The sequence below is a fragment of the Elaeis guineensis genome, chromosome 13 (assembly GCF_000442705.2).
Source record: "Elaeis guineensis isolate ETL-2024a chromosome 13, EG11, whole genome shotgun sequence".
NCBI lineage: Eukaryota > Viridiplantae > Streptophyta > Magnoliopsida > Arecales > Arecaceae > Elaeis > Elaeis guineensis.
This window is the reverse complement of record NC_026005.2, coordinates 43741418-43885596: the sequence shown is the minus strand read 5'-3', so window position 1 is coordinate 43885596 and position 144179 is coordinate 43741418. Positions and strand designations below refer to the sequence as shown.

The 144179-nt window shown below is 38.9% G+C and overlaps 1 protein-coding gene, 1 non-coding gene and 1 pseudogene across 10 annotated transcripts; 2 read left to right on the top strand and 1 right to left on the bottom strand.

Annotated features, from left to right (window-relative positions):
• Positions 1–78349: 78349 nt before the first annotated feature.
• On the top strand, positions 78350–141795 carry LOC105032466 (chloride channel protein CLC-d). Of its 9 annotated transcripts, none has more exons than XM_073248034.1 (24): positions 78350–78893; positions 79008–79080; positions 95562–95783; positions 95862–95908; positions 95992–96090; positions 108243–108317; positions 110879–110967; positions 111860–112000; positions 112095–112165; positions 112286–112365; positions 112487–112636; positions 112753–112812; positions 112926–113000; positions 131310–131461; positions 131969–132104; positions 132174–132305; positions 132397–132474; positions 132562–132617; positions 132712–132792; positions 132872–133028; positions 133130–133231; positions 133356–133397; positions 140133–140223; positions 141387–141795. In XM_073248034.1, exons 1-23 carry the CDS (start codon positions 78714–78716, stop codon positions 140166–140168), a joined length of 2334 nt encoding a protein of 777 aa, XP_073104135.1. In that variant the 5' UTR covers positions 78350–78713; the 3' UTR covers positions 140169–140223; positions 141387–141795. The 9 variants fall into 9 exon arrangements, with proteins under 9 accessions (XP_073104135.1, XP_073104136.1, XP_029116859.1 ...); XM_073248035.1 differs by lacking the exon at positions 140133–140223 and adding an exon at positions 137248–137334; XM_029261026.2 differs by having other exon boundaries at positions 133356–133402; positions 140127–140223.
• Positions 115581–118126, bottom strand: LOC140853284 (uncharacterized; annotated as a pseudogene).
• On the top strand, positions 126255–126357 carry LOC114912816 (small nucleolar RNA Z159/U59). Its single transcript, XR_003798721.1, has one exon. It is a non-coding gene; the product is annotated as a small nucleolar RNA Z159/U59 (small nucleolar RNA).
• Positions 141796–144179: the final 2384 nt, after the last annotated feature.

Below are 144179 nucleotides of genomic sequence, written 5' to 3'. Positions count from 1 at the left end.
CAACTCTTGCTGCGGTGGAATTGTCATGTCCTTCAGTTGGAGAAAATCTCTTCGATCATCGTGTTGGAAATTATGTTCTAAAACCAATCATGTGATGATTGAGTTCATCCTTATATATGAATTATTGATTATTGAATAATAGTTATTCTGATATTTTTCATCACAAAGTGACATATTCCTTGAACTCTTGTACTGTGATGAAGTCTCTAGACTATGCTAGTGTACGATAAAGAGAGAATTTATCATATAATTTTTAAACAAGTTCGCGACCAACTGATACGTCATTATGGGACGATGACGTTTATTGAGTGAAGATCGTTGTGTGTCATATTGGTTGATTGTCCTCTTAACCAAGGAGTGTGTTGACACTGGTATGGCATATAGGTGAGATGCAAGGGTACATCATCACTGAATAAGTGACTCACTTGCTGAGTGTTCTGCTGTCAAAAGCTGCTCGCGAAACACATGGGTATAAATATCCTTTAGACCTGAGATCACCATAGTGACTTGCAAGTAACTCACTATGCTTTGGTGCCGAACTACCTAAATTTTTAATGCAGTGACAGAAAGCTACTAGGTACAGTCAAGTACTTGTGAAGTCTATGTGTGGATCAAGATGGGATGGACCCCTCCAGATTATTGGAGTTGATGTATCGCTGTATTTCAATTTAATAAAGCTTTGGTCAGGATAATCCATGAGATAGATTTGAAAGGTTGAAATACAATGTGGATGAAGCAATCTCAGTTGACTGTTAATCTGAGACCATCCTAGAGCATCTAGGGTCAAAAGGATGAATTATGCGGTAACCATGAGTATGGATTCTAAAATATTCTTTTACAATAATTTGATCTATCTAGACATCGAAAATCATTGCTAGATGGTATCTCAATTAGTACAGAAATTGGTTCTTGTGCTACCGGCTTAGTGTTTGAACCTATAGAGTCACGCACACAAGTCAGACAAAATAGAAAGAAATTGATCTATATTTATATGTCCAATCTAAAAGTACTTGACTTGATGGAACATATAAGCTAATTTGCTTAAGAATTGAGTTATGGCTCAAACAAAATTAAAGAGTTGACTATGTCTAGCTAGCACTACATATGAGGTTCAGATTCTATCCCAGAGATGAATAATTTTTATCTATGATCCATGAAACATATGAAAGATTGAATTTAAGTACTAATTAATTTTAGATTAAATATGAATTAATTAAACTTAAATAGATCCAAAATTTAAGTTAGACTTGGTACAAAAGTCCTAAAGAGTTTAGGATTGACAGTCTTTCGAAATTATTTCGAACCGACTTCGAATCAGACTCGAATCGGACTTATTTTGGATAAGATATGAGTATTCCTACTTGCACTAGAAAAATTCACTCATGAAGCACAACCAAAAATTGATTTGGTGCTTGTTTGGGGCGTCTCAAGTGGATGGGGGAGTGGGTGCAAAGTGGATGTCATAAGTGATGACAATTATATCTCATATAGAAGTCCTTCTTTCATGAGTATTGGACTAATTCAAATCAGATTTGAATAAAGAGTCCTCCTCTCATTAGATCATGAGAATCATCTATAAATAGAGAGGATCTCTATCTATGGATAAGAGAAGAGAATAGAATAGTAAATAAATCAAATTAAGAGAAGAGAGAAAGAGAGAGACATGCATGTGAAGAGAGAGGTCCTTCATCTTCTACATCTCTCCCTTTGTTGCCACCTTCTCTCTTTGGACGTGGATCCTTCTTGGGCATCTTATCTGCTGGTGTGAGATGTCACATCATCACATCTCATCCCTCGATTGATTGAGTTGCGAAGCCAATTGGATTGGAGTTCATCCTGCTTTCCTGCGGCGTCTGACGTGCATGTGAAGTAGAGGGTCTGCATATCCAGGCCTTCATGAAGTTTTATATCAGATAATTTGAGATTTGATCTCTGGTTTCGCTATGATTCAGGTAAGGATTCGATCCATAAACAAGTAGAATATTAGAAAAAAATTTTAGATGCAATCTGGGCATTCTGGAGGGAAACTATTTCCTTCCATTCACATCGGCCTCCACCCAACTGTTCTTGTTGAGGTCAGTTCTTAGATTACCCCAGCACGAAGGAAAACCTTAGGAAGAAGAAGAAGAAGTAAAGAAAAATTGATTCTTCCATCCATGAATGGATAATGGAAGATCGGTGATAAAAGAAAGACCTTTCTTTGGGTTGAATAACCACCAATCCTTGACCTTCAAATGAGGATGAAGGATAAAGAAAGATCGAAAAAGGGAAGGATGAGGAACGGTCGGTATAAGCTGACACAACAAGGCGAAGCTGATGATCAATGGGATAGAATTTGGGGCCAGCTGAGTAGGACAGAGGCTGTAATAATTCAGAAGATTTCAGACGAACTTCAAAATTGAGAATCGAAGATCGGTCCGAAGGTCTTCGACATAAATTGTGATTTGGCTCAAAGGAGGAGAATTTATCCGACCGTTCGAACCAGGAGTAGATAGCTGATACTACTTTGGGATACGGTACTGTCTGCGGAGCCATTCAACATTGGACCCAGACAAGGAAGAAGCTTCTATTTCCAAACCCAAAGGATAGTCGTCGGGCAGATTCTCCGACCGACTATCCCGAGAAGAAGAAGTCTTCTTGCTGGCCATCAAAAAAAGAAAACTAGAGAAGAGAAGAAAACCCTAAAACAAAAACCCTAAGGGGAAGAAAACTCAAGGAGGAAGACAAGGGAACTCAACCTGAAATCAGAGATAGCATAAGAAACAAAGCCTGGGAGCTACTAGTATTGGGACGAATGCAAAGTAAAAGGCTGATTGAAAGTGACTATATATATATATATAGGACCCTTTAACGGTCTGGATGAAATAGATCAAATCTGGATTTCATTAGATAACGATACGTGGCAACATCTAGACCGACCATTGGTCGGACGGTTCAATGCATCTGTTCTCAGATCGCGCTATCTCACCATTATCCATATGAATAGCTCAAAGCCAATGATGTTTTGACATGTAGCCAAAATCTACTAGTCAGAATCAAATCGTCTGGCACCGAATTATCTTTCTGAAATGACAACCCAATGATGATTTAACAGCTATCGAAACAACAAAATAGTCAAAGATCACTCGTACTTCAAAAAGTTATTAATACCAGCAGTCGAGTCAGGGTTCGAGGCAGCACGTGATAACTTCCTTCGTCCAATGTGACAGACCACATGATAATATACACGTCAGACCATCTTGGACTTGGGAGTGGGGGGTAACTATTGGAATAAGTCAACCAACCTCCGACTCTGACTCTACGTCTGTCTTATGAATACATTACTCTGACTAAGAATCAGTTGATCGACCGACAGTCAGCTATTATCTACCAATAACAGATAACTTGATTAACCTCTGACTGAAGATCATTGACATATCAGAATTACCGATCAATGCTCATTCGGATCTCCAAGACTACCAACTACTATTATCAATATTTAGTCGGCTTATCTTCTCAACACATCTAACCATTATAAACGATTATCGATTACGTGTCACGGTCATTAGTGGGCATAAACAACCCATTAACTCCATGATTATAGCTCGATAGTTTAGCGTCATAATAAGTGGGACCACGTGCTCGACGGTTACATCAAAATCATCTATAAAATGGAGGTAAATGAACAGTATGAGTAAGACAATTCTGGGTTAAAACTCTGCCATTTCAAATACTCTTTATTTACCGTTCACTAATCTCCCACTGACTTAAGCATCGGAGGATCTCCATCGGACATAATTTCAGTCTGTGAGGATTTCACTTTGCAGGTGCTCCTCACCGGTGACGTACGCTATAGGGGATTGGCCGCAATAGTTTATATTTTAAGAAGAATCGAAGTCTCTAAACATAAGAGTAAAATAGGTATTATCAAGTACATATTATTGATCAAAAAAGGGAAAAATCTTAAATCTTGTGTTTATGGGGATTTTATCTTTTTATTATATTTCAAGTGCATGTGGACATATCATAGCAGATGTGTGCATACCAATCTTGAAAGTAGGTGTCTCAATTGCTACATATATCATGAAACAGTAATCATGGCATGGTTGTTGATGAGAAATATTTGTCATGCACATAGGTGCTAAAGAAGTCAACCGCGCCATTAATTAGCAGCTATACATATAAGGATTTTGCCATTTGATGTGGTCAATCTTTCCTTGATATTAAGTTGGTACATATTTGTTGGAGAAGCAACTTCTTATTTCATCACAAGCAATTGCTTCAACTGCTAAGGTCTCATATCCTCCTATGCGATAGGCTCAAGTTCTTTGAAAGCTCTCTCTCTGCTTAGGTCTTACCCATCATGATGCAGGTACAAAAGGATTTACATCTCCATTTTCTCCTTATGATAGTAGCAAGAGTTAGTAATTTGTAGGTGAACATGCTCGTTTTCACTGCTCAAATATTATGTTTAATTAATAAATCAACTTACATTAGATAAAATTATAGAAGTTCTTCAAAATATCTCTTATTTCATATTAGGATGTAATAATCTTAGTAATGCCAATGCCGTAGTACTATTTTTGTACCTCATGCTAGTAATAAGAAAATTTATTACAAAAGCAAACTTTAGAAAATCAAGGTTTGCAATTAAATATGATCACCAAATATATTTGATATAGATCTGGTAAAATGTCAGGAGAAATGCAGTGGGTATGGCTTGCTGCCAAGTTTTGAATAGGACCTCTCCACATTAATGCCATTCCACAAGCTAAGGCCAATTGGAGAGAACTTTTTGATGCACAAGCTCTTTTTATCCTTCTAAGCAAGGAATCACAAAAAGTAGATAACCTTAGCATAAGAAACTAAAAAATGTACCAAACACAAAGAAAAAAAATTAAAATTCAATTAAAATAGAAAGAGAATAGGTACCAAGAAGTATGGAGTAGGTTAGTCTTTCTGAATAGGAGTGCATATGGAAAGGAGACAGCATGAACAAGCTGGATTAATTAAATGGAATTATGAAACTTGCTAGAAACTTAGTGCCAGAAATGGGTTGGGCTGGGCCAGATTACACTCCTTCCCAAGTCTGGTCCACAACATTTTCGGGCTTCATATCAGGTTTAGGCTCGAATATTTTTGGATGGTAAGGCCCAAGCCTGATCTACACCTGATTGGGCCAGCCTAAATTACTCAAGGCTGAAAACTGAGCTGATCTGAATTAAAGAAATGTAGAAAATGATTATATAAATGAATGATTTTAGTAGGCAAGAAATATTGAGATGTTCTAGAGAAATGAGTATTTCATGGGTGGTGTTAGCCTATACAGTACATATCAAATCTAAACAACTTGCCTAGAAAGCAAGAATATTGAGTAGAAAAATAAAGAGAAAAAGCATATAAATAAGAGTTTTTCGAGCTAGATTTTAGCCTAAAGACATCGTGTCAAGCCTTGTTTGGGTAGGCTCAGATTGGGCCCAAGTGGGGCCAATGTTAAACTTATGCCGGGTCCAAAAATACATAGGATTTATATTTAAGCCCAAATATGGCTTAAAATCTTTTGGGCTTAGCCTGTAGCCTATTCTAAAGTCGCTCGGCCGAGCCCATCTCCAACCTTGTAGATATTGGAATAGCTGCTATATTGGTTTTACATAATGCTCAAGCAAAAAAGTTCATGAGTTGGGGTGGATTTTGATAAAAAAATAATTTTATTTTAACTATATTTTTCAACTGATTGGAGACAGAATGCAAGAGAAGCAGATCAAGCTTATCCAAGATATAGGTCAGGGCTAAATAGTTTTATAAGATGAAAATTCAATTGCTTTGTTTACTGATCGAGTTGGTGTATATGATGCCATGTTTAATTTGAGTGTCATTTGTAGTTCTCATGCTGTTGGATAGAAGTTGCAAAGCTTCTATACAAATCTTAGGGAGAAGGATTTGATTTGAGTCTTTTCTCCTCTCACGACAAATATGTGTCATATGGGTTTTCTTAGTCCAAGTGTGGAGATCGAGTACGGACATCGCACTCTGCTTATAGGGTAATGCCTTAGATAAAAAATGATATGGATATGGACATCACTACCATATATATTTATGTGAAACCTAGTACATTTTACCAATGGATTGATAAGGTGCCAACTAGTTATGACTGATTACAATTTTTTGAATTTGAGTGTGTAATAAAAATGAATAAATAGTTCAAAAAAAGTAAAAAGTAAAATTATTATAGAAAATATAATTTCAAAAAGAAGACAAAGGTTCCAAATTCTAGAAATGAAACAAACACCTACTAAACAAGGGCAAGAAAAGGAAGAAAAAAACTATATACACCTAAGCCAATATGTCTATTAGATCATTACATTTTGTGGATCTTTATAGTTGTAATGTTGAGTTAGACTAGACCTCCATCACACCTTAATTGAGCCATATTAGCATTAATTGAGTAAATTGTTGTGAAGGTTGGAATAAATATTTAGATATTCATATTCTCTACTTAAAATATGGAAATTAACTATATGCGGCCCATATACTGATTATCAGCTTTTATCGATCAAAGTATGATAATTATTCCTAAGTAGAGTTGGTGGATATTGGCCTAATCCTAAAACCTAGCTCAACCCAAGCATGTTTAGGGTAGTTAGGGTTTTTCAATTCAAGTTGAGTATAAGTCAATGTTTTTTTACCAAACATTAAAAAGGTTAGATACAGGTTAAAACTTCATCATAACTTGGGTTGGGAGAGAAAAAGTTTACTTGGTTTGAGATAGTTTAGGTCTGGTTAAATCATAACCATAGATATAGTTCCTATTACTAGTAGGTCTTTTTAATTCTAATTTCTAACTCATCACTAAAATGAGTTATTAAAAGTTTAAAACAAATTAGATGGATTAGGTTGGGTCATTGAATGATTAAACTTTGCAAATTAAATTAACTTATGGGTCAAATGGATAAAATGGGGACACAAATATCAGACCATGTATATGTTTGGATCAATGGATCTTCACCCAATATTTGTTGCTTCAGGTACGTATGGATAAGTATTTTATGCATTATTGTTTTTACTTAATACATACCTGAACTCACCAAATATATAGATATTTTGACAGAGAATTGTAAAATATATGAGCAATTCCCATAGAATCACAATAAATTCTAATTTATGTTTATGTTTATATCCATTTCTAGATTTGCTTCTAGCATCAACTTTGTTATCCATAATATTTTGCTTGGTGAGATATTGTTGGGTGGTCAAAACTTTTTGTGGTTTTGCTCTCTGAGTTCAATATCCATCTAAAAATACTAATGAACTAAGTAGACTCATATGGTTTGATTATACTTAAAAAATTCCTAATATCCAAATCTGAGGTGGATTATAGTTCCTAATTCAATATTCAAATTTCATTCCAGTTAGATATATCTAGCATAAATTTGCTTCTCGCATAATAGAAAAGGTTCAGATTTAATATATTGCTTTGACCTAAGCTAAGAGCACATAAAAAACAACCCAACCTATCATGACATAGGTTAGATCTATATCTAAATTCTCAACTTATAGTCTACAGATATCTTAACACAAGTTGGGCTTAGAATCTACATGACTTGGAAAAGATGCTCAACCAACTTAATCTATTAATCTAGGATAATAAAATTATAAAAAATCTTAGCTATCTAAATATTAAAATTGAGGACAATCGATGAACATACCTACAAGTTTTATGTTTTCAATACCGCTCATTCCAAAAGGTTGTGAAAATAAAGTCGTGCCTATATTTGGATGGAAGACCTCTTAGATATATATCTATTCTATTCTATCAACTCTAGAATATGGTAGCACAATATACATAGGGGGAGATCTCTTTTTATAATAAAGGAATTCAAGAACACAAAGAATAATTACATAGTATAGGCTGTATGCCATGAATATCATAATTTTATAGGTCATGGTAGGTTAATAGTAACAAATTTAGTAATGCATATATATCATATATTAGACATGCATCATAGTAATAAAAAGTTCTTACTAGTAGTGAAATTATGTTAGTTTAGTAAGTCTAAAAAATATGCACACCATGATATTTCACAGCATCAAACTTGGTAACCTCTTTGTGCTATATACACTGCCAATATATAATTGAGTCTGGCATTAACTCACCTTCCTTTACTTTAAAAATAGGTTCATCTTTCTATATATCTTTTATTGGAGCATTTATCTTTTTAATTAAGGTTTTTCAAAGAATTCCTATTTGTGCATCTCAGTGAGCGTTATGCTCTTCAGCCATCTATCTCAATATTTTTAAGGTTTTTCAAAGAACCATTATAGCTCTTCTTTGTTTTTCAATTACTATATTAATCTTATTGTAATCTGATGATTATGGGTGGTTCAAGAATTGTCCAAATAAGAAAGACCATGATAAAATATTAGAAATATCATGTCATTCATCTTCTATAGACAAATAATATACAATTATGTTAAAAAGAAATAAATCCCAATATTGTGATGAACAAGCTACTCTATTAATTAAATTTGGGATACTCCTAGAAGCCCATTACATTAGCTACATCACTTAAAGCAATTTTACCTTTTAGCGACATGGCTAAAAATTTGACTTTATTATAGTTTTCTGAAAATATTGTCTAGCTACTTGGACAAAAATTGAAAAATACTATACTTTTTTTGTAGGTAAAGTGAGGAGACGAACCTATACTAAGATAAGAAACATAAAATAAGTTTACAACATATTTCCAGAAGAGAGGCCAAAATACGAAGGGTACCATAAGAACACAACCATAAAAAGTAGAAGGACCTCTATAAAATAAAATAATTTAATACATAAACCTAGGGATTAGTAAGCTAAGTAGCAACCAACTATAAAAACAAAACAAAATTCATTGATCATAGATCCAAAACATAAAAGTAAAGTCAACTCACCAAAAAGATCATGTCATTGAGTGTTCCTAGTATATGAACCTTGATACCAAAAAGCATAAATGAAAGCATTGATATATCAAATGTGGCTCCACCAGTGCATAAATTAAGGATTAAAAACTAAATAAGAAGTATAGACAACCATCATTATAAGTTTGCTAGAAACACTAAAATGACTCAAGAGTATACAATAAAAAAATTGGCATATGTTTAAAGATAAAGCTCCTACACCACTAATCCCCCCTATCGGTACGAATAAAACTCCAACTATCATCAACTCAGTATGCTAACCATGAATTAGAAGATATCTAAATATAGCTTCTAAAATAAATATAGCCTTGGATAAGTATGTAAGAAACCTATTTAACCAGCATGCTACACTATAATTTATCATAGCTAAGAAGATTATAATATGAAAGACCATAACAATTAATTTTGGATAGAAGAACCAATCAAAAATTTGAAATAGAAATAATTTTTTAAATATATCGTCAAGCATATCTACTTATCCACCTTAATGAGTGCATCCTCTTTTCCTGATAATGCTCCTAATATGTCATATATATGATGGGCAATTCCTTATATTCTTGCCTGTTAGAGTTTGTGATCCAACTTATTATTGTAGCAAAGTCATCTTCCAACCACGCATATGGAGCCTACAACTCATTTATGGCAATTAAAGTTTCAAATCAGGCTGCATGCAATTTTGCAATAGGAACAGAGGAGGGTAGCAATAACTTGCTACTAGCTCTTAACACCCCATGATGGTGATCCCTTATCAAAAACCTATGGCAATCGTATCATGGGTCGCATGAGCATCAAAATTAATCTTTATAACTCTTAAGAGAGGGGGCAGCCAAGACACTAGAAGAGCAAAGCTAGAAGTCTGCTGCTTGACACTACCCTAGTACCTAGATAGATAATATAAGGTTGCATTTTGTTGCCCAGCTATGCAACTCAAGAAGGGGGGTGAATTAGATTTTTGAAATTTTAAAGTTAATTTAGAACCATGAGGATTAAGTAATAATAAGCAAGTTATATGTAGTAAGTGATTTAAGCAAAGTGTAGAAATAAGATACAAGAATGTAAGAAAATAAAGAAATTTAAATAGAGAGTATGTAAGCATACCACAAACAATCAAGATTTATAGTGGTTCGATGCCAACTTTGCACCTACATCCACTCTCCAAGCTCCTACTTAAGAATTTAAATCCATTAAAACGTATTCAATAAGAATACAATATCGGTACCTCCGACTCTAGCTATTCCAAGTTAGAACACTTATTTTTTGGATATAAGCCAATCCAATACAATCCGATTTAAGGTTCGGATCAACCTATCCAAATTTTGGAACCCTCCCAAAACTAAAGATCAAGACAAAAATAGAGTATAAGAGTTAATGACAAAGAAATACAAGTTTTGCTCCTTTAATGAGCAAATAAAATTTTAAGTACACTTTACACAACAAAGAAGAAGCTTTTCTGATTTTTTTCAAAGTTGTTGAAGACTTGAATGAACTCTTGAGCAGTTGGTAAACTTGAAATGAAAGCTTCTTTTGCTTGAAGAAGATTTTTTGCTGAGGACTGAAATGAATGCTTGAATCTCTTGTATTTTTTTCTCTTTTAAGTGCCTTTATATCTTCAATGGATGCTAGAAAGAAATCTGGACAGGATTAGAGCTGTTGGAGAGCTTTAAATGAGTATTAAATATGGTCAAAACGAGCTGAAAAATTAGCTGTTACGGAGATTTTTCATCATAGGAGTCGACTCATAGGGTCGTCCCCTGCACAGGGGTCGATCTCTGTGGCGCAGAATAGAAAGTGACTGTTCTGTATTTTTGGCTTGCACAGACAATAGAGATCGATCCCTAGGATTGTCTCCTTTAGGTGTGCCAGCCAAAAATAGCATGCCGTTCAGTCCCTTTTGACAGAGGTTGACTCATAGGACCGATCTTTTTTTTTAAGCTTGATTTTCTCTCAAAATATATATCCAAAAAATATAAAATTACCTCCAATAGATCATAAATCTTCTGTTCTTGCTTTTGAGATTTTCGAATCAGAACTTAATAAAATTATGATTTTATCCCTGAAATATAATGAATCTTTTTCTAAGCCAAAATCATTAGTAACCTCCTCAAATATTTTGTAATCATCAAAATCAATTCATAGAGTAACAATCTCTCCCTTTTTGATGATGACAAAATACTTGAGCAAAAATAAAATATAACATATATAAAGCATTGATTAAAAATTTTTAAATTTATGAAAATGTATCACTTGAATATTATAGCCAATTATTTGAATAAAATACATCATGAATAGTTTGAAGATTAGTTTGAAAATTGCTTATAAGATTATTTTCTTTGACAAATTTGCTTATTGTCCGATTTTATTTCTCTACTCTCTTTTTGACAACATCAATTAAGATCTTAAGGAGTTTTTAAAGAAAAATGAAAAAGACTCCCCCTCACTATAGCAATCATAAAGGATATTTCAATTTACTTATATAAAAGATATTGTCATTCATAATATTTCATAACACATATATGAGGCATTTTTCATATCATATAATTAAGATATTTCAATTAATGCCATTCATAAAAATCAATCTAAATGACATTCATAAAAGTTAAAAGCATATATATATATATATATATCCAAAATATGACTGAAGAGTTATCAGATACATAAGTGTCACAATACATAAGAGTCAAGTCAAAAGATATAGACCATATAAAAGTCATGGATAACAAAAAATATAATTATCCATGAGTCAATCAGCCAACAAATATAAAGGCCATAAGTTAGATCTTAGACATAAAAGACTAACTATGCTAGATCTAATAAATATCATGGCTAAAGGTATCAGAATCAGAAGAGTCAGAGATATGATGAGGAGTCACAGGATCAAAGCCATGGGCACATCCTCGACCATGTCTACCTTGACCACGAGTAGAAGTACCGGCACGAGCAAAAGGACGAGAAGGTCCGGGAGCCTGGGAAGTTATGAACTCTGCTAGGAGAACAAGTCTGATGTTGTCTAATTGTTCCAAAGCTCTCGATATGAACTGCATCAAGGTATCAATCTGAGTAGAGATAGCCTCACTGGAGTCCTTGATCTCTCTCCTTAAAAAATCAAAGCTACTTTGCAAAATGCCTCGAAGCCTAGCCACCTCTACAGACAAGTTGGAGACCTCCATAATGTCCTCTTATGGTTGGAGATGGGCTAAGGCTAATACCTGTCTCTGCAAATCTAAAACTCTATCCGTCAGTCTCAGAATATATCCCTCAAGCTGCTCAAGTCATGCGGACTGAGCAGAAAGTATCTGAAAGATAGTAGAGATATGAGGAATCAAGGTCTGGTCTGAAACATCCTGAGATGTCGTCCTCTAAATAAAAACTGAAGTGGCAAACTGGTGGGATAAAATAAAAGCAACACACTGGGACATCAACTCAATCTGATCGTCTGCAAGTTTGATCTTTGAAGGATCTACTCTGCTCCCTGACTGTGGTACAGAAGCATCCCTCCTCACTGACTCTGAGGGACTAGCCTCATGATCAGAATCGAACTAAATATCAGGAGATGCTCTATGATCATGAGAAGGTAAGGTGATCCCTCCTCCTCTGCTCTCTCATCAACATCCTTCAACCAACCACTATCAGCCTTTGAAAAATTCATACGGTGCAGTGTGTGATGGTTGATGGTGTCAGAATGTGATAATCTAGTGACTATCTCTCTCTCAAAACAGACTCCGAACCTCCTAAAGATCAGAGTGAGTGCCATACCATAAGGCAAGTGAGCCTTAGACCTATTTAGGGTCTCTCTCATGGCCTCAAACATCAGAGCAGGAAGGTTTAAGGGGGTCTCGATGATCACATGGTACATGATGCATATATCCCTTCCAGATAAGAGGTCATGTCTGCCACTCCTAGAGACAAAAAATTTGATTACCATGTGATGCAAAAGTCTTATCTCTACTGAAAGTATCATTGCTTCTAATTTATTTAAATTTTTAGTAAATGCTCTCCCTAAAATAACACTTAGTCCCTCTTCTTTGATAGCGAGCTCCATATGAGTATCACCTTCACAAGGCAAGTGCAAGATTTGTGTCAAATAAAATGGATCAAGAACAATGTTAACACCTTTCACTGAAGACTTTACTGTTCCATTGAAGTAACTTAAATTCAAATAGAACTCTCTGACCAAATCAACATAAGTATTTTTCTTCAATAGACAGTAAAACTCCCATCCTTGACTTTTAATTTTTGATCCAATTGAGAACCCTTCTTTTTCAAAAAACTTAAAGTCTATGTTCTTCTCGGATTTTACTTTTCGATTGGAGAGTGGTACCTTGCTTGGACTAAGTGGAGACTGTAAAGAAGCTGGAGCAAGATCTGAAACTGAGGTTGAAGCAGGAGAGGGATCGATCGCCATTCTTTTTCTGCGCATATCCTCCTCTAACCCACGAACAAACTTTCTTTTCTGCGGTAGCTTCAATTTGGAAGCCATTTCGGATAAGAGAGACTTACAAACAGCTTAGGAGATCAAATGAGAGGAGAGTGAAAAGGATTTTAGAGAAAAAATAAAGATTTTGGGGAGATAGACTGTCGATTTGGAGAAAAGGGTTTGAAGCTAGGGTAAGATTGATCCGCCCAAACGAAAAAGAAAAAGAGAGACGATTTAGTTCCTAAAAGAATGATTTGAAGGGGAAAACATGGTGGGAAGAGGGATTTTAAGAGAATTTTTGTGGTTGAGAGAGTGGAGAGGGAGGAGATTTTTGTTCGGTGGGATGAGGAAGACGAAACACAAAGGGTCGACTCCTTTACAAATGGAGATTTTTCAATAAAATAGAGCATCCGATGGGTTTTAATAAAAAATATAAGTTTATCCTAGGATCGACCTTGGGAGTTGACTCATGGCTAGAAAAATAAAAAAATGATGAAAAAATTTTGAAAAAATTTAAAACTTGAGGGAAGGGTGTCTATTTAAGAGATTGATCATATGAAGGATAGTTTTAAGCTTTTAAGAAAGGAGAGATGAGAATTGAGCTCAAAATTTGGTTCAATAAATTTTTATTAAAAAGAACTTGGAATCAGAAGGATACTTAAGCTGATGGATTAAAGATTCCTAGTTCTCTTCTAATTTCACAAAATCTATCTTCACTTAAGACCTTGGTAAAGATGTCAGCCAATTACTTTTTAGTACATACATAATCAAGAATTATATTATTATTTTGGATATGTTCTCTTATGAAATGATGTCTAATTTCAATATGCTTTGATCTAGAGTGCTTAATTAGATTTTTAGTTAGATTAATAGCATTAGTGTTATCACATCTTATGGAAGTTTCATTGAGTTTGATGTCAAAGTCCTCAAGTTATTGCTTAATCCACAAGATTTGAGCACAGTAACTTTCGGCTGTAATGTATTCGACCTCGACCGTAGACAGTGCCACCGAATTTTACTTCTTGCTAAATCAAGAGATTAAGTTAACTCCTAGAAATTGACAAGTTTCACTAGTGCTTCTTCTATCTAATCTACATCCAGTAAAATCGGCATCTGAATATCCTATTAAGTCAGTTGATGAGTCCTTAGAATACCATAATCTTAGAGTTTGTGTACCTTTTAAATATTTAAGAATTTTTTTAACTGTATTTAAATGTGATTCTTTTAGATTTGATTGAAAGTGAGCACATAGACAAACACTAAACATAATATCTGGTTTACTAGCAGTTAAATATAATAAAGAACCAATCATGTCTTTATAAAGTTTTGAGTTTACATTTTTACCTCCTTCATCCTTGTCAAGCTTACATGATGGGCTCATGAGGGTACCAATTGCTTTGGAGCCCTCCATTCCAAATATTTTGAATAGTTCTCTTGTGTACTTACTTTGGGTGATGGAGATCCCTTTCTTTGTTTGTTTGATTTGAAGTCCGAGGAAGAATCTAAGTTCTCCCATCATGCTCATCTCAAACTTCCCCTGCATGAGCTTAGCAAAATCTTGACAAAGAGTTGTATTAGTAAACCCAAATATAATGTTATCAATGTATATTTGTATAACTAAGATATCATTCTGATTTCTTTTAATGAAAAGGATTGTATCTATATTTTCTCTTGAAAAATCATTATTAAGCAAGAATTTACTTAACCTTTCATACCAAGCCCTAGGTACTTATTTTAAACTATATAATGCTTTGTTTAATTTGAAAACATGATTAGGAAAAGCATGATTTTTAAAATCAGGGGGTTGTTCTACATATACTTTTTCAGTAATATAACCATTTAGAAAAGTACTTTTGACATCTATTTGAAATAACTTAAAATTCATAAAGCATGCATATGCAAGTAAAAGCCTAATTGCTTCTAATCTAGCAACAGGTGCAAAGGTCTCATCAAAATTAATTTTTTCTTCTTGATTATAACCCTTTGCAACCAATCTTGCTTTATTTCTAATTATATTTTCATGTTCATCTAATTTATTCCTATATACCTATTTTGTGCCAATTACTGGATAATTTTTAGATCTTGATACTAAAGTCCATACATTATTTTTTTCGAATTGATTAAGTTTCTCGTGCATTATATTTATCCAATTATAATCTTTTTCAGCTTCATCTATGATTTTAGGTTCAAAATGAGAAATAAATGCAAAATACTTGTATACATCTCTAAGTGAAGAACGAGTTCTTACTCCATATGTAGGATCACCAATGATTAATTTTTTGAGGTGATTGTCATCATACCTTCATTCTTTGGATAGATCATTTGTACCTTGAGGTTGTTCTTGTTGTTCTTCACCTTCATCCTCTTGTTTATTTTCATATTCTTCTTCATTTTGAATTATTGAGTCTTTTAGGGTGAGCTCCTTCATCCCTTCTATAAGAGGATCTGTATTATCAATACCTTCACTCTTTCTTGAAGAAAGATCATTAGTCTCATCAAAAATAATATGTATTGACTCCTCTATTACTAAAGTTCTTTTGTTGAAAATTTTAAAAGCTTTGCTAGAAGAGGAGTAACCAAGAAAAATAGCTTCATCAGATTTTGCATCAAATTTTTCTAATCTCTCTTTACCATTGTTCAAAATAAAACATCGGCAACCAAACATATGAAAAAATGTAATGTTTGGTTTTCTTCCTTTCCAAAGCTCATAGGGTGTTTTCTTTAGAATTGGTCTAATTAAAGCATGGTTTAAAATATAATATGCCGTGTTAATTGCTTCCGTTCAAAAGTATCTTGGGAGGTTGCTTTCACATAGCATGGTACGGACCATTTCTTCAAGGATTTTATTTTTTCTTTCTACTATCGTATTTTGTTGGAATGTCCTAGGTGCTGAAAAGTTGTGGTCAATGCCTTTTTCATCATAAAATTTTTTAAAATCTTAATTTTCAAATTTGATTTCATGATCACTTTAAATATTTTGAATTGAAAAATCTTTTTCATTAGTAACTTTTTGACAAAATTTTAAGAACACATGAAAAGTTTCATCTTTATGTGTCAAAAAGAAAATCCATGTAAAATGAGAGAAATCATCAATAATTACAAAGTCATATCATTTTTCACCTAAACTTGTAGTTTTAGTGGGTCCAAATAAATCTATGTGCAATAATTCTAATGGCCTAGAAGTTGAAACAATATTTTTAGATTTGAATGAGACTTTTATTTGTTTACCTAGCTGGCATGCATCATAATTCTATCCTTTTCAAAATTCAATTTCGGTAAACTGATAATCAATTCTTTTTTAATAAATTTTGAAAGTGAATGCATACTAATATGTGCAAGCCTATGATGCCAAAGCTAACAAGTTTCATTAATTTTGACATTTAAGGCTACTAGGCATTGCATGTTTATCTTGAAAAGATAATTCAAATTTACCATATAAATATTACTATGTCTATGCCTAACAAATTTAATGCCTTCATCATTGGGACTAGTTACTATGCATAATGAAGATTCAAAAATAACTTTGTACCTTTTATCACAAAATTGACTAATACTTAATAGATTATGTTTCAAACCATCTACTAATAAAATATTTTCAATATACTTGGAGGGAGTGATACTAATGTTACCTATACCGATGATTTTTTTTTTCCTATTATCTCCAAAGGTGACCATCCCTCCATCTTTTGCACCAAGTGTGATGAATTGGGATTCATCACTGGTCATATGTCTTAAGCACCTGCTATCAAGATATCATTTTCGATTTGTTCCTTGGGATGCAAGACACACCTATATACAAAAATCAAATTTTGACTTTAGGTACCCAAGTTATTTTGGATCTTTTTTGGTTAGTCACAATGGTTCTTTTTGGAACCTATATTTTCTTCACATTAAAATTTTTAGATTTGTTAGAGAAATATGTATAGGATTTATGTTCTACTTTATCATATTTAAAGTAAGTAATATTTAAAAATTTGTTGCTTGATGAGTTCACAAAGATATTTTTCATAAATTTTTGTTTCTTTAAAGGGTTGTATTCAAGACCGGCTTTATCATAAACGGCCTTTTGATTATCAAGTATCATTTGAAGTTTATTTGAACTTAGAGTAAACTTTTCTACCATAGGTTTTAACTTAGCAATTTTATTTTTCAAGTTCAAATTTTCTTATGTCAAGATTAATTTTTCATTTGAAATAATCTCATTTTTTTTTAGTAAAGATTGATTCTTTGATTTTAATTCTTTATTTTTTACTCCTAACTTCTTTAAATCATCAACTAGATCATAAAATACTTCTTGAAGTTCTTCAAAAGTAAAATTATTAGGAGTTTCAGCGTTTACCTCATTTTCATGTGCCATAAGGCACAAGTTGGCTTGTTCATGTGAATCTTCTTCTTCAGAGCTTGACACATCACTATCACTCCATGTAGCCACCATAGCCTGTTTCTTATACTTCTTGGGGTGCTTCTTAAGTTGTGAACATTCAGACTTAAAGTGTCCCAGCTTCTTACATTCATAACAAATAAAGGGCTGCTCCTTATCCTTCTCTTTGCTATGCTCCCCTTTTGTAGGTGGCCTCTTCCTCATCCCTTATTTTTTTTTTCTTCAAAAATTTTTTAAACTTTCTAGTGATGAGGGTTATTTCTTCATCTTACTCTTCATTTTTTATTTCATCAAATTCTTCATCAAGTTGAGCAGTGAATTTGAGGGTGATTGTCCTCTTCTTCTTGGCATCTTCTTCTTGACGTTGTTTCATGCTTAACTCATGTGTCATTAGCGATCCCAGAAGCTCCTCTAAGGATAAGACATTCAGATCTTTGGCTTCTTTGATTGCGGTCACTTTGGCCTTCCAAGTCCTTGGTAAAGACCTAAGAATCTTTCTCACAAGATCGTTGTTAGAATAAGACTTACCAAGACTTTTTAGACCATTAATAATATCTGTAAAATGAGTAAATATTTCAGTTATTGATTCATCATGCTCCATTTTAAAGAGTTCATATTTGTGCACAAGCATGTTAATTTTTGTTTCCTTAACTTGGTTAGTGCCTTCATGTGTTACTTCTAACATATCCCTTATTTTCTTAGCCGACATGCATGTTAAAATATGATTAAATTTAATAGCATCTAAAGCACAATACAAAACATTCATGGCTTTAGCATTGAGTTGAGCCATTTTTTTGTCAACTTTATCTCATTCTCTTAGTGGGTATGTGTGGTCCATTAACGATGATACTCCACATATCATAGTCAAGTGCTTAAATAAAAATTTTCATCCGAGCTTTTCAATAGGTGTAGTTTGATCTATTGAAAAGTGGAGGTCGGTTTATAGACTGCCCCTCGGCTAGTGAGGCACCAACTTGAGTTGCCATAGATCTTTAACTCTTTGATGGTTAAAGCAAAGTAGGGCTAGAGCACTGAGCTCTAATACCATTTATTGTCCAGCTATGCAATCCAAGAGGGGGGTGAATTGGGTTTTTAAAATTTTAAAGTTAATTTAGAACTACAAAGATTAAGTAATAATAAGCAAGTTATATGTAGTAAGTGATTTAAGCAAAGTGTAGAAATGAGATGCAAGAATGTAAAAAATAAAGAAATTTAGATAGAAAATAAGTAAGAACACCACAAACAATCAAGGTTTATGGTGGATCGGTACCAACCTTGCACCTATTGAAGCGAAAATTCAGTGTAGGGGCAAAATGGTAATTTTAAAATTTTTTCAAAATTATTATTTTACAGTAAAATTATTAATTAATCTCATTAATTAATACTAATTAACCCTACACTAGGATCTAAATATGATACAATAGCATGTATTTAAATTTGAAATTCAAATTTGAAACAGTAAATTTTTTACTGTACTGTGTTCGGAACACATCACCTTTTGTGGATAGTCGATCATCGTAATCTGATCACCGTCAGGGGGCTCTGATCATCACGTCACAGCCACACTAGTGTCTGACCTATATGGATCATCCACACGAAGCTCTCATCTGTTCGGCTCCTCACGAATGCTAGTTCATGATTTCATCCTTTTGATGGCTGATGTTGATCAAACTCCTTCGATCGATGTGTGCGGACTCCTCAGATACTCTGGATCGTCTGCACGGTTGGTTGAGAGGTTGATGGATCTCTCCCTAAAATTTGGTGGACTCACGACACTCGTGGCACACCAATCTCACTTTCCGAACCCTAGGTAGAAACCTTAGGGTACACACCAAAAAAATTTTGCACCCACTTCTCTCTCCTTTTTCTCTCCTCTCGGTAAATTTTGAACACTTCAAAAATTTTCCAGAACCTCTCCATGCCCTTTATCTTTTCTTTCTTTTTTTTTTTTGCCCACGCCCCCTCCCTTTCTCATTTTATAAAACATCGCAAGAGATGTTGAAAGCGTGTGAGTGGATAAGAAGAGGTGGTTGCTCACTTAAATTCAAATCAAATTTGAATTCAAGTGTCAACCAATCTTATCCTCATCCATTTGTGCGAGAAAGAAGAGATGGCGTGGCCTTTTTCTTTCTTTTTTTGTGCGTGGAGACTTTCACGAGAAACTATTTCTCGTGTGGAATATGGGGCGCACAAAAGAGGATAAGCTGGCGCATGGTTATTTGGTTATCTATTCAAATTCAAAACCCTTTTGAATTTGGATGGGTAACAAACCAAGTTAATCCAAATAATTGGCGCACAGAAATATGGGTGTGAGAGAGCTTTGCGTGGGTGAAAATTCACGAGAAAATTTCTTCTCGTGAATTCAAATGGGCACAAGGAAGTTGGGTGGCGCAGAGAATTTAAAACAAGGTGGTTTGATTCAAATTGAGCCAACCTAATTAAAATAGGTTAAGCACAATTAGACCAGATTAAACCCAACACAATTAGGCTTAATTAGGTTCAATAAAATCTTAATCAAATCAAGAATTAACTAAGCCTAACCCCTGATCAAATCAGGGACTAAACCACCTTAGCGATTAGATCAACACTTAACCTAATTGGGTCAATCCAAATTGAATCCAATTCAATTGGACTTGATCTAAAAATAATTACTCAATCAAATTGAGTTAATTAGCGATCAAATCACTAATTAAACCTCTCATAAATATTGAGTCTAAATTCGATGGGCAATTAGGCATCAGAGACCATCGATATGAAACCCTGTTCAAAGAGTTCAAATTTCAAATTCAAAATTTGAAATTCAAAATTTTGACCCCGGTACCCAAAATGTGTGGAACTCATGATCAGAAAATCCTAATTCTCAATCATAGAGTCTCAGACACATAAGACTCATAATCAGCCATCAGATCAGAAAGGAACCTCTAATGTGTGTGACCCCGCAGGTTCGAACCTAAGCCGGTAGCACAGGAACCAATTCCTGTACTAATCGAAGTGACCATCTAGCAATGGTACCCGACGATCGGATAGGTCGAATAGTCGTAATCGCAACATTCAGAACCTACGTGAATATGGTTACCGTATAATTCATCCCTTTTGACCCCTGTATTTAGGACGACTCAGGATGAAACTGTCAACCCTAATGAGATCATCCGAATCGTGCTCAACTCAATTAGTCCTGTGACTCCTCGCTAGGACTACCCTGGTCAAGATTTTGCTAAATTGAAACACAACTGTACACAGCTCCTAAACTGGAGTGGTCAATCTCATCTTGACACACGCACCGACAAGTCAAGTACTTGACTACACCCAGCAGCCTTCCATCACTGAATTAGAAATTCAGATAGTCCAGTGCCTAAGTGCAGTGAGTTGCTTGCAAGTCACTGTGGTGGTCTCAGGTCGGAGGGACATTTATACCCATATCCCATCGGAGCAAATCTTGACAGCAGAAATAGCTCCAAAGTCGGTCATGTTCAGTGCAGATGTACCATTACATCTCACCTGTATGCCATACCAATGTCTCCACACTCCTTGGTTATGAGGATAACCAATCCATATGGCACACAACGACCTATGCTCGATAAACATTGTCGTCCTTGGTAACAACGTATCATTTGGTCGCGAATAGGTTTAAGGACTAAGCGATAAATCCTCCTTTGTCGAGTCTAAATAGTCCTAAGGACTTCACCACAACACAGGAGTTCATTAAAAGATGAAACATTTATGATGAAAAAAAATACTAAAATAATTTTTATTTATTTATATTCATGTACTAATATAAAAGGAGCACAATCGTCAACAGACTGATGATTGACTTTGGGACACTATTCCCAACAATCTCCCACTTGGCCTAAAGCCAATCGGTGCAGTATCTAATACCCATCTTCGACTTGTAGTCGTTGAACTCCTTCACCGCAATGGCTTTAGTGAATGGGTCGGCCAGGTTCTCCTTCCCATCGATCTTCTGAAGGTCGACGTCACCTCGATCCACGATCTTTCGGATGAGATGGTAGCGGCGCAAAATATGCTTCGTCCGCTGGTGTGCCTTCGGTTCCTTCGCCTGAGCAATGGCTCCAGAGCTGTCACAGTAGAGCAAAACTGGACCAACAAGGGAGGGTGCTACTCCGAGCTCGATGATGAATTTCCTCAGCCACACCGCTTCTTTGGCAGCATCTGATGCAGCAATATACTCCGCCTCGCATACTGAATCAGTCACAGTGTGCTGCTTGGAACTCTTCCGGCAGACAACACCACCATTAAGGGTAAAAATAAATCCTGACACACTCTTGCTGTCATCGTGATCAGATTGAAAACTAGAGTATGTAAACCCTATAAGTCTCAAGTCCGATTCACCATATACAAGCCACTGATCCTTAGTATTTCTTAAATACTTCAGGATGGTTTTAACAACCTTCCAGTGACTCTCCCCTGGATTAGACTGTATCTACTCACTACCCCTAGTGAGTATGCTACATCTGGTCATGTATATGTCATGGCGTATATGATAGATCCCATTGTCGAAGCATATGGAATCCTACCCATACGCTCTCTCTCTTGAGGTATTGTCGGACAATCCTTTTTCGAGAGAGAAATTCCATGGCCTATCGGTAGATAGCCTTTCTTGAAATTCTCCATGCTAAACCTTTTCAGCATAGTATCAATGTACGTGGACTGGGATAAGCCAAGCAACCTTTTGGATCTATCCCTATAGATCCTCATCCCTAGGATGTAGGAAGCTTCTCCCAGATCCTTCATGGAGAACTGTGATGATAGCCAAATCTTTATTCCCTGTAATGCAGGGACATCATTCTCGATTAAGAGAATGTCATCCACATATAATACAAGAAATACTACTACTGGACCATTAGCCCACTTATAAATGCAGGGCTCTTCTCCATTCTTAACGAAGCCATACGTTTTGATCATCCTATCAAAATGTATGTTCCAACTTCGAGATGCCTGCTTAAGTCCATAAATGGACCTTTGTAGCTTGCATACCTTAGACTCATCTATGGATGTGAATCCTTCAGGTTGTATCATATACACCTCTTCGTCCAGCTCTCCATTTAGGAAAGCTGTCTTCACATCCACCTGTCAGATTTCATAGTCTAGATGGGCAGCTATCGCAAGCATAATCCGAATGGATTTGAGCATTGCCACAGGAGAAAATGTCTCGTCATAGTCTATACCATAACGTTGATGATATCCCTTGGCAACCAGACGGGTTTTATAGGTCTCCACCTTTCCGTCTGCGCCCCTCTTCCTCTTGAAGACCCACTTACACCCTATGAGTTTTACTCCTTCGGGTGAGTCAACCAATGTCCACATATCATTGACTTTCATGGACTCCATTTCAAATTTCATGGCCTCTAGCCATTTCTCAGAGTCAGGTCTCTGCATTGCATCCATGTAGATGATCGGATCCTCATCGTTTTCATCAAGTTTGACAGGATCGCCATCCCGGACAAAGAAACCATAGTATCTGTCCGGTTGATGTGGTACTCTACCAGACCGCCTTAAGGGTGCATAATCAATGGGCTCCAGATCTGATCTAATCAAATCTGGTTCAGGTTCAGTAACATGTGTCGATTTTTCCACTTGTCAAACTTCGTCAAATTCGACCTTAGAGGCAACAGTTCCTTCACTAAGGAACTCTTTTTCTAAAAGGATTGCCTTAAGGCTGACAAACACCTTTTGCTCATCAGCAAGGTAGAAATAATACCCTTTGGTCTCTTTTGGGTACCTTATAAAATTACACTTGTCAGACCTAGGTCCAAGCTTATCTGTAATTAAACATTTAACATAAGCCGGACACCCCCAAACCCTAAGGTGCGAGAGTACTGGCTTACGTCCTATCCATATCTCATATGGCGTTTTGGCTACAGACTTACTCGAAACTCTATTTAGAAGGTAACAAGTCGATTCAAGCGCATATCTCCAGAGGAAGATCGGCAGACCAGCAAACCCCATCATGGATCGAACCATGTCTAATAAGGTCCGATTCCTCCTTTCAGACACACCATTATGCTATGGTGTTCCAGGAGGAGTCCACTGAGAGAGAATCCCATTCTCCCCTAGATACGTTAGAAACTATTGGAAATGTATTCACCTCCTCGATCAGATCGAAGAATTTTAATACACTTCTCAATTTATTTTTCTACCTCATTTCGAAATAGTTTGAACATTTCAAATGACTCCGACTTATGCTTCATTAAGTAGACATACCCATACCTCGATAGGTCGTCTGTGAAGGTTATAAAGTAGAAATATCCACCTCTTGCACTTGAGCTCATAGGTCCACATACATCAGAATGTACCAGATCCAAGAGTTCACTGGCTCGCTCACCTTTTTCAGTAAAAGGTGACTTGGTCATCTTTCCAAGAAGATAAGACTCACAGGTTGGAAGTGATTCACAATCACCAAGTTCAAGAATTCTTTCTTGAGCCAACCTGTTTATCCTGTTCTTATTGATATGACCTAGCCTACAGTGCCAAAGGTAGACTTCTGACACATTATCTATTCTAGGACGTTTACCGAAGTTTTGAACCACATTAACAGGCTGTGATAGTAAGTAAATTCTATTATTTAATTATCTAACAAATATTGTAACACCATTCAAAATGATATTGAAAATATTTTTTTTTATTAAAAAATCATAACCGTACATGGCCAAAAGGCCTACAAAAATAATATTTAATAAAAAGCTTGGACAATAGTGACATTCACTCAGAATTATATTACGAGAATTGATTACAAGACTCATGATTCCTAAAGCTAGAATTGGAACTTTGCTTCCATCTTCAACGTTCAGGAACCTCTCGCCTTCATCAAATCTCCTACTGACCTGCAGACCTTGCATCGAATTACAAATATGATAAGGGCTTTCGATATCCAATACCCAGGCAGTAGTATCACAAATGAAAAAGTTGCAAGGAGTTATCACATAATTACCTTGCTTCTTCTTCGACCTGTTCGGGTCCAGGAAGGCAATGTATTGAGGACAGTTCCTCTTCCAATGCCCCTGCTTCTTGCAAAAGAAGCACTCCGTCTGGCTCTGGTCGGGCTTGCGCTTCTTGGTCTGACCCTGTGCAACCATCCCAGCATGAGGCTGCACCTTCTTGTTCTTCTTCTTCTTGTTCTTCTTCCCCTTCCCAAAGGGTCGACGATGAGAAGAAGACCCTCCCACTACATTCACCGACTCCTTATGGAGCTGGTGATCCTTCTCAAAGTTCTGCAGCAACCCCAACAACCCGTGGTAGTTTACTGCAGACTTTGTCATTCGAAAATGAGTAAGGAATGGGAGGAAGGACTTGGGCAAGGAATTAAGGATCGCATCCTTACCGAGCTGCTCGTGCAGAAGAAAACCCAATTTTCTTAGGCGCTCAATCATCTCGATCATGTACAGTACATGATTAGTGACTGAGGCCCCATCCCTCATCCGAGCATTGAAAATGGCACAACTAGTTTTGTGCCTTTCAACATCGTCAGGCGTGCCAAAGGAGTCGTTCAACATTTGAAGCATCTCTTGTGGTTGGGCGTTCTCAAACCTGCGGCTGAACTCATCATTCATTGCTGCCAGCATAATACATCGGACGGTAGTGCGGTCATTGAGCCACTTCTGGTAAGTATCTCTGATCGTCTTACTAGCGTTTGGAGCTGGCTCCTCAGGTGCTAGATCCGTTACTACATAAAAGATCCGCTCATGCTCAAGAACGATTTTCAATTTTCGATACCAGCTATCGAAATTAGGTCCCATGAGCTTGTTATTATCTAATAATGACCGGAGTAACAGGGTAGTGGCCATAGCTGTATAAAAGAAAACCAGACCTCTATTAGTACCTAAATTAATACTAAAGACTTAGACTTTAGTCTAAAGTTTTTTCTAATATTTTTACGAACTGGTAGCCTCAACCTCCAATTTGAGGAATTACTTTAATTCCTTAATGGGTACTAGAATCCACACAGACTACACATGAGCCCAACTTTGGTTGGTCAACCCATGTGCATCTATGGGTAGGTTCTTAACCAGTTGTTTCTCTAAACAACTTCTAGTAATTGATTTTGCCCCAGAACCTAATCAGTAGGCTTTGGCCTCCACTGAAAAGATCTGGTTAGGTCCAATCATTAACATAACTTAATTTGGTGAATCAGACTAATAAATGATCAGGCCCGACTTTGGCCCGCCAATCTAACCACCATCAGAAAGACTCAACCAAATTATCATATTATGAATGATAATTCCATTAGCCAATGAGCACCAGGCTTTTGGGCCTCCAATGATCATTGAACTAATGGACTCATTATCACTCACTTAATGGGAGGCATTGACTTAGTTATCATTATAACTTAATCATTTTAGGGACCTAATAATTTTTGAGAATTTTATTAAAGGATAGTGAGAAGAAATCATCCAGCCAATTTCAATCCTCCCACTGACTTCACCAAGTCAGATTAAAAAAGGATTTAATTAAAGCTGGCATTAGGAGCACCTAAATCAGTCACACTGATTTACCTAATGATATGGGTGAGCTCTAATCACCAAGTGATCTAATCAAAATCTAACTTACCAGATTGGCCAGGTAAGTGAGATCAGTGGTGGGGATTTGCCATTAATCCGTCAATGATCGAATCAATGCGAGTAGCTCCCGCTTAAGAACCACTGGTCAAAACTGTCGAACTTACCTTAGACACCAACCAGTTCATTAGTTTTAATTTTGATCAACTTAGTAAATAGGGCTCCACCGCGTAGCCATGAATTAAGTCCATCTTGGTCTAGTTAAAGATATGGACCCATTCAACTACAACTATTGAAGTTGAGTCTAGAGTATCCTTGACCTAATTTAATTCAACTTTTGATTAGATTTGACCAATTACTCCATTTAGTCTATTTTTTTAAGCTAACCTTAGGTCTAACCCAATTATGGACCTAATTCATCTAACCCATTGACCCACAAGTTTATGCAATTATCTTAGGTCTTAATTCACAATTCTAGACCTACTAGACAACACTTAATTCTTTTAATTAAGTACTTGAGCTGATGAGTCAGGGTTTGATATTTCGAAAATAATTTTTAAATTTTAAAAGATTTTATTTTCTATTCATCAAATGTGTTGACTCATTTCACAAATGGATCAGCACAATTCATAAACAGCAATCCTATTGCTTATTTCATAACAGAAAATAACTCAAAATAAATCATAAATTTTTTTTAGATCTAATCTAACACATTCATGATAAATTTTATAATTAAGTCCTTTCGCTGCTTCATCGACATGAGATATAATTGCATCGGCACCCCTACCGCCATAGGAGACCCCATCGAATGGGAAGAGAGGGCCTTTAAACCCTACTTTTCTCCTATGATCGGACGGCCATGGCAACCAACCCAATTAGATTACTTGCTACTTGGATCAAGTATATCTAAATATACCAATTTTAAAATTTAAATTTTGAATTTTAAATTTTAAATTTCAAATTTGAGATTTCAATCAAATTTTAAATTTCAAATTTTCAATCTTTGAATTTTAAATTTTGAATTTTGAATTTCAAATTATAAATTTTGAATTTCAAATTTTAAATTTAAAATTTCAAACAAATTTCAAATTTGAAATTTCAAATTTCAAATTTTGAATTTCAAATTTGAAACTTCTAACAAATTTCAAATTTGAAATTTTGAATTTCAAATTTAAACTTATAGATTACACCTTAATCTATGCATGCATATATATATCATATTCTAGAACCATGCTCTGATACCATTTGAAGCGAAAATTCAGTGCAGGGGCAAAATGGTAATTTTAAAACTTTTTCAAAATTACTATTTTACAGTGAAATTATTAATTAATCTCATTAATTAATACTAATTAACCCTACATTATGATCTAAATATGATACAACAGCATGCATTTAAATTTGAAATTCAAATTTGAAACAGTAAACTTTTTACTGTACTGTGTTCAGAACACATCACCTTTTATGGGTGGTCGATCACCGCAATCTGATCACCATCGAGGGGCTCTGATCGTCACGTCGCAGCCACACTAGTGTCTGACCTCTGCGGATCATCCACACAAAGCTCCCATCTGATCGGCTCCTCACGAATGCTAGTTCGTGATTTCATCCTTTTGATGGCTGATGTTGATCGAACTCCTTCGATCGATGTGTGCGGACTCTTCAGATGCTCCGGATCGTCTGCACGATTGGTTGAGAGGCTGATGGATCTCTCTCTAAAATTTGGTGGACTCACGACACTCGTGGCACACCAATCTCACTTCCCAAACCCTAGGTAGAAATCCTAGGGTACACACCAAAAAAACTTTGCGCCCACTTCTCTCTCCTTTTTCTCTCCTCTCGGTAAATTTTGAACACTTCAAAATTTTTTCAGAACATCTCCATGCCCTTTATCTTTTTTTTTTTTTTTTTTTGCCCACGCCCCCTCCCTTTCTCATTTTATAAAACATCGCAAGAGATGTTCAAAGCGTATGAGTGGATAAGAAGAGGTGGTTGCTCACTTAAATTCAAATTAAATTTGAATTCAAGTGTCAACCAATCTTATCCTCATCCATTTGTACGAGAAAGAAGAGATGGCGTGGCCTTTTTTTTTCTTTTTTTGTGCGTGGAGACTTTCATGAGAAACTATTTTTCGTGTGGAATATGGGGCACACAAAAGAGGATAAGCTGGCGCATGGTTATTTGGTTATCCATTCAAATTCAAAATCCCTTTGAATTTGGATGGGTAACAAATCAAGTTAATCCAAATAATTGGCACACAGAAACATGGGCGTGAGAGAGCTTTGCGTGGGAGAAAATTCATGAGAAATTTTTTTCTCGTGAATTCAAATGGGCGTAAGGAAGTTGGGTGGTGCAGAAAATTTAAAACAAGGTGGTTTGATTCAAATTGAGACAACCTAATTAAAATAAGTTAAACACAATTAGACCAGATTAAATCCAACACAATTAAGCTTAATTAGGCTTAATAAAATCTTAATCAAATCAGAAATTAACTAAGCCTAACCCCTGATCAAATCAGGGACTAAACCACCTTAGCGATTAGATCAACACTTAACCTAATCGGGTCAATCCAAACTGAATCCAATTCAATTAAACTTGATCTAAAAATAATTACTCAATCAAATTGAGTTAATTAGCGATCAAATCACTAATTAAACCTCTCATAAATATTGAGTCCAAATCCGATGGGCAATTAGGCATCAGAGACCATCGATATGAAATCCTGATCAAAGAGTTCAAATTTCAAATTCAAAATTTGAAATTTAAAATTTTGACCCCGGTACCCAAAATGTGTGAAACTCATGATCAGAGAATCTTAATTCTCAATTATAGAGTCTCAGATACATAAGACTCATAATCAGCCATCAGATCAGAAAGGAACCTCTAATATGTGTGATCCCGCAGGTTCGAACCTAAGCCGGTAGCACAGGAATCAATTCCTGTACTAATCGAAGTGACCATCTAGCAATGGTATCCGACGATCGGATAGGTCGAATAGTCGCAATCGCAATATTTAGAACCTACGTGAATATGGTTACCGTATAATTCATCCCTTTTGATCCCTATGTTTAGGACGACTCAGGATTAAACTATCAATCCTAATGAGATCATCCGAATCGTGCTCAACTCAATTAGTCCTGTGACTCCTCACTAGGACTACCCTGGCTAAAGTTTTGCTAAATTGAAACATGACTGTACACAGCTCCTAAACTGGAGTAGTCAATCCCATCTTGACACACGCACCGACAAGTCAAGTACTTGACGACACCCAGCAGCCTTCCGTCACTGAATTAGAAATTCAGGTAGTCCAGTGCCTAAGTGCAGTGAGTTGCTTGCAAGTCACCATGGCAGTCTCAGGTCGGAGGGACATTTATACCCATATCCCATCGGAGCAAATCTAGACAGCAGAAATAGCTCCGCAGTCGGTCACGTTCAGTGCAGATGTACCATTATATCTCACCTGTATGCCATACCAGTGTCTCCACACTCCTTGGTTATGAGGACAATCAACCCATATGGCACACAACGACCTATGCTCGATAAATGTTGTCGTCTTTGGTAACAACGTATCATTTGGTCGCGAACAGGTTTAAGGACTAAGCGACAAATCCTCCTTTGTCGAGTCTAAATAGTCCTAAGGACTTCACCACAACACAGGAGTTCATTAGAAGATGAAACATTTATGATGAAAAAAAATACCAAAATAACTTTTATTTATTTATAATTCATGTACTAATATAAAAGGAGCACAACCATCAACAGGCTGACGATTGGCTTTGGGATACTATTCCCAACACCTATATCCACTCCCCAAGCTCCTACTTGAGAATTTAAATCTACTAAAATGTATTCAACAAGAATACAATGTTGGTACCTCCGACTCTAGCTATCCCAAGCTAGAATACTTATTTCTCGGGTACAAACCAATCTAATACAATCCGATTTAAGGTTCGGATCAATCTATCTAAGTTTTGGAACCCTCCCAAAACAAAGATCAAGATAAAAACAGAGTATAAGAGTTAATGACAAAGAAATATAAGTTTAGCTCCTTTAATGAGTAAATAAAACTTTAAGTACACTTTACATAAGAAGGAAGAAGCTTTTTTGATTTTTCTCAAGATCGTTGAAGATTTGAATGAGCTCTTGAGGGTTTGGTGAACTTAAAATGAAAGCTTCTTTTGTTTTAAGAGGGCTATTTACTTAGGGCTGAAATGAATGCTTGAATCTCTTGTATTTTTTCTTCCTTTAAGTGCCTTTATATCTTCAATGGATGCTAGAGAAAAATTTGGACAGGATTAGAGCCGTTGGAGAGCTTTAAATGAGTATTAAATGTGGCCAAAATGAGCTGAAAAACTAGCTATTACAGAGATTTTCGATCGCAGTGATCGATTCATAGGGTCGTCCCCTGCACAAGGGTCGACCCCTGGGGTCGATCTCTGTGGCATAGAACAGAAAGTGACTGTTCTGTATCTTCGGCTTGCACAGACAATAGAGATCGACCCCTAAGATCGTCTCTTTTGGGTGTGCCAGCCAAAAATAGCTTGCCGTTCAGCCCCTTTTGACAGGGGTCGACTCATAGGGTCGACCCTTTTTTTAAAACTTGATTTTCTCTCAAAATATACATTCAAAAAATATAAAATTACTTCCAATAGATCACAAATCTTCTGTTCTTGCTTTTGAGGCTTTCGAATCAGAACTTGATAAAATTATGATTTTATCCCTAAAATATAATGAATCTTTTTTTAAGCCAAAATCATTAGTAACCCCCTCAAATATTTTGTAATCATCAAAATCAATTCATGAAGCAACACATTTGGTAGTCTTTAATTTATTTAAATTGCTAGCAATTTAAAGTAGGTCCAGTGGATTGCTACGTTTGGTATGTCTTTTTGGTGGCAATCCAAATTGCCATGATAATCTATATTGCCTCCCATAAAGCAATCTAAATAGCCTTGAGAAGGGTGGCTATCTAGATTATCGCTTCTTTGATAGTATTGCAATAAAAATTTTGGATAAAATTATCTCTCAAAAAAATCACACAAAATGCATAAGCAGCTCTTCTCTTGTCGTGAAGTTGCTTTTTTCTTCTCCACTCATCCTCTTGCATCACAATTCCTAGTCACCCAAATCTCCACCTCTCACATCGCTTCTAGTCAAATCGCCACCATTCTAGTCATCAACGATGACCACTCTACTCATCTCATGGCCAGTAAGTCATCCTTTTCTCTTTTTTTTGTTATTGTAGTTTTTTATTTTGGGGATGGGTTGTCTTCATAAGCATCAGTCGGTGGTACTCGTATCGACGAACCACCATAAGCACCAGCACTAGTGCTCTGTGATCTGTGGGAGCACAACACTAGCGACTGGTGCTCTAAAATCTGTGGGAGCACTAAGCCATTGGTGCTCCCATAAATCACAGAGCATCGGTGCTGGTGCTCTGTGACTTTCACAATATTTATTTTTTTATAATAAATTTCTCTTTTGTTTGTCTCCATAATTTAACATAAAAGTTACTAAAATATTTTGCTCAATATTTTTACTAGTATATTTTGCTAGAGCTCTAAATACTTGTTTATTATGTTGAATTATTTGAGATGATTAGTTTCTTGTGCCAATAGTGAGATTTATTTATTTATGGATATTGTACTTACCATTGAATTGTATTATTTTTTTTTTGTAGTAATAGATGAATTACTTGTTGATTGTGTTGAATTATTTGAAATATCATTTTTATTATTTTAATAGTTTGATTTGTTGATGTGTGGTTATTATGCTTAAAAATTATCATTGAAATATATTATTTTTCTTATGGTAATATTGTGATTTAGATGGATCGATTGCCAGAGAAAATTCTTTCAAAATTAGCATCTATTATTATAATATACTCAACCTTCATAGGGCTATTATTTTGTTAACTGGTGTATTACAAACATATTGTGCTTGTTTATTTATTAGGAGAAGAAATAAGAGAAGAATGTTTGATCTTGGTGAGTATGATAGATACAAGATTAGAAAAATTAGTTTAAGGAGGATTATATTTGATTCTAAGTTGGCATGTATAGAAAATATATGCATGGATAGGAGAAGTTTTCATGTATTATGTGATATATTTACAAACTACTGAAAGATTGTCTAGTACCAAAAATATGTGTGTTGAGGACAAGGTTGCTATTTTTACATATATGTGCTCATTATGCTAAGAATAGAGTAATTAAAAGATAATTTGTATAGGAGTGGTAAGATAATTAGTAGGCAATTTCCAGTTGTGTCGAAGTCTATTCTTTTTTGCCATGAAATATTGCTTAAAAAATCGGAGCCCATACTTAATAACTCAATTGACTATAGATGAAAATGTTTCAAAGTGATTTTTCTAATTAGGTGGATAAATGTTATATTAATTTTAAATTATTTAAAAAATATTTTATAATAATAATATATTTATTTTATTGTAGAATTATCTGAGTACCTTAGATGGGATATACATTAGATGCACTATTCTTGACATTGAGAAGCCTAGGTATAAAATAAGGAAAGATGAAATAACTATGAATATTCTAGAAGTTTATAGTCAACATATGCAATTCATCCATATTTTACCTGGTTGGGAAGGATTAGCTGTAGATGGTAGAATACTAAGAGATATTTTTATCCTAAAGTCAATCATTTGACGATTGTGCTAATTATAAATATATATAAATTAATCAATAATAAATTTTTTTTTCATCTTTTTCATCATAAAGTTACATTTTCTAAAGAACTCCTGTGTTGTGATGAGTTCTTAGGAATACTTTGATCGATAAAGGAGAATTTATCACATAGTTCTTAAATTGATTCACGATCAAATGATATGCTATTACTAGGATGATAGTAATATCAAGTGTAGGTTGTTGTATGTCATATGCATTAGTTGTCTTCGTAACCAAAAGGTATGGAGATACTGGTATGGCATGTAGGTGAGATGTAAGAGTACATCATCACTGAACATGATTAATTACAGAGTACTCTACTGTCAAGAGTAGCTCACAAAGGATATCTGATCTGAGATCAACATGGTGATTTGTAAGCAACTCACTGTACTTTGATGTCGGACTATCTGAATTTTTAATTCAGTGATGGAAGATTTCTGGATGCAGTTAAGTACTTGTCAAGTCGGTGTGTGAGTCAAGATGGGATTGACCCCTCCGAATAAGTAAGAGTTAATGTATCAATGTATTTCAATTTAACAAAATTTGGACTCGAATAATCCATATGATGGATTTGAAAGATTGAAATACAATGTTGATGACTTATACAAGGTTGACAGTCAAATCCTAGGCTATTCTTGAGCATTAGGATCAAAGGAATGAATTATACGATAACCATACGTCAGTAGGTTCTTGAATGTTGCTTCATCATTATTCGACCTATCTGGACATCAGGTCTCATTGCTAGATTGTTACATCGATTGGTTCAAAAATTTATTTTTATACTACCGACTTAGGTTCGAACCTATGGGATCATACTCAAAAGAAATTTCTGACTGATTATGTGGCTGATCAATGATTAAAAATTATTCAAGAGTTTAATCGTCAATTTGATTGATGGTTAACCTTATGCAAAAGTTACAATAAATTTGTTCACTGAGTTTTAGCAAATTAATGAAGGATTAATTAATAATTAAATTACTAATTAGCTCAATTTGATTAAGCTAAGAGGATTAGATAAAATTTAATTAAATTTGATTCATTTAGGTTTGATCCGATTAGGTTATGAGATGACCTAATCGCTAAGAAAGAATTATCCCTGATTTGATCAGGACTTTGATTTAATCAATTTCTAACTGAATTTAAATTTGATAAAAAAATTATGAATCTAATTAGATTAGATTTCATCTATTTATTTAGGCTTAACCAAATGTGATTTGGTTTGGAGTCAAATAAGGAAACCAAGAGTCCATGAAGTGTTGGACTCTTCCCTTGCACCACAAAATTTTGGATGCCACTTCTCATCATGCCAAAAAGGTTTTTGCATGAAGTTTTCTCCACACAAAAGGTCATCCACCCTCCCTTTTCATGTCCAAAAATAGATATGATCGGGTATCTTATGGTAGGTTCAAATTTGATTTGAATAGGTTACCATATAGGATAAGGTTTGACCTTATCTATAAACCTTGCCGCCCACTTTCTTTTATTCCCTTTCTTTTGTGCAACAAAAGGAGGAATTTTATGGCATGGAAAATCAGATGGAGATTTGATTTAACATGAAAACCATCTGGTTAGGGCGTCCCATGTTTATTTGGCATGGAATTGCTAGAGGGGGTGATAATATATGCAAGAGTCCATACATTATTGGACTCTTCAACCCTAACCACTCTTTGACGCCAAATAAAAGGGTTTTATTTTTCTTTTATGCATGTGAGAGAGAATCCAGGAAGTAGCTTTCATGGTGAAGGGGTTTAGGGCATGATATCACGGTGTGAAAAAATAGAGGAGAGTCCTCTCCTCTTTGGGTGAGCGAAAAAATCTAGAAACCCTAGGGTTTGAACCTAGGGTTTGGGAAGAGAGAAAAATAAAAAAAAATTATTTCTTCTTCATATTTCTTTCTTATCTTCATCTCCTTCAGATGTTCTTCTTCAATCTCTAAAAAAATTTGAGATATTTGAAGAAAAGATCTAGATCAGCTAACAAGATGGTCTTTACGCGAGCTAGTACTCTCGAGAAAATCGATTAGATCGGGACTTCGAGTAGATTTTTTGTAGAAGCCGGACACATGTGCAGTTGGAGCAACCAGCAAGGATCATCTTTACTATAGCTCTCAGTAGTGGTGATCGTCGATTCACTCTCAGATATCGAGTTTTGAACTCAGATTAGAAGTAGATTTGATCTACTGCTCACATGTATGCATGCAAATTTTATCTTTTGATTTTTAGATTTTAAATATCGCATGTCATGTCATAGATAATTGAATAGATTGATTTATTGATATGATCATATATATGTTAGATTAATATGATTAATTTAGTTATTTTTTTCTATAATTTATTTTAAAAATTTTTGAAATACATGCATGAAGTCACCTACGTTTTTCAACAATGGTATCAGAGTCAGATTCATTATGACATATTATATATGCATATTAAATTTAAAATTTAATTTAATTTAGATCTGATATATGATATCTTAATCTAAATTTAATCAATGGTTGATCACACAAACTAAAATAATATTATTTTGCTGTAGGGTTTACCCTTTACAGTGAACAGGTTGTCCTAATTTGTGCTGATTTTTGATAAAATTTGATTTTATATGTTGCTTGTGATATTTATGATCTGATTTAGATATGATCTAAGATTGTAATCAGATTTGATATAATTTAGATTAGATCTAAATTCAAGCATATATGATATGTGAGTAGATTAGATGATCTGATTAGCAAGTACTTGAATTGGGTTGATCATCAAACCGTCCAGTCATAGAAGCAAGAAGGGTTTAAAGGCCCTCTCTTCTCATTCGATGGGATGTTCTTATAGCGTGTTGGGGTGCTATGTGATTAAATCTCATGAAAAAGAATGCGAAAGGAAGAACTTATTTTTCTGCAAAACTCTAGATCTTGAAATCTTAGATTTGTTGTATGTGATATAAAGTTGTATGAAAAGTAAAACATCTAATCTATAATTAAAATTATTTTAATTATAAGCAAATAAAATCTAGAATCATAAAAAATTTAGATATGATCTAAAAGAGTGTTTATGATTGATTTTATTTCGAGATTATGCAAGTTTTTTTAGATCTAAAATTCTTTGAAATGTGCTCGCATAATTACTGAGCCAATCCAGTTTGGAACTGAGTTAACCCAGTCCCCTTGTGTAGCCGACTCAGTGTTGATTGAATCGACCTAATTTCATAATAGAAAATCTTTGCATAAAAAATATTATAAATTATTTGCAAAATAAAAATTAAAATAGTTTCAAACCTAAACCAAAACCCATATTGATGCTGAAACTTAATTAAGAATTAAGTGTAGAATCAATTAGATCTAGAATTATGATTTAAGATATAATGACATTGTATAAAATATGAGGCCATGGGTTAGCTCAAATTTGATCCTCTTAATTAGGTTAGACTTAAGATTAGAATCAAAGAGTTAATGGATTATATAGAGAAATTGATTAAATCTAATCAAATATTGAATTAGATTAAATCAAAATTTCTCTACAACCAATACAATAGTTATAGATGGTCCAGTCTATATCTTTGATTAGACCAAATGGACCTTGATTGTGGCTTAGTGGTTGAACCTGAATCATTTGGCTGGCTGGTCAAATCAAAACTAATTAACTAATTAGTGTCTAAGGTAAGTTTGGCAATTCGATTGATGATTTTTAATTGAGAGTAGCTTAACTGGCTATTTTGATGGTGTCTAAGGCAAACTTAGCATCCCCTTCCATCGATCTCATTTACCTAGTCAATTTGATGAATTATGTCTTGATTAGACTGCTAAGTGATTCGAGTTGATCCATGCTATTAAGATTGATCAGTATGACTGATCTAGGTGCCATTTCAACCAGCATGACCCTAATTCAATTTAATAACTTGATGAAATTAGTGAAAAGATTATGGTTTACTGGTTGATCTCTTCTCTTTTTTTAATTAGTTCTTAAATTCTCTAAATTATTAAGTCCCTAAAATGAGATAGTTATGGTGATAACTAAATCATAACCTCCTATTAAGTTGGGTGATAATGGGTCCATTAGTATGATGATCATTGGAGGCCCAAAGACCTAGTGCTTATCTGCTATTGGAATTATCTTTCATAATATGATGACTCAATCAAGTCTTTCTAGTAAGTAGTCAGGTTGGCCGACCAAAGTCGGGCTTGATTATTTGATAGTTAGATTTTTGAGTATGATTATATTAATAGTTGGACCTAACCAAAGCTTGCAGAGAAGATCAAAGTCAACTAAAAAGTTACCTAGAGCAAAATTAATTATTAAAAATTATTTACTAAAATAATTAGTTAAGAACTAACTCATAGATGCACATGGGTGAGCCGGTCAAAGTCAGGCTCATGTGTAACTGTGTGAATTTTAGTACTCACTGAGAAATTAGAATAATTTTTCAGATTGAAGGTAGAGACTACCAATTCAACTAAAATTATGGGAGAACCTTTAGACTAAAGTTCAAGTCTTTAGGCTTAATCAATTCATAAACATAGAGGTCTTATATTTTTCTTTCAATTATGGCTAGATGTCCATTGCTCTGTTCACTATTTGACAGTAACTTATTTATAGGATCCAATTTTGATAGATGGTATCGAAAGTTTTAAATAGTTCTAGAGCACGAATGGATCCAATATATGATTATGGATCCAACACATGATGTTTTTGCATCCAACACATATGATGCGATCAAAGGCACTTATTAAAAGTGGCCAAATGATCATATCACCGTATGATATTTTTGAGAGTAGTGAAGAATATGAATTTAGTTGTAAATTCTATGATACTCAGCAGGAGAAAATTCTTCAAATATTGAAAGAGTTATTTTGCACCTCTGAAGATGTGTTTTCAGTGGGGCAACAATCTTTTAAGAAAAAAAATAAAAAGAAGGTGCAAAAGAGTCGTGCTTAGGCTGAGGAGCCCAAACTAACAAAAGAGTCTAAGGTTAACCTAGTCAGGCAAAGTCTCTTGATCCGAATAGGTTAAAAAAAAATCAGCAAAAGATTGCTAGATAAGGTACTATATAATAACACCTTGTGATTTCTCTATCTGTGAAACTACTATCTGGATATTGGATATCAAAAATCTATGCAAATTATTGCAATGACTTTAGGTTAGTAGAAAGATTGGAAATAGCAAAAGATTCCTGAATGTTGGAGCTGAAAATCATGTTTCAATTCTGACTTTAAGAATTCTCAAGCAAGTTTTCGATTCTAATAATATTATTTTCGGTGATTGTCACCATTGTCTATTTTGACGAATATAATTTTCATAAGCTTTCTGGCTAAGGATGAATTTACATTGTCAATATAGAATGATTTTTGTGATATCATTATAGATGATGTCCAAATCATGTGTGGATAATTGAAAAATGATATTTACGAATAGTCACAGCCTGTTAGTGTATAGTACATAACAAACAAACATCCTAGAGTATATAATGTCATAAAAGCCTGCCTTTGACAATTTAAGCTCGATCATATAAATAAGAATAGGATCAATAAGAGATAATTCTCGAAGTTAATGATTGTGAATCATTGTCAACCGATCAATCCTATCTCCTTAGTAAGATGACCAAATCACCTCTTGCTGGAAAAGGTGAACGAGCCAATGATGTTCTGAGTTTGATACATACTGATGTATTGAATCTACGAACTTATATACCATAAATTTAGATTATTTAAAATATTTAAATAATTTTTTTATAAGGTAGAAAAATAAATAGAGAAAAATATTGAAACTCTTCGGTCAGATGAAGGAGGAGAATACCTTTTCGATGAGTTTTTGATATATTTAGAAGAGAATAGGATTCTCTCTTATTGAAATCGACTTTGTTAGACATAATTCGATCCATAATAGATTTACAAGTCTGCCAGTCTTTTTTTAAGATTATGCTCTTAAGACTACTTATCATGTTCTCAACTGAATTTCGAACTAATTAGTCGCAAAGACACCATATGAGATATGGACTAGACGTATGCCAGTACTCTCTTATCTTAGAGTTTGGAAGTGTTTGATTTATGTCAAGTATTTATAGATCGATTAGCTTGGATACCGATCCTATAAATATTATTTTATAGGATATCCCAAAGAATCTAAGGGATATAACTTCTATCTTGCTAAAGAATAAGAGTTGTTCGATATTCTTTTTAGAAAAAGAATATCTTGATGAAGAAACTAATGCCTCTAATATAGAACTTGTGAAGTTGAATAGATAGAAAAATCGATATAATCTAGTGAACCCATAGAATCAGATCTGATTAAATCAAACACGGAATCCGTTGTAAAGGCATCATTAAGGAGAATCGATAGAGTACCACATCCATCAGATAGATACTTTAGTTTCTAATTCTAGGATGTGATCCTATTAAATTCGATGAGAACAACAAGGGTCTGATCATCTACATAGTGCCATATAGAGGTCTGACTTTGATTAGTGGCTTGGACCCATAAAATTTGAAATAAAGTCCATAAAGGTCAACGATGTATGGATACTCATTGATCTACTTGAAGGGATAAAATCTATAAGGTGTAAGTGGATCTCCAATAGGAACAGAGGGTGCAGACGAAAAGGTGGAGACCTACAAAGTCCATCTGATTGCCTAAGGATATTGTCAACATTATGGTATTGACTATAACGAAATATTTTTCTTTTATGGTAATGCTAAATATTTCAGAGTTGGAACATACATTTTGATAAGTGATCAAAACCCATAGCTTCATTGAGAATAAGGAAGAATCCTGTAAATACAAATGGATTAATAGTTCTGTGAATGTATTTCTTGTCTTGTATGTGAATGAAATTCTCTTAATCGAGAATGACATTCCTTACATTACAGGGAATAAATGTTTCACTATTATCATTATTCTCCATAAAAGACTTAGAAAAAGCATTCCTCATCCTAGGGATGAAGATCTATAAGGATAGATCTAAGAGGTTGCTTAGGTTATCTCAATCAATGTACATCAGAGTATTTATGAGTAAAATTTATTCTATCATGTACACTATGTATGAGATCGGATATGGTATACTCACTAGGGGTAGTGAGTGGATACTTACAAGATTCGAGTGAGAATCACTGGAAGGTCATCCTTAAGTATTTTAGAAATACTAAGGACAGGTGACTCGATCATGAAGAATCTGACTTAAAACTTGTGAAGTTTGATTTTAATTTTTAGTTGAACATAATAATAGCAAGAAAGTATCAGAATACATCCTTACATTAAATAATAGAGCAATCTACTGAAAAAATTTTAAGCAGAAAGATATAGCTAATTCAATTTATAAGACAGAATGCATCGCAGCATCCGATGCTTGCAAAGAAGTTATGTGATTGTAGAGGTTTATTGACAAACTAGGAGTGGCACTCTCCAATGATGGTCCTACTGTATTGTACAGCACCAGAACCATAGCTCATTTTAAGGAGCCGAAGTCCTATTAACTTACCAAGTATTTTGCATCGCTACCACTTTATTCAGAAATCATGAATAGAGGTGATGTCGAACTTTATAAGATCGATAAAAAAGAGAATCTGACAAACCCATTTACTAAAGCCTCGGTATCTAAGAGTTTTGAAACGATAAATCGAAGATGAGTATATGATACTATACTGATTGGCTTTAGTCCAAGTAAGAGTTGTTGAAAATTATCCTCAAGCCAATCGTTTGACGATTGTGCTAATTATAAATGTATATGAATTAATCAATAATAAAAGTCTTTTTGACCTTTTTCATCATAAGATTACATCTTTTAAAGAACTCTTATATTATGATGAAGTCCTTAGGACTACTTTGATCGATAAAGGAAGATTTATTGTATAGTCTTTAAACTGGTTCGCGACCAAATGATATGCTATTACTAGGACAACAGTAATATCAAGTGTAGGTCATTGTATGGCATATGTGTTGGTTGTCCTCATAATCAAAAGGTGTGGAGACACTAATATGGCATGCAGATGAGATGTAAGAGTACATCATCACTGAACGTGACCAACTATAGAGTACTCTACTGTCAAGAGTAGCTTGCGAAGGGTATGGATATAAGTGTCCCTCCGATTTGAGATCACTACGGTGACTTATAAGAAACTCACTATACTTTGGTGCCAGACTACCTAAATTTTTAATTTAGTGATAAAAGATTTTTAGGTGCAGTCAAGTACTTATCAAGCTAGTACATGAGTCAAGATAGGATTGACCTCTCCAAATAAGTAGGAGTAAATGCATCAATGTATTTCAATTTAGCAAATACTGGGCTCAGATAATCATATGATAGATTTGAAAGATTGAAATACAATGTGGATGACTTATACAGGGTTGACAGTCAAACCCTAGGTTGTCCTTGAGCATTAGAATCAAAGGGATGAATTATACGATAACCATATACCAGTAGATTCTTGAATATTGCTTTGCCCTCATTCGACCTATCCAGACGTCGGATCTCATTGCAAGATGGTTACATCGATTGGTTCAAAAAATTATTTCTGTACTATCAGCTTAGGTTTGAACCTATGGGATCACACTCAAAAAAGATTTCTGACTGATCATGTGGCTGATTAACGATTGAAAATCGTTCAAGGATTTAATCATCAATTTGATTGATGGTTAACCTTATACAAAAATTACAATGAATTTATTCACTAAGTTTTAGTGAATTAATGAAAGATTAATTAGTAATTAGATTTCTAATTAGCTAAATTTTGATTAAGCTAAGAGGAATAGATAAAATCTAATTGAATTTGATTTAATTAGATTTGACCCGATTAGATTATGAGATGACGTAATCACTGAAGAAAAATTATCCTGATTTGATCAAGACTTCAATTCAATCAATTCATAATTGGATTAAGATTTGATAAAGGATTTATGAACCTAACTAGATTAGATTTCATCTATTTATTTAGACTTAACCAAATGTGATTTGGTTTGGATCAAATAAGGAAACTAAGAGTCCTAAAGTATTGGACTCTTCCCTTGCGCCACAAAATTTTGGATGCCACTTCTCATCATGCCAAAATGGTTTTTGCATGAAGTTTTCTCCATGTAAAAGGTCATCCACCCTCCCTTTCTCACATCCAAAAATAGATATGATTTGGTGTTTTATGGTAGGTTCAAATTTGATTTGAATAAGTTGCCATATAGGATAAGGTTTGACCTTATCTATAAATCTTGCCGCCCACTTTCTTTTATTTCCTTTCTTTTATTCAACAAAAAGAAGAATTTTGTGGCATGAAAAATCATATGGAGATCTAATTTAATGTGCAAACCATCTGCTTGGGGCATCCCATGTTTATTTGGCATGGAATTGTGAGAGGGGGCGACAACATATGTAAGAGTCCATACATTGTTGGGCTCTTCAACCCTAACCACTCTTTGATGCCAAATAAAAGGATTTTATTTTTCTTTTGTGCATGTAAGAGAGAAACCAAGAAGTGGCTTGAAGGGGTTTGGGGCGTGATATCATGGTGTGAAAAAATAGAGGAGAGTCCTCTCCTCTTTGGGTGAGCGAAAAAACTTAGAAACCTTAGGGTTTGGACCTAAGGCTTGGGAAGAGAGAAAAATAAGAGAAAAAATTATTTTTTCTTCATATTTTTTTCTCATCCTCATCTCCTCTAGATGTCCTTCTTCAACCTCTGAAAAAATTTAAGAGATTTGAAGAAAGGATCCAGATCAGCCAATAAGATGGTCTTCGCAGAGCTAGTACTCTTGAGAAGATCGATCAGATCGGAGCTTCAGATGGACTTTTCATAAAGGCCGGACACATATGCAGCTGTGAGCAACCAGCGAGGATCCTCTTTACCATATCTTTCAGCAGCGACGATCGTCGATCCATGCTCAGGTATCGAGTTTTGAACTCAGATTGGAAGTAGATTTGATCTACTACTCACATGTATGCATGCAGATTTTTATCTTTTGATTTTTAGATTTTAAATATCGCATATCATGTCATAGATCCTTGAGTAGATTAATTTATTGATCTGATCATATGCATATTAGATTAATATGATTAATCTAGTTGCTTTTTACTGTAATTTATTTTGAATATTTTTGAAATACATGCATAAAATCACCTACGTTTTCCAACAATTTTATCAAGAAGAAGAGATTTAAAAGTGCCATAAGGTAATAGTTCTAGTTATTTCTCAAAGAATAGGCTAGGATAGCACATATGTCAAACTTATTTTCTAACAAGATTTTTATTTATATTAGATATTTATTACTTGTATGATGCTGGATATACAAATGGAGAAGGGTTTTTAACTCCACATAAGGGTCAACAATATCATTTGAATGACCGGCGATAAAATCATCAACCAATAACACCATAAGAATACTTTAACCCTTGGCACTTATTTGCTAGAAATGTCATTGATGCTTTAGATTTTTTAAAATGAGATAGGTGATTCTTAGAGAGAAGTCATTCTATCAAGTAAAAATGCTAGTAAGAATTGTTAATGCATGTGCTCTTCTTTATAACCATATTAGAAGAGAGATGTCAATTGACCCAATTAAGGATAAGATGTCTGATGTTCTTCTGATAGAATAAAATGACAATGAAGGAGAAATGATTCGTCATGTTGAGAGTACAAATACTTAGACTCAATTTAGGGATGACTTGACATGAAAAATATGGGATCAATCCAGAGCTTGAAAAAATGCTCAATATTGTTGCAAAGGAATCTTGATTTAAAGCGGGATCGTTCGCAATACATTTACAAGTTTTTCAAATCCCAGGACTGTAGAAGGTCTGCTTCCTGTCAAGGTCCTTCGGAGAAGGAGTTGATGATCCTAATTGGAGGCCGATCTTCGGGCTGCTCTTCCCTCCTCGGTGGTTCAGACTGTGGCAGGGCCCTTGGTCGATCCTCTCTACCCTCAGGCCGGCGTCGAATGAACCTGTCGAGCCGACCTCGTCTGATGAGCTCCTCGAACTCGTCTCGGAGCTGAATGCATTCTTCCGTGTCGTGGCTGTGGTCACGATGGTAGAGGCAGAATTTATTAGGATTGTGCTTTCCGGGGTGCGTGCGCATCCTTTCTGGCCTTGGGAGCTACTCTCTGACTTCCATCAGCATCTGGGTTTTCGATGCGTTGAGGGGGGCATAGCTGCGGAATCTCCCTGGGGGAGACCTCCAGCGGACTCGGCACTCTGGGCTTCTCTGTCTGCACGCTCGAGGAGGAGTCTGGGCACGCTTGTGCCGGAGGGGAGTCCGAGAATATGGGCGAGCTTCTCTCGCTCCTTTCTCGACTGCGGGCTTACTCGAGTCTCCCACCTGCCGTTCTCTCGCGGTCTCTTCGTCCTTCATCTTGAAGGCTTCTTCTGCTCGGACGTACTGTTGGAAATAGTGTCCCAAAGTCAATCGTCAGCCTGTTGACGGTTGTGCTCCTTTTGTATTAGTACATGAATTATAAATAAATAAAAGTTATTTTGGTATTTTTTTCATCATAAATATTTCATCTTCTAATGAACTCCTGTGTTGTGGTGAAGTCCTTAGGACTATTTAGACTTGACAAAGGAGGATTTGTCGCTTAGTCCTTAAACATGTTCGCGACCAAATGATACGTTATTACCAAGGACGACAACATTTATCGAGCATAGGTCGTTGTGTGCCATATGGATTGGTTGTCCTCATAACCAAAGAGTGTGGAGACACTGGTATGGCATACAGGTGAGATGTAATGGTACATCTGCACTGAACGTGACCAACTCCGAAGCTATTTCTGCTGTCAAGATTTGCTCCGATGGGATATGGGTATAAATGTCCCTCTGACCTGAGACCGATGGGATATGGGTATAAATGCCACCTCACTTCTTCTGTGCATATTTAAATTCACGAGAAGCAACTTCTTATGAATTTTCTCCATGCAGAAGCCATCCCACGCCCACCCTTGTGCGCCAAATATCTGGATAAAAATAAGTTGGTTGGCCATTCAAATTCAAAAGAAAGTTTGAATTTGAATGAGCAACCAACTAATCCATGCGCCATGGTCTTATCTTGTGCGCCCCATATTTTACACGAGAAAATGTTTCTCGTGTAAACTCTCCATGCATAAATCAACTCACGCCCCTTCTCTTCTCACGCACAAGTGGATAGGGATGAGTTGGTTTTGCATTTGAATTCAAATTTGATTTGAATTCAAATGTGCAACCACTTATCTTTATCCTCTCACGCGGATAAGACACGTTCGATGTCGTTTTAAAAAGAGGAGAAAGGTGAGACGTGCGTAAAAATTTTAAGAGAGAAACATTGGGGCGTGAGGAAAGTTTATGCATAAGGTGAAGGTCCAAAACCTTCCGAGAGAAAAAGAAAGAAAAGAAAGAAAATTGAGCGCAGGGTTTCTAGTGTGTACCCTAGGGTTTCTACCTAGGGTTTGGGAAGTGAGATTGGTGTGCCACGAGTGTCGTGAGTCCACCAAATTTTAGGAAGAGATCTATCAGCCTCTCAAGCAATCGTGCAAATAATCTGGAATATCCGAGGAGTCGGCACACAATGATCGAAGGAGTTCGATCAACATCTGCCATCAAAAGGGTGAAATCACGAACTAGCATTCGTGAGGAGCTGATCAGATGGGAGCTTCGTGTGGACGATCCACAGAGGCCAGACATTTGTGTGGCTACGATGTAATGATCAGAGCCCTCTGACGATGATCAGATTGCGGTGATCGACTATCCGCAAAAGGTGATGTGTTCTGAACATAGTACTGTAAAAGGTTTGCTGATTCAAATTTGAATTCCAAATTTAAATGCATGCTGTTGTATCATATTTAGATCTTAGTGTAGGGTTAATTAATATTAATTAATGTGATTAATTAATAATTCCACTGTAAAATAGTAATTTTGAAAAAGTTTTAAAATTACCATTTTGCCCCTGCACTAAATTTTCGCTACAAATGGTATCAGAGCATGGTTTTAGAATATGATATACATATGCATGCGTAGATTAAGGTGTAATCTATAAGTTTAAATTTGAAATTCAAAATTTAAAGTTCGAAATTCAAAAAAAATTTAAAATTTAAAATTTGAAATTTGAAATTTGTTAGAAGTTTCAAATTTGAAATTCAAAATTTGAAATTTGAAATTTGGTTGAAATCTAAAATTTGAAATTTAAAATTTGAAATTTGAAATTTGAAATTCAAAATTTAAAATTCAAAGATTGAAAATTCAAAATTTAAAATTTGGTTGAAATCTCAAATTTGAAATTTAAAATTTGAAATTTAAAATTTGAAATTTAAAATTTAAAATTTAAATTTTGAAATTGGTATATTTAGATATACTTGATCCAAGTAGCAAGTAATCTAATTGGGTTGGTTGCCATGGCCGTCCGGTCATAGGAGAAAAGTAGGGTTTAAAGGCCCTCTCTTCCCATTCGATGGGGTCTCCTATGGCGGTAGGGGTACCGATGCAATTATATCCCATGCCGATGAAGCAGCGAAAGGACTTAATTATAAAATTTATCATGAATGTGTTAGATTAGATCTAAAAGAAAATTTATGATTTATTTTGAGTTATTTTCTGTTATGAAATGAGCAATAGGATTGCTGTTTATGAATTGTGCTGATCCGTTTGTGAAATGAGTCAACACATTTGGTGAACAAAAAATAAAATCTTTCAAAATTTGAAAATTATTTTCGAAATGCCAAACCCTGACCCATCAGCCCAAGTACTTAATTAAAAGAATTAAGTGTTGTCTAGTATGTCTAGAATTGTGAATTAAGACCTAAGACAATTGCATAAACTTATGGGTCAATGAGTTAGATGAATTAGGTCCATAATTGGGTTAGACCTAAGGTTAGCTTAAAAAATGGACTAAATGGAGTAATTGGTCAAATCTAATCAAAAGTTGAATTAGATTAGGTCAAGGATACTCTAGACTCAACTTCAATAGTTGTAGTTGAATGGGTCCATATCTTTAACTAGACCAAGATGGACTTAATTCATGGCTACGCGGTGGAGCCCTATTTACTAAGTTGATCAAAATTAAAACTAATGAACCGGTTGGTGTCTAAGATAAGTTCGGCAGTTTTGACCAGTGGTTCTTAAGTGGGAGCTACTCGCATTGATTCGATCATTGACGAGTTAATGGCAAATTCCCACCACTGATCTCACTTACCTGGCCAATCTGGTAAGTTAGATTTTGATTAGATCACTTGGTGATTAGAGCTCACCCATGTCATTAGGTAAATCAGTGTGACTGATTTAGGTGCTCCTAATGCCAGCTTTAATTAATTTTTTTTTTTAATCAGACTTGGTGAAGTCAGTGGGAGGATTGAAATTAGCTGGATGATTTCCTCTCTACTATTCTTTAATAAAATCCTCAAAATTATCAGGTCCCTAAAATGATTAAGTTATAATGATAACTAAGTCATAGCCTCCCATTAAGTGAATGATAATGAGTCCATTAGTTCAATAATCATTGGAGGCCCAAAAGCCTGGTGCTCATTGTCTAATGAAATTATTATTCATAATATGATAATTTGATTGAGTCTTTCTGATGGTGGTTAGGTTGGCCGGCCAAAGTCGGGCCTGATCATTTATTGGTCTGATTCACTAAATTAAGTCATGTTTATGGTTGGACCTAACCAGATCTTTTCAGTGGAGGCCAAAGCCTACTGATTAGGTTCTGGGGCAAAATCAATTACTAGAAGTTGTTTAGAGAAACAACTGGTTAAGAACCTACCCATAGATACACATGGGTTGACCAACCAAAGTTGGGCTCGTGTGTAGTCTGTGTGGATTCTAGTACCCATTAAGGAATTAAAGTAATTCCTCGAATTGGAGGATGAGGCTACCAGTTCGTAAAAATATTGGGAAAAATTTTAGACTAAAGTCCAAGTCTTTAGTATTAATTTATGTACTAATAGAGGTCTCGTTTTTCTTTATGCAGCTATGGCCACTACCCTGTCGCTCCGGTCATTATTAGATAATGACAAGCTCATGGGACCCAATTTCGATAGCTGGTATCGAAAATTGAAAATTGTCCTTGACCATGAGCGGATCCTTTATGTAGTAACGGATCCAGTACCTGAGGAGCCAGCTCCGAACACTAGTAAGGCGATCCGAGACACTTACTTGAAGTGGCTCAATGATCGCACCACCGTTCGATGTATTATGCTGGCAGCAATGAATGACGAGTTCAGTCGAAGGTTTGAGAACGCCCAGCCACAGGAGATGCTTCAAATGTTGAACGACTCCTTTGGCACGCCTGACGATGTTGAAAGGCACAAAACTAGTTGTGCTATTTTCAATGCTCGGATGAGGGATGGGGCCTCAGTCACTGATCATGTACTGTACATGATCGAGATGATTGAGTGCCTAAGCAAATTGGGCTTTCCTCTGCACGAGCAGCTCGGTAAGGATGCGATCCTTAATTCCTTGCCCAAGTCCTTCCTCCCATTCCTTACTCATTTTCGAATGACAAAGCCTGCAGTAAACTACCACGAATTGTTGGGGTTGCTGCAGAACTTTGAGAAGGATCACCAACTCCATAAGGAGTCGGTGAATGTAGTGGGAGGATCTTCTTCTCGTCGTCAACCCTTTGGGAAGGGGAAGAAGAACAAGAAGAAGAAAAATAAGAAGGTGCAATCTCATGCTGGGACAGTAGCACAGGGTTAGACTAAGAAGCGCAAGCACGATCAGAGCCAGACGGAGTGCTTCTTTTGCAAGAAGCAGGGGCATTGGAAGAGGAACTATCTTCAATACATTACCTCCCTGAACCCAAACAGACCAAAGAAGAAGCAAGATAATTATATGATAACTCCTTGCAACTTTTTGATTTGTGATACTACTGCCAGGGTATTGGATACCGAAAGCCCTTATCATATTTATAATTCGATGCAGGGTCTGCAGGTCAGTAGGAGATTTGATGAAGGCGAGAGGTTCCTGAACGTTGGAGATGGAAGCAAAGTTCCAGTTCTAGCTTTAGGAATCATAAGTCTTGTAATCAATTCTCGTAATGTAATTCTGAGTGAATGTCACTATTGTCCAAGTTTTTTATTAAATATTATTTCTGTAGGCCTTTTGGCCATGTACGGTTATGATTTTTTAATAAAAAGAAATATTTGCAATATCATTTTGAATGGTGTTATAATATTTGTTGGATAATTAAATAATAAAATTTACTTACTATCACAGCCTGTTAATGTGGTTCAAAACTTCGGTAAACGCTCTAGAATAGATAATGTGTCAGAAGTCTACCTTTGGCACTTAGGCTAGGTCATATCAATAAGAACAGGATAAACAGGTTGGCTCAAGAAGGAATTCTTGAAGTTAGTGATTGTGAATCACTTCCAACCTGTGAGTCCTATCTTCTTGGGAAGATGACCAAGTCACCTTTTACTGAAAAAGGTGAGTGAGCCAGTGAACTCTTAGGTCTGGTACATTCTGATGTATGTGGACCCATGAGCTCAAGTGCAAGAAGTGGATTTTTCTACTTCATAACCTTCACAGACGACCTATCTCGGTATGGGTATGTCTATTTAATGAAGCATAAGTCGGAATCATTTGAAATGTTCAAACTATTCCGAAATGAGGTAGAAAAATAAACTGAAAAGTGTATTAAAATTTTTCGATCTGATCGAGGAGGTGAATACCTTTCCAATGAGTTTCTGACGTATCTAGGGGAGAATGGGATTCTCTCTCAATGGACTCCTCCTGGAACACCACAGCATAATGGTGTGTCTGAAAGGAGGAATCGGACCCTGTTAGACATGGTTCGATCCATGATTGGGTTTGCTGGTCTGCCGATCTTCCTCTGGGGATATGTGCTCGAATCGGCTTGTTACCTTCTAAATAGAGTTCCGAGTAAGTCTGTAGCCAAAACACCATATGAGATATGGATAGGACGTAAGCCAGTACTCTCGCACCTTAGGGTTTGGGGGTGTCCGGCTTATGTTAAACGTTTAATTACAGACAAGCTTGGACCTAGGTCTGACAAGTATAATTTTATTGGGTACCCAAAAGAGACCAAAGGGTATTGTTTCTACCTTGCTGATGAGCAAAAGGTGTTTGTCAGCCTTAAGGCAATTTTTTTAGAAAAGGAGTTCCTTAGTGAAAAAAACTGTTGCCTCTAAGGTCGAACTTGACGAAGTTCGACAGGTGGAAAAACTGACACATGTTACTGAACCTGAACCGGATTTGATTAGATCAGATCCAGAGCCCATTGATTATGCACCCTTAAGGCGGTCTGGTAGAGTACCACATCAATCGGACAGATACTATGATTTCTTGGTCCGGGATGGTGATCCTGTCGAACTTGATGAAAACGATGAGGATCCGATCACCTACATGGATGCAATGCAGAGACCTGACTCTGAGAAATGGTTAGAGGCCATGAAATCCGAAATGAAGTCCATGAAGGTCAACAATGTGTGGACATTGGTTGATCCACCCGAAGGAGTAAAACCCATAGGGTGTAAGTGGGTCTTCAAAAGGAAGAGGGGCGCAGACGGAAAGGTGGAGACCTATATAGCCCGTCTGGTTGCCAAGGGATATCATCAATGTTATGGCATAGACTATGACGAGATATTTTCTCCTGTGGCAATGCTCAAATCCATTCGGATTATGCTCGCGATAGCTGCCCATCTGGACTATGAAATCTGACAGATGGATGTGAAGACAGCTTTCCTAAACGGAGAGCTGGACACAGAGGTGTATATGATACAACCTGAAGGGTTCACATCCACAGATGAGTCTAAGGTGTGCAAGCTACAGAGGTCCATTTATGGACTTAAGCAGGCATCTCGGAGTTGGAACATACGTTTTGATAGGATGATCAAAACGTATGGCTTCGTTAAGAACGGAGAAGAGCCCTGCATTTATAAGTGAGCTAACGGTCCAGTAGTAGTATTTCTTGTATTGTATGTGGATGACATTCTCTTAATCGGGAATGATGTCCCTGCATTACAGGGAATAAAGATTTGGCTATCGTCACAATTCTCCATGAAGGATCTGGGAGAAGCTTCCTACATCCTAGGGATGAGGATCTATAGGGATAGATCCAAAAAGTTACTTGGCTTATCCCAGTCCACGTACATTGATACTATGCTGAAAAGGTTCAGCATGAAAAATTCCAAGAAAGGCTATCTACCGATAGGCCATGGAATTTCTCTCTCGAAGAGGGATTGTCCGACAACACCTCAAGAGAGAGAGCGTATGGGTAGGATTCTATATGCTTCGGCAGTGGGATCTATCATGTACGTCATGACATGTACACGATCAGATGTGGCATACTCACTAGGGGTAGTGAGTAGATACCAATCTGATCCAGGAGAGAATCACTGGAAGGTTGTTAAAACCATCCTGAAGTATTTAAGAAATACTAAGGACCAGTGGCTTATATATAGTGAATCGGACTTGAGACTTATAGGGTTTACAGACTCTAGTTTTCAGTCTGATCGCGATGATAGTAAGAGTATGTCAGGATTTATTTTTACCCTTAATGGTGGGGCTGTCTGCTGGAAGAGTTCCAAGCAGCACACTGTGGCTGATTCAGTATGCGAGACGGAGTATATTGCTGCATCAGATGCTGCCAAAGAAGTGGTGTGGCTGAAAAAATTCATCACCGAGCTCGGAGTAGCACCCTCCCTTGTTGGTCCAGTTCTGCTCTACTGCGACAGCTCTGGAACCATTGCTCAGGCGAAGGAACCAAAGGCACACCAGCGGACGAAGCATATTCTGCGCCGCTACCATCTCATCTGGAAGATCATGGATCGAAGTGACATCGACCTTCAGAAGATCGACGGAAAGGAGAACCTAGCCGATCCATTCACTAAAGCCATTGCGGTGAAGGAGTTCAACGACTACAAGTCGAAGATGGGTATTAGATACTGCACCGATAGGCTTTAGGCCAAGTGGGAGATTGTTGGGAATAGTGTCCCAAAGCCAATCGTCAGCCTGTTGACGGTTGTGCTCCTTTTGTATTAGTACATGAATTATAAATAAATAAAAGTTATTTTGATATTTTTTCATCACAAATGTTTCATCTTCTAATGAACTCCTGTGTTGTGGTGAAGTCCTTAGGACTATTTAGACTCGACAAAGGAGGATTTGTCGCTTAGTCCTTAAACATGTTCGCGATCAAATGATACGTTGTTATCAAGGACAACAACGTTTATCGAGCATAGGTCGTTGTGTGCCATATGGATTGGTTGTCCTCATAACCAAAGAGTGTAGAGACACTGGTATGGCATACAGGTGAGATGTAATGGTACATCTGCACTGAACGTGATCAACTTCGGAGCTATTTCTGTTGTCAGGATTTGCTCCGATGGGATATGGGTATAAACGTCCCTCCGACTTGAGACCGCCACGGTGACTTGCAAGCAACTCACTGCACTTAGGCACTGGACTACCTGAATTTCTAATTCAATGATGGAAGGCTGCTGGGTGTAGTCAAGTACTTGACCTGTCGGTGTGTGTGTCAAGATGAGATTGACCACTCCAGTTTAGGAGCTGTGTACAGTCGTGTTTCAATTTAGCAAAACCTTGGCCAGGGTAGTCCTAGTGAGGAGTCACAGGACTAATTGAGTTGAGCACGATTCGGATGATATCATCAGGGTTGACAGTTTAACCCTGAGTCGTCCTAAACATAGGGGTCAAAAGGGATGAATTATACGGTAACCATATTCACGTAGGTTCTGAATGTTGCGATTGCGATTATTTGACCTATTCCGATCGTCGGGTACCATTGCTAGATGATCACTTCGATTAGTATAGGAATTGGTTCCTGTGCTACCGGCTTAGGTTCGAACCTGCGGGGTCACACACATTAGTGGTTCCTTTCTGATCAGATGGCTGATTATGAGTCTTATGTGTCTGGGACTCTATGATTGAGAATTAAGATTCTCTGATCATTAGTTCCACACATTTTGGATACTGGGGTCAAAATTTTGAATTTTAAATTTTGAATTTGAAATTTGAACTCTTTGATCAGGGTTTCATATTGATGGTCTCTGATGCCTGATTGCCCATCGGATTTGGACTCAATATTTATGAGAGGTTTAATTAGTGATTTGATCACTAATTAACTCAATTTGATTGAGTAATTATTTTTGAATCAAGTCTAATTGAATTGGATTCAGTTTGGATTGACCCGATTAGGTTAAATGTTGACCTAATCGCTAAGGTGGTTTAGATCCTGATTTGATCAGGGGTTAGATTTAGTTAATTTTTGATTTAATTAGGATTTTATTGAGCCTAATTAAGTCTAATTAAGTTGGATTTAATTTATTCTAATTGTGCTTAACCTATTTAGATTAGGTTGGCTCAATTAGGTTCCAACCACCTTGACTTTTCTCCCTGCACCACCTCACTTCTTCTATGCATATTTAAATTCACGAGAAGCAACTTCTCATGAATTTTCTCCATGTAAAAGCCATCCCACGTCCACCATTGTGTGCCAAATATCTAGATAAAAATAAGTTGGCTGGCCATTCAAATTCAAAAGAAAGTTTGAATTTGAATGAGCAACCAACTAATCCATGCGCCATGGTCTTATCTTGTGCGCCCCATATTTTACATGAGAAAATATTTCTCGTGTAAACTCTCCATGCACAAATCAACTCACGCCCCTTCTCTTCTCACGCACAAGTGGATAGGGATGAGTTGGTTTTGCATTTGAATTCAAATTTGATTTGAATTCAAATGTGCAACCACTTATCTTTATCCTCTCACGCGGATAAGACACGTTCGACGTCGTTTTAAAAAGAGGAGAAAGGTGAGACGTGCGTAAAAATTTTAAGAGAGAAACTTTGGGGCGTGAGGAAAGTTTATGCATAAGGTGAAGGTCCAAAACCTTCCGAGAGAAAAAAAAAGAAAAGAAAGAAAATTGAGCGCAGGGTTTCTAGTGTGTACCCTAGGGTTTCTACCTAGGGTTTGGGAAGTGAGATTGGTGTGCCACGAGTGTCATGAGTCCACCAAATTTTAGAGAGAGATCTATCAACCTCTCAAGCAATCGTGCAAATGATCCAGAGTGTCCGAAGAGTCGGCGCACATTGATCGAAAGAGTTCGATCAACATCTGCCATCAAAAAGGTGAAATCACGAACTAGCATTCATGAGGAGCTGATCAGATGGGAGCTTCGTGTGGATGATCCGCAGAGGCTAGATATTTATGTGGCTGTGACGTGACGATCAGAGTCCCCCGACGGTGATCAGATTGCGATGATCGACTATCCGCAAAAGGTGATGTGTTCTGAACACAGTACTGTAAAAGGTTTACTGATTCAAATTTGAATTCCAAATTTAAATGCATGCTGTTGTATCATATTTAGATTCTAGTGTAGGGTTAATTAGTATTAATTAATGAGATTAATTAATAATTCCACTGTAAAATAGTAATTTTGAAAAAGTTTTAAAATTATCATTTTGCCCCTGCACTAAATTTTTGCTACACGTACCCCTCGACCTGAGCCAACAAATCAGCAAAATCTCTGGGGTACTTCTTTTTCAGGAAGAATAGAAGATCATTCTTCGGAAGGCCATCTTTCAGAGCGGCCATCGCGATCGATTGGTCCAAGTTCCAGACCTCCAACGCGGCGATATTGAAATGGTTGACGTAAGCCCGAATGGACTCCCCCTCCCTCTGCTTGATGTTGATGAGGGACTCCGAACCCCTCCGGGGATGCCGGCTGCTAACAAAATGAGCCACAAACTGGTGGCTCATCTGATCAAAGGAAAAGATGGTATCCGGCTTCAGCACCGAGTACCAATTTCTCACCGCTCCCTTCAAGGTGGATGGGAAAGCTCGGCACAGGATGGCATCGAGCGTGCCATGAAGTAGCATCATTGTCCAGAAGGCCTCCAGATGGTCAACTGGGTCCGAAGTCCTGTCGTAGCTTTCAAACTGAGAGAGCTTGAAGTTCGACGGGATCGGTTCCTACATGATCATTTGAGAAAAGGGAGGGTCAGTACAAATATCCTCACGATAAGCAGGGGGAGCATGGCGGAGTTCTTCGATCCACCGATTCATCTCTTGGAGCCTCCGGTCGAGGAAATCCTCTCGACTACGAGTCTCGAGGGTCTTCTGGCAGAATGGAGATAGAGATCTCCCAGGGGTAGAATCGTGATCTGACTGAGGGCTCTCCACCCTCGGATTCATCTTTTCGGGAAAGACGGGGTGGCTGGCCCAAGTGGCCCATCCTACTGCCAGATTTTAGAGTTCTGGCGACGCTCTCTCCAGTCGCACTGATGCCTGTGGCTACTGCTGCTGTTGTATGGCCTGCACAGCTTCAGTGAGGCCTCTGACCTACTGCACAAGTAGGTCGAATTGCTCCGTTCCAACCACCATTGCCGGAGGAGGGGGAGGAGGCTGGGAAATTGGAAGTGAGGCCAGAGCCTGAGCTCTGGCCGCGGAGGTCGTGGATCGCCGCGTGGATGCTTTGCAGGGAGGCATCGGGCGAAGACCTAGTGGGGGAAGGAGGAGAGGATGTTGGAAAAGATGATCGGAGGCGATCCCATTGAGCGCTCCTTTAAGAACAAGGGTACTGCGAAGATACGGCCCTTCCTCTAGCGCCAATTCTGTTGGTGCAAAAATCCGCCTGCGTCGGAGAAGCTGGAGTTGAGGGAGTCGCGGTCACCGTCGGACCTGCAAAGGAAGTCTAAATTGGAGTTGGGGTTGCTCCGGCAAGATCCTCCGATGCTCAAGTCAGTTCTCTGTCTCAACAAGAATGGAGTGCTCGAACGAAAATTTTAGCAGAGTTTTGGGATAGAAATTAGAGCTTAGAGAATAACGTATCTGGGGTCCCCCTTTTATAGGCGGAGGGTGCAACAGACTGATAGCGACGTTTGTAACCGTCTGGCAGTGGACCGCTCGGGATCAGGAGGAGTTTGTTATGAAGAGTAGTGGAGTGGAATCATGGCCATCATCGGGACCTGTCACGTGGAGTCTATTGCGGAGAGTGGAGCGGCGCCCGCTGTCGCGACTTGCCAGAGGGTGGAGGAGCCGTGCAGTATCCGTCGCAGGAAGTGGAGCAGAGTCGTGGCCATTGCTGTGGCCTGCCAGGGAGTGAAGGAGCCATGCGGAATCCGTTGAAGGAAGTGGAGCAGAGACGTGGCCATTACTGTGGCCTACCAGGGAGTGATGGAGCCGCACGGGATCCATCGTAGGAAGTGAGCAGAGTCGTGGCCATTACTGTGGCCTGCCAGGGAGTGATGGAGCCATGCGGGATCCATCACAGGAAGTGGAGCAGAGTCGTGGCCATTACTGTGGCCTGCCAAGGAGTGATGGAGCCGCGCGGGATCCATCGCAGGAAGTGGAGCAGAGTCATGGCCACTACTGTGGCCTGCCAGGGGGTCCAGGACTATCGACCGAAGTTCGATTGAGGTGCCTGGCGGAAAGAGGTAGCTATCCATCTGAGAGGAGCTCAGATGTTGCAAATCCTGTGGGGTGCCTTGGGCGTTAAGGCTGCAGGCGAGAACCACTTGCCGTAGGAGCTTGGTCATAGGCTTTCCTCAGACGCAATCCGATTTCACGCAGACTTCGGTAGAGGGTCGACCGGCGGTGGATGTCGGATGGCACTGGAGAGGTTCATCCACCGGAGGGGTCCAGCTGCTAGATTTCGTGAGCACGGTATTTGCCTGCTTATAGAAGTTCGGTCGGGGTCCGATCTCCATAGAAGCCTGGATGGGGATCATTTGTCGAGGAATCTTGGTCAAGGCCTGTCTGTAATAGAAATTCGAAATGAATTCGTCCATAATAGAAGCTCGGATGAAGGCTTACGGTGGGAATCCGACACGAACTGCTCGTGGTAGAAATTTGAAGTAGATCATTTGTAGCGAAAACTCGGAGTGGGTCGCTTGCAGTAGAAGCTTGGAGTCTGGCCCTTGTAGGAGTTCGGGATGAGGTCTACCTGCAACAGGAGTTCAGGGCGGAAGTCCGACTCCCATGGGAGCCCAGACGAAGTCTACCTGCAGTTGGAGTCGGGGATGAAGTTCGACTCCCATAGGAGTCCGGATGAAGTCTTCCTGTAGTTGAAGTCGGGGACGAAGTCCGGCTCCCATAGGAGTCCGGATGAAGTCTTCCTTCAGTGGAAGTCGGGGACGAAGCCCGGCTCCCGTAGGAGTTCGGATGAAGTCTACCTGCAGTTGGAGTTGGGAACGAAATCTGGCTCCCGTAGGAGTCCGGATGAAGTCTACCTACAGTTGGAGCTGGGGACGAAGTCCGGCTCCCGTAGGAGTCTGGATGAAGTCTTCCTTCAGTGGAAGTTGGGGACGAAGTTTGACTCCCGTAGGAGCCCAGATGAAGTCTTCCTGCGGTTGAAGTCGGGGATGAAGTCCGACTCCCGTAGGAGTCCGGGTGAAGTCTATCTGCAGTTGGAGTGGGGAACGAAGTCTGGCTCCCGTAGGAGTCTGGATGAAGTGTACCAGCAGTTGGAGTTGGGGACGAAGTCCGACTCCTGTAGGAGTCCAGATGAAGTCTACCTGCAGTTGGAGCTGGGGACGAAGTCCAGCTCCCATAGGAGTCCGGATGAAGTCTTCCTGCAGTTAAAGTCGGGGACGAAGTCCGGCTCCCGTAGGAGTCCGGATGAAGTCTTCCTTCAGTGGAAGTCAGGGACGAAGTCCGGCTTCTGTAGGAGTCCGGATGAAGTCTACCTGCAGTCAGAGTAGGGGACGAAGTCCAGCTCCCGTAGGAGTCCGGATAAAGTCTTCCTGCAGTTAAAGTCGGGGATGAAGTCCTGCTCCCGTAGGAGTCCAGATGAAGTCTACCTGCAGTCGGAGTAGGGGACGAAGTCCGACTCCCGTAGGAGTCCGGATGAAGTCTTCCTGCAATTGAAGTCGGGGATGAAGTCCGGCTCCTGTAGGAGTCCGGATGAAGTCTACCTGCAGTCGGAGTTGGGGATGAAGTCCGACTCCCATAGAAGTTCGGATGAAGTCTTCCTGTAGTTGAAGTCGGGGATGAAGTTTGGCTCCCGTAGGAGCCCGGATGAAGTCTTCCTACGGTTGAAGTCGGGGATGAAGTCCGACTCCCGTAGGAGTCCGGATGAAGTCTACCTGCAGTTGGAGTTGGGGACGAAGTCCGGCTCCCGTAGGAGTCTGGATAAAGTCTACCTGTAGTTGGAGCTGGGGACGAAGTCCGACTCCCGTAGGAGTCCGGATAAAGTCTTCCTGCAGTTGAAGTCGGGGATGAAGTCCGGCTCCCATAGGAGTCTGGATGAAGTCTTCCTTCAGTGAAAGTCGGGGATGAAGTCCGACTCCCGTAGGAGTCCGGATGAAGTCTTCCTGCAGTTGAAGTTGGGGACAAAGTCTGACTTCCATAGGAGTCCGGATGAAGTCTACCTGCAGTCGGAGTCAGGGATGAAGTCCGGCTCCCGTAGGAGTCCGGATGAAGTCTTCCTGCAGTTGAAGTCGGGGATGAAGTCCGGCTCCCATAGGAGTCCGGATGAAGTCTACCTGCAGTTGGAGTTGGGGACGAAGTCCGACTTCCGTAGGAGTCTGGATGAAGTCTTCCTGCAGTTGAAGTCGGGGACGAAGTCTGGCTCCCGTAGGAGTTCAGATGAAGTCTACCTGCAGTCGGAGTAGGGGACGAAGTCTGGCTCCCGTAGGAGTCCGGATAAAGTCTTCCTGCAGTTGAAGTCGGAGACGAAGTCTGGCTCCCGTAGGAGTCTGGATGAAGTCTACCTGCAGTCGGAGTCGGGGACGAAGTCCGGCTCCCGTAGGAGTCCGGATGAAGTCTTCCTACAGTTGAAGTCGGGGATGAAGTCCGGCTCCCGTAGGATCCCGGATGAAGTCTTCCTACGGTTGAAGTCGGGGATGAAGTCCGGCTCCCGTAGGAGTCCGGATGAAGTCTACCTGCAGTTGGAGTTGGGGATGAAGTCCGGCTCCCGTAGGAGTCCAGATGAAGTCTACCTGTAGTTGGAGTTGGGGACGAAGTCCGGCTCCCGTAGGAGTCCGGATGAAGTCTACTTGCAGTTGGAGCTGGGGATGAAGTCCGGCTCCCGTAGGAGTCCGGATGAAGTCTTCCTGCAGTTGAAGTCGGGGATGAAGTCCGGCTCCCATAGGAGTCCGGATGAAGTCTTCCTTCAGTGGAAGTCGGGGATGAAGCCTGGCTCCCGTAGGAGTCCGGATGAAGTCTTCCTGCAGTTGAAGTCGGAGACGAAGTCTGGCTCCCGTAGGAGTCCGGATGAAGTCTACCTGCAGTCGGAGTCAGGGACGAAGTCTGGCTCCCGTAGGAGTCCGGATGAAGTCTTCCTGCAGTTGAAGTCGGGGATGAAGTCCTGCTCCCATAGGAGTCCGGATGAAGTCTACCTGCAGTTGGAGTTGGGGACGAAGTCTGGCTCCTGTAGGAGTCCGGATGAAGTCTTCCTGCAGTTGAAGTCGGGGATGAAGTCCAGCTCCCGTAAGAGTCCGGATGAAGTCTACCTGCAGTTGGAGTTAGGGATGAAGTCCGGCTCCCGTAGGAGTCCAGATGAAGTCTAGCAGGTGGTCGACCACCACCGAAACTTGGGTGGAATCCGCCCGTCGTGGAGAATCCGGCCTACACTGGTGGGGGTTTATCCGTCGGCAGAGCTTGGGAACGTTGCGGAGGCTCGGCCGTCGGAGAGGTTTGGAAAGATGTCGTCGAAGGTTGGACGTCGGTAGAATCCCTGGCGGGTCGCTCCTGTCACGAACTTCAGCTGGGAGGTATTTTATACCCAACACTACTTATTTGAGCTATACAAATACATCCTTCAAAATCTTATATGAATCAATCACTTGGTCCCCATTTTATAAGATCATCTCATGTGATCATATCTAAACCTTCTATCTTTCACCTCTCTCTCTATCTATCTAGAAAGCCCAGATCTATTTAGATAATAACTGAATAAGTAGAAAGTAAAGATGAGGTTACATATTTAAGTTAATTTTTCAAAATTCAAGTCTAAGCTACAAATATGAATTTTGCAAAAGATGTATCGATAGATAAATGTTGGATAGATATTTGATAGATGAGATCCATAATATGTGCAAAAAATTTGAAGATTTTTTGATTTTATATTTAGCAAGCCTAATATAGGAACAGAGATCTATTGCACTTGTAAGAGATGCAATAATATTTTTTTCATACTTGGCAAGAGGTCTATGAACACTTGATCTTAAAGGATATAAAAGGGGATGATAAGTAATAATATCATCATGGAGAAGAATTATTTGAAGTTGCCTATGATAATAATGATAGTTTGAGGATAATAATATTGGCAAACCGATATCCTATATGATATTAGATGTGCTAGTGAAATTGATCTCGAAAAAAGAAATGGTTCAATAAGAAAAAAGAAATTTGCTACATTTGGTCTAGAAAATCCAAATAAGAAAGCTGATAAATTTTATAAATTATAAAAAAAAGCATAGCAATAGCTGTATCCAGATTGTGAGAGTTTCTCTAAATGGTCATCATTGCGTAGTTGTTAAACATCAAATACCTCTATAGCTTAAGTAATATAATATTTGATGCTTCACTAGCACTATTGATAAAATCATTCTCTAGGAATAATAAGGTCCCTAAATCTTACTATGAGGCAAGAAAAATTATTTGGGACTTAGGGCTAGATTATATGAAGATAGATGCTTTTATGAATGGCTGTATTTTTTTTTGAAAAAAATATACTAAGGCCCATCAATGTCCAATATATGATGTTTCTAGATGGACTAATGATAGGGAAGATGAGTAAGTGAGTGGTAAGCATATTTGGGGCAAATTGATTTCATGAAAGGTTCTATATTATTTTTCTTTGAGATCAAGATAATAAAGATGGTATATGTCATGAAAGACAGCATCAAAAATGAGGTGGCATAAAAATAATTATAAAGATGATAAGTATATGAGACATTCAATAAATTCTATGGCATGGAAAAGTTTTGATTCTCAATATCCTTATTTTGTTGCAGACCTACACAATATTAGGCTTGGCCTAGCAAATGATGGATTGCATCCATTTAGCAATATGAGCATTTCTCATAGTATATAGTATATAACCAATTGTCTCATTTCTCATAACTTACTGCATTAGATGTGCATGAAAGATCCTTATTTCATTATGTCCTTACTTATCCATGGGCTACAAACTCTAGAAAATAATATTAATGTATATCTCCAACCATTAATATATGAGTTAAAATAGTTATTAAAGTAGTACCAAAATATATGATGCTTCATTAAAATATAATTTCAAATTATTATATGTAATGGTGTTATGGACCATAAATGATTTTTTTGTTTATGCTCATCTATCAAGTTGGAGCATTAAAGGTAGATTGGCTTGCTCTTATTGTAACATAGATATATGGTCTAATTATTAAAAAATGGCCACAAGATCCGCTACATAGGTATTCGTAGCCTCTTGTCACTTAATCATTCATGATGAAATAATGTAAAATCCTTTGATCTTACAAAAGAATTGAGACCGGAACATAAGCTACTATTGGGAGATGAAGTATGTGAATAATTTAAGTGGCTTTGATCATGTGACATTTGGAGAGAGAAGATTTTTTTTTTTGAATTATCATACTAGGAAACTCTTAAATGACATAATTTGGATGTCATAAATATTGGGAAGAATGTTTGTGATAATATGTTTGGTACAATATTAAAACTTGAAGAGGGGAGATCACTTATCCTCTTTTGTATAATATTTCGAGACTATTGATAAGGATCACTATTCTTATTGTCCAGTATATCTATCGGGAGGTGAATAGTGCTATCGACTAAGTTGCAGCTTTTATTGCAGAGTATTTGGGAGAGGCATTATGGACTGATGCGTGGATACCTCCAAAACTGCTTCATGATATTTTGCTTTCTGATCTTTTTAGTTGTATTCATATCAGGCTTGTATGAATGCTCCATCTTAAACCTCCCTCCAAAAAAAAATTTTGAAGGAAAGATAAAAAATAACATAAATACTTGTTCTGATTTTGAAGAAATGAGCAAATGATATGAACTCTATCCAATTTTTCTTGATGATGGTAAGTATTTATTTCACCTAGCGTGCTACATAATGCTGATAGATGAGAATAGGGTATTTTGTAAATTTTTGATAGATATAAAGGTGCATGATGGCTTTTTTTTCACATTTCTCTCGATGTGAGAACACCAAAGAGTGTAAAATTTTCAGAATGAAGTACCATGATTATCATATATTTTTGCATCGATATCTTTCATTTACAATATATAGTGTCATACATAAAGAGATATGTGAGACATTGATTGAGTCAAGTACTTTTTTTAGAGATTTTTGTTTGAAAGCATCATATTTACATAACTTAGAACAACTTGAAAAATTAGTTGTTATAATGCTGTCTAGGTTTTAAAAAATATTTCTTCCTGTATTTTTTTAATATAATAGTGCATTTATTAGTTTATTTAGTAGATGAGGTAAAGATTGTTGGGCCAGTACAATATTGATAGATGTATCATATTGAACAATACTTGCATAGATTGAAGTCATATGTGAGAAATAAAACTCATCCATAGGGATCAATTACTGAGGGTTACATTATTTGAGAATGTTTGGATCTATGTTGAAGATACTTAGATGGAATTAAGACAAGATTGAATCAGAGTAAGAAAGAATTATGAAGAAGGTGATGATATATTCCACTCAAGACTATAGATTTTTAAAAAAATTAGCAGGCCGCTATATGTAAGAAGGTATGAGAAGTTAAGTTTGATATAATGGATATAAGCAATGATGTACGTGTTAAAAAATTATGAAGAAATTTTGGAGCTTATCAAGACTCTATTTCACTTGCATGATTTTTTTCAAATTTTATAAATTATTATATTATTATTTTATTTTATTTATTATGCAAATTTTATAATAATGTATGGAAGAAATCAAAAGAGAAAGTCTTCATAATATAGAGAAGGGGCACGAGAAATAATTTTTTTGCTGATTTAGGAGATATGAAAGTACAATATCTATATTAGTCTATTATGTTAGCCTATATATATATATGTAAATATACGGATTCATTTATTATTACTTTATAGGTCATTTAATTGCATCAATCAAGAAATGAGCTTGCTAGTAATCAATTACTGCATTTAGCTTATAATAGTCCAAATAGATGGATTTCTTGCTATATCACTTATCTTATTGTTGGTGCAAAAATCCACCTGCACCGGAGAAGCTGGAGTCGGAGGAGTCGCGGTCGCCGCTGGGACCTACAAAAGAAGTCTAAACCGAAGGTGGGGTTGCTCCGGCAAGATCCTCCGATGCTCAAGTCAGTTCTCTGCCTCAACAAGAATGGAGTGCTCGAACGAAAATTTTAGCAGAGTTTTGGGATGAAAAATTAGAGCTTAGAGAATAACGTATCTGGGGTCTCCTTTTTATAGGCGGAGGGCGCAACAGACTGATAACGATGTTTATAACCGTCTGGCAGTGGGCCGCCCAGGGTCAGGAGGAGTTTGTGGTGCAGAGTAGTGGAGTGGAATCGTGGGCATCACCGGGACATGCCACGTAGAGTCTGCTGCGAGGAGTGGAGCGACGTCCGTTATCGCGACTTGCCAGAGGATGGAAGAACCGTACGGTATCCGTCGCAGGAAGTGGAGTAGGATCGTGGCCATTACTGTGGTCTGCCAGGGAGTGATGGAGCCGTGCAGAATCCGTCGCAGGAAGTGGAGCAGAGTCGTGGCCGTTACTACGGCCTGCCAGGGAGTGACGAAGCCGCATGGAATCTGTTGCAGGAAGTGGAGCAGAGTCGTGGCCGTTACTGCAGCCAGTTAGGGGGTCCAGGCCTGTCGGCCAAAGTTTGGTCGGAGTTTGGTCTCCGTAGAAGCCCGGATGGGGATCATTTGTCGAGGAGTCTCGGCCAAGGCCTGTCTACAACGGACATCCGAACGAAATTCATCCATAATGGAAGCTGGGGTGAAGGCTTACGGGGGGAATCCGGCACGGGCCGCTCGTGATAGGAATTTGAAGTAGATCATTTGCAGTGGGAACTCGGTGTGGGTTGCTTGTGGTAGGAGCTCGGAGTCCGACTCCCGTAGGAGTCCGGACGAAGTCTTCCTGCAGTCGAAGTCGGGGACGAGATCCGGCTCCCGTAGGAGTCCGAACGAAGTCTGCCTGCAAGTGAAGTCGTGGGCAGAGTCTGGCTCCCGTAGGAGTCCGGATAAAGTCTTCCTGCAGTCGGAGTCAGAGACGAGGTCCGGCTCCCGTAGGAGTCCGGGCGAAGTCTACCTGCAATTGAAGCTGGAGACGAAGTCCGACTCCCGTAGGAGTCCGGACGAAGTCTACCTGTAAGTGAAGTCGGGGCGAAGTCCGGCTCCCGTAGGAGTTCGGACGAAGTCTACCTGCAATTGAAGTTGGGGGCGAAGTCCGGCTCTCGTAGGAGTCCGGACTAAATCTGCCTGCAAGTGAAGTCGTGGGCGGAGTTCGGCCCCCGTAGGAGTCCGGGCGGAGTCTTCCTGCAGCTGGAGTCGGGGACGAGGTCCGGCTCCCGTAGGAGTCCGAGCGAAGTCTCCCTGCAGCCGGAGTCGGGGACGAGATCCGGCTCCCGTAGGAGTCCGGGCGAAGTCTACCTACAATTGAAGTTGGGGGCGAAGTCTGGCTCCCGTAGGAGTACAAACGAAGTCTACCTGTAAGTGAAGTCGGGGCAAAGTCCGACTCCCGTAGGAGTCCGGACGAAGTCTACCTGTAAGTGAAGTCGGGGCGAAGTCCGGCTCCCGTAGGAGTCCAGACGAAGTCTGCCTGCAAGTGAAGTCGTGGGCGGAGTCCAACTCCCGTAGGAGTCCGGATGAAGTCTTCCTGCAGCCAGAGTCCGGGCGAAGTCTACCTGCAATTGAAGCTAGGGGCGAAGTCCGGCTCCCTTAGGAGTTCGGACGAAGTCTATCTGTAAGTGAAGTCGGGGCGAAGTCCGGCTCCCGTAGGAGTCCGGACGAAGTCTACCTGTAAGTGAAGTCGGGGCGAAGTCCGGCTCCCGTAGGAGTCCGGACTGAATCTGCCTGCAAGTGAAGTCATGGGTGGAGTCCGACCCCCGTAGGAGTCCGGGCAGAGTCTTCCTGCAGCCAGAGTCGGGGACGAGATCCGGCTCCCATAGGAGTCCGGACGAAGTCTACCTGCAATTGAAGTTGGGGGCGAAGTCCGGCTCCCGTAGGAGTCCGGACGAAGTCTACCTGTAAGTGAAGTTGGGGGCGAAGTTCGGCTTCCGTAGGAGTCCGGACGAAGTCTACTTGTAAGTGAAGTCGGGGTGAAGTCCGGCTCCCGTAAGAGTCCAGACGAAGTCTACCTGTAAGTGAAGTCGGGGCGAAGTCCGGCTCCCGTAGGAGTCCGGATGAAGTCTACCTGTAAGTGAAGTCGGGGCGAAGTCTGGCTCCCGTAGGAGTCCGGACGAAGTCTGCCTGCATGTGAAGTCGTGGGCGGAGTTCGGCTCCCGTAGGAGTCCGGACGGAGTCTTCCTGCAGTCAGAGTCGAGGATGAAGTCCGACTCCCGTAGGAGTCCAGACGTCGTGAAGAATCCGATCGACGCTGGCGGGGGCTTGTCCGTCAGCAAAACTTGGGAGCGTTGCGGAGGCTCGACCGCCAGAGAGGCTCAGAGAGATGTCGTCAGAGGTCGAAAGTCGATAGGATCCCCGAAGGGTCACTCCTGTCATGAACTTCGGCTGGGAGGTATTTTATACCCAACACCAGTCCCTCTACTTCCGAGTTCGAGTTTCGAATGAAAGAAGTACAGAGAAGTTTTCACAGTCGAAGTTGTCCCCTTGAATCTCGTGCATGATCGCCCTCAGATATTCTGGCATTAAATGCACGCATGCTGGAGTCTTTTCAAATTGGGGCGATCCGAAGGGACCTTTCGGAATTTTCGCTGGTACATTGGCCCAAGTACGGTGCAGTAATGGCTCTGTCAGCTGTCAGCCACTTTTAGCCGCCTACGATGGCGAGTGGGACACGTGGCGAGCGTGGGTCGGCCTGGGGAGATCCGCGATCATTATAGCGTCGGATCCCAAGGTCTATTTAAACCCACCTTTCCACCTTCAAGAGTTTCATTCTGCCTGAGAGTTCCGTGTCTGCCTTCCCTCCGAGAGCTCTGACCCTCTTTGGCATCCATCTTGGCCCTAAGCATTCTTCGAGTCATCCCTGTCCTCGCCCCTCTGCATCCTTCGGAGTGATCTAGGTTAGTCCCGAAACTTTCATTTTTCTTCTTGCCATTTAGGGGCCCTTTCTCCTCCATTTTTCTTCTGCCGCGTTCCTCCGGTTTGGTCCCCCACAAACCTTTCGCCCCTTGTCCCGCCTGATTTCTCCAGGATCTTTAGGGCTTTTGTTTGAAATATCTTCCGACACCTCCGCCTCTAGTGGTTCCAGGAGCTCGTCCGCCTCGGCCCCCCAGGACCCCCATACTGTAGACGAACCCACAGTTAGGGTCGGGCCTCACCCGATTTTTGCGTCGGGTGCCATTCCTTGTTCTCTGACTCCAGACGAACTTCTACTGATAAAGGTTCCGTATGGAGTTCCTCCAGAGTATGATCTGGAGCTTCCTGGTCCCTCCGACCGGGCTAGCACCCCCCCACCCGATCGTTTCTGCCTGTATCAGGAGGCCTTCCGTGCCGGACTCCGGCTTTCGCTTCCGTCCTTCGTCGTCGCCCTTTTCCGTTTCTTAGATATTTCTTTAGCTTCAGTAGCGCCGAATTTCTTTAGATTTTTTATAGGATTCCTCTCCCTTTGCCATGTAGTCGAAGTTCAGCCATCTCTTTCTTTGTTTAGGCACTTCTACACCTTCAAGCGTCACCCTTCGACAAAGGACTGGTGGTATTTCTCCCCCCAGTTTGGCAAGAAGGGGTTGCTGAAAGGTGCTCCCTCTTCAATCCATAACTGGAAGGGGAAGTACCTCTTCGTCCATTGCCCGACTCTGAGGCTGGGATTGCCCCCTTGGGGCTCCCTAAGGGACTCTGTCCGTCGGCCCCTAGCCTGGGGGAGGACGACCTTCAGGCCGCCCGGAGGCTTCTTGGTTATTCGGCTCCTTTCCTTCCCAACCTTCTGAAGGAGCAGTTTTTGTTCAACATCGGTCTGAGTCCCCTGGATCCTGCGAGTATCCCATCTTTCCTTTCCTCTTCTCTTTTCTTCCTTTTTTTTTTAGGGATAGACGTCGAAGCGGCACGGATGCTCGTCAGGGGTCTCAAGGCCCACAAAAGAAAAGGTGCCGCGGCCTCTGGATCGGCGAAGAAGGCTAGGACGGAGGAGATGAGCTCGGCCACGCCTGCCCAGGCGGCCTTCGCAGTCGAAGTTCCTTCGGACGCCGAACCTTCGGCTCCCCGGGCTTCTTCCAGGAGTCCCCCCACTGAGGCTCCCGTTCCGGGGGTCCGTTCCGCGGAGGCACCCGGGGTCGAGAGGGGGAAGAGAAGAAAGTCGGTGGCCCGCAGGGTGAGTAGCCGTCGGGCCGCCATCGAAGAGTCCCACAGTTCCGAAGAAGAGTCGGGGGAGAATCCCTTCAACGATAGGGACTTAATAAAGCGGCTGATTGACGGCTGCATCCTGTCCGAGGTCATCCAGAGGATTGATCGCACCGATCCCGAACAGTAGGTTTGGGACTCCCTTGGGTCCTTTCTCGAGGTAAGCAGATTCACCTTCCCCCTTCTCCTCGCTCCTTCGTTTAATTAACTTCTCGACCTTCATTCTGACCTCCTAGCCACCCTTGCAGATTGGGCACCAGCTCCTTGCCAATATCGAGGTGACGAACCGGACGAGGAGGGACGCCATCCAGGCAGAAGAGAGTCACCGGGCTGAAGCTGCCCGCCTCAAAGAGAAGGCAACCGTGGTAGTCACCCTCCAAGAGGCCCTGGAGAAAGAAAAGCAGGCCCTGGAGAAAGAGAAGCAGACCTCGGAGGAGACGGCGAGGAAGGCGGAGACCGAGGTCGCAAACTTGGCACAGCAGATCTCGGTCCTGGTCTCGGAGGCCAGGGCTCTAGCGGTGGAGGAGTTCAAGGCCTCTACGGAGATGAGGGATCTGAACGTCAAGTTCGGCCAAGAAGCATTCATCAAAGGATTCGAGCTCTGCCAGGAGAAGGTAGTCCAAAAATTTTCTGAGCTCGACCTCAGCTTCCTGGGTGAGGCATTTGAAGACGAAGCCGGTCCCTCTCCCACTACTACCGCCACCGCAGCCCCCCTTTCGGGAACTCCGAGCTCTCCAACTCCTACCTCAGAGGTCTGAGACCTCTGACCTTGTATTTTTTCTTTATTGCAATTTTTTTTCTTTTCCCTCTTGTCCTTAAGAAATATTTATTCAATAAAATCGGGTTTCTCCTTTTGGAGGGCTTCTCCACTCTGCTCCCCCTCTTTCTCTTTTTTTTTTTTTGTAATGACATGCGCCTTGACGCTTTTGCCTCTCGATGGCAGTGTCCTGCCGAAGCGCTTCCCCTACCACAGAGAATTCCGCTGAAGTCCATGATCCAACGTCTGAAGAAGGAATTTCATCATTAGACAAAGAGGTCGAAGAAGATGGATGGCGAACTTCATAGGTTGAGAGAGAGCCACTCTGAAGCCACCGTGGAGGCCACCCACTTTCGGAACCTCCACGTGAAGGGGATTATGGAGTACAGCCGGAGGAAAGCGAACTTCGAGAAGGAGCTTGAGGAACACAAGAAGCACGCCAGCGATCGATCTTGGGCTCAAGTTGCCAAGATCAGTTTCCTCATAGTGGAGCTGTCGGCCGTGCAGGAGAGGATTGGCCAGTTGGAAGGAAGCTCGTCCCGGCTTCCGACTCGAGCCGACAGCGATCGAAAATGATCGAAGAAGGTCTCCGACCTTCAGCAGCAGCTCCAGGATGTCGAGGCGAGCTATGACGCGTATCGGACCGGCTGGTGCAGGCAGGTGGACGAATATAGGGGGAAGCTCAGGATGGCGACCGACGAGGTTGCCCGCCTTCAGAGGCAGCTAGCTGGAGGGGCTCAGTTTGCTCCCGCTTTGGATTCCAGCGAACTCCAATCCCTGAGAAGAACCGTAGAAGAGCTATCTGTCGCCCTTGGGGAGGGGAAGATCGAGCTGCAGCAATTGAAGATCCAGCTGGTATGCGAGCAGCAGGCCGTCAAGGACGCAGAGGCAGAATCCAAGGTCTTGAGAAAAAGGTGTCGAGAGGCAGAGAATGAAAGCCAGCGATTTCACCGAAGATACATGGAGATACTAATGAGAGAGAGGGAATTGGAAGCAGAAGTCGAAAGTTTAAGGCGTTCCCTAACGAGGGTCGAAGCCGAAAGTTCGAGGTCGGAGGAAGTCGGGCCCCCTTAGGGCTCTTTTTGTCTTTCATCCTTCTATATATCTCCTTTTGCCGCTTGTTTGTTTGTTGGTGTTGTAGCTTTTCTTTTTCTTTTTGATACCGATGTTGTCTAGAGGTTCTTGGTCGTCGTCGCATCGGCTTGCTTGTCTTGTCATCTTTCTTCTTCAGCCTCAAGGGCATTGTAATATATACTTAATTAATGCAAAGGGAATTTTTCGTTACCTCCTTTACTCATGTGTTGAATTATCATTTGTCAAGCTTCCTTCGACTTTTGCATTGTCCGATATTGATGCCGCTCGGAAGTACCCGATCACCATCGCATTGACCCGCCCTTCTGTTTATGGCCGCTGATTTGTCCGGGACCACTCAGGTCTGACGTCCCCTTTCGGAGTTCAAGCTTGGAGGTCCGGGCTTATCGTCGCCCTGAGGAAGCCGCCTTATCTCTGGCTCGTGTTTAGAGCTTTCTTGAAGGTCGGGGATTTTGATAAGAACTCCAATCCTTGCTGAGATGAGGTTCCTTGCATCTTTGATGCAATTTGTTTCCCATTCATCGCTGATGCAGTCCGTCGCTTTCCTTCTTAACTCCCCTCCCCTTTTTCCTTTTCTTTTTCCGAGTGAGGGTTTTTCCTCTGCTCTTGGTGGGGTCGCGGAAGCGCGAAGGGGTCGCTGGGAAGGTTCCCTTCTTCCTATCTGGTCTTAAACGACCAGATCTCGACTAGCGTTAGGATGGAGTTCTTCCCCTATTTCTGACATAGTCGATTTCAGCTCAGGTTAGGACGAGGTCCTCCTCTTGTCGCTAACAGAGCTATGGGGGCACATATGGATGCTGCGGTGCCTCTCCCCCCATCTGATCTGAGTGTAACCGGGCCTTCGACTTTGCTCATGTTAGGGCGAGATTCTCCTCCTGTCCCTAACATGGCTGTGGGGGCGCATATGGGCGCTGTTTGACCTCTCCCTCCATCCGATCTAAGGAGAATCGGGCCTTCGACTTTGCTCATGTTAGGGCAAGATTCTCCTCCTGTCCCTAACATGGCTGTGGGGGCACATGTGGGCATTGTAGGGCCTCTCCCCCTGTCCGGTCTAAGGAGAACCGAGCCTTCGACTTTGCTCATGTTAGGACGAGGTTCTCCTCCTATCCCTAACATGGCTGTGGGGGCGCATATGGGCGCTGTTTGGCCTCTCCTCCCATCCGATCTAAGGGTAACCGGGCCTTTGACCTTACTCATGTTAGGACGAGGTTCTCCTCCTGTCCCTAACATGGCTGTGGGGGCGCATATGGGCGCTGTATGGCCTCTCCCCCCATCCGGTCTACAAATAACCGGACCTTCGACGTTGCCCACATTGGGGTTCATTTTCGTTGTCTGACGAGATCGTCCCCTGTCGTTACAAGTCCATGCCAAAAAGGAAAAGATGTGCAAATCTGAAAGGAATCTTGATTTAAAGTAGAGTCGTTCGTTATACATTTATAAGTTTTCGAATCTCAGGGCTGTGGAAGGTCTGCTTCCTGTCAAGACCCTCCGGAGACAGAGTTGATGATCCCAATTAGAGGACGATCTTCGGGCTGCTCTTCCCCCCTTGGTGGCTCAGGCTGCGGTAGGACCCTTGGTCGATCTTCTCTACCCTCAGGCTGGCACCGAATGAACCTATCGAGTCGATCTCGTCGGATGAGCTCCTCGATCTCGTCTCGAAGCTGGATGCATTCCTCCGTGTCGTGGCTGTGGTCGCGGTGGTAGAGGCAAAACTTGTTAGGATTGCACTTCCTGGGGTGCGTGCGCATCCTCTCTGGCCTAGGAAGCTGCTCTCTGACCTCCATCAGCACTTGGGTTTTCGATGCGTTGAGGGGGGCATAGTTGCGGAATCTTCCTGGGGGAGACCCCCGTCGAGCCTGGCGATCCGAGCTTCCCTGCCTGTGTGCTCGAGGAGGAGTCTGGACGTGCTTGTGCCCGGGAGGAGTTCGAGAACATGGCCGAGCTTCTCTCGGCCCTTTTTCGACTGCGGGCTTACTCGAGTCTTCCGCCTACCGCTCTCTCGCAGTCTCCTCGTCCTTCATTTTGAAGGCTTCTTCCGCTCGGGCGTACCCTTCGGCCCAAGCCAACATGTCAGCAAAATCCCTGGGGTACTTCTTTTCCAGGGAGAATAAAAGATCGTTCTTCTGAAGGCCACCTTTCAGAGCGACCATCGCTATCGATTGGTCCAAGTTCTGGACCTCCAGTGCGGCGACATTGAAACAGTTGATGTAGGTCCGAATGGACTCCCCCTCCCTCTGCTTGATGTTGATGAGGGACTCCGAACCCTTTCGGGGGCACCGGCTGCTGACAAAATGAGCCACAAATTGGTGGCTCATCTGATCAAAGGAAAAGATGGTATCTGGCTTCAGCGTCGAGTACCAGTTTCTCGCCGCTCCTTTCAAGGTGGATGGGAAGGCTCGGCATAGAATGGCGTCGGGCATGCCATGAAGCAGCATCATTGTCCGGAAAGCCTCCAGGTGGTCAACTGGGTCCGAAGTCCCGTCGTAGCTTTCAAATTGAGGGAGTTTGAAGTTCGGCGGGATCGGTTCCTGCATGATCATTTGAGAAAAGGGAGGGTCAGTACAAATGTCCTCACCATAAGCGAAGGGAGCGTGGCGGAGCTCTTCGATCTGCCTGTTCATCTCCTGGAGCCTTCGATCCAAAAAATCCTCTCGATTACGGATGTCGAGGGTCTTCTGGCAGAATAGAGGTAGAGATCTTCCAGGGGTGGAATCGTGGTCTGATTAAGGGCTCTCCACCCTTGGATTCGTCTTTTCGGGAAAGACGGGGCGGCTGGCCCAAGTGGCCCATCCCACCGTCGGATTTTGGGGTTCCGATGATGCTCTTTCCAGTCGCACTGATGCCTGCGGCTGTTGTTGCTGTTGCATGGCTTGCACAGTTTCAGTGAGGCCTCTAACCTGCTGCACCAGTAGGTCGAATTGCTCCGCGCCAACCGCCGTCGCCGGAGGAGGAGGAGGAGGCTGGGAAATCAGAGGTGAGGTCGGAGCTTGAGATCTGGCCGCAGAGGCTGTGGATCGCAACGTGGATGCTTTGCGGGGAGGCATCGGGCAAAGATCTAGTGGGGGAAGGAGGAGAGGATGCCAGAAAAGATGACCGGAGGCGGTCCCGTTGAGCGCTCCTTTAAGAACAAGGGTGCTGCGAAGACACAGGCCCCTTCCTCTAGTGCCAATCCTGTTGGTGCAAAAATCCGCCTGCGCCGGAGAAGCTGGAGTCGGAGGAGTCGCGGTCGCCGCTGGGACCTGCAAAAGAAGTCTAAACCGGAGGTGGGGTTGCTCCGGCAAGACCCTCCAATGCTCAAGTCAGTTCTCTGCCTCAACAAGAATGGAGTGCTCGAACGAAAATTTTAGCAGAGTTTTGGGATGGAAAATTAGAGCTTAGAGAATAACGTATCTGGGGTCCCCCTTTTATAGACGGAAGGGGCAACAGACTGATAGTGATATTTATAACCATCTGGCAGTGGGCCGCCCAGGGTCAGGAGGAGTTTGTGGTGCAGAGTAGTGGAGTGGAATATGGGCATCACCGGGACATGCAACATGGAGTCTGTTGCGGGGAGTGGAGCGGCGACCGTTGTCGTGACTTGCCAGAGGGTGGAGGAACCGTGTAGTATCCATCGCAGGAAGTGGAGCAGGATCGTGGCCATTACTGTGGTCTGCCAGGGAGTGATAGAGCCATGCGGAATCCGTCGCAGGAAGTGGAGCAGAGTCATGGCTGTTACTGCGGCCTGCCAAGGAGTGATGGAGCCGCGCGGAATCTGTTGCAGGAAGTGGAGCAGAGTCATGACCGTTACTGCAGCCTGCTAGGGGGTCCAGGCCTGTCGACCGAAGTTCAGTCGGAGTCCAATCTCCATAGAAGCCCGGATGGGGATCATTTATCGAGGAGTCTCGGCCAAGGTCTGTCTACAACGGACATCCGAACGGAATTCGTCCATAATGGAAGCTGGGGTGAAGGCTTACGGTGGGAATCCGGCACGGGCCGCTCATGGTAGGAATTTGAAGTAGATCGTTTGCAGTGGAAACTCGGTGTGGGTCGCTTGCGGTAGGAGCTCGGAGTCCGGCTCCCGTAGGAGTCCGAACGAAGTCTTCCTGCAGTCGAAGTCAGGGACGAGATCCGACTTCCGTAGGAGTCCGGACGAAGTCTGCCTGCAAGTGAAGTCGTGGGCGGAGTCCGACTCCCGTAGGAGTCCGGATGAAGTCTTTCTACAGTCGGAGTCGGGGATGAGGTCTGGCTCCCGTAGGAGTCCGGACGAAGTCTACCTGCAATTGAAGCTGGGGGCGAAGTCCGGCTCCCGTAGGAGTCCGGACGAAGTCTACCTGTAAGTGAAGTCGGGGCGAAGTCTGGCTCCCGTAGGAGTTCGGACGAAGTCTACCTGCAATTGAAGCTGGGGGCGAAGTCCGGCTCTCGTAGGAGTCCGGACTGAATCTGCCTGCAAGTGAAGTCGTGGGCAGAGTCCTACCCCCGTAGGAGTCCGGGTGGAGTCTTCCTGCAGCCGGAGTCGGGGATGAGGTCCGGCTCTCGTAGGAGTCTGGGCGAAGTCTCCCTGCAGCCGGAGTTGGGGACGAGATCCGGCTCCCGTAGGAGTCCGGACGAAGTCTACCTGCAATTGAAGTTGGGGGCGAAGTTCGACTCCCGTAGGAGTCCAGACGAAGTCTACCTGTAAGTGAAGTCGGGGCGAAGTCCGGCTCCCGTAGGAGTCCGGATGAAGTCTACCTGTAAGTGAAGTCGGGGCGAAGTCCAGCTCCCGTAGGAGTCTGGATGAAGTTTGCCTGCAAGTGAAGTCGTGGGCGGAGTCCGGCTCCCGTAGGAGTCCGGATGAAGTCTTCCTGTAGCCAGAGTCGGGGACGAGGTCTGGCTCCTATAGGAGTCCGGGCGAAGTCTACCTGCAATTGAAGTTGGGGGCGAAGTCCGACTCCCGTAGGAGTCTGGACGAAGTCTACCTGTAAGTGAAGTCGGGGCGAAGTCCGGCTCCCGTAGGAGTCCGGATGAAGTCTACCTGTAAGTGAAATCGGGGCAAAGTTCGACTCCCGTAGGAGTTCGGACTGAATCTGCCTGCAAGTGAAGTCGTGGGCGGAGTCTGGCCTCCGTAGAAGTCCGGGTGGAGTCTTCCTGCAGCCGGAGTCGGGGACGAGGTCTGGCTCCCGTAGGAGTCCAGGCGAAGTCTCCCTGCAGCCGGAGTCGGGGACGAGATCCGGCTCCCGTAGGAGTCCGGGAGAAGTCTACCTACAATTGAAGTTGGGGGCGAAGTCCGGCTCCCATAGGAGTCCGGACGAAGTCTACCTGTAAGTGAAGTTGGGGGCGAAGTCCGGCTCCCATAGGAGTCCGGACAAAGTCTACCTGTAAGTGAAGTCGGGGCGAAGTCCGTCTCCCGTAGGAGTTCGGACGAAGTCTACCTGTAAGTGAAGTCGGGGCGAAGTCCGGCTCCCGTAGGAGTCCGGACGAAGTCTGCCTGCAAGTGAAGTCGTGGGTGGAGTCCGGCTCCCATAGGAGTCCGGGTGGAGTCTTCCTGCAGCCGGAGTCGAGGATGAAGTCCGGCTTCCGTAGGAGTCCGGACGTCGCGAAGAATCCGGTCGACGCTGGCGGGGGCTTGTCCGTCGGCAAAACTTGGGAGCATTGCGGAGGCTCGGCCGCTAGAGAGGCTCGGAGAGATGTCGTCAGAGGTCGGAAGTCGGTAGGATCCTCGGAGGGTCACTCCTGTCACGAACTTCGGCTGGGGGGTATTTTATACCCAATACTTATCAATTGTTAAATATTTATAAAGGAATGCAATAAATAGATGCCATTCTTTTTAGTTACTTATTTGGTGGTTGTTATTTGCTAGCTAGTAGATTATGAAAATAAATCTTAGCTTATAATTTATTTGATATTTATAGAATTTGGATGAAGACTTGGAACTACATTTTTATTGGATAATGTATATTTTGATTTCATATGGATAGTTTGTAACTATGTGAATGGATAAAGCTTTTATAACTTACATATCGTTACTATATACGTCGATAGAATAAATTCTATTTGGATGAATAATACAGATAGCAATGACTATTATGGAACCATAGGTGGAAAAATAGATTATCATAAAAAGTTTAAATAGTAATAAATAAAATTATATTTATAGTGATGACTACTATTACTGTTATAAATTTTTTATTGTGGCAGTGATACATGTCATCATTAGAAGGTAATCCTTTTAATGGTGACAAAAATAGTCATTAGTTATAATTAAATATTGGTGGCACTAATAGATTATCACAATTAGTTTGATTTAATGATGCAAAATATTATCATAGATAAGTTAGTCTGTAGTGGTATATTGTATTGTCATAAAAAATAAGATTTATAGCGGCAACAGTTATTATCACAAATTGTTTGAGCATTAGTGACGATAGTCAGTTGCCATATATAGTATGATTTTTTTATGGCGATGAGGCATAAATCATCACTAAAATTATTAGTAATGGTCATTTTATTTACAATCGTTATGATCATGTATTTAAACTTTTTAATAATGACTTTTAATATTAGTAAAAAGCTAAAATCTTATAGTTTTATATATTAATCTATCATGCACCTATGGAGAAGGCACATGGTGACCAAAAAATGTTGTAGCCTTGTATACTTCTTAGTATGCTGGGATATAGAACTTTGATAGTGCTAAGACCTCTTAAGAGACTAGATCAAGAAATTTTGAACCCTATTTACCCATCTAAATGCCTTAAAAACAAAAGAAAAAAATGGTCCTACAAGCTATCTGAGAAGTTAAAATTGAAATAAAAACAAAACAAAAGAAAAGAAACAAGCTAATTCAAGATTAATGAGCAAAAAATTTTATTGAATCCAAATGAATTACATATTATCAACTAGATCATAAGATCAAAATGGAAGAATAAAAGAAAACAAACAAAAAGAGGCGTCTCCAATGATGGCTCGATACAATCTAACTCACTTCCTCTTCTTTGGAGGAGGCGTCTTCGAGAATATCCCCTAGCTTGAATTTCTCTTTGCTCTAGATCTTTTTGGATCTCAAATAAATGAATTTAAAAAAAAATAAGAAAAGAGGGAGCATAGGAGCTAAAGCTAAGGGAACCATACTAAAGCTTGACAGAAGATGGGGGAGCAAAGGGCTAAGAGGGCTCTAAAGAATTGAAGAAAGATCTAATTCCCTCTTCCAATAGTTTACTTAAATATAGAGAATAGATGATCAATCATTAAGTTTAGAATTTTTGAATAGAAGGATTGAGATGATGACAAGTGGCATCAATCACTAGTTCAAGGAATCCATGAATCAAATTTGGTTTGATAGCTTGGATGTTCTCTCCTAGAATCGATGGCTAGAAATTTTTTCCTCCTTTTATTTTTGGAAAGAAAAGTTAGAGCTCAGAAACATCAAATCTATTTGATATTCTTGCCTCTTTTTTATTTTCTAATTATTTTTCATGTGGTTTTTTAGATATTTTGAAGGATTTTTAATTAGCAAAAGTAGAGATGTCCATTCCCACAAATTTTATAATTTTTATTGAAATAACTAGGCTGCAATACAATTTTGAGCCTAATTATGATAGTTTGATTTGGATTAAAAAATCATTAAATTTAAGCTCAAAATTAAACTGAGCCGGATCCAATTGACTTGCATAAATAAGAGTTGGTCAAATTGAGCATAGAAAAATCTAATTAGACATACAAATCACTAATTATGATGTAGAAAAACTATAATGGGTTAGCGATTTAAAGAAAATTGATTCACTTAATGATTAAGCAAGATTAGGTGAATCAAGTTAGCTACTTTAACTTAATTGTTATACTTTTTGCTCAATTGAGCTCACAATTAGTTCAATTAGAGGTAGAATTATACGAGACAATGTGCAAATTGGTTAAGAATGAAGTGAGATAGGTTCAATTAGATCAAGGTGGGTTAATTAGTTTTGAAATTGAGAAAATTGCTTAATTAACATAATTGAGCATAATCAGATTTAATTACGTATATAATTGATCAATGAATGGGATGTAAGATGGACTAAAAAAAGATCAACCTAGGGCCAATTGAAATATAAAAATGCATTAGTAAGATAAAAATTCATTGAAATTAAAGAGTTCAAGATTTAGGTGTATGGCAGGGAATGTCTGATGGCATCGATACCCTCCTCTCGGGGCCATGTTAGTGCCCTCCACCCTTTTTCCCACCTTCCTCCTCATTTTTATTTCCCTTTCCCTCTATCCTTATATTTCCTCCACTCCCTGCCTCTCTCTTTCTCTCTCTCTTTCCTTTATTTCAAGCTGGAAGCATCCATCCTCATCTTACTTTCCAATTCTTTCCTTTCCCTATCTTGTCCCCCTATTTTGTTAAAGCAACCATTCATATCCCTAATTGCTTTGATGCTTCTCCTTCTCTCTGATCCTCTAGCTTGATTGCCTAAGCCACTCCATCGTCCTAATCATATTAGGTCAAGCTACTATTTGGTCAAGTTAGTTTGATTAATTGAATTTGTCTGGTCTCCTCTCTCTCGCTATCAAGTTAGGCTTAGGCTACAAATTTCAGGCTTATGGTTACGTTGGGTGGGTTTGGACTTGTTTATAATGTGACAACATGAAATAATAGAATAGGGTTGGAAGATCATCAATTGCTACCATGGTCATTAGATGTTATTTTGATTAAAAAACTAATCATGCAACCCATATTTGGACCATATTGAAAATGAGTCAAATTTTCCGATCAAGCTTAGGTCGTGTCCTCATTGACTTGCAACTCTAGGTAGAGGCATTTGGTTCGCGGATCCAAAAATAGACGACGGCCAATTAAAATGGGAGGCGATTCACAGAAGGCTCGGCGTTCTGCACATAAAGCCATCCACAGGCTCACCTACCATCACGTGTTATGTCTCAGGTATCTCAGCCGTCCAAGCCATAATTCCCTCTTATCAGAAAAAAAAAAAGCTACAATTCCTTCGAGCAACGAGAAGTTATCCCCTCAACTAATGTTCTCCGCGATCGGCTCACCTTTGCGGAAGGGGTCGCGCGAAAGAAGGCACCTTCGTTCGCGCGAAGCCACCATTGGATCACCCACTGCACAGGTCTCAAAGCGACCGTGGAACATCCAACGGTGGAATCGCGCAAAGGAAGGTGAATCCTTCGTTCGCGCGAAAGATAAAACCCTGGTTCCATCTTTGTCAGGCCTATGAATGCTTAAAACTCGTGACCGAGGCCCAAGGGCTGCGGAGAGACTCGACCCTCCGCGGGACAGCGAACGCGCTGGCGGGACGCGTTTCCACAGCCTTGGACGTGTTTCCAACGCCTGTCATTCCCACCACCACCTTCCTTTCCTGGATTCCCTCCCCCAAAACCGTAGTCCACTTTCTTCTCCGTAAAGCGAACTCTCTCTCTCTCTCTCTCTCGTCCCAATTTCCATGCTCTCCAAGCCTCAGATCGGCGCTTTCTCACCTCTTCTCAGATCGTAGCTTCGCTGTCGGCGCCGTGCGGAGTCAAGGATCGAGTCTTCTCTGGAGAAAGGAGCAATCGTGGAGAAAGGGGCATCGATTGCCTAGGGTTTGTTTGGAATCAAGGGTTTCGGATCTGATCCCGCCGCGCCATGCTGTCGAATCACATACAGAACGGGATCGAGACGGCGAGGCTCGTCTGGTCCCGGCTGCCGAACTCCGAGGAGGCGGAGGCGGAGGAGGAGTTGTTTGCGAGGAGAAGCAATGGCGGCGCAGGGGTGGAGAGCCTCGATTACGAGGTGATCGAGAATTATGCCTACAGGGAGGAGCAGGTTGAGAAATTTAGGGTTTCTTCTTGACTAAAAATTTGTTTCTTAGATCAAATGTGAGATCCGTTTGTTGATTCTGACTTTTGTATTTATTTCTCTTGCTTTGAGGTCTTGCAGGCGCTGAGAGGAAAGTTGTGGCTTTGGTATTATGTATGTCTTAAATGGTTGTTTGCGTTGCTTATTGGTATTGGTAAGAGGCTCTGATCATTCGTATAGAATTTATGTAATGCATGAGATTGCTTGGCTTGATTTAGTAATTCAAAATTTGAGTGCGATAATCTGGACTGGACTCTTTTACTTCACCTTTTATGCTAATTACAGTACATTATACAAAAGCCGAAAGTTAAATGCAAAAACTAAAGCCTACCCATTAGAACAGAGATGTGTAATGCCTATCCATATGTTTGCAGCTTCAAGGAGATCAGCAATCTGTTTAGTTGTAGAAAATTGCTTACAGGATTGAGTGGACCACATGACACTTCATGGGTCAGTGAAGTGATTGACCAAGTCTAGGTCACACATGTAACTAGATTTATGATAGATTAGGCTTTGGCTAGAGTAGATATTTGGTACCACTAAATTGTGCTTGTACCCGGAGCTCGCTAGCACCATTTGGTCTTGTTGACATTCCTCTCAGAGATTTTTTGTAAACACTTTCTGGATGTGTTTCTCCCCAATAATTTTGCTAGAAGTCACGAAATAGGAGCCTTATTTTAGAGTTTCTTTCTATCTAGGATAATTTTGTTATGGGTGGGTTGCTGAGCCAATTGTTCTTTTAGAATCCCTCGATGGCTGCAGTTCCCCAAAGTCTAAACGCCTAATGACTTTGTACAATAAGCTTGATTTGAATGGTTTTCTCAGTAATAAACTTGTACAAAGGCCAACTTGCATTTTAAGCTGTAATGAGTTAGTTGCTATTCCATATACTTACCTAGATGACCATAGAAATGGTAGTGTTTTCCATCTTGGTTTATTTCTATTCTTGAATTTGATTTGTGCTCTTTTATCTCCCATTTTATCACTTCATAGATTTTCGGTCGGGAGTCACAATTAACTATGAAGGGGCAAACATGTTGAAGCAATGTTTTATCTTGTTTGCTTTAGTGACTTAGTTCTCATTTTTTGATATTGTTTTGCTGATTCCGAGGCCTTGTTTGGAAAAGCTTTTGAGGGGCCAGAATGCACTGGTCCTCCAAAAGCACTTTTGGATGGTATAGTGGTGTTTGGTAAATAATATGGAAGTTGTTTGGGCTTTTACTAGAAAGTTAGAAAGGTCTACTTGGGAGAACCTTCATGTTGGAGCTTCTCTCCAAAAGTGCATTCTGGCAGATGTTAGGAAGATGTTTAGGTTTTAATGAAATTTTCATGGTAACCAAAATGCCCTCGAACAAATATATACTTAAGATGATATGTTGTTATATTATATTATATTATATATATCATAGCGTATTATAATAAAAAATGTTATATTATATTACAATAATATGTTACATTATATAATAATATAGTATTATATTACGATATTATATCACAATATATTACATTATAATAATGTTATACTATCTAATATTATGTAATAATACATTGTAATATACACTATTGTACAATACTATGTAATATCATTTATTGTCATTTTTTTCATACAAAAAGCAACTTCTTAGTTTGGCAACCAAACACATGTTAAAGTTCCACTGCACTTTAAAAAAATATTAACCAAATAGCAAACAATTTTTATAAAAGTTCTACTTTCCAAAAGCTTTACCATCCACAGCAATCCCAAACAGAGCCTAAGTCTATGCTGGCACTATGCTATCATGGTGGATATTGTTCTTTACAAGATTGGTAATTCTTTTAACTGGATGAGTGATGTTCAGTTTTTCTTGCATAATGTCAAGTACATTGCCAAAGTCTTGCTTCCAAGTGCTTTTTTGGTTTCTCAATTGCTTCAACATACTGTACCTTTTAGTTGAAAATAGGAATTGAATCTGTATATGGTTGAAGTATAAGAGTGAGAAAGAGAGAAAATACACTAAACTGGTATATGTATAATAATTTGGAACAAAAATTGTTCAGCAAGATGATGAGGTTCAAAACCCTCATATAGAATGTTTTGTTGTTGGCAGGAGAGTATGAGATGTCATAGATAAGAGGTTGATGCAGGCTGATCCATGAGCATTGGAAAAGCCAAAAAGCATTAGTGAGAAGCGAAGGGGAAAAAATGGAAGAAACAATCCATGAAATTTTATCTAATTCTGGATCTTTTTTTTCTATAAACCCTTAGGCCCCTTTTGTAATGAAACCCTAAAAAAAACTATGAAAAATAAACATGTTGAGTTACACTAAACCACCAAATACAGTGATTTAAGTTGAGCACATTGCTTTGATAAAATTTTGAAGCACTTTAGATTTGTTTTGCCCCGTAATAATAAGAACAAAAATTTCCTAAAATGGTAATTGTTTTCTATCTCGGCCCCTGTCATTTTTCAAAATGATGTTGGGCTTGAACCTTAGGTTGGTGGACCTTTGATTGATTGGAAGCTCATGGAGCTCTGATTTTGAAATTGGAGTGAATAGTGATCTTGTTGAGCTAAGTTAAATGTCACACCCATGTAAACAAAGCTGCATGGAATTGCCTTTGTTGGCTACCAAGTCCTTTGTTTTCTGCTTTGCGGCTTGATCCAACTTTTCCATGAATTTTTTGGGTGGGAAGGTTAGATCACCCTTGCTTAGATGGGGAAAGTTGTAATTGACTTTGTTATCTCATGCGTGATGAGTTAGAATGACTAGTATATTGAAGATGTCAAACACTTTAGATGGCATGGCAGCTTTATTTGGCAGGAGCTGTCATTGATTCTCATCATGATTTCAAATGGCCTCACCTTTTGTTCATTGAGCTCATCATAATTGCCAATAGGGTAATGATCCTTAGTAAGGTTCTTCCGGACCTACTCTTTTACTTCAAAAGTTACATTTGTCTTGTTATTACCTGTAATGGCTTTATCCTTGCCATCGTTATCTTCAATCTGATTATGGACATACTCACAAATGGTGTTTTGCCATGTCTTCATCCTTGTTGTTGCCTCTTCTTAGTTGGAGTATTGGAGGCAAGTCTAGTCAGTAGATACCATTTGGGTTGTGACTAATACACAACTTTGAATGAAATTTTTCATATAGTTTGATTTTTGTACTTGTTTAAGGTGAACTCATCTTTTGAGAGAACAAGCTGCTTTGAGTTAGCTCCAGCAAGGTTGCAAAGTAGATTTCTGAAGCTTGGGTTATTGTCTCCTCCATCACTTTTCTGGTCATAGGCTGTACTGAAGTGCAACAAAATCATCATCTTCTTTGCCAAATGTGTCCAAAATTGTCTCATAGATTTGACATTTCTAATTGGGTCAGTAATTCATGACACTTCATGTGCATTCACTAACTTCTTAGGTAGAATATAGTGATATTACTAGCATCCATCATCTTACTGCATGCTATAAGTTGCACCTTTGTGTTAAAGTGGATGACTAAAAGAAGCAAACTTTTTGATCCCTGTGTCTAAGGCAATGAATGCCATACTAGGCTGAACCGCCTGGTACACTCTATATCATGCCATACCAGTATATGGGTACAGTGTCTCATACTTTACCACACTTGGTATGCCAAACTTTGTTGTCTTAGTACCGGACCCTATACTGATAAAATCCTATTATAGAGCCAGTTTGTGGTTCAGTATGGTACGGTAATATCGGTACGGGATGGTACAACATACCAATATGGTATGTCCCATACCAGATGGTATGGGGTAGTATGCTAAACCATGCAGTATGCTATCTGTACCGTACCGAACCATGTAGCAACACTGTAATAGGATGGTACTGGTACGATGTCCGGTACTAGTAGCAATAAAAATTCATGTCAATATCTTCTCATGGCCAAAATGCCCTTTCCTTTTGAGTTCCTTTGATGATCTTTTCTCATTAAGTAGTTTGAACTCTGAAATAATTAATTGGAGTCTGAAATAAAGAACCAGTCAGATTTTTTGGAATTAAGTTTTTGTTTGCCAGTGTTTCAGCGTAAAGTTATTTAATGAAAATCATTTGCACGGAGATCTTTGAAAGCAGAAATAAACTGTCAACTGTACCATTGTATTAGTGAGCAAGTGTGAGCCTATATAAGTAATCATCCATTTAGAGATCTTTAAAAGCATTGAGAACCTTCATTTGTACCCTTCTAGTAATGATGCAGCCATGGGTTAAGTTTCGAAAAACAGGAGGAAATCATTAGAAGGGATTCTAGGATCAGAGTGAATTTTCTAGGCATGTTCCAGAACTTAGAACAAACAATAAAGTCCTTTCAAAGTGTTGGGAAGCCTATATTAATTTTGTTATAGATTTTGTAGTACAATGGTAACAACAAGGAAGAACTTTGATGCTAATATAAGAAGTTTAACATATAGGAATCGAGCGTGAACACACAAGATTGTCAACAGACATCTAAGAATAGAAAAACAATGTGAAGGATGGTAAACAACAGCAAGCACATGAAGTATGCAGGTTATCAGAAATAAAATTAGTATAGCAGTGGATCCCAAGGATTTGGGTCCTGCTGAAATGGGATGGTAGTGTCAATGCAGTACCATCTGGACAGGAAATCAGGACTCAGGGCGCCTGCAGAATTCTAATCTATTAATGGGTTGGGACATCCTGCTTGTCATGGTTGAAATCGGTATGGACTGGCCAATACCAAGGCTGGTTCAACCAGTTCTAGGTGCAGCCAGACCAGTACTAGAGTCCTATAGACATTTTTCGTGTTAGAGACTGGAAGATGAGTGCATAAATATTCTAATTTGTTATAGGTTTGGTAAGTCTTTTGTTGAGGCTACGGTATTTTTCTGTCATCCCTTTAGAAGTATAAGAATTTTTTCTCATCATGCATAGCCTCCCTTAAGACTGTATTGCCGTGGTGTGAAGGCCTATAGATAACAAGCATTCTAGGTAATTAAAATTCACTAAATATTATCAAATAAATTAAAAGAAATACACATCTTTATGGCTTTATAGTTATCTGGCTTTCCTTTTCGAACCAAGATGTCTTTTAGGGCTACGATGCTTTTCTGTAGGCAGATTCAATGTTGGATTACTTCTTGTAACTTGGTGTTCTCACAACTGCCATCGTCCATAATCATATCATGCATGTAGCTAGCTTCATGTGTCCCACTTGGTTGTAGCTATCACAATTGAAATTAAAGCCATTAGCTTGAAGTTTCTTGGTTGCCCTTGAGTTGATGGGTTGACTTGCTGTTTGCTTATCTGAAATTCCATGAAATATACTTGAAAGTAGCCTAAGATATGCCACTTCTATGGTCTATATTGTTTCTATCTGCTGGAATAAGCTATTTTGATGCTTTCATCGATAAGGGAAAAAAATTGCCTAAAATGTTGTCCACAATGCATCATGTCCTGGAAATACCCGGCCCTGCCAAGCTTCGAGTTTGATGAATTGTCCAGATTTAGTTTGATTAACTATTAAAAAGCCACATTGGTTTTCAAATTTAACTTCAAGTCATGGAATCAGAATGTAAATGGCCATTTGATTGAAAAGAAGCAAGCTGAATCTCATCCAATATAATTTTTACAATGCAACCTTGAAACAAAATGCAGATTTAGTTCATTATTTGTCTCATAATACACAAACCAGTTCATCAGAGAAGCATATTTTATATCCTACACTTTTGGTACATTGCAATACTCTACTCTACACTACTTGTACAACACTTTTTTTTGCAACTTCAGGTCGTCCTTAAGGTACACAAAATGCCCCTGGGTCTCTCTTCTGAAGTATCAGCTTAGTATATACCACCAAAGTACTTAGATCTTTTTAGTAGTCTAAGCCAACAAATTTCTCACTCTGAAATATAATGAAAGATTAAGTGTGCTACAAAGCTCAGTAAGTATCTGAATATAGTGGATAATGTATTATCAGGAATATATAGAATAATAGAAGCAATGAGGGTCCATCCTTATTTAATATCAAATAGCCGATAAACTTTCATATAAGAGATATCAAACATGTACATTTTAGCAATATAACTTTGTTTTGAAGTATTGGAATGCTTTTGAAAAGGTTAGTATCTTCAAGATCCATGCATTTTTTTGCAAAATTGTTGAAAACACTCATTTGGGGAATCACTAAAATACAATTGCAACATTAAATGCATTGGGATACATTGGAGATATTTGTATACACTGAAAGCTTAAAAGAACTTCTTACAATCGTTTCAATACTAATTGGTCAATAACCAACTATTATATCTGCTGGTCAGGGTTTCATTCATGCCAACTATTATATCTGCTGGCTAGGGTTCACTGATAACCAACTATTACAGTTGCTGGTTAGGGATTCATTGATCCTATTGGCTAAGATTCACTAATAACCAAGTACTGTATTCACTAGTATGGGGGTTCACTGAAACCAATTACCTGCTAGGTGGGGGTCTCTGAACCAATTATTTTACCCACTAGTTAGGGATCCATTGAAACCCATTATTTTACTAGCTGGTTAGAGGTTCACTGACCGACCAGAAGTTTTCATTGCAGTCCAAACAAATGAAACATTTTACTTTTGGGCAATATCATGATTAATGAATAGTTTGAATAATGAGTCAAAAGCAACATCTGAAGCTACCTTGGCTTTAGCTAGAAACAATGATTTTAGACAATTCATAATAAATCAAGGTTTGTCATACCGGTTGGTATCGTTCCACACTGATAGTACTGAACCAGTATGCCATCTTGCACCATACTGACACTTAGTATAGCTTGCTGTCTCGTACCGTACCATATACCAACATTATAATAGAATGGTCCTGGTATAGGGTTTGGCACCGAGACGCGAACCTTAAACAAATGGTGAAGAGTATGATCAAAATTCCAAATCCATAAAAATCCATCAATTATTTGTCAGAACATAGATCATCAACTATGTAAAGACACGGTAGAAGACATGTTCCGATCTTCACACTATGACTCCTTTTTCTCTAGCTTGCTGTGGTACTCTTTACTGCATTTCCTTTCTTCACTAGCTGCTTCCTATAGGTAGCTAGGATTTCTAGAATTGCAAATCTATAAGAAGAGGGTAGCACTCCTTTACTTATAGATGTCTTCAAGCTCGAGGCATCCATCCGTAATAACAGTAGCTAGTTGTCATTGCTAAGGTTCAGCTAAGTGGTTGATATGTAAGCAATAGGTGATTATTTTAATAAGGAGAAGCATTCAGTCTCGAGCATGAGGTATCAAGTACGAGCTGCTAGGTAAAGCAGAGGTGTCAATCTCTACTTAAACATGAGTTGGCTTTCAAGCATGAGGTCACAGCTTCAACATGAGGTGACACAAGCGTGAGATGGCTATTTAGCAGTAAGCATGATGTGTATTAAACATGAGGTGGCAATAAATATGAGAGGGTGATTCACTTAAGAGGCATGATGTGGCAATCTATATAAATACAAGGTCGCTTACTGTTTAGTATTTGCAATATAACCTTGTACTTAACTTAGAATTTCATCAACAATTTCCTCATCTTTTTCAATATCAGTTACTTAATCCTAAGATAAGTCTACACAATCAACATTGCTTAACTGGATCATAGACACGCTCATGGCTATAAGATAGAATGGATTTAGCTTGATTGTACAAGTAGTCGCAAAAGCATGTAGAGTTGGGGTGTTACACAATGAGCATACATTGAGTGCATCCTAGATAAACTAGAACTATTTGTCAATGTATTTGGCAACTTGTTGCTCCTTGGTATCAATCAACTCATTTCTAGTGATCAGTTGATATAATGTGCTAATTTTGTTATCGATAAGTTTTCTGCTGTTCTAAAGATTCTTGAGCCATTGGTCTATGCTCTGCATATAGCTCAAACATGAAAAGTATGCCTTGAGCTTCATCTTCATGTGTTGTTGTCACGTGAATTTGGTTTTACCCTCTATTCATGATTCTTCTTAAAATTGCTTCCACCAAGCAGAAGATCAGCCCATAAATTTTAGGACAACTAGCGTGGCCTTTTGTTTTTCCTGCATGCCCTTTTATTTCGAGATGCACTCAATAAGGTTCAAATAATCAGCAGATTCCTTTTGCTGCAACCCATGCACATATAGGCAGGTCCATTTTGCTGTGGTGACTGCCCATCAATACGATCAATTTTCTTAATTGCTTGATCCACCCATTTGTGGTTCTCCATGTGGGGCCCTATCTTGAACTTGTTGTTAAAGTTGGATGATGCTGAGAGATGTTCCTTTTTATCAAAATTCAGATTCCATATCTTGCTCCAAGCGTGTTGTCAACAATCTTGTTTAGATTCTTAATTCTTCCATGGCAGTCTTGTAGATGACATTTTTATTGCAACACTTCTTTGTGAGCACCTTGTATGACTGCTAGCCAGTTCTAAAAGTGCTAACATGTATGGTCTTGCCATCCTATAGCACAAAAATATAATGGAAAGATTGGATCAGACCAAATGACAACTGGCATTGTTGATAGTTAAGGAATGTGATTTTTCCTACTATTTACTAATTAGGCATAACCGTCGCATGCATTCCAGAAATTAGAATTGGTGTTCAAAGCTTCATGAGTTGCAAATAACAAGAGTTTTATTGGCTTGAGATTTCATTCTCCAATTTTATTATTTTATTGCATGTTAGATCTACTTGAATTCCATATTAGGCCTCTGTGTGTTGGACTTGACTTTAGTGCCCATCAATAGAAGACTATATGTTTCTTCTCCTTGATGTGTTTGACTTTGTGATACTTAATGCCAGGAAAAGTTACGTGTAATGTTTTGCTATTAGTGATTATGTGTTGTTTTACGACCAGAAGAAAAAGAACTTGTATTAGATTCGGGGTTGATTGTCTTTCACAGGGATTAGTCCATTCTATTGTCCTATGGGCCAGGATTGAGTGGCAATATGCATGACAAGTCGTATTGTCCTTTAAGAAAGGTCGAGTTTAGAAATTAGGGGTTCATATTGGTTCATTTTTGTTAGTGTCACTTGGATTGGATTGATGTAATGCAACATTGGCTGGTGTTAATTGACATGAAATGGTACAAATAAGACCACCGAGTGCTTGCTTGGATGGTACTATCATCCCTTGCCGCTTGGGCAAGGGTTTGGCTGTTTGATTCCAATTAGGGTTATCCCTTTAGGTTGGGGTGGGTATAGGGTAAAGGTTGGGATTAGCCTCTCCCAATCTTAGAAAAGAAATGGAACAGAGCACAATGGATCACATAGTTATATTCTATTAGTATGTGTCAACCACGGCACAAATCAGTATGAATTGCATTAACTGATGCATGTGATGCAATGTTTTGTACAATGTTCCTAACAAGCTTGTTGGTAAGGGGGGCCATTGTTTTGAGAAGAAGCCATAACGATAGTTGTAGCAGCCATTATAACAATTGTGAACCTAACTTGCTAAGCTCAATGCTAGGCAGCCTCATACAGCACTTGATATAGCAGGTGAAAATCCATTATGTGATTGATATGCTATTGCTTTATAGTGGGTGCCAATGTTTTAAATACTAGTACTAGATCCTGTAATATTTGTTTTCCATTAGAATGATATGGGATGTGGTATTGATATTGATTGCACATATTGAAACTGATAGCTTACCCAAAAAAAAAGCAAAAATATTGGTATGCACCGGTACGGTCAGGTATGATACCATCATTATGCACCTACAGACTTGTACTATCAGTTGCTGGTTAATAGAGTTTTGGCATCCGGGCAGCAATGCTAATATCGGTTTCACATTGGGATGGTATATTACTAGTTTTAACATCTCGTTTTGGTAGTTTTTGAATCCATGATGGGTGCTTTGATCCAAAGCAGGCTGGACCAGTTCAGCACTTAAGCAAGATTTGATTTGTTCTAGTGTTTATTAAAAGAAGGACCAATCCACTTATTTGGTCCCCTAATTGAATGGAGAGTTGGAAAGAAGAGAAGAATGGAGTGTGGAAAAGGATTGAGGTGCCCTTTCCAAAGCTGCACCACCAAAGGTTGATGGACATTGGACATCTTTATTTTATGGTTGATGTTATGTGATTGTGGATAACTTTGTTTTGAGTGATTATATTTGGTGGATGATGATATTTGTCACTAGATCGTGGACTTTACATTATATGAATGTTGATATGGTATTTAATTTTTTATAGCTTTGTCCTAATTTTTTTTCTATTTTTTTGCATGAAGTTTGATGTGAAGCATTGATTTTTGATACCTAGTAAGAAAAACATTGACATGTTTTAACAGCCTACTTTGGGTTCATAGTCCTGCTATGCACCATCCTCTATGAAATATCCTGTCTGCTGCATATCTGCTATCTACTTTTTAATACATCAAAGCAGGGTTTTTCGAACCATATCGACGGCTGATTGGTGCAGTTTGGACGTTCGATTTGGAACACGTGGGAGAGAACAGAGTGTGGGAGAAGGAAAGAGAGGAAGAGAGAGGAGGGGAGAGAAGGAGAGAAAAAGGCTGGTGGTGGGTCGAGGAGGCCGTCGGAGGGCCACTGAGGCCAAATGGATTTTACGGTCCTCTGCGAGATGCGAAAAGAGAGAGAGAGAGAAAGAGGGGAAGGGAGGGAAGACGAGGGAGGGGAAGGCGGTAGGGAGGTTGCCAGACAGTCAAAAAACTCCTTGCGGTTGCTGTGGGTTTAAAACAGGGGTGATGCTCTTGTTTCATTGGCTTTTTTAAAAGAGCTGGCTTCATTATTTATCGGCTTTTTTAAAAAAGCTGATGAAATAGGGACATCACCCTTGTTTCGAACCTGCAGCGACTATGTGGAGTTTTTGGGCCATCCGGCGGCCATGGTAGCCTCCCCGCCGCCTTCCCCTCCCTCCTCTTCCCTCCCCCTCCCTTTATCTCTTTGCTCTCATTTTCTCTCGTAGAGGACCGCGGAGCTCGGGAGGCCTCGATAGCCCTCCAATGGCCACTGCTTGAATTTTCGCCGGCCTTCCTCTCCTTCCCTCCATCCTCTCTCTCTTTCTCTCTCTTTTACTCCTTGGTTTATCCCTTGTTTCCATGTCGGTTCGGGCCTGATGTGGTCTGGTATGGGAGCGTATCAACTGGTACCATTGGTCGGCCAGTCGGCATGGGATCCAGTTCTGAGTCGATGATCCTTACATTAGAAGTGTATAAAAGTTTGTTGATTTTCCTTTTACATTAAGCTATCTAAACTTTAAGGTTGCATTTGGTAGCTAGCAATCTGTCCAGATTGCCGGCAATTTAAAGTGGATCCACCAAATTACTGTGTTTGATATGCTTTTTGGGTCGCAGTCCAGATTGCATTGGAGAGAGATGGTTATTCAGATTATCACTTGTTTGGTAATGTTGTAAAAGAACTTTTAGACAAAATTACCCCTCAAAAAAATCACACAAAACTCACCCCTCCACCCTCTCCCCCAGTGGCTCTCACTCTCCCTTTCTTCTCTGAACTCCCTTGTGCCCATGCCGCCCTCGACCGCCTACCCTCTATTGGTGCCCTCGTCATCTTCAGCCACGGCCCCCACTTCTACGCCGGCATCGATCTCTCCTCCTTTGCCTCCATTGCTGCCTCCTCTGATGACCTAGCCGCCGCCCCCTCCTCTCGCTAGGCATATTTTGAAAATTTTGATTTAAATTTAGAAAATAAAATCAAACTCTTTTCTAGTAATTCAAAATTGCACAAAATTTTATGGGGCTATTTTGGGAATTTGATTTTATATTATTGGTAATTTAATTGTCATACCAAACATGTCAATCAAGATTTTCAATAATTTTACTGCAACATTATCTGCATGTACCAAATACAGTAATCAACATTACTAACAATTTAATGGTGGCAATTTATCTTGAAGGCAATCCACATGACCTCTAAGATTACTTGGCGATGCACCAAACGCAACCTAAATATAATCTTGCAAACAAAACATCGCATAGCTAGTGTATAAATCAGGTGCATTAGCTAACTTTATAGATTATATGTCATTGACATTTTGGTGGTATTTTTCAAAATTAAATCACAACCTTTATTCTATTTAGGAAACACTAGCATATTCTACTGAAAGAATACATCAACATACACAAGCATCTGCAATTTGCATGGTATGAGTAGAAAAGCAATGAAAAGAATGAATAAAATGCTGAGCAATTATCACAAATCATACAATGTCAACATGCAATCGGTTATAATGATTGATTATTGATATCAATTAGCAAATGGATGTTGCTAACTCAACCCTAGACTTAATATTTACCAACAACCAGCATCCGATTATTTACGGACGAAGTTATGGTTATCTGACATTTGAGTTCTTTGACAAGGCCCTCAATTTAAGTTCAACCTTTTGTGACTTGGTATTAAGTTGTTTTGCTAAGGTAATTTAAGATAAGATGGGGACTGAGAAAGTAGTGCATCAATTTAATCTGTCCATGTAAGCAGAACATTATCAACTATAAATGCCATTTGGATCAAAATAAATCTCTAATATGCCATGTGAAAATAAAGAGAGAGTGTATGTGAAAAGCATTATATTCTTAAGGGATTTTTGCATGTATACCCTTCTAAACGTCTAAATTTGCATGGATATTCTTTCAAAATTGTTGCATGTATATCCTTATAAAATAGTTGATTTGCATATATACCCTTCTTTTTCTTTATTTTTTTGTATATATACCCACGTCATCTAATGCCGTTAAAAAATTAATGGTTTAAAATTTAAATGATTGAAATACCCTTATGGGTATATATGCAAAAAAAAATTATAAGGGTATATATGCAATTAGCAATTTACGAGGGTATACAAATAAATATTAGTTTTGAAAGGGTATTCATGCAAAAATTTTTAATTTAATTTTTTTCTATTGTATGTTATTTTAACGAGATTGAAAGAATTTAAACATATTAATTAATGTCATAGTAAGGGTAATTCAAGTACATTAATTTTTATCTATTGCTTCTTTATTGGATATGATTTTAATTTTAATTTTTATATCATATTAATTTTTATTTCGTATATGATTTATCATGAATAGTTGCTTATTCTATGTCCAGGCTTTTTAAAATGGAGCAATCGCTTTTCAAGTTGAAGATGAAATTTGGAGGTTATTTTAAGAAGATTAAGAATTCTATAAGAATAAAATATTATTTTGGGAGATAAAAAAGCTGGTTAGTTGATGTTGACCGCTATTCTTACATAGATCTATATAGTGCACATATTCAAGAGACCATAAAGATTTGGTCTGTGGTTAGATATTTATCACCTAAGTCTTATATGATTCTACAGATCATAAACTAATGAGTTTGTTTGAAGAATATAAAGATTTGATGGAGTGCTTCTTATTTGTCACAAAAAAAAGCTAATGATATATAGTTTTCTCAATCAATACTAGGTAGCCAAGGCCAAAATAGAGGTGAAGTAGCTGTAATAGAGGAGGTTCGAGTGGATGACCAAAGGGAGAATCAAAGACAGAATGAAATTGAGCGTTCAGCTGCATTAAGGACTGATATCTCAGCTATTGCTATTGAGAATAATGACAATAGATGAACAAAATCTTTAAACAAGTGAACCGTCTCTACTATAAACACCAACAAAGAAGCAATAGATAAAAATTAATGTATCTGAATCACCCTTACTATGACATTAATTAATGTGTTTAAATTTTTTCCATCTCGTTAAAATAACATACAATAAAAAAAATTAAATTAAAAATTTTTGCCTGTATACCCTCCTAAACGTCAAAATTTGCATGAGTACCCTTTCAAAATTAATATTTATTTGTATACCATCGTAAATTGCTAATTGCATATATACCCTTATAATTTTTTTTTTTGCATATATACCCATAAGGGCATTTCAGTCATTTAAATTTTAAACCGTTAATTTTTAACGGCGTTAGATAACATGGGTATATATACAAAAAATAAAGAAAAAGAAAGGTATACATGCAAATCAAGTATTTTATAAGGATATACATGCAAATATGAATTTTGAAAGGGTATCCACGCAAATTTAGATGTTTAGAAGGGTATACATACAAAAATTTCTATTCTTAAAGCATTTAATGAATCTTAAAAGCACTCATTGAAAGTAAAGAGAGAGAATGAAAAGCATTATATTATTAAAGTACTAAATTGAAGCCCACTTATGTGAATTAAATAATGTTGTTAAAGCATATGTTATGGCACTCTTGCAATTAAAGCTCACTCGTCTGAATTAAATTAGAGTTTAGCAAGTTATTGATTTTTGTTCATCGTTCATTCCACTACCATTATATGTAGTCAAGAATATGGATTGACATCAGAAATTTGGATGGACAGATATATAAGCAGTTAATTTGCCATGGCTTTGCTGCATTGTATTGTGGCCCATAAAATTGACAATTACACTTTTGCAATTAATGCCCATTCATCTAAATTAAATTGGAGTTCAGCAAATCATTAATGATTGTTCATTATTTATTCCACTACCATTATATGTAGTCGAGAATTTAGATTGACACTAGGAATTTAGATGGGCAGATATATAAGCTATTATTTGGCCATGGATTTAGCGCTTCGAATTCTATGGAATTATTGTTTACTGATGATATATAATGTTTATCAATATTAATTGTAGAATTCTTTGTTACTTATTTCTGAGGCTTAATTACTTTTAAAACCTTAGACTTTTTAGGGATTTTTATTTTTATTCTGAACTTTGATTCATTGCAATCAGGTCCTCAAATTTTTATAATGTTGCAATTTCTCCCCCCAGTGCTATTTCCGTCTGACAACCATGATGGAAATGTCATGCGGTATTACATGATATGTAATGGAAGTTGATGTGGAATCCTACACACCTTCTTTCATGTTTCTTCTTTTTAGCTAGGGTTTCTACTTTCAATTTCATCGCTTTCTCTCTACCGCTATCTCTTCTAAAACTCCGCCACCTTCTACACCATCAGCACCTCCGTCTGTACCATCACTTTCTCTAAACCCTTCTTCATGGAGGCCACAACCACCACCAACACTGCTTCCATCACCATTCTTTTTATCAAGTGTTGAAAATTTGAACTTTGAGGTCACAAAAATTTTAGTTGTCTCTTTTTTTTTTTTTTTTTTTTTTTGTTATTTACATTTGCTTGGGAAATTATTGGATTGATAGGGTTTCTGGGTTTGTAATGATTCGAATTATTTATTTGTTTAATCTATAGCTAATCTTATAAACTCACAAAGCTAACCTTGAAAAACCTAAATTTTAAAAGAAGTTAAGAAGAAGATGAGAACAACCAATCTTAATCCTCTGTGCTCTATTCTCCCTTCTTCTTCTTCTTCGGTGGGTCATGCTCCAAAAAGATGGAGGAAAAATAATGAAATAAAAAATAAAAACCACAGCTAGAAGGAAGAAATGGGGAAGAAGAAGAAGTTTAGGATTCTACTTTAGCTAATTCTATGCCACATCAACTTCCACCGTGTCATATGATAGCACATGATATTTCCGTCACAGTTGTCAGATAGAAATAGCACTCGGAGAGAAATTGCAACATTATAAAAATTTGAGGACCTGATTGCAACGAATCGAAATTCAGGATAAAAATGAAAACCTCCAACAAGTCTAAGATTTTTAAAGTAATTATGCCTATTTGTTATCAACATAAGTGATTAATTTCAGAAAATGGGAAATTACGTGATCTAGAACCCACGTGCAATTGGCGGGCAATAAACTAGTTTAAGATAAGATGGGGACCATCAATGAAATAGGATGGCTAATCTGTAGCAAGGAGATCCTTTTTGTAAAATACACCATTTGAACTCATAATCGTAGGAGGGGCATTTTGTTCGCCTTGGCTGGCACAGACCCATTTTGTTCGCCTTGAGTTGTGGCATTCTGGCCTAGGACCAGCACGGTTCCTCTTGGCATGGCATGTCATGGTACGCTTTATGCCAGCTCATGATTGGAATAGGTAAAGCATGCGAAGCTGGGTTTATCTGGGTTAGGGTTGTCCTTTGGCTTTGGTTTATTTATATTTATCACCACAACTACTCCAGGTTTCGATTGTTGCTAAGCTAAAAATTACAATATACTAGGGGATTTAAAAGCTAAAAATGTAGTAACACTGAATGGGGGAGAGGAATTTATTGGATTTTAATGGAGGGGACATGACTTGGGGTTGGCAAGGAGAAATCGAATTTTTAAAAATTGTTGTTATTTTTCATACGCAACTACATTGTATGATAATTTGGCTTCCTTCATTTATTCAATTTCTACATTTTGATTAGAAAATTATTTAAGTGTGAATGTAATGTATAAAATTGCATAAATCTTCAAGGCCCAATCATAACAGGAAAAAGCAAAATGAAATATAATCCTATTTTATTTTCTTTATATTTGAGAATTAATTTTTTCTGCAATGCTCTCTTCAATGTATAAGAATACCTCCATTGAGGCATGAGCTAATTTATTGTCACTTTTCATTTCCATGTCCTATATTTTTAGAACTTCATTTCTTCCTCAATTGTGGAACTAAATTAATGATATAGGAAGCTGTACCAAATCTTTCCCATTATGCTTTTTTTTGTTAACTTACTTTTCAGTTAGTTTGGCAACATCTTTGGATTTATTTGAAGAGAATTATTAACATGAACACTATCTTTTACTTTCAGGCACTGGATTAGCTGCTGTTTTTATTAATCTAGCCGTTGAAAATTTTTCTGGCTGGAAATATGCTGCGACTTTCTCTATAATACAACACTCATATTTTGCGGGTTTCTTGGTGTACATAATTTTCAATTTGGGTTTAGTCATTTCTTCTGTATTTATTGTCACACATTTTGCACCAGCGGCAGCAGGATCTGGTATTCCTGAAATTAAAGGTTATTTAAATGGTAAGCACTAGGTGGCAATCACAAGAATCCTATATCCATTTCATTTGATTGAATTGTGACATTCATATCTACATATAGGAGTTGATACGCATGGAATCCTTCTTTTTAGAACGTTGATTGGAAAGGTTTGTCCTTTTACCTTGCCTCTGAATTATCCACTGAATGATTGTTTCTTTTTATTTATTTATTTTACATTTTTCTTGGACAGATATTTGGAAGCATTGGCTCAGTTGGAGGTGGGCTTGCTCTAGGCAAAGAAGGACCTCTTGTCCATACTGGTGCTTGTATTGCTTCGCTTCTTGGACAAGTATGGGTTGGCAGCTTAAAATTACAAACTTGTTTTTGCAAAATACATTTTCTGATTGAGAATTTCCTTTTTTATTTAAGACATGCAAAATGCTATTATAGCTATGGTTTGGTAATATTAAACACCGAGGATTAGTGACATTTATTTGCTGGGATGTAATTGTTTATTTATTTATTTTTTTCTCTTATTTGTTGATTGAGAAAAGGAGAAGATGAAAGTGTTCAGATCATGAGCACCATAAACCTAATACTAAATTGGTCCTAATATTTGTACCAGTATCATAAAACCATTTTTGGGCTCAGAAACTTTTCCTAGTTCTCTATCCTGATAAACAAACACTAAAAGTCATCTAACAATTATTAAGAACAATAAACATTTAGTAAAAATGAAAACAAAAAAAAAGTTGGCCGCTACCGGAACTCCAAGATGGCAACCTATCCCAAGTGTGGAGACCACAACTTATTAGCACTGGACCGATATAGGTCTTGGGATCGGGATCATCAAGTAGCATCTCTTGTTATTAAAGACATGAAAGGTATTCTTTCAATCAAGGTTTCAGGAATCGGTATCGAGGCCTGTACTGGTTCCTGACCAGTACCATATCTTACCGATAATAAAAAATTCAAAAAAAATCCTACCCAATGGCCAAAAAAAAAAGGAAAGAAAATCAAGCCGAACCGGTACCGTGCCGCACCGTACCGGACCAAACTGTCCGGTATCGGGTGGTTCGGGCCGATATCGTACCGAGATCGGTTCGGTTCGGTTGAGACCATTTTCTGAAAAATCGGTTTGAACCGAACTGGTTCCCTGCTGGTATAGTACGGTACGGGGATGTACCAGCCGGTTCGAAATACCATGCTTTCGATTATTAAGTCACGGTGAAAATATAGAATGCTTAATTTTTTTTTTAAAATTAAAATCTCACTAGATCAGATAACACTGAAACAAGAAAGTGGGTTCAGTGAGTTTGAGTGTAGTTTTCATTAAAGCAATGCAATTGTTCGAATATACGTAATACAACCTGGTGAAGCATGTTCTAAAGAACATTTCCTTATTTGTTCTAAAAATACATTAAGTACATCAGAAATAATGGTTATTTTGGATTTTAGCTTCTACGTTTTTATTTTTCTTCACAATTGAGATGTGGTTTCTGAATTTGAAAATTTCAAAGGATCTAAGTATAATTAATAGTTCACATCATCTTCTGTACACCTCATCTGGTAGATGTAAATAGAATTGGAGACTCGAGGATATGATCTATCCATTGGAGAAAGATAAGGATTACTTTATTCCAAGATCATCTCGATCCGTTCCAGTTGTCCCGGTTAGGATGCAATCAGATGGTCGAGATGTCATGGTTCAAGAGAGAACTAATGTCCCACAACCGGCTGGATCTTGTTTTCTTGTTGAAATGGTATGGTACCAGGGATACCAACTTGTTTTGATTGGACCTCAATCCGTGCTCTGGATACTCACTATTTTATCTATAGGAATACTGGAAAGTAGAAAAAAGAGAAGAGAAAAGTTGGTTACATGATGATGAAGGGACTAGAAATTTTCTAGGACACATCCAGAGGGGATAAACTAATATGGTGGACTTTTTGATGATTGGGATGAATATGAGATCAAACTTTTGCATTAGTCATAGTAGGGGAATTGCATGTCTCCGGCATCATATCATTTTGATTTTTCACTTTGAGACGACATATCTTTGGCATCTCATGTAGTGTCGATAGTTTTGGGTTCCTGTAGCAAGAAGATGCTTGGCACACATGCAAAGGCCTTATGTTCAACTTTGATTATTTCTAGTTTCCACCAAAGTACCCATCCAGGATGCTATGCTGATATCGCACATCGGCTAGGTTACCTTGACATCTTGGTAGATACTTAGGATCATCATCTATGGTACTAGTATATACCTCCCATAAGCTAGAGTGAGTATTTTGGCACCACCCTGATGTACGACCCATGAGCATATCCTTCTCAGACACCATATCTGGTTCATTACCATCTTCCACAGCCTTGCCCTCCTTATGGGGCACAGTATGCTATCTCCTAGTTCCGTTAGTGTTAGGATTTGACGCCTCGAGATTCAGCCCACATTGAGCCCACAGCGAGGTTCGTGGCGAAAAACGGAGTCCAACGAGACCAAGATCACCTGAATCGGAGCTCGGATGGAGAAGATACGAGCTTTTGAAGTCGGCATGAGAATCGAGGCGGCGGAGGACCGCCGGCGGCGGGCGGCAGCGGCGCGGCCGCAGGCGGCGGCGCGCGGGACGCGGGACCCAGGCCCAGGCCCGCGCGGGACGCGCGACCCAGGCCTGCTGGCCCCTTGCCCCGGTCCACCGTGGACCGAGTGGTCCACGGCACGGTCTGTGGACCGCGTAGGCGTTTCCCACGTGTTTCTCGCGGTCCATGGCACTATTCCGTGGACCGGAGCGCGATCTAAGGGTCGAGGAGGCTCCCGGTCTTGATCCGACGGTCCAGGAGGTTTTTTGGCTTTGTTTAGGACTCCTAATCCCTCTCTAATCAAGTTTTAAACTAGGTTTAAGCCTTAAAAGGCCCTGTGAGGTAACAGAGAGGGTGTGGGTTCGGTTTCTCGCCGCCGTACGAACCAGAGGAGAGAGAGGCTAGGGCGCTGAGAGAGAAGGAGCAGGAGGCTCCTGGACAGCGGTCGCCAGGCTCTTCAGGGGTTCAGGGGGGTCTCAAAGAGAGAGAGCTTTTGTGAGGGGAACTTCAGATGAGAGAGAATTGGGTGTACAAGGGTTGAGGATGAGGTCTCCTCTTGTAAAATTTTCTTTTCATAGTGAAGTTTGCATGCCCCGTGGAGGCGAGCCCTTTTGTGGCTGATCCACGTATTTTGATTGTTTTTTCTTTTGTTTTGTTTCTTCTTTCTTCCTGCTGCATTGCGTGGTACTGAAAGGATCTTGGGAGGTGGTGTCCTGGCCAGACATCCACCCAACAAGTGGTATCAGAGCAAGGCGGTACAAGGACGCAGATTGCAGTGGTGGTGAGCAAGACTGAAGATGGAGAAAACATGAACAATCAAGATGGAGATCAACAAGTTCGATGGTAAGAGCAATTTCTCCTTGTGGCAGGCAAGGGTGAAGGACGTGCTCATCCAACAGGAGTTGATCGATGCTCTCTTGTGCAATGAGAAGCCGACCACCATGGAGGTGCGGGATTGAAAATGGCTACAGATGCAGGCGGTGAGTACCATCCGCATGTACCTGGCGGATGAGGTGGTGATCCATGTGCTGAGCGAGACTTCTCCGACGGTGTTGTGGTCGAAGCTCGAGGAGTTGTACATGGCGAAGTCTCTCACCAACACTCTTTTCCTCTGAAGACAGTTTTACCAACTGCGGATGACTGAGGGACAAAGCGTGCAGGAGCATTTGAGCCACTTCCAGAAGATCCTCACCGACCTTCTCAGCGTTGGTGAGAACGTTGAGGAGAAGATCAGGATGCTGGTTTTGCTGGCATCGCTTCCTTCTTCGTACGAGTCCTTGGTGACTGCTCTTCTAGTGGGGAAGAGCACTATCAAGATGGACGAGGTCACCGCGGCGATACTCCAGAACGAGGTTCTCAGGAGGGAGAACCCAGCTTCGAGCTCAGGTGTCGATAGCTCAGCTTTGGTGGCTTCTGGAGGTGCAGGAGGCGGTAGACGGAGCGACAGGAGATCGCAACGAGGGCGGTCTAAGTCCAAGAGGGACTTGAGCAAAATCAGGTGTTACCGGTGTGAAGAGTTGGGGCATCTAGCCAGAGATTGCCTTTAACTGAAAAATCGGACGGTGGCTGCTGTAGCGACGGCTGACAGTGATTTAGATGGAGATGTCTTTAAGATATCTGATGAGGTATCTACTTCTTCCCAGCAGTGGATATTAGATTCTGCATGCCCCTATCATGTGTGTTGTAGAGAGGAGCAGTTTGACTCCCTGAAGAACAGTGAGAGCACTGTATATCTGCCGGATGGATCGAGCTGTGCGATCAGAGGCATTGGGACGGTCAGCTGGAGGACACATGACGGTGCAGTGAGGAGATTGGGGGAGGTCCGATACATACCCGATTTCAGGCAGAATCTTATTTCACTTAGCAGACTGGATTCGAGAGGCTACAGGACGGTAGCTGGTGGAAGAATCCTGAGGGTGCTACGCGGTGATAGGATTGTGCTGGAGGGGAAGAAGGGGAGCAGAGGACATTATTACCTGGCAGGGAGCCCAGTGCGAGGGGGAGCATCGGGAGCCAGGCAGAGCCCAGAGCGAGGTGGAGCTCCAGGAGGCGGATCGGGCACGAGACAAGAGACTCGGGAGGACGAGAGGCGACGTCGCAAGGTAAGATTCCTATTGCCGCAGGATGATGTCCCGAGCAGGTCTCAGGTCAGGAGGAGCACAGCATACGACGGAGATGGGATCGAGCAGCCTGGCTCGACTCCCATGTTTGCCCATCCATGATCAGCAGGCGATTGCCCCAGGGCATGGGGGTGAGGAGATCCAGAAGCTCTCGGAGTTTGGAGGAGGCCGAATATCGAGTCGAGGTGGAGATTGTTAGGATTTGACGCCTCGAGATTCAGCCCACATTGAGCTCACAGCGAGGTTCGCGGCGAAAAACGGAGTCCAACGAGATCAAGATCACCTGAATCGGAGCTCGGATGGAGGAGATACGAGCTTTTGAAGTCGGCATGAGAATCGAGGTGGCGGAGGACCGCCGGCGGCGGGCGGCAGCGGCGCGGCCGCAGGCGGCGGCGCGCGGGATGCGGGACCCAGGCCCGCGCGGGACGCGCGACCCAGGCCTGCTGGCCCCTTGCCCCGGTCCACCGTGGACCGGGTGGTCCACGGTGCGGTCTGTGGACTGCGTAGGCATTTCCCACGTGTTTCTCGCGGTGCACAGCACTATTCCGTGGACCGGAGCGCGATATAAGGGCCGAGGAGGCTCCCGGTCTTGATCCGACGGTCCAGGAGGTTTTTTGGCTTTGTTTAGGACTCCTAATCCCTCTCTAATCAAGTTTTAAACTAGGTTTAAGCCTTAAAAGGCCCTGTGAGGTAACAGAGAGGGTGTGGGTTCGGTTTCTCGCCGCCGTACGAACCAGAGGAGAGAGAGAGGCTAGGGCGCTGAGAGAGAAGGAGCAGGAGGCTCCTGGACAGCGGTCGCCAGGCTCTTCAGGGGTTCAGAGGGGTCTCAAAGAGAGAGAGAGCTTTTGTGAGGGGAACTTCAGATGAGAGAGAATTGGGTGTACAAGGGTTGAGGGTGAGGTCTCCTCTTGTAAAATTTTCTTTTCATAATGAAGTTTGCATGCCCCGTGGAGGCGAGCCCTTTTGTGGCTGATCCACATATTTTGATTGTTTTTTCTTTTGTTTTGTTTCTTCTTTCTTCCTGCTGCATCGCGTGGTACTGAAAGGATCTTGGGAGGTGGTGTCCTGGCCAGACATCCACCCAACAGTTAGGATGGCTAGACCAGCATCGAAGGACATATGAGTGTCAGGGTGGCTATTTGGGACTTGGATGTCTTTGATATGCATAAGATACTCTATATTCGACCCCAAATAAGTTCAAGGTCTGCAATTGGTATTAGGTACCGTGGTACGTTACCAGTTTGGTATGGTATGATCTGTATGGTACTCACATCTTTTACCAAGATCCTTTTATTTTCACTTTTATCGTGGAATTGCCCGAAATTGGGCGACATGGGTTGGTGCAGTACGATATGTATTCTGGTTTGGGGTGTTACGGGTCAGTATGGGGTTTGTACTGACCTGATTGATGTTTTTGTATTGGCTCCGACCTAGTATGGTATGGTACACCCAAGCTAGGCGGTTCATGTGGTGCGGCAGACATGAAGTGGATATTATTTCTTCTTAAGTGTCGTAATTTCATCTATTTGATGTAAATCTTCTCTAAAACATAGTTTTTGATACTTCAATTTTGAGCCTTCTGCATTGTCCTCTCATTTTTAAACCTTAAAACATATGCCTTGAACCCTAAAACCATATGAACTTCTAAGAACATCAAATAAGGAATCCTCTTAAACCATGTGTCACCATTGGAAGCCTAAAGAAGTAAAACATAAAAAAAAATGGTTTTTAGTATATTGATACCTAGTCAGCATGGTCCATTATACTGTGTGATGCTATATTGACCTAGTGCCTAGCCAATATGGTGCCTGATTTCAGTGCAACAAACCTTAATTTCCACCAAAGTAGCCTAGGTGTTGTGAAGCCAGTGTAAATGCTGACAACATGGCATGTGTTTATCTTGATGCAATATTATATAGCTTTTAGGGTGGTGACTTCTAGTTTATGTAGATTAGAGCCACCTTGACATTCTATGTAGGGTGGAGCAAATTGAGGCATGCTGTGTTTAATTGAAGATGCTATTATCATATTGTGTAATGGTAGTTTGCTTATTGATTCTCTTAATGTTTAAAACCACTTTTCATAAAATGTTTATACATTATCTTTTTCCTCTTATATTTTTTTACCGTTATTTTATTTAGTCTACCTGTTAATGCTAAATGTAATATTAGTATGTATGATAATTCAGTTAAAGTTATATATTTCAATTATTGCTATTTTAATGCTAGGTTACTTGAAACTTTGAACTGCACATTTTGAATAATAATTGGCAAAGACACACATGATGGTCTATGATGCTAAGTTTCTCTAATTCAGTTTAGAAATGTTGTTTTTCTAATATAGAACAATTTTGGGTCCAAGTTAAAATTGTACGTGCATGTAAAGTACTCAAATGACAATGGTATGATAATACAATATGATAACAATGCAGCAGGTGGTCATCGATCAAGAAGGCAATCCAAAAGTCAAAAGTACACCTGTTGCTTATCCATTTACTGGATTATGCATCATATTTATGCCAACATGTGTGAAATGCTGACCTGTGAAGAATGGACATGGATACAAAATATGGATAGGATGTGATGCAGACACACTGACATGGTGAATGTTGATACAATGGCATAGGGATATAGCAGGAATATGAAATAATTAGTATACACCTTTTCTTATATAACTATGGTATGTATCATATTGTCGTGTCTAGTTTATTAAGCTATCTATAATTTTGTCATGTGTTGTCCATAAATTACCATTACAGCATGAGCCAGTTGACTGACAAATAGGCAAGGGTTGGTTAGTTGGTTGCCCATAGGTGATGTGGAAGTTGGTTGTAGTGACAAACGGGCAAGGGGTAGGATTAGAGTTCTAGTAGAAATCTAGTACAATGATGGTCAACCTGAAGAAGGTAATTATATGAAAAAAGAGAATTACATTTGCTACTTGGTATATTTGTACTTTGAGGGGAATTGTAGAGAGTTAGCGGATACAATGATACAAGAAAATCAACGTTGTTGATCTGCAAAAACAAAATAGGAAGGTAGCAAATCCAAGAATACTATTGATGGTTATAAATTTTTATATGTAGGTAAAGATAATAGTCGCCGAAGTGCCCCAAACTGTACTGGCAGCCATCTAAGATAGTTTCGGCATTCAAAACGAGAAGCTAGTGAGGGGGATAGAGGGAAGGAAAGAGAGGAAGAGAGAGGGGCAAAGAAGGAGAGGGAGATAGGGCCATTGGAGGTCACTGAAGGGCAGCTGCGCTCGCTGTGCTGCTGTCGAGCTCAGTGGAAGCCGGAGGAGGGCAGAGGGAGGGAAGGAGAGAGAGGAGGCTGCCAGATGCCTCTAGGGGTTTGGTGAGGCCATTGTGCCACTACTGAGACTGTCGTGCCACTGCCCGCTGCCGAGGTCGGTGAAGGTTGGAGGAGGCACTTCGCCTTCCTTCCAATCGGCACAAGGGCTTTGGCCTCTATTTCGTATTTTTTTCTTTTATTGGGCAAAGTGGGCAACACAATTGTTGGCTTCAACCGAAAATCAGAAAAAAAAAAGAAAGAAATGGTGAGTTGCCAACTTCATCTAATAAAAGCAAAAAAAAAAAAAAGAAACAGTGGCCAAAGCCTCTGTTTCAATCGGGAGGAGGGCGGAGCCCCTCTGGTCTTCATTGGTCTTGGTAGCGGCACAGCAGCCATATCGGCCCTCTGGAGACCTCCAGTGGCCTCCTTTATCTCTCTTGCTCCTTCCCCCCTCTAGCCCCCTTCCATCGAGCTCGGCAGCAGCATAGTAAGCTTGGCTGTCCTTTAGCAGCCTTTGGAGGCCCTCTTTTCCTCTCCTTCCCTCCCTTCACTCTCTCTTCCTTCTATGTTTTCCCTCCACTCTCTCTGTGTCGGCTCAGGCCCGGTATGGAATGGCATGGGGGCATACCGAATCGTACTACTGGCTGATTGGTCCGGTCTTTGATACTAGAAATGGAGTAGGTTTGCTGTACCATCCCGACTGGACGGTTTGCGGCATATAGAACTAGACTGGCTAGGAACCAAGATGATTTGGCCACTTGATTTGGTCTTAGGTCAAAACCAGCTTGAACCGAGTTGAATCGTTTGTTTCTGCCCATTTTCAAGCAGTTTCAGCTATTTAAGAACAGAATTGGGCCCTTCAAACCCTCCTCTCTGCTCTCTTCTGATCCTCCTTGCCTCTTGTGACTTCTATCTTGCAGTTCCCTTTGCTAGGGTTAGGTTTCCATCACTGTCACCACTGTTGCTAACAATGATGACAAAGATGACCATGGACCGCCATCTCTCTCTCTCTTCTCTCTCACCATGCCACCACCTCTCTTTTTTGCCACCATAGGGCATGGACAATGATGATGGATATCGGAACTTAGAGATCGGAGTTACATCCGTCTCTCTCTCTCTCCCCCCCTTCCTCTCCCTCCCTTGGTTTCGGTATGCCTTGGATCGATACGGTACTATTTGTATTGTATCAAATCAGTAGCCAGTTGGTTTGACCCTCGGTACCGATTTGGCGAAACTTGGTGATGAATATTAAAATGGTAGATGTTTAAAGGATATGTGATAAATTAGTAGCTATTAAACTAGTTTTAGAGGAGGATATTATCGTTGTAGTTAGTGCTTATATATCACATTAGAGTTGCAGGAGAGGATCAAGAAACAATTTTGGGAGGAACTGGATGGATCAATGCAAGGTTTTCCTGGAGAAGAAAAGATGCTTATAGATTGTTATTTAAATAAGCATGTAAGGAAGAGCAATATGGGATATGAGAGAGCTTATGGTGGATTTGGTTTTGGGGTAGAATTTCATAGGAGTTCTGATTCTTGAGTTTGCAGTAGCTTATGACTATGCAGTTGCAAACACATATTTTAAGAAGGGAGATGGACATCTAGTAACCTTTATGAGTGGATCAGATTTGTCACAAGCAGAGTACTTTTTCATTAAAAGAAGAGAAATATCAACATGTAAGGATTGCAATGTGATACCAATAATACAGCAGTGAGTTTAACCATGCAACATGGATTATTAGTCTTTAATTTATACATTAAATGCAAGAAGAAATGATTTATAAATGTCTAAAGATAAGATGGTGGAATTTAAAAGAGAAAAATATTTTATCTTTTAGAGATAAATTATTGAGAAGGAAATTGGAACTTAAGGAATACCAAACAAAATGTGGTATATGTAGCATTTAATAAATTTTATTATAGGTTTCATTCAAAAGGTGGGAATGAAATTTAGAAAGTAGCTAAAGCTAGAAAGAGGAAATCTAATGACATTGAATTGTGAGATGCATTAAAATTGAGGATAATAAGATATTAGTGAAAGATGAGAAATTAAAGAAAGGTGGAGTTATGATTTTGAAAACTTTAAACAAGAAATTCTAAAAAAGAACTTTTTATTGAAGTAAAACTAAGTACAAGTGAAAGTTCTTTTTATACAACTCATCAAAGTGAAGTGGAGAGAGTTTTGGAAAGAGCACAAAATATAAGGTGTTAGGGCCAGATGAAAAAAATACCTATTGAGAATTGGAAAATCGTTGGAGACACTGGGTTAATCGGCTAACTTATTTAATGAAAGTGTAAAAATTTAGAAAACACCATATGGTCAGGAAGAATTATAGTACTTATATATAAGAATAAAGGTGATCAATGAAACTATTCTAGTTATTGGGAAATTAAGCTTAGGAATCACTTTACAAAATTATGGGAAAAAGTAAATAAACAAATATTAAGGAAAATAACAATTATTTTCGATAACCAGTTTGTTTCTCACTTAGACAATTGATAGAAAAATGCTTATAAAGAGAAAAGTCTATATATGGTCTTCATTGACTTAGAGAAAGCTTATAATAAGGTCCTAAGAAACGTAATTTGATGCACTTTAAGAAGCAATGTTTTACATAAATGGTACGTTGAAATTGAGGATATGTATGCTGAGACATTGGCAAGTCTTTGGAGTTGATGTGATAAAATAAGTATACTTCTAGTTACTATGAGTTTGCATCAAGAACCAATAACTCAATAAGCCTATGTCTTTTTGCACTAATTACTGATGAACCTACCACTAATATTCCAAAAAAAAGTACTGTGTTGTAGTTATTTGTAGACAACATAATGTTTGATGAAAAGAGAACCAGATTCAGTTGTACATTTGACTTGTACAGGAAAACATTAAAGGATAAAGGACTAAAGATTAGTAGAACAAAGATAGAGTATAAGGAATGTAGATTTAGTGAAAATGGAATGATTATGTAATGCAAATTAAGATTGATGACCAAGAGATACCACAAAATGACCTATTTGATTACTTAGGGTCTATGATGCGAAGTAACGGGAAGCTTGATGAAGATATATGTAATAGAATTAGAGTTAGTTGGACAAAGTGATGTGGTGCATTAGGAATATTATGTGATATGGGCATCTAGAATATTATATGCTAGATTCATAGATTGGAGACTTAAGGAAAAATTTTATAAGGCATAAGGCCTGTCATGTTTCATGGCTCAGAATACTAGGCAATAAAGAAAGTACATGAAAACAAGTTGAATGTATCACAAAGTAGAATGTTCTGATGGACAAATGGCAAAACTAGAAAGGATTAAACAAAACATAAATATATTAGAGTAGCTGTAGGAGTTGTTCAAATTAACGACAATGATAGAAAATCGACCGAGATGGCACAAACTTGTACAACGGAGATGTGAGGAGGTTCCTGTAAGGGGAATTACTTTGGTAGGTGTTGGAGGTGTTAAGAAAAGGAGTGGAAGACTTGAGATAACATGAAAGGAGGTTGCAAGGAAGGATATAGAGGAACTTGGAGTAACAAGGTGACCCTAAATAGGAATATGTGGCAAATGAGGATCCATAGAGCCAACTTCAAATGGTTGGGAGAAAGCTAGATGGCTATGATTATTCTTATAGTTAGGAGAAAGCTAGATGGCTATGATTATCTCTTCACCACTTTCTTTCCATTAGCTTTCTCCTCTACACCAAGAGCACATAATGATAAAGGTTGAAGGGGGGTTTTTCTTCAATAAATTTTGGATGTGAGTGTTGAACCTAGAAGCGGTCCTTGGTACAATCGTGAGGTTTCTCAATTATGACTTGGGTATCATAGGTTCGAAACATAGAAGCAGCCTCCATGCTCGCAGGGGGTAAGGTTGTGTACATTTGACCTGTCCCAAACCCTGCAGTGGGGACAGTCTCTTGCGCGGGGATGCCATTTTTCGGTGTTGAAGCTACTTGACCTGAGTAGTATCCATACAATATCCTGTTTGTATGTGATAAACCAACAAATGAATACTAATGGGAAGTGTTTGACCAGTATCGGGTGGTATCCTATGTAGGTGTTTAGTATGTATAGGATATGTAGATGACTATCCTAAGAAAGTATACATGCTTTACATCAAATGATGCTTCTACCTTTTAGTATGTTGATATTGGAGCCATATGAAAACTAACCTGATTCTTTTTGGGTGTGGAAGGAGCCTTGTTCATATAGCACAATTTAAAAGCACTGGTTACAATCAACTATGCAATTGTTCATTTTCATGTTGACATGTAATTTTAATTTTCACTTTATTGCTTTGGTAAACTTTCGTAGTGTTACTTTGGAATTTTTGTGACTGCCTTTTCCCTTCTTGTTGTATGCAAATTGACTCCAGCTATTTAAATTGCTAATTCATGCAGCCAATTTTATATTTACTTCCTTTATTTTTTAGCTCAGCAAACTATCAAATACTACTAGTATGTCATTTCTATTAATTTATGGCCATCATGATATGAACATATACAGGGTGGATCCACAAAGTATCACCTAAGTTCAAGGTGGTTACGCATTTTCGAGAGTGATCGAGATCGCCGTGACCTTGTGAGTTGTCTGTTCCTTGCTGAATTATGGTATTTCTCACATTCTTTTTGTTATGGGATACTGCATTAGGTAATTGCTCTCTAAATTGTAGTTATTTACATATTTTTGACTCACATTCTGTTATGTTTAAATTCCGATGCTTTCAGATTTTTTGTATGGATTCTGAATTTTAAATTGTTATTATGACAGTTCTTAGAGTCTCTTGCATTTGTCTGTATGCTAATATTATAGTTATTGATTTGATGTTAGACCACTTTTCCAACATTCTTTAGTAATTAGTAGACATCACACAATAAGTCTGGACTAAAAGTTGAAAAAGCTATTTGCCCAGCATTTCTAGTCTTATTTGTGTTTTGTTGAAAAAAATTCAGAAGTTTCATGGTAATCATTGCAACATCCAAAACAGGACGGTCAATGTTTCTGGTATCACACTGGATTTATAAGTCCATGAAAGTTGCTACTTGTGACAACATTAGAGCTATTGCTGATGTTTGTGTTGGTATACATGTGATCTTTCATCTAGTGGGAACTACTGGGATGGTGATGCCTCAGTTTGTGTTTTCGGTTCATGTTAAAAATGATAGTGCTGGTAGTGATATTTATGATTGAATGTGGTGGTAGACCAGGTGGTACTCATGGTGATGATGCAATGGGGGCATTGTTTTGTGCACCATTTTTATATGGACAGGATTCTTCAGAACTGACTTTGGAGGTTGCTGTTAAGGAAGAATTGTTGTTAAAGAAACGTTATCTTTTAGAAAACGTTATTCTTGACGGTTGTGAGAGAAATCATCATCAAGGAAGCAGTTCTGTACCAACCTTCTGGTATATTGCTAGTTATATTGTATCACACACACACAGAGAGAGAGAGAGAGAGAGAGAGAGAGAGAGAGATTTGTGTTTAACTATTGTTATAAAATCAGTTCTATGTAAATTGGAAATGCCACAGTCAAACATGATTTCCCGGAATTAAAATTTCTAAAAAATTAGAATGTAGAATTTGGAGATTTCTTATGCATTGATTATATATATAATAAGAATATCAGAATGATATAATTTTTTAACTTGTTCTATCAGTTACAAGAATACAAACCGTTGAAATTTGGTTATTTATACGTTTTAAGATATGTAGGTCTTTGTGAATCGTTGGGTTTTTAATTTAAATGCTCTTTTGGCACAGCAGCCGTATTGGCATTGTTCATGCTGTGCCACACAATTTACAGATGGTGAATCTTTAGAACTTTTATGAAGATTTGTTTAGTGTCTGTATGTTATGATCAAAAGATCAAAAGATGGATTTTCAGTCTAGAGGGTTTACCTTTAATCTTGCACTGACAAAATTTTGGCTAGAATCCTACCACAGGGTTCTAGCTCAAGACTTTCTATCACTTCTACCTCTCTATTCAAACATATGCATATATGCATATATACATATAAACATGCACACAGATAAGGGTCCTTTTGGCATGATGGTGTTTTGAGTTGTTATTCTTAGCTAAGTGAACTAAGGCTTCATCAAACCAAATACCCATTGTTCAGCCCATGTCTCTTTTTGATACCATTGTCTACCCTTTGCAATCACTCGATTAAACTGATATTTATAGATCTTTCCCTCTATATCAGTGATCTGGTATAGCTTTAAAGCCATTCAAACCAAAGTCCCTCTCCGTGCAGCATGGTATTATTCTATCTGATATGGTATAGCTTTAAAGCCACTTAAACCAAAGTCAGCTTCATTCTCATGCAGCATGGTATTATTCTATCTGATATTAAGCATACTTCTTGAGTTCTTGAGGAAAAGGGTGTTTACAACCTTTTCCACCGGATGTAAGAGCTCCTCTATCATCAGCTACCTGCTTTTCAATCTCTCACAAATTTGCACTTTGTGTTAGTTTATCATCCATAACTTCTGCATTTATTTGTCTTGCCGTTAAAGTCACAAACAAAAACCTCTATTGTCAAGCAAGTTTGATTTATTAGCTTCTAATGGAATAGAAAATGTTGTTCCTTTAGGTTATCTTATAAAATATGCAGAGAGCATGATATAATCGTCAATGCAAGTAAAATTATTCGGACTTGGACAAGTCTAGAAAAACTGCTTTAGTGTGACATATGCACAAGCATTCTGATTTAAGCTGGAGACTTTCAATAGGATGATAAATGATGGAATATTTTTATGATATGATTTACTCTGGCATTTTCATGAATACAACATTGATTTGGGAATTGGATCATGGAACAGACCGCTACTTCTGTGTCTCATTTGTCTAATTCTTGGTGTGGGGAATCCACAAACAGATGATATACAAATGGTTTGTAATGATGAGCAGAAATAAAGATTGTTGGACAATTCATTTTTACGCGATCTCATGGGTAAAGAGACACTTGTCAAGTTGTGCGAGTCTGCCCCCTTCAATTCTTTTGCATGATTGTTTTGATTGCCTTCTCATCTCTTTCTGCAGTAATACAGTGATGCTAGCTTAGCAATTTAAATTTCTATAAGTGATCATTGTAATAATTGTTGGATTCAGTTCATGAATATCTTTTCAATGTTTGAAAAGGTAACCTGTGGATGTGCAGCTGGGGTTGCTGCTGCCTTTAGAGCTCCTGTTGGTGGTGTACTCTTTGCCCTGGAAGAGGTTACTTCATGGTAAGAAAGCTTTTCCCCCCACCCTTCCATACACAAAAAATTTAACTTCTGGAACTTTTTTTTTTGCCTTATTTAACTCTTGTGGCTAGTGCTAGCAAAAAGAAAGTTCATTTACAGTAGTTTGCCAAAAAGTAAGTTCTTTAAAGTTTAAAGCACTTTGCTAAATTTAGTTGTTTGATAATAATCCAATCATTGAATTCTTAACTTTGTATGTCTCTATGAAAAAGCTAAACGCAGTAGCATAAACTTTCAAATGTTTAAGAAACTGATATCTTGAATACCACTGTATCAAGCACAAATATGTTACTTATGAAGACAAAGCTGTATATGTTATTTGCGTGCCTATAATATGTGCTCAGATCTAACAAACCAAGCTTAAATTTCTTGAATCTACATATCAGCCAACATTTGTTAAAAAAAACAAAAATAACTACAATTCCTTTGAATAGCTTAAGATGAAACTCATAAATACTTCTAAATTTTTGAAAACAAAAATCCATGTTTAATAAGAAGAAAAATACTTCTCAGATGTTTGATTTTTCATTTATAAGTATCAATTCTTGTAACTAAAAAAATATAATCAAACATTATTTATTTAACCGAATGAAGAAATGACTCAAAATGTCACTAAATATTAAAATTATGAATAAACATCACTTCCATGGTCATTTTTGGTCAGTTTCAGCTGAAACTAGCCAACAACCACCAAAACTGGATCGAAGCGGGTCAATTTTCCCTTGAACTAGCCCAAACTGGCTAAATCGACCAAAAAGGACTTTGAGGCTCAGTTTTGTCTTTATGTTTCTTCTTATGTTCAAAGTTTGGCACCATCTTGCTGGGATTTTGAAAGAGAGTGGATAATATATGTTGTCCTATTGTTGTTTTCTTGCAGGTGGAGAAGCCAGCTTATGTGGAGAGTTTTCTTTACATCTGCTGTTGTGGCTGTTGTGGTTCGGTCTGCGATGAGCTGGTGCAAGAGTGGGAAATGTGGACATTTTGGTTCAGGTGGCTTCATAATTTGGGACATATCAGGGTTAGACATTGATCTTGTTTCATTTTTTTGCATATTTAATTCACACATACTCCATTGAGTGCTGTATTTATATAATGCCATTTTACACATAAAGTGGTCAAGAAGACTACTCTTTTCAGGAATTACTGCCCATGGCCATTATCGGGGTTATTGGTGGTCTTCTTGGTGGGTTTTCATTAACCTTGTTATCTTGATTTAAAAAAATTTACAATTTACATGTTCAGTTTATCTGGTTGATATCTTCTTTCTGTGATTGGGCTTATGCTGTTCTTTTCTCTTATTCAGGAGCCTTATTTAATCAGCTTACTCTTTATATAACTAATTGGCGTCGAAAGTATTTGCATAAGAAGGGAAATAGAGTTAAGGTATGTTAAGAACATTGGCTGACATTAGCTGTAATTTGTTTTCTCAATTCTCTGCTATCCTACTTCAAGTCTTGCACCTATCAAGGAGCTTGATATCTGAATTTTGTGCTAAATCTTGCAGATCATTGAAGTATGCCTTATATCTCTGATAACGTCTGTCATTTCCTTTGGATTACCACTATTTAGAAAGTGCAGTCCATGCCCTAATTCAGAAGTTAATCCTGGTATTGAATGCCCTCGTCCACCGGGGACAGATGGAAATTTCGTGAATGTGAGATGTCTGTTATACGATTATTTTGATGTCTATGATGTTTTCTCTATTGCTGTTTTTATGGTAAATAAAGGCTATTTTTTCTTATCCTTTTTCTTCAATTTTGCCACTTGCAGTTTTACTGTTCTGATGATAAAGAATACAATGATCTGGCAACCATTTTCTTCAATACACAGGTTTGAAATATTCAGGCATCCTATTCCATGTTAATATATATTAAAGTTAAATTTCATCCATCCCCCTCTTTTCCAAGTCTCTATTCATTTATTTATTTATTTATTTTTGGCAGGATGATGCAATACGCAATTTATTTAGTGCAAAAACATTTCATGAGTATAGTGCTCAAAGCCTTCTCACCTTTCTGGTATTAAAATTTGTTGTCATTGAGTTATTACTATCATTTTTTGAACTTTCTTTGTTATACATAGCTATGCCATTTTGATAAAGGTTTTACAGCCAGCATTTTAACTTTGCTTTTCAAGTATGCTTTCCGTCTTTCATTTCTCTAGTTCCTAGGGAGGAGCCTGAGGGTCTGTTTCTGCTCAGCTGAGCACCTCAGTGGCTGCTGTGGACACTTTCTAACACTTTTTCATGCACCATATGGGGTCGAAAATCAGCAAAGCCATATTATGAGTTGTAATAGCCATGTTATGAATATAGCAAGCGTCTCTATTTACATATGTGCCGATTATAGAACAATTAAATGAAACTTCGCAGGTTACAAGTATGGATGACCGTGTTGCATTTTGCATCTCAAGAAGTGAGAAGATAGCAAGTAGCATGCATATCTAATGCTGTTTGTCTAACTTTATCGAGATAGTAGATTCCAAGCAAAAATTGTGGCAAATATTTCCTTGGTGGTTCTTTTCTTTCCCAAGGAAAGTATGAGCTGAAATATTGACAGACTTGTGAGGCAATGAAAAAATAAAATAAATGAATTAACTAAAGAAGCAAATGGATAGGAAGAAAGAAAAAAGAAGGGAAGTAGGATGAAGAGGAAGGCATGATTTCGTAGTCTATGTGCTCCCTTATCTTCTACTAACTGGTAAGTTTCTTAAAGCTCTTTTTCTTGTTACTTTGTGCCTCAAATGGCTTTAGACAGAATAATACACGTACATACTGGAAATAAACTAATATTTCTCTTTTTGATACCTACAGGCATTCTGCCTCATTTCTTCCCTTTCAATATCGACATTGAAGATAAATAAATTGGTTCAAAAGTCCTCTGATCTTTGGCCAACCATTCAGTAAATCATAAGTGTGACTGGATTATAAATGTTTAGTAAAACGCTGGCTTTATTATACTATCCTCATATTAAGAAAGTTGATCCTCTTCCTCAGAAGTATGTGAGGTAGGTTCATGGTAGTTGCACGCGATTGTGGCCTTTTCTTTTTAAATTTTTTTGGTAGCCAAACTTAAATTAGATATTTAACACTTTGGTCCATCACAACCTCAAACATTGAATTGAATAAATATGTAAAATAGACATGATCTACTCACTTGTAACCTCCTATGAACCCAAATTTCAATACCTTCTAGCAAGGTTTGTTGTACCGGTACCGGACGGCGTGTCGGTGTCAGACCGGTATGGTACGGTACGGTACCATACCGTACCGACACACGGTACACCAAGGCGACCTGTCCGGTATCGGTACACAAATTTTTTTTTTCGATTTTCAAATTTTTTTTGGGAGTTTTTGAAGTTAATAATTGATAAATACAACCTCAAAATGGCATTATATTGCATATTATTAACATATTTGGGTTCAATTTGGAGTTATGTTGCGGTACAAAGACTCTTGATCCAAAATTTCAAACATATATTTATTTACATTATATTTCAACTATGTTATCTTAAAACTAAAAAAAATATAAAATACGCATTAAAATGTATCTAAATATTTAAGTACAAAGCGCAATAACTGATATACGAACCTTAAGATGTATTCTGCATTTAATTTCTTGTCGAGTGTCTGTGACGCTTGTAGATGTCTGGATCATCAATATAGTCTGAATGGACATCAGTCTAACCCTCTAGCCAAGCTGCACCGTACTCTCGAATATTTATCATCCCATAAGGCATCCTCTGGATTGTAAGACATCTCATATCTCTCGCTAAAACTCTGGCTCTAAGAAGTATCCTCGAGATGATGGTACGGTTGTGGAGCCCATCCAAATATGCCAGTAGCAAAATCTGATCCGTAAGATGCTCCAGACTGCATGGGGTAGTAACCATTAGAAGATGATGCCTCGGATGCACCATATGCATATGGATCATAAGGTGGTTGTGGATAATAGGATCTATAATGCGAGGATGATCCAGATACATCCATGGACCCCACTCTACGTGCAAGATCGTCCGCAGCTGCATCATGTGCTGGACGACCTCTAGGAGCCCATCGTCTATATGAAATCGGCTCCGCACGGTCTCTACCGACTCGTCCATCATGATCCTTATTCTGTGTGACATGCGTAAACTGAGACTCATTGGTGAATCGAATATCACCCTGTGGCTGAGTCTCATAAATGGTGGTCTCCTGTCCTCCAATTCCTCTCTGATCATCAGATCCATGGCTACTACTACCAGTATCATTATCACTCTTCCTGGTGTCCGTATCTGAACCAGATAGCTTTTGTGCTCTCGAGAGTGCTGCACGTACAACTGTCTTTTCTTTTTCCCCCTTGTGTCCCTTTGTGATTGAGTTTTCTGTGATTGGGAGGATGGATGCCTTCTTGCTGGCTGCTGGGAGGATCGTCTATACATCTCTCGCTTGAATCTCTGGGAAGATGTATCGGACAGCGAGTCATGTGATGAATGAGTCCCTTGTGTCCCCTTAGGCTGTGGCTGATCAGCTGGAATTCTATGTGGAATATTTTTTTTCTGTCCATTGCTTTGGATCCACTCTGATCTCTCTCGCCACCACACTGGCTGGTCGTGGAGGGGACCCTAGCTCATCAAGCTCTGGCTCCTGCTGCTGACCTGCAAGCCATCTGATGATCGGATCGTCATCCTCATCAGCATAATCATCCAGCGTCGGATCAGTGTACTTCAACTGAACTTCCTCCTGAATACATTTTAGCCTCAACTTCAGATTGTAGTGAACACATACAAGATCGTCGAGGCGTTTTTGTGTCAGACAATTTCTTTATTTGCTGTGGATAAGGGCAAAAGTAGATCAATTACGCTCACAGTCACTAGCAGAGACCGTCTTAGAAAGAATACGGACAGTCATATGTCTCAAATTTTCTGCTGACGTTCCAAAATGAATCCACCATTCAGCTACAAAAGCAAAATTACATATCAAATTTGATGATATTATTAAGCAAAATTACATATCAATCTATATTGCTCATTATTGATATGCAATTTATCTGGATTCATCTATTTTTTGTTTACGACAGCTGATGGGACTCCAAAACTGTCTGATCCCTCTCTAAACTGTTTCATTTGAAATAAAATATATTTATTATTTATAAATATATCAGATCGAATTCAGTTGAATAATTACATCTGTTTTAAACTAGCATACCTCTTGCAGATACAACGATGCGATTTCTGGATCGGACATCATCTTATATATAACATTGCGAAGAGCAGCAAGAAGCTTGCTGTCCATATCTATCCCCGAAATATTATACTGAAATCTCGGATTCAAGTAATAAGCTGCAGATAAATTTCAAGACTGATTAAGCATTTTTATTTTCATACTTCGAAAAAATATTTTAAAACATTCTTGAATTCAAATTTACCAGCTAGATGCAAATCTCTGCCCATCTGATAGTCCCAACGATGCTCAATGATGTTAATGAATTCTTGAGCATACTTGGGATCATTCTCACTGATTTGTTTCTTTGTCCTCTCCATCATGTAATATAGGAAGCCCATCTGGGGGTATCTCTCGCTGTCCACGGCACGAAGCACTTCATATAAAGGTTTGATAGCCTTCACTACCTTCTCAGCTCGCTGCCAAAATGACTGACTCGTCACCAAGTTCTCCACATGACTTTCATCAGTGCCGGTCCTTACATATCTGCTCTCCTATCACTCGGCACTGACAAACATCTGACGTAGGGCTGCTTTTTTCTGAAGAAGACTATCAAGTTCTATGTAGTTGGTAGCAAATCGTGTGATACTCGATCGTAAGATCTCTTTCCCAGTATACGTCCGCATTAATGAAAGAATTCATGTGTGGTTGTAGATGAATCTAGTAATAGTTTGGGCAATCTTCACTACCTGCTGCATCCTGCGAATCTTCACGATATCCATCAATATAAGATCAATGCAATGTACAGTACACAGGGTCCAGTATATCTGCGGTCGCTGCTCTATCAGCAATTCTCCGACAGCCTTATATTGTGGTCCGTTATCTGTGATGACCTGCACGATATGCTGCTCACCCACTGAATCAATCACCTCCTTCATCAGACTAAGGATATATGTGGCATCGTACATCTTAACTGAAGCATCAATTGATTTGTGAAAAAATATTTTTTCATCATAGTTTGTCAAAATTAATGATGCTCCACCTAGCAGAACCTGTCCAACCATCACACATCACTGTCAGATTGTATGTAGGCCATTTATTTTTGTAAGAAGCAATCCATCTCTGTAGATCCTCCTTGTTGCTGTCAAGAAGCTGACCATAGATGTCCTTAGGTCCTGGAGGATCTACATCCTGGCCAGCAGCCTCTATGGCTGAAATAGCAGATCGGTAGTAAGGATTGGTTGCTGCATTTGCTGGAATATGGCTGAAATGAAATCATGATCCAATAGCTCGCCACATATCCTTCTTCTTATTTTTTTTCAGCATACTGTCAATTCTTTGCTGTTTTGAATCTTTACTGGGCAAAGCATGTGGATCCAAATCCTGAATGTTGGCTAATACTGGAATATCTCTGGAGGACCTCCTACTGCCAAAAGCTCCCAACAAAGAAGACATGCTGCGTCTGCTCCCTCTACCACTAGGCTCTCTGACTTAGATAGTTCTCCTTAACTCGAATTCTCCCTCACCAGTCGCTGATCCAGATCCTGATTCGTAGCATGATGGTCTGAATCGCTCTCTGTGCCGAGCCATCTTCTCCTGCCGGTACTAATCCATCAAGCTCGCCTGAATGGCAGCCTCAATCTGTGCCTCCTCATCATCTGGAGCAGAAGCCTCCTCTGACTCTTTAGAGTGATAAGAAGGTGGCTCTGCAGCTTGACGGTCTACTTCGATCTTTTTCTGCTTTGTCCTTTCCTTCGCTGCTTTCGAATCAGCAAAGTGCTTTTTCATCAATTGTCGGACCTCTTATAGATATTTTCGACACATGGGCACATTAAGATAACCACCAGCCAGATGCTGCTTCAACCTAGTCACCCCTCCTTCCTTGAACTCTGTGTTGCACTATTTGCATCTCCATTGATGTCGAGCCGAGAGTATCTTTCCATGATCCCAACCGATGTTACGCTCTGGATCTTTCTTCTTACTCATTTCTGCAGGTATAACAAAATATTAATTATTTCAAATTAACTGTAATATAACACTAATTACATATATTTTTTATTTGATAATATTTTTTACTATTTAAATATTTACAAAAAGAATTTCAAAAAAAATTCAAGTTAGATTCAAATATTTTAAATATTTTAAATTATTCTAAACATTATTCTCAATTTCAAAACTAACTCTGATTTTTTATTTTTTTATTTTTTTAATAATTTTTATATAAATAAATATATATTATAAAATAGCTGATTAATTAAAGTGAACGAACGTCATGCTCTAAATTTTTTTCTTATAAATATATGCAAGTATAACAAAATACGATAGTTTAATGATAATTAAAATAATTATATATAATTTTAAAATAATTTTAATAATTATTATAAAATTTATAAATTTAAAATAAATATGTTATATGCTTCAAATAATATTTTTAAATTAACTAAAATATAACACTTTTTTTATATATTTTTTATTTTATAATTAAATTTTTTAATTTAAATAATTAAAAAAATAATTTTTTAATTTCAAATATTTGAAAAAAAAATTGAAATTAGATTTAAGTAGCTTGAATCATTTTAAATATGATTCCTAAACTCTGATTTTTTTCCCCTAAAATTTAATTTTTTTATTAATTTTTAAATGAATAAATATATAAAAATATTTAAAAAATATATAATTAACGAAAATTAACAATTTTGGTGTCATCGTGTAGATCTTTCAAAGATCTATCACATATAATTAAATCATACCAAAATCACAAGATTTTGGCATGATTTTCTCTTATTTTCATTCTTTCTCATTCTTATTCTATTTTTAACAACAAAAATAAAAAAAAAATAAATGTTTACTAAGAAAATAACATATTATCTTACCTCCGGTCAAAGATCAGCCTCTCCTCGAACCACTCCTGCAATTTGACGGAGTTTTTTTTTTTTTTTTTTCTAATTTTTCAGAGGTTTCAACGGTTTCGTTGAGACCTTTATACGCTTTGGGAGTTTTCTGAGACTTCTCAGAGAACTCTAACGCCTCTCAACCATTTAAAAACTTTCCGACCCCACCCCCCTCCCCACTTTTTTCACGTGGAGGATGTCGGCACGGTTCGGTTCACGCCGAACCGGTATCGAACCGACCATACCGCCTGATTTTAGGCGGTATGGATGCGAACTGGACCGAACCGGACGGTTCGATGTGGTTCGGGGGGATTTTTCGAAAAAAAGGTCCGAACCGGACCGGTAAGGCGCCAGTCCGGTGCGGTACACCACGTACCGGGCGGTTCAGCCCGGTACGGCGAACCATGCCTTCTAGTTAATTTACATGACCATGTGCTTATCAAAATGTGCTTATGTGTTTTTGTTGTATATCTTTGGTTGCAAAGATGAGTGGGTCTCAAGCACCTTAATGAGAGGAAACTTGCCCTTGGACATGGTTCCTGAATCCAGCCCTAGCACAAAAGAGTTTATAAGAAATATGTTCCAGAGTTTAATGACTTTAGGATATTCTCAAAACTAATTACAGCAAATTTGGGAGGAATTTTCATTTCTGCTATAGCTTGCTTCGCAGGCATCATAATTTCTTATTTATGAATCTTTTCTTTCTCCCTTGACTCTTCATGTAGAGAATTGCCTTCCCAATTATGTTCCAGCTTGCATAGATGTGTTTAGCAGTTTGTGATAGATTAATTCCAACTATTAAGGGCTTTGCAGCTCATAGTTGCATTTTTTTTGGTTTCTGATTATTGTTTTGTAACATAGGGATGTAAGATAGATAAAGCAACTAAACAAAACAATATATAATTAAACAAAAAACAACTAAATCATGTCAATATCACGGTGAACTTAAATGTAAACAATTTATAAATATGAAAAGAATATTTAATTCCTCTTGAGGATTACAAGTATTGAATGTTTGACAGCTTATAAATGTATTGTGTTGGTTTATTAATATCTATTTTTAGTTGTATTTGCCTCAAATCACACTTTTGACTTGTACTGTGAGGTAGAAGAAGAAACACCACATTTAATATGTTTTTTTGTAAGATATATGCTTATTTTCTAGCTGTACCCTTTCTGCTAGCTATCCTGGCCCCTGGTGTTGATGGACCTCATAAATGGAGGTGGTGTTGACTTCATTTTCAGTGCGTGCTGTGAGAGTTGGAATGTGTAGGAGAATGACTAAATGGTAGGAAGGAGTTGATATGGATGGTTGATTTGGGAAGAAGATTTAAGTGTTTGAATTCGGAGCTTCTCATTCTCTGCCTCTCGATGACTGGCATGTGTTCGTTAGTCATCTCTACATCATCATAATTATCATAATTCCAATCACCCTTGGCTTAAGGTCAAAGTCTTGGTCAGCACACTGCCATTAAGTTTCACCACTTTTGTGAAATCTTTTAATCTTTACTAGAACTGATTTTGTCAGAATTTGCCGAATAGGTGGGCATTTTCTTTTGATATTTTAGTTGGAAATTCGATTTTTTATATTCTCCATATTGTTACCATGATTTTACCTTAAAGATGATTGAGTTAATTTGTAATGGTAAGACGCTAACCATCAAAAGGGGTCCAATGAAAAGTTGTAAATATCTTAGGTGTTCCTTATGAGTTTTGATTTCACACATAATATTATGCAGAGACATGGGATAGAATGTTAGGTAGTATAAGCCTGGTAATGGCCTTTTCTTACATTTTCCCATCTATGAACTGGATTTTTTTTTTTTTAAATGAAAATGCTGATAACTATGATGTATGATTAGAAGGAAACTTTATAATATCTGGTTACAGTACTTGAATAAATGAAATGCTGAGGAATAAGCCAATATCAGATTACTGGACACAGACATTGCAACAAACACGATACTCTAAGCCAATATATCATCAACAATATAACTACTTCTGGTAGGTGCTAAATAAATTATATCAGCTGCAATTTCAGTTACATATTTATATGCCTGTGTGGATGGTCTATATGTTCTTCCTTGTGTCTATCACTTTGAGGCAGCAAGAATCAAACAAATCATAAATTCACCAGGAAAAGCTGAATTAACAGGATGAAGCCGATAAAAAGAATTAAATCATCTCATCTCTGTTCATTCATGGAGTGCAAAGTCTGCAGAATTTCTGCTACTACAGGATGCACTACTTGTGATCATGAAAAAGCTTTTATCCTTGGTAATAATCATATATTTTGACCTTGAAAGTGGACTATACAAACTCTATTATTTGTCTTTATCTTTATTCTCGAATCTCAATGGTTGAATAATTAACAGAAAGCTGAATGCAATCTTGAGTTCAGAAAATGGACTCTTCGAGCAATTTTAAATAGATATATCATGGGCTTATTTTTAGATTATTGGCGAGCATAGGAAAATTGTGTCCTAGGCCTTCTAAAATCTTGAGTTGTAAACTTTATCTTCCATCTGATCATTCCGATGTTTCTATGGGTTGTTGCATGTCAAATTAGTCTTCCCTAAACACTATTCTGCTTCTGCTACTACAGGATGCACTACTTGTGATCATGAAAAAGCTTTTATCCTTGGTAATAATCATATATTTTGACCTTGAAAGTGTACTATACAAACTCTATTATTTGTCTTTATCTTTATTCTCGAATCTCAATGGTTGAATAATTAACAGAAAGCTGAATGCGATCTTGAGTTCAGAAAATGGACTCTTCTGAGCAAATTTAAATAGATATATCATGGGCTTATTTTTAGATTATTGGCGAGCATAGGAAAATTGTGTCCTAGGCCTTCTAAAATCTTGAGTTGTAAACTTTATCTTCCATCTGATCATTCCAATGTTTCTATGGGTTGTTGCATGTCAAATTAGTCTTCCCTAAACACTATTCTGCACATGGGTGCATTTGAACACCCATGTGCATTTGAACACTCATGATCATTGTTGTATTTCATACAATCTATTATCAATACTTTTGTTTGACAATCCATTATCTCTAGGTCTTTTTTTCAGGTATAAGACAATTAAATATAAAGAAATATTTTTATTCAATAAATTAAAAGGTTATTAAACATTATTCTAAATTCTTCGAAGTCCATGTCTTTTAAGTTTGATACTTTGGTCTCCATCAAATTCGACCACCATAATACCAGCTATCAAGCACCCTTTGAAGATAGTCCCAAGCATGGTACGCCGTACCAATTTGTATTGGTGCATACCGGGCATACTATACCATATAGGTATCTATTGATATGCGGTATGAGGGGTATGTTGATTATCGGTGTGCTGAGGCAGCCCTGGACTGGGTGTACTGACATTGTAGCAAGATGGTTCCACTACGGGCTCTAGTACCGAGATTGCGAATCTTGATTCCGTGATTTTTACTTCACTAATTGCTTGTTGATTCTTTTTCTTAAATCCCTTAGGCAAGGTTTTGGTATTGTTGGTTTTTCTAGCGAGAAAACTCCTCGGCCATCTTCATAACCATTGCAATGAAGTTAATGCCAGAAGCCTAATAAAATCATAAATTGGATCTTTTGTGTGATAAATTTTGTTTCTTACAATGGAGCTACTGTTTCATTATGCTAACATTCATTAAATAAAATATTAATTTTTAATTGATGTATAAATCTTTATCAAATTTTAAACACAAAAATGAAAAATCAATATGTTAAGTATATGAAATCATGAAATGTCAAATGAAGATGTTATTTCTGTTAATAAGAATCCATTGTAACAAACTAATGGTAGTCACTATCTAGAAAATTTACTATTATAATATAAATTTCTATGAAACTTTTAATATAGCAGACTAATGACTAAGTTTTTAAATGTGCACTCAACCACTTCCCGTAACTCTTTTGTATTGCTTGATTATGAGGGCTATATAGATTTCCATGAAAAAAGGCCACATAGATAGGTCCTCTTTAGGCATTACAATGCTCAAAGAGATCAAGTAGTTGTTATGACATCTGCATGCCTAAGGTCATAACAACCAATTTTTCTTTTTCTTCTGTACAAAAGTTCTTTCTACTTTTGGAAAGGCATCTACAAACTACATGTATATTGATAGAGGAGCAACTGTAACCAGAAGTAACCAAGACAAGTCCCCCATACTCCTCCCGAAAAAAGGAGAGATATTGTTACTTTTAGAAGTTTCACAGAAGAAATTGACTAACAAACATGATCAAAACAAAACTCAAAGAAAAGAAAACAAAGAGAGACATTCTACAACCCAAAAACATCATCCAGATCTATGTATTAATATAACAAGCCTCACAAAGATTACATCATCAAACCAAGGACAATATTTTAGCAACTAACGAAATACTTTGTTCTGTTTTTCGGTCAATAGGTCATAGAACAAAATCTGAAGTTGCAATAGTTCCTATAAAACACCATTAATTGCTTATGAAGTCTAGATCATGGTGGCAAGTTGGCAACAACTACAACAATACAATATCTCTCTTATTGAGTATTCCCTTGTTCATTGTTTGTGTATGTCAGATATTCGAGAGTCTTAGTGTACCCACTGAACCATGCTTTAAACTGATATTTCATCTTCTTTACCAATCCCCTGGCCAATGCTTGTTTTCAGGTATTTCTTAGCTATATAGATGGGAATGAAGAGGAGTGATGCATTAAAAATAGCTCAAGATATTAACTCTTCGCTAAATGACTATAACAAAAGGTCATTTAATATATGTGATGATAGAAATAACTCTCCTATCAATTGTATAACTGACTATTTTTAGTTCAATGAAACATATTAACCTATAAAATAAATGTCATTGATTGGCTAACAAGGTAGAAGTTATTCAACAGAGAATTGCATGATAGATCTCAACATTGTGTGATGAAGCAAAATAATTTAAAAAATAATGGTTAAGGGCATATTAGATATTTCCATGAGGATGACCAAATGCTACACTTAAATTTTAGGAGTATCATATATATGACTCCTTGATTTTTTTTTTTTTAATTATACATTAATGCCACTCTACCCAGATGTGGAAAATATTTGGGACGTGCCAGTGAACAGGAAAAAAAATATCTTCCTTCTCACTTTTCTTTGGCAAGGACTGGGGCACAGGATCTGCTCAGTATTCATGTCCTTTCCTGATTTGTCTTCTTAGGCTCCACTGCAGTGGAAAGAGACAATTGGGTATTTCTGAAGCTGGTAACTGGATGCTGTCTGTTTGTCTAAATAAAATGTGATGTGCTGCTGAGTAGCACTTGTTAAGGTCAGTAACTTCTTGCTGTGGGGCACTAGTGAAGAACTGATTTTGGGCGTTTCATTGTTTTTCCACCTTTAGGTTTAACAGCTCCTTGTCTCTTGGCTCTTATGGTGTCAGTGCAGAGACGTTTTACGAAATGTTCTCACAGTTAATCTTGCTTTACAAGTGCATCAGCAATTGCAACTTCTATAACATGTTACTTTCTTGAGAGCTAGAAACTGGTCGATGTTACTCACACACTGTTTATGAAATCATATGATAACCGCATAAGTGCATATATCATATGGTTTCAGAATTGGAGATCTTAAATCAAGATTTTAAATCCCATGTGATGGAGATATCCTTTCCATGGAATGGGACATCCTACAATCCCGTCTTGTCCTGGCAATGGTCTCGATAGATATCCTTTTTCTCTCCCTCTCATTTTTTCTTTCTTTCTTTTGTTTTTCCTTATTTTTTTTCTATTTCTTCTACCTTTATTGTTTCCTTTTCTTTTTCTTTCTTTTTTTTTTATGTTTTCCTTTCTTTCCTTTTTTTTTCTTTTTCCTTTTCTTCTTCTTCTATCTCTTTCCATTCTTTTTCTTCTCTTGTCTTTTTCTTTCTTTCTTTTTTTTCTTTTTTTGTTTCCTTTCACTTTTTCCTTTGCTTCATCTTTCCTTGCTTGCTTTCTTTCTCTCACCGCATAGATGGGTTTTGGTGTCCCGATCCCATCAGGGTCCCATTTTCTCATAGGAATGGGATGGGACTGTCGGGACGCCCCTCATCCTGTGGGACGTAAAACCTTGCCTTAAATGAAACAAATAGTAATCATCAAAAGGATTTGTAAAGACTAGGAACATAGATGTAATGAATGACAAAATAAACTCTGTAAATGGCACAAAGAAAGGAATATACTTAGTGTTTGTGGGATTTGTATTCTTTTGTGATCATATAAACATCCATGCTTGAATGTATTAAAAGTATATGGTACCTTTTCTCTTTCTAATTTCAATTTATTGCTATTATTTTTAACATATAGTGTTGATACTTGCTAATCTTGTCCTTTCATACCATTTACTTGGAGAGACATGTCAGCTATGAATGCATTAATGGCATTTCTTAATCCAAGGTTCATCGAATTGGTACTGTGGGTCGTACCAGCTAGCGACTAACTCAGTACGATACAAGTTTGTACTAGACTTATCAGTGGGCTAGGTTGGGTTTTGCCCCAAGTATGACCAAAATTAACCCAGCAAGGCATGGCCTTTGGGCCTCCTTCCTAGGCTCGAGCATGGTAGCTTTGGGCTTCAGGCTAGGCTTCACCATACAAATTTTTCCTAATAACAAGCTATAGAAAAATGCTCTTCCTCCGATGGTCATGAGACGAAAGCTATACACTTCTCCATTCTTCTGCTTGACTTCAAATATAATCAAGGTTTTACGTCCTTGAAAGAGAGGAGGCATTCCAATTATCCCATCCCGTTTCTATGAGAAAATGAGATCGGAATTTTGAAACCCATCCATGTGGAAAGAGAAGAAAGGAAAGAAAGAAAGGAAGATGAAGAAAGGAAAAAAGTGAAAAGGAAGAAGAGAAATGACAGAAAGAGAGGAAGGGAGAGAAAAGGGAAAGGAAATAAGGAAGAAAGGAAAGAGAAAGAATAAGGAAAAGGAAAAAAATGAAAGAAGGGATAAAAAAATGAAAGAAATGGAAGATAGAAGAAAATGAAAGAAAAGAAGAAAAGAAGAAAAGAAAAATAAAAAAAGAAAAGAAAGAAGGGGAGAGAGATGGAGGATGCCTATCGGGATGCATAATTGAGACCGCTATTGGGATGGGAGTGCGGACATCCTGTTCCATGAAGATATCCGGACATCTTCGTCCTATGAGATTTAAAACCTTGGATGTAATAATGAAAAAATTTTTCATTTTATGCTGTATATAGTTCATTTGGAGCTTATGGTGTCTTTAATGATGATCAAAATAATAACTTTCATTCTTTTGAAGGGTCTTGGTGATAATTGCCATCTGTGTAGAAGAGCTTATGGAGATCTAAACTGAGGAGACCCCTGCATCAATTTGTTATAAGACAAACAAGAAGCTACAAAAACAACCCTCCGAAAATCCTAAAAATCTGAAAATTTTCCCGATAACCAATCAAAACCCTTGACCTTAAACAAAATACACCATCAATTAACACCACATCAAACTAAAATTATCTAGAAGAATGAATTGAAGCCTTTATATCGGTAATTGAAAGGAATTAGTGGAGAGGGGCATCGTACTTTCGAATTCTGAAGGTATCATTGGCCATTTCAAAGGAAGGTGAGGCCATTGGATCAGATGATGTGGAAGATGTGGTCCTAGGATAGGTAGAGCTTAGAGTCGAAGTCTTGGGGAGCTTCTTGAGGATTTGTCAGGCCATGGTGCCGGTGTTGCCTGTCATGTCATGGTGGCAAATTTGGCAAGGATCACCATCTCCTTTGCAAACATGGTGTAGGGCCATAGAGGATTGCCATGGAAGGAGGAAGGGCCTCTCTTTCTCTCTCATCCCTCTATGGCCTATTGTCAGGGTTTTGGTCGGGGGGGGGGGATTTGAGGCGAGGGCCAAACTGAGCAAGCATGGGCTAAAGCCTAAGGTTGTGTTTGGTAGTTAGCAATCTATCTAGATTGTTGGCATTTAAAGTGGGCCCACTGGATTGCTGTATTTGGTATGCTTTTTGGGTGATAATCTAGATTGCTTTGGCAATCTATATTGCCTTCCACGAGATAATCTAGATAGCCTTAGGGAGAGGTGGCTATGTAGATTATTATTTCTTTGGCAATATTGCAATAAAAATTTTAGACGACATTACCCCTAAAAAAAATCACAACCCATCGCCCAACCCTCCCCCCTCCCCACCCCCTCCCTCGGTGCCACTTGCAGCTCTGTGCGTGTGCCGCTCCCCCGTGCTCGCGGCTCCACTGATGGAGATGGAGATGACGTCAACACCGTCAGCGATGGTGCAGTCAAAGCTGACAGCCTTCCAATAGACCTTACAGGCCATGATCCGAGCCTTGGGGGTGGCAGTGTAGCTGGCCATGCTGGTGCGGAAGGCATGGCAGCCGGCGGTGGTCGAAGTGGTGTGGGTTTCGTGGCCATCGGCGTCGTAGGGAAAGCGGAACTCGATGGTTCCGTTGATACCGACACCACCAATGGCAACATTGGAGTCATGGTCTTTGGAGGAGCGGGTGCCGATGAGCTTATGGTTGCAGAGGGAGGTAGGGAATCTAGGTTCGGTCTCGTAGGCATCGCGCCAACGGGAGGAGATAGGGCCGAGGTTGCGGTTGGAGAAGCTTCGGCGCTTGGGCCAAACGCCTGTGCCAAGGATGTCGATGATGACATCGGAGCGATAGTCGAAGTTGGACTAGAGGCGGACCTGGGTGTGGAGTCTGAAGAATTAGGGGGAGCGGGTGGTGTGCAGTGGTGGAGGTGGTCTTCGAAGATGGTGAGGATGGCCCAGTGGTGGGTGAGTTCGACAGTGCGATCGGGGTGGAGGGAAGCGGAGAAGCCGTTGAAGACGGTGTTGTATACATGGAGTAGGAAAGGGTCACCGCCGTCGGCGAACGTTGGGGAGGCGTACTAATGGGAATGGGTGGGAAAAATGGATGGCTTAGACTAGTGATCCATGCGGAAGATGTACGTCCTCTTCTCGGAAGAAGCGGCAGCAGTTGTAGATTTTCGTTCCCCCTCCCCCCATTCTCGTGGTTCCCCACACCTCGGGGCTCACTGCTTCTCCGCACCACCACTACACCCACACTACTCCCGCTGCTTCTCATCTGAGAGAAACAAGAGCACCAGGGCAAAATTATTAGGGGTATTTTAGAAATTTGATTTCATATTACGGGTAATTTGATTGTCATACCAAACATGTCAATAAAGATTATCAATAATTTTACTGCAATATTATCTGTGTACCAAACACAGTAATCAACATTATTAGCAATTTAATGGTGGCAATCTATCTTGAAGGCAATTCACATTACTTTCCAAGATTGCTCGGTGATGCACCAAACGCAGCCTAATTATTATATGCTATGCTATCTATTAGAAGAATACCGGGCTTGGGTTGAGTCTTTCTAAACCTGAGCCCGGCCTATTTAATTGGTAGGCTCTAATTGTAGGCCCAACCTAGCCTGCCAAGCTTAAGAACAAGGCCTAGGCCCATTTGAAACACTCCAAGCTCAAGTGAGCTAGGCGTACCACTTGGGACTTGAACAGGTCTAGTTCGTACTATTGTTCTATAGTGTATGAAAGTAGGGAGAGGGAAGGAGAGAAAACCCTAGGGGCTTGGAAAGAAGGGGAGAAAAAGGGATGGGGAGAGGGGTGAGGGGTGAGGGGAGGAGAGATTGATCATACCTATTCATTGTCACCATCGTACATCATCGCTGTCGCACATCGTCACTATTGTACAATCTATTTTTGCCGTCGCCATTGCATGGTTTGATCAAGAGGGGGGAGAGAGATCGATCAAGCGAGGGGGATAGAGAAAGAGATCAAGGGGGAGGGAGATGGAGAGAGCTCGTGAAACCGAACTGTGGGAGGATCGGCATTTTATTAAGGGCCAAACTGTCTGGACCAATTGAACCATTCTGGTTCATGACGGGCTTGGTTTGGCATGGGCTGAACCTCCTGGTTTTGGATAGTCCAGTTAGCCTCCTTTGTGGTTGCAATGTTAAGTGGTACTGATGATATTTTGCACTCTAAATCCAATGTCAGTACAGCGTGTTTATTGACCTAGACATGCGCCAAGAAGTGTACTAACAAAATTCTTTCAAATTCACTTCTCCATCCATCCATCAGCTACTAGCAGAAGTTGACCATCATGTTATTTGGGAACAATGCTTGCATATAAAGGTCAATGCTAACCAACTTGGCCATATTGAAAATCAAGCATGTTTCCTCTTTTAAAGTATGTGATAGAAGTTGGATTATTGTCTCCTCAGGTGCATTAATTTCATAACCCAACATTTCCTCAGTTCAGTTTTTTAGTAGGACTTCTAATTCCAGTTATTTTCCCCCTATCTTTACCTATGGTGGCTGGTTTTAGAGAAGTAGCTTATGTACCGTTACTTCCCTCTTCCTATTGTGTCTTGTGTTTCTAATTTGGTATGCATCCAAGAAACTCGCTGGTTGTGTTTGCGATCTGGTATTTGTTTTGTGATCAACATGGGCATGTACAGTGTCCAGTCTCTCTATTGTTTTTTATTTTTATTTTTATAAAAGCACATGCCATCTTCCTAATCCTACTCAACACTTGATAAAACAGTGCTTTTATTGAAGAGACATGGATTTGTTTTGATTATGCTTCAAATGTGCTTGTTTGAGTTGAACCATGCTTTAGTTATTGGTTTCAGTTCCTCTTGATAATCTAATGTAGCTGCAAGTGTTGTTGCAGTGCTGCAGTCACTTTATTGTAACAGTGCAGTGTGAAGAGGGCTTTAAAGGACAAAATGCAATCTTAGATTCTGAATTTAAATTTAATAAGATCTTTTAAGTTGAACTTAAGAGTCTAGTACATGAAATAAAGCAAATTGCAGCAGTAATATAATTTAGATTTAGAATAACAACAATCATAAGAACTAAAAGTGAAAGATCAACAACTGAATTCAATACACCAATACGAAGTACATATAATAGTCCGAAAGAAACATTCAGGAATCAAATCTTTCCAAAATTATTAAAAGAAAGTGGATAAGTTTTGATGGAAGGTTAAGAAGGTAATAGATTACGGTGGTTACATGACATGTCGATGATCTTGGATGAGAAGGCAAAAGTTGGTGAAGTTCAAGATTACAACCTGTTGACCAGATGCGGGGTATTCATGACCACTAAGATTAGCAGCACCGCGGTGGACAAACTCTAGCACGGTAAGAGTGAAATGCAAAAGGATCCAGAAGAAGTGGAGAGGAAGGAGAGATCGATCCTAGCACGAGGAAGAAGCGACTATGAATCAGATGATAGATGGGAAGCCGTATGTAGAGAGAGGAGGATTTAGGGTTTCTGTGAAGTCTCTTTTTTTCCTCTCCTTCTCAAGATCCGAGAGCCAATATTTATAGCCTTCTTTCTTCTTGCTTTCTCTTTTTTCCCTTTTGATCAGTCCAAAAATGTTTTTTTTTCTCTTTCCTCTTTTTTTTTTCTTTTTCCCTTTGCTTTTCTTTCCCTTTTCTATATTTTTTTTCCTTCTGATTGGTCCAAAAATGCCATTTCTTCTCTTTTCTCTTTTTTCTTTCCTTTCTTGTTCTCTATCCATTTTTTCTTTTCTTTCCGTATTCTCTAATAAAAGATAAATCTGTTGGAGAATCATGCGGTCCCTGCAAATGTAGATTGGCATTCTTGTTTGGCTAAAAATAAACAAAAAGATTTGATTCCTATCCAATCTTTCTCAAAATAATTAAACTGGATTGAATTAAATACCACAAATGAAATAAAGAAAAATGATGACTTGACATATAAAATAAAATAATGGCTTGATGTGCTGCATCATAATCCCTAATGACTATATTTTAGGTTATTCCATACCTCCATGTTTATTACCTCTTCTGACAAGCTTTATTCTTCTCTCTTGCATGATGCATAGCTAATTAGAGACTAGGTTCTTCCAACTTTTTTGCGTATGCCTTCCCGTAAACAAGTAATTTTTTATGATCTTTTCTTTTCCTAAGTGTAGAATCTTTTCATTTTCATTTCTTTCCCTGAAATATGTGTTTCCTTCTTTACTGGTTGGCTTGAGCAGAGACAGCTTCCCAGGTTTCTGCCTCACTGTTGGTTTTTGTTTCATACATTATCTTGAATTCTAATAAATGCATGAATTCATCCATCTTTTATTACGATCATGTTACATTCTTTTTTCAGATATCAATGCCTTGTGCTGTTTATATATTCTTTTCACTAACTTAGTTTATCATACAACATTGCTTATATATACATCTTTTGTATATGTAATTCTTTTTCTTTTTTGGTTTAATGGTATTATCAGGTCATGTTTTATTCATTAGCAGTGGTGACATTTGGAACTGCTGTTCCAGCTGGTCAGTTTGTTCCTGGAATAATGATTGGATCAACCTATGGTCGGCTTGTTGGAATGTTTGTGGTTAAATTTTACAAGAAACTAAATGTTGAGGAGGGAACGTAAGTCTTCTCTTTATACTTTTGTTTTGCCAAAAACTAATTTTAAAATTTAATCTAGGTAAAACTTACCCATTCCAGACGGTACTAATTTAAGTTTGCTTCTCAACATGGAATATCTTACATGTCCCTCAAAAGGTCCAGAAAAAAAAGCTGTAAAATTTATTTTTTCAGTAACCACCAAGGTGGAACCTGGCATTTGGGCCCCAAATTAACACCTAACTCCACCTTATGGCACACTAAAAAACCTTGTTTGCAAAACCTTCCCAGAAGTTTTGGGGCAAACATGGTGGAACTCTTTCCACATGGTTGTTGATTTGGTCCGGTAATATTGGAAGATGACATTTAGAAGTCGGGATGCTTATGGTTTATAGTTATGGTTTCCTGAGCTTTGAGTTTTCTAACATCTTCTGATCATACTTATGCTTCCTCTTTAAGAGGAGAAGTATTAATATGCATCATATTTGTACTTAAACAAATTTAACCTAAAGTTTGACTTTTTTTATCCAGGTATGCACTACTCGGTGCTGCTTCTTTTCTTGGAGGTTCTATGAGAATGACAGTTTCTTTATGTGTTATTATGGTTGAGATCACAAACAACTTGAAACTCTTACCCCTGATCATGCTTGTCCTTCTAATATCAAAGGTGCATTCTTTGATTTCATGCCTCCTACAAATATGCAGTTCATGAATGTGCTAAATTACTTTTGTGCAGGCTGTTGGTGATTTTTTCAACAACGGGCTGTATGAAGAGCAAGCCCAACTGAGGGGCATCCCCTTACTTGAATCTAGGTCAAAACAGTACATGCGTACTATGACAGCAAAGGAGGCATGCAAAAATCAAAAGGTAGTGAAACATGGGCTTTGAAACAGGTAAGAAACTTTACTTTGTATATCATCAGCTTCAACTTAGTGTTTTTGCTTTGATGACACGACAGGTTGTCTACTTTTCTCGTATTGTTAAAGTTGCAGACATTGTTTCTATTTTGCGAAGCAACAAGCACAATGGTTTCCCCGTGAGTCACTACGGTTCAAATTTTTCAGATTTTTTGGGACACATTTTGCTGCCTGCTATAATTTATTCCATGTGATGTGGTGTCCAGGTGGTAGATCATGGACAGAATGGAGAGACGCTTGTGATAGGTCTAATTCTTCGTAGGTAGGAAGTTGCCAGCATATGCAGTTCTTGCATTTCGTCTTTGATCAAATGGTCAAAATATGTTTTAAATGTTTTATGTCTGCTGATTTTGCAGTCACTTGTTGGTTCTTCTACAATCTAAAGTAGATTTTCAGAATAGTCCTTTTCCTTGTGATATCAGAGGCATATCCAACAGGTGCATGTCTTTTCCGTGTGAATATTTTATCTCCTTTGTGTGTATGTAGTTGATGTAGTATCTCTTTTGTTTTGTCTAGGCACAACTTCAGTGACTTTGTGAAGCCTGTTTCAAGCAAAGGAGTGTCCATAGAGGAAATTCATCTCACTGAGGAAGAACTGGAGTTGTACTTAGATCTTGCCCCTTTTCTTAACCCTTCTCCTTATATTGTGCCTGAAGATATGTCTTTGGCAAAGGTGAGTATACTTATATTTTGCTTAAATGATGTTTATTTTTATTGGAAGGTGAGTCAGCATATTTTGTATATTTACAAACCTCATTATCTTGCCTATGACAGGTATACAATCTTTTCCGGCAGTTAGGATTGAGGCATATATTTGTTGTCCCTCGTGCTTCTCGTGTTATAGGTTTAATTACTAGAAAGGATTTGTTAATTGAGGTAATAAGCTGAATGACTCTCTTCAATCATGTTAAGCATTTGGAAGGATTGTTTGATTCAATTATCTTCTCTTTTGAGAACTGTAATAATCATGACACTGGAATCTTGCTTTCTGGGATTACAGGAGAATGATGACTCAGCAATCATGGAGCTCCAATCAACTAGTGTAAGGTCTTGATGCTACTTAACCCATACAATATCTCTTCTAGTTTGTGAAGTTGTTTGCGTTGTTGAAGAATTTTATATTGATCATCTCTGTGTAAATTTTTAATTATTCCTTATGTTTCACAGCATTATATACTGATTCAAGGTATGCTAACAATGAAAACTTGCATTCTGCATAACTTATATTCTTCAATCATCTCCATTGGGTAGATTAGCGACCCTTTTTTAAGAGTATTGTATTCCTAGATGATATTATTTCTGTTCTTAGACACAGGTTATTTTCTTGCATAAACAGCAGTTCTTTTTAGTGAATTTGCATTATTTTCTTGCAAAAATGATTGTATAAAAGGACATGGCCATGAATATAATTTTGAATAAGATGAGATTATCTGAATTATAGCTGATATTAACTTTCTTGAATCTGATGCGGGTAACATTTCTGATACTTGAATTAGTGCATGAACATGTTTCTGGAAAAAACTGAATTCAGTGGAGTTTGTACTACATAAACTGGAACTGTGAGTTTGTACGAGATAACCATGAACTGCATGAGTGTCTGGGAATTATGTTTATGAAAAATGAATTTGCATTTTCTGAACATTTGCAAGTTTTGTGATTTGTGAGATTAAATGTTGCTCCATATATATTGGATTGTGAAGATTTCAACAGAACTTTTTATTTTTTAAAATAAGTTTACTGGCGCTGCTATTGTTTGTTTATGTTATTAAATGTCACATTGGCTATGCTGCACCTGTAATTCCAAATAGCAACAGTGTTGGTCAATCATTACATGTAAGATTGCACCTGTTGAGGAGCAATGATTCAAATTTTTGTATGTTAAGTCTATGGTTGAGAAAAAGTGTCAGCACTTCCATCAACCTTGTCAAAGCATGCTAAACTTTTGGCCACAAGGAATTTGGTGATCTTAGGCAAATGTCCTTGCACTAACTTTTTAGAATGATAGCAAACATGTAATTTTTTATAGTCTCTTGGACTCCATAATTCTTTGTAAACATAAACTTTTGTAGAATGGTACGCTCAGCTTTTGGATAGTATACACAATACCCCAAATCATTAAAAGAATCTACAGTTATTATTGCATTTTAATCAAAATATATTTTCCTAGTACCATCTTTTAAAAGGTATTATTTTTTTCCTTTTCATGGGGCCAACTGCCTAGGTTGTCTTTAAATGTGAGGTCAGCTTTGGACTATGTTATGGTTCGGGTCATATATTGAAAGAGCGCACGTTGTATTGTATTAGGGTTGCCTTTGTTACAACATAATTTGTTTGTCTTTGGGTTTTGTATTGATAATTCATCATCCAATACCGTGCCTTATTTGGATGATTGGTTAATATTACTATTTTATTTGTGAAGAAAAATTGTCATTTTACTCGTGTTACATTAAGGACTCATTTGGTTCGCGGGAAGAACTTTGCTTCTCAGGAAGTAACTTCTTGGGAAGTTATTTTCTGAGAATATGATTTTGATATGTTTGGTTGATGGTGAGAAAGTGACTTATTATAGAGTGGCTTATGTTTGGTTAAGCATCCATGTTCCTGAAAAAACTGTGTAGAATACCTATTATATCCTTAATAGATATAAGATCATATCTTTTTACTCATAAATTTTATATAAATAATAATATTATATTTATATTAATACAAATATAATAGGGTTTTGCTATGGTGCTCCTTTATAATATTTTATTATAAAGGACATTTGTGGTATTACACATTATTATTTTTATATATTTTATTTTTTTAAAAATAATATTTTATATATTTTTTTGTTCCTTTCTTCCCTCTTCCCCATGGTTCCTCCGTCTCCCTTTGCCCTTCTCCCAGCCCAACCCCCCTCTAGCGCCACCCCCACCCCCCAAGCCGCTGGCCTTGCGCGCCTGCGGTCACCCCCCACCCTTTTGTGCCCCCCATGTGCGCTCGCTGCTTCTCCGGTCATCCCCCACCCCCACCCTCTTGTGCCCCCAACCCCCGCCGGTGCGCGCCCGCTGCTTCTCTGCACCCCACCTTGGCCTGCAGCTTGTTTGCCCCCCCACCCGTGGTCCCCCCCGCCTCTTGCAGCTTCTCCTCGCCCTGCACCCCCACCCCGCCACTTGCATGCCCACAGCCCCCACCACCTGTGGCTCGTCTGCCACCACCATCCCATCCGCTATCCCCCCATCCCCATGCCTACGGTCACCACCCTCTCATATGCAATCCCTATCCTCCCCCCCCCAACGGCGGCGCTCACCGCTGCTCTATGCCACCCATCCCCCAGCGCCCCTCCCGGTGCGCACTCGCGGTTCCCACCCACCATCCTTCTCGACATGCACCCGTCCCCCCGTTGGTGGCCCGCGACTGCTCTACGCCACAATCCCCCAAGGAGAAAGCTTTCTCAAAAAAAAAAAAAAATCTAACATCAAACGATCCTGATTTTTAAAATATTTACCGCACCAGCCATGCACATTGGGATTTAGTCCATTGAAATTTGAGTGGTCCATATTTAATCCGACGATCAGGAATATATAAACAGTAAAAAGACTAAGATATCCTTTGGAGCACCATTGCAAAACCCAATATAATATTAATATATTATAACATAACATTAGATCATAATAATTTATTATATTAATATAACACTAATATATATTAATATTATTTAATATAGTAATAATATTTTAATACAATAAATTTATTGATATATATAAATATAATATAATATTAATATAAATATTAAAATAATATTAAAATATAATATAATAATATTAACATTATATTAATATTCAGTATTTCATCTTAACCATTATATTATTATTCAATATTTCATCCTAACCATCCATTAATGTTTGCAAAATCTTAGCCATGGATTTTAAAAGGATACTTTTGGAAAGAAAAAAAAAGCCATCAATTCTCATCCTATGGGAAGTTCCAAAATCCACCTCCCCCATGGGCTTTTACTTTCCATGAAACATGGGAAGTGTCTTCCCATGGGAAGAGATTTTTCTATTCTCTCTTAAAACTCCAACCAAATAAGAGACCCCTTCTCCGCTTCTTAGGAAGTGCATCTTCCTCCCTCTACTTCCCGTGAACCAAATGAGACCTAAATCTCATGATAAACATGAAGCTGATAACCTTTTTCCTAACAAATTGCTTATTCAAAATTTTCTGTTGATAACTTGTGGATATGACTTGCTTTCTACCTAAGCACTCCACATTTCCTAGAGGTTTTTGCAAAACAAATTTAATTTCATATCTATGGATTCTATAACACTATTCATTTTTATTCAAGGTCAAGTTCTCTATAATGAAGTGTTTTCACATCATTTTGTGCTTCTATCAAGGAACTTCTTTCTGCTCTTCCCTGCATTATTTAAAAAGGCTTCAAATTTTGGCTTCTTATATTTGCTTGTGCCAGCTAAAAGTGGAATTGGTTTTGCCAAAATCAGCAAGTTTCGACCTGCTTTGATGAAGACTATATAAATCTGTAGTATTTCTTATATTACAAAGTAGATATCTCCGAAACTCTAAAAGAATGTTGCTGGTCCTTTGGTTAAGTTCCAAATGTAGCTTCAATATTGTTGTCACTGTTTTCTTTTCCAACAAATCAACACGGCTTATGCCATTCCCAGCCTTGATAAAAGCATGTCAAACTATAAAATAATTCTATATATAATTTATAAAGCGTGCCCAATCAGTTTTGAGAAGTCTTAGATGATTATGGTCATGGCTCTTTGTGACTGATGAATATTTGAATAGACAGTTTTTTGTATTTTTTATTTCTGCTTGAATAATGAAAACATCAGTGTGTTTATTTCTTGCTTAATTTATTTTAATGAGTGTCTGCATGCCAGGGAGAGCCTTGATGCAACAGTAAGGTTGCTTTGATGTGGAGGTCAGGTTCAAAACACGGAAATGGCTTCCTCACATGCAGGCATAAGGTTGTGTACATTTGACCCTCCCCATGAGCCTGCAGTACAGGGAGCCTTATGCACTGGAACACCCTTTTTTAGTGTCCATGGAACAGGATTATGTATTTTCTTTTGATTACTTTTGTGTAAGGAAAAGAATAGATAAAAAACAAAAAGCTATAAAGAGACATACGCACATGCACGGCTGCGTAGAAACACACACACACGCCCCCACCCCCCCCCCCATCCTATGCATGTGGCTGTATGCATGGTCATCATTACACATGCAATGAGTGTTGTAAACCCTTTATCTATTAAAGCTCTCTTTCTCACCTGTGCACTTCTTATTCTCAGTTAATGGTGCCACTCTTATAATTTGTTTGTTTATGATTAGGAAGTGGATTTTGATGCGCTAATTAGGAGCATGGAGGTGATGATTGGGTAGAGTAGGAAGTTTACATGCATAGATGCAACCTTCCACACTACAGAGAGAGAGAGAGAGAGAGAGAGAGAGAGAGGATTAAAGTTGGGAGAGAGTGAGGTGTTAGGTCATCTTCCTCACTAATTAAGATGTCACGGGGGTCTGATATGTAGAGAGAGATCAAGATTCTGTGTACAACATGAAGTGGATGAGATCCACCTTGATAGTCTCTTTTGCCTCACCATTTTTGTGTAAAAACTAAAAGCCTATGTTACTTGAGCTATCCATTTGAACTAGATAAGATTAGGTTAGACATGAAGATCTTAAATCTAATTTAAGGGGAAATAGGATGGAGAGAGGTTATACTACATAGGGGCATTCTAGGTGGAAAGCTAAATAGGGGGAATGTATTTCTTGTATATTTACAAGTTATTTTTGTATATTAGAAAATGTAAAAGGGAGGTAGCACTAAGTGGAAATTCTTAGTGAATGAGGATCATTCAAGTCAACTCCAAATAGCTGGGAGAAGGCTTGGTGGCTATTTTCAGATAAGGATATTTGCAGAATTTAGAATTAATATTTTTTAAAAATATAAGGGTTAAGCCAGTCAAGGTTCTCAGTTTCGGTACCGGTGGCCATTTCGGTCGGCCGGCGGCACGGTCTGGTATGGTTCCATACCAGATCGGACTGGCGCAAACTAATAAAGGGACAAATCGAGGAGGAGAAAAAGAGAGAAATGGAGGAAGAGAGAGAGAGGGTGGTCCACTGGAGAGGCCGCCGGAGGGCCTTCGGTTGGCTGCCGTGGTCGTCGGGCGGCGTAAATGCTGCTTGCGGCTCTGCGGCATGAAATAGGGGTGATCATCCGTTTCACGGACTTTTTTAAAAAAGTCCGACAACAGTGAAGTTGACAATGGATTTTCCGGCTTCACTATTTTTGGATTTTTTTAAAAAAAAATTGAAATAGTGAAGCCGGCAAATCGATTGCCGACTTTATTGTTTTTAAACTTTTCAAAAAAAATTCTAAAAAAGTGAAGCCGGCAAACCAAGTGCCGGCTTCACTGTTTGTTTTTTTTTTAAAAAACGTGAACAGGGGCGGTCGCCCTTGTTCCGTGTTCGTGACTCTGCCCGCGCTGCATCCGCCGTCCCATGGCCACGGCGGCCATCCAGAGACCTCCAGTGACCCCTCTGTCATTTCTTCTTTCTGTCTCCGGTGGCCTTCCCTTTTGTCTCTCTCTCTCTCGCTTGTTGCAGCAGCCCTATCGAGCGAACTGAGCTTCCAGCGGTCACAGAGGGGCACCACTGGCTTCCGGCGGCCTCTCCCTCTCCTTCTCTCTCTCTTCTTTTGTTTTCCTCTCTTTCTTTTCTGGCACCGGCATGTGCCGTTTTCGCCACCGGAACCGTCCCAGTTCCCCGCCGGTCCGGTTTGGCATGCCTCGAATCGTCCGATTCGGGGCAGTTCTGAAAACCATGAAGCCAGTATTCTTTTAGTAGGATTGGAACCTCGCCGGCAGTTTAGGGCGGTTCTGAAAATCATGAAACCAATATTCTTTTAGTAGGATTGGAACCTCGCCCAAAGATGCAAAATTAACAATGGTCTTTTTTACATTAAGGTATTATGATTTGGCACATTTAAAGTACCTAATATATATCACAAGATCTCTTTTGCACATCAAGTTGATACACAATTAATGGTACCAATAGAGTAAATGTTGGTAAAATATGCTATAGGTCATATAAATTAGTTCAAACCAGTGATTTAACATTTAAAACACAGACCATGTCAACTGATTTGGATGCATATAGACTTTGATCATGTTTGATCATGTCGATTTTCAACTTACAAGTTCTACTGATTTTAATTTATATGACTGAAGCTGTAGAAGTATACTAGCTCAAATTTTTTCTCTTTATGAGTGTATGTATGTACATAAGTGTCTATGCATGTTTCTCTGCAAATGCACAAAATTTAATGAATCTTGAATGTTTTGTTGATTTTGGGTTTAGGTTGGAAACTAAAAATCAAGGAATGATCCTTCCATGAAGATGTTGGCTTCCCTTGTCCACTCCTTAGTGCAACTTTGCTTGAATAATTGTAGACCTTGAAAATACTTTTGCATTAGCACAAATCTTGTGTATGTTGTTCTTTTCATGCTTTCCAAGGCCAAGACTCTGAACAAGATGGATATGGTTCCATAATAAAGTTGATTCAATTTTTTTGACCCAGATTGTAACAATTGTATCAGAACAACCTTTTCTTTTTTTTTTTGCCTAAATCAAATGAAACATTCCCAAAGTTATACTTTACTGTTGATGCTTCTATATTTTGTTTTCATGGAAATCCAGAAACTTTGAGGTGACTTTAAAATGTTATCTGACATTTTCGTCATGATCTTTATCCTAGATTTAGAGGGCGGGCTTTGGCACGATGGTAAGGGGGCTCTGACGTGACCTTAGTATCATGGATACAAATCATGGAAACAGCCCCTCTGCAAGTGGGGGTAAGGCTGCATACATTCCCTTCATAGACCCTGTAGTGGCAGGAACCTTGTGCACCAGGATGCCCTTTTATGTTTATCTTGGATTCAGGATCTGCTTCTCTAGGAATTTTGTCCTACATTACAAATGATTTTCCTCCACTTTGCCCCAATTTAATCTCTCCCACCGCTAATGTTCTTATTAATAACTTATTTGAGATCACCACACATTTACCACATCCTCATCTCCACCAAGCTTATCATAGTTCTCATGTGTTCGTTTGCTTCCAAATGTAGTCCTTGTGAAAATTTATTTTGAGTTTGATAATCAAACAACTATCTGGAGTCATATTTCTGCTTCAGACTCAAAATTTCATCTCAATCTTCATCCTTCAACATTAGAGAAACCTGCGTCCCTCAATTCCATCTCTGGATCTCAACATGCTACTAAAATTGCTGCTCTCAATATTATATTTTCTCCTTTAATTGCAGGAGTTTAAATTCTAAGTCAATGACCATCTCGACTTGAGAAGTACCATACAATTTTTTACTTTTTAGACGTCAATTGCTTGGATAGCTATGCCTGTACCTGATTTTCAAAGCCTTTTTGTATTAATCTGGGCAATTTTCATTTCATCTGTTTAATGTCCACTGCACCTTTCATTCTTCACACTCATGAACACATCTGTGATTGTTGTATTGGTCATAGACTAGAAGTGTTTTGTTTTGTTTTTTTGTTTTTTTGTTTTTTTTTTTTTCTTAATGGCTGTTTGCGTAAAGTTAGTTGGATCTTCATTGGTGCTACTCTAATTAAGGTCTTTTTCAGTTCAATTTATGTAGTATTATGGTTATTCTGGATTTTTTTTTTTAATAAATCTGACTTATATGTCGATAAGTGTTAAGGGACTCTAATGCATACTCATATTCTGTTAGTGTGCATTGTGTTAATGCATACTGCTTTTCGTAATATCAACCTCGAAATCTTGCGTGCAAAAAGCATGTGTTGTACCTCATTTTATTGATTATCCTTCTACCAAATTATGAGGAAGAGCTGAGTCATGGTACTTGTATAGCAATTACATGTTGTCATTTTGTCATTTGTCATGACTTATTGGCTAACATGTTTTGGATTTTATTTATTTATTTTGTGTATGCATACTAAATATTATGACTTTATTGGTTGGCAGATCGCAACAGCTAGATAGAAGAACGATGGGGAGACATGTACAACTAGAGCACCCACTACTTGATGGTATTCTTACCCAAGAATAATTTGAGCATGTTACTCACACACTCGACCTTTCAGGTTTTGCACACGAGTTAATGCTTCCGTCGTTATATTCAGTATACACGAGTACATTTCTGTCCATTGGTCCTGGTAAAGTGTACAATAGGTACAAAATTGTAGCAAATGGGGTCTGAGGGAACCCATAATTGATGATATGGTGAATATAAGCCACTGTACCAAATGGGGCCTGAGGGAACCCATAATTGATGATATAGTGAATGTCAGCCGCTGTAAGCTCAGACAACAAGAAAGAAATCATTTTTTCACATCTCAAATATTGTAGAAAATATATTACCAAATTTTCAAAATCTTTGTTGGTGGTCTTGAACATTTTCAGTGGAGCTACTATTTCATTATGTTGTACCATATGTGCTTGCCTGAATTCTGTTGTGGTTCCATTGCTGATGAACAACTGTGGTGGATTTTGAGACATCACGCGAGAATTGAATGGTTATTTGGAGGTGCAAGGGAATGGCTGATCCTTTCATTCTATCCTCCTAATATTTTAGACTGCGGTTGATTGCAGGATGGAAAACTGCAGCTAGAAAACCAACGGATGGTGCCCCTAACCTTGGTATCTCTATTTCTTGATCCCTGGGATGAAGTAAAAATACTTTTGGTTGCGTTTGTAAAACCAAAAACTTCAGCCTGGATAACCGGTGAATCTTTACAATTGTGAAAAATGTTTGGTGGAATTATGAAACAAACCACCTCTAATGCATGATTTTAGGTTTTGGTGTTCATGAGTGTACCTAATCATTGGTGGTTTTGTCACTGGATGTGTGACGGAGAGCCAACTGCTGTGCAAATTGTTTAGGTTTATGCTTTTTGGTGTGCTTTTGCTGGAGGTGGATCAATGCTCGTGCGATGGGAAGTGAAGCTGTGTAGCGGGAGGTCAAGTTGTCAAGGCGGGCAGTGTCGGTTTGGTTTAGTTTTTTTTTTTTTTTTGTTGTAATCTCGAATACTTGGTAGCGGAGTGGCTAGATGTTGGCCCCTCGTGTTTGTTGTTTTCCTTTTTCTTTTTTATTTCCCTTCTTCATTTGGTCAATAATGGATTCAAGGTGATCGCTCGCTTTTTCCTCCCTCCCTCCCTCCAAATGTATGTGGAATGCAGGTTTCTTCGGTGCCATTCCAGTGATTGCCGTGGTTGGGGCCGAAGCATGGGTATTTTCTGTGGGGTGTTGTTGTTGCTTGGTCTTTTGCTTTTATGAGCCACAGCTCTGGGTTGTTATTAGTGGCTAGATTTTGTACACCTCAATTAGTTCAGGACTGCTCTTTTCTCTTCCTTTTGGCCATTTTACTCTTTTTTTTTTTTTTACCATTTTGTACTTCACAAATAGTGTATAACTTAAAAAAAAAAAAAAGAAAAAAACTGTTTTTTTTGTGTTGGTACATAGCCAAAAAAAAAAAAAAAAAGAAACTGCTTGCGTGATAGGCAATCGCACCCTTTTGCTGTCTATTTGAATTTACCCTTTATATGTCACCCTCTTTAGAAAAAGGATTAACCCGTCAGAAGAATAAAATAAGATAGATATTCCTCACTTGTTAATTTACAATCTACAATGGATATTTAAATTAGAAGAGATTTGTCTTGCATTTCTAATAATATATCCATTTTATCTTCCTTTGATGCATTACAGTCATTTTTATGCTTGGATGTTCGTTTTCTTTTTTAAAAAAAAATTCACTCAAAGTAATCTTATTATGAATGATTATATGATCCTTAAATTTATATTAATTTTAATTGAATACTAACTTTGCTTTCATCTAAAGTAAAAGAAGTGACAAAATATGCACTTGGTTTGATGAGTCAATCTAGTTAAATGGATGTAGGTAATACTTTAATATTAGATTTGCTTATCTAAGCAATTCTGGTTTTTTTTTTTTTTTTGTGATTAAACAAAATATTTTAACTTTGTGCTCGACAGTTTGGATGCTATTATTAGTTAATTTTACCACCAAACCTAGTTGACACATATGTCAACATTAAGTTTTTAATTTTGTAAGACAAAAAAAGATATTGCCAATATATTTTTCTGCATATCTTGCTTATTTCTTTCAGAAGAAATGTTGCCACTTTTTTGATAACAAGTGATCCGAGTTCGAGTCCCGATGAATGTCAGGGCTTCGATTAAATAGCAGGATACGAATGATCTGGAGGGAGCTGATCCTGACGGTCTGGCATGAGTATTGGAAGTAGTTTCTGATCCGCCAGATCTCAATGGTGCTGGAGTGACGAACTCATCCATTGAGTTCACTCATATGGTAGAGAGATGATGCCCTTCTTCAAACTCACTTTTTGAATCGAACATTATCCAGTGGAATTGGGATCCTATGGTCACGTCCAGGGGAGGTAGCCACGTTGGGATACCCCCCCTCCAATCCCTTTTCTTTAAAAAAAAAAAAATACTTCCAACTTAGGCTATTTTTTTCATGTTAAGATTACTATTATAACAAGAAAAATGCTCATATTTTTTCTAAAAAATATTTATTATTACAATTAAATAATAAGGCCACATGTTGAGGCAATAAATTGTTTTCATGTAACCAACAATAACTTCTCTATTCCATGCAAGTGTTTTACCATTTCCCAATTTATAAAAAGAAATTTGGCCGAAAAGAAATTTAAGATCTCCCAACTTCTTTGCGCTTGATTGGATGGTCATGTATCATTCTTTCGAAGTCTAATAGA

What these genes read in the sequence shown, in the direction of transcription:
- LOC105032466 (XM_010906920.4), top strand. Translation starts at nt 78,714, where the DNA reads ATGCTGTCGAATCACATACAGAACGGGATCGAGACGGCGAGGCTCGTC. An exon ending in ATAATTTGGGACATATCAGG is followed by an intron (nt 112,001 to 112,094) that starts GTTAGACATTGA and finishes TTACACATAAAG; the next exon opens with TGGTCAAGAAGACTACTCTT. An exon ending in ATCAGAGGCATATCCAACAG is followed by an intron (nt 132,793 to 132,871) that starts GTGCATGTCTTT and finishes TGTTTTGTCTAG; the next exon opens with GCACAACTTCAGTGACTTTG.